The 144,179-nt window shown below is 38.4% G+C and overlaps 2 protein-coding genes, 1 long non-coding RNA gene and 1 other non-coding gene across 12 annotated transcripts; 3 read left to right on the top strand and 1 right to left on the bottom strand.

The window, feature by feature from the left end:
• Positions 1-1,467: 1,467 nt before the first annotated feature.
• LOC118887009 lies at positions 1,468-1,631 on the bottom strand. The gene has a single exon (XR_005017854.1). It is a non-coding gene; the product is annotated as a U1 spliceosomal RNA (small nuclear RNA).
• Positions 1,632-1,949: 318 nt separating this feature from the next.
• Positions 1,950-43,472, top strand: LOC118879944. 4 transcript variants are annotated; one of them, XR_005016189.1, is made up of 9 exons: positions 2,007-2,180; positions 2,318-2,400; positions 2,501-2,828; positions 3,147-3,233; positions 3,374-3,516; positions 16,521-16,576; positions 16,670-16,879; positions 20,837-20,947; positions 43,221-43,472. It is a non-coding gene; the product is annotated as an uncharacterized LOC118879944 (long non-coding RNA). The 4 variants fall into 4 exon arrangements; XR_005016192.1 differs by lacking the exons at positions 16,521-16,576; positions 16,670-16,879; positions 20,837-20,947; positions 43,221-43,472 and adding an exon at positions 4,555-6,144; XR_005016186.1 differs by lacking the exons at positions 2,007-2,180; positions 16,521-16,576; positions 16,670-16,879; positions 20,837-20,947; positions 43,221-43,472 and adding an exon at positions 1,950-1,995 and having other exon boundaries at positions 3,374-4,100.
• A 4,885-nt stretch (positions 43,473-48,357) lies between these two features.
• LOC118879913 (flavin-containing monooxygenase 5-like) lies at positions 48,358-78,559 on the top strand. Of its 6 annotated transcripts, none has more exons than XM_036823169.1 (9): positions 48,358-48,447; positions 48,683-48,855; positions 58,867-59,055; positions 61,009-61,171; positions 62,735-62,877; positions 65,790-65,989; positions 69,825-70,177; positions 76,172-76,244; positions 77,842-78,559. In XM_036823169.1, the coding sequence occupies exons 2-9, from the start codon at positions 48,721-48,723 to the stop codon at positions 78,185-78,187; spliced, it is 1,602 nt and encodes a 533-aa protein (XP_036679064.1). In that variant the 5' UTR covers positions 48,358-48,447; positions 48,683-48,720; the 3' UTR covers positions 78,188-78,559. The 6 variants fall into 6 exon arrangements, with proteins under 6 accessions (XP_036679064.1, XP_036679042.1, XP_036679022.1 ...); XM_036823147.1 differs by having other exon boundaries at positions 48,380-48,447; positions 48,678-48,855; XM_036823127.1 differs by having other exon boundaries at positions 48,385-48,523; positions 48,678-48,855.
• A 26,399-nt stretch (positions 78,560-104,958) lies between these two features.
• On the top strand, positions 104,959-139,204 carry LOC118901841 (flavin-containing monooxygenase 5-like). Its single transcript, XM_036865551.1, is given in 7 exon segments — positions 104,959-105,000; positions 127,984-128,172; positions 130,122-130,284; positions 131,329-131,395; positions 131,397-131,469; positions 135,409-135,605; positions 139,034-139,204. Coding segments are annotated over 7 exon segments (816 nt in total). The 3' UTR covers positions 139,119-139,204.
• Positions 139,205-144,179: the final 4,975 nt, after the last annotated feature.

Consider the following 144,179-nt stretch of genomic DNA (forward strand, 5'->3'; position numbering starts at 1 on the left):
ATTGGCAAATGACCGATGTGTCTCTGCATGATGGAGGGGGGGGGGTCATTGGATGCCCCAAAATCTCTGATGGAAGGCCAGGCATGGTGAATGGTGCCTTGCTGGAAAGGTGTGTGTTCCTGTAACTGCTCAACTTTGTTCATGGATGCATTTAAGTTACTTGCAAACAGTTCGGTCGTTTCCGCTCTTGCTTCTATGATTTGCGAAGTGGTTCCGAGCAGCGATGAGTCTGGGGCTAACTAGCTTCCGCTACTGAGGCAAGACATTCCTGAGTACTCCACCCTATGCCCTCCTGAATTACGATGTTTTCTGGTTGCGGTTGTTTTTTTGTTTGTTTGTTTTTGTTTTTTTCCTTCTAGCCTATCTGCTGGGGAGGAGCATTATCTGTGCGAGTCTCCGAGGCTGTCAAAAATTTCCCCCGACCTCGGGGAGTTTCCTCCCAGAGCTGCACGGGTCAGGCCGGTGCTGCATTCCTCGCTGCTTTACTTTTAGCATTTCTCTCTTCTCCCTGGGAGTCTGTCCTGTGGACGCGAAGTCGTTCGGCCTTCCTGGACTCTTAGCTCAACAAGGTCCACTCCGTTGACCCCCGTGTGCCTTGGTTGGAAAACTCTCCCGGCCTTAGATTGGAGCCATTGCTTCCCCGCCCTCGGGGACCACTCGCTGCCCTCGTTCACCGGAGGCCCCCTCTCTCTTCCTTTTTTTTTTTTTTTCTTTTAACAAATTGATTCTATTCATTTTTGGGTGCATTGCGGCGAGGTTGCTGCTCCCGGGTTATCCCCTGATTGCCGAAAGCGGGAGGGGTGGCCTTCCTCGTTGCGGGGCGCGGGCTCCCGGCGCGCAGGCTTGAGGCGTCGTCAGAGGAGGGCCTCACTTGCGCTGTAGCGTATGGGATCTTCGCGGATCAGGGCTTGAAGCCGTGAACCCGTGTTCCTTGCCTTGGCAGGCTAATTGCTATCCACTGCATTACGAGGGAGACCGAGACGGCCAGTCCCCGGGAAAACGTTTTTGCACGTTGCCCGCATGGTACTGTGATTGTTGTTTGAAGCAGGGGAACAAATGCAGTTGCCGTGCCTGCGTGTGGCGTGACCCCCGCCCCGGCTTCAAGGTTCAAAGCTGGGCCGCAACCTGTGGAGCCTCTCGAAAGAGTCCTGCAAGGAACCGACTAAGGAAGGCCGATTTCTTAAGTAGTAAGACAAACTCTCGGCGCTTGCGCAGAACGCTAATACTCAACTCACACGAAAAAAAAAAAAAAAAAAAAAAGGAACTAACACGCACCCTCACACGTACCGGGGTCCGGGGGGGTGCTGGGGTATTTCCTACGCCTGGGAACACACAAAAAAACGAACACACACAACAACAACCCAAGACAGCACGCAAGGAAACCGGATATTATCTTTAATTAAGCGATCTTTAGTAGGCACGGGGCCCAGCCGGGGATTTTAATTCTGTCGTTAGCACACTCATTGCCAGGGGAGAGCGCGCACGCAGTCCCCCACTACCACAAATTACGCAGTCGAGTTTCCCCCATTTGAGGAAATCGCAGGGGTCAGCACACTCGCAGTGCAATGAGTGAGCCTCACCCTGGGAAAACCACCTTCATGATCATGGTATCTCCCCTGCCAGGTAAGTATGAACCGCTCTGCCCCCGCCCCCCGTACAGCCTTAGTCTCCTACACTGTACACACACGCTCCCTACCCACCCTCCGCGCCCCCTCCTCTTCCACGCCTCTCAGCCCTTCCAAACGACTCTGCTAATAAAATCCAAGCAACTTCTCTGGAAAACTTCCACAGCCCGGGAAGTGGCTCGCGGGGAATTGTACCCCTGCGCTGCAAGATTTACATAAGCCAAGCCCCATTCCTGACCTCTAAGGCGGCGCCTCTTCTCTAGCCCCCGCCCTGTCCCCGCCCTGCCGAGATGACCAATGGGCGGGCCGGCTGCTGAGGGGGGAAGTGATGTCATCACGCCCGCCCACTTCGGGAGCCCACCAAGCCGAGGTAACACGCCTCTTACCCTTTATCTGAGATACCGGCGGATTTTGCCCGCCTCCTCGAATTCTTCTTACCTTTTGTCCTGCGTTACACGCCGGGGAAAGGAATTCTGGGATCGTGTGTTATGCTGATGCAAAGTGTTTTTAAGAAGTAAAGAAGTTGTAAAACAATGGATACAAGTGTATATTTATGTATGTGTCTTGTGTGTAGACATGTAGATTCAGGGTTACATCTCAGAGTGCTACTCGGTGTATTTTCTGTGCACGTCCTTCCTACCTCAATCTCGTGGTATCCCAGGGACCGTGTTTTTCCTTTCCTCACCATACAGAATACAAGAAATGACGATTCTGAAAAAGAAGCTGATGACCAGAATAAGGGATAGGAAGATGACCTGTTTGCTTGAAGAGCGAGGTTGGTTTGTTCGTTTGTCTTCTCTTCCTGGGTGAGACTGGGTTAGACCTGAGGGCGGGGCGAGGGGAGGCTGAAGAAGGCAGCCAACTTGTGTTTTCAGACCAGAGAGCAAGGAGCGGAGTAACTTGATCCTTGAGGGTGCCTTTGGCTTAAGGGGGAAGCTGACTCTTCCGGAGAATCCTGGAGCCGACAACAAAGGAACTCAGCACCCAGCTAACTTCCAGGAAGAAGCTTCCTTTCCTCCCCCTGCTTTTCCCCTTTCCCCTCCTTTCTCTCTCTGCAGCCATCAGAAATAAACTCTGGCTCATTTCATCTGAAATATGCTTTATTCCAGGGAGAGTAATAGCTCAGAGAATCTCTGAAAAAGATCTCTAGAAAAATCTCTAGAAAAGACAAGGAAACAGATTATCCCCTAGAGCCTCCAGAAGGTAAGGCAGCCCTATTGACCCCTTGATTTTAGTCCAGTGAGACCTTTGTTGGACTCCTAACCTACAGAACTGTAATATAATAAATGTGTGTTCTTTTAAGCCACTAAACTCATGGTCACTTATTACGGCAGACATAGAACACCAATTCACTAAGTGTCTAGCACATTCACCTTAGCAGTAATAAGATGGGGGACCTAATGAACCCTATATAAATCTGCAGGTTGTCTGTCTGTCCTAGGTTGACAGGTCAAGAGATATTGGTACATGTTTAAAGCATTACATTAGGTATCTTTTTTCCTTTCCGTTTTTTCCCTAAAGGACTCTCGCCCTATTTCCAGCACGGGTGTACCCAACATGGTTCTCACTGGAATTACAGCAAATTGGAAGACAGTGGTGGTGACACAGGTTGATTTCATTTGCTTTTAAGAATGGGTTCTAACACGTAGAGGGAAAGAATATAATTTATGGAAAGTTAAATAGCGTAGAATCCTCCATTCCAAAGATACATTTTTTGCAACTTTTTTTTTTTTTCTTCTTTTTTTTAGGGTGAAGAACTACTTTTCAGAGGGTGAAACACAAGACTGGCTTTTAGGAATTTTCCCCCAAAGTAATTTGTGACTGGATCCTGTTGCCGAAACTTGGCCTCTGTTCACCGGTGCCGAAGAGGAACGCGGAGACAGAGTTTTGGGTGAAGTAGAAAAGAGTAGCTTTTATTGCTTTGCCAGGCAGAGGGGGCCACGGCGGGCTAATGCCCTCAAGACTGTGTGACCCACCCTGGAGGGCGTAGTGAGGAGTCTTACAGCGTCCGAGGAGCAGGGCGTGATCAGCTCGCGGACAGTTCTCAGACTGGCTGGCATCAAGGGGAAGTTTCAAGCGTCATCAACTTTCTGGTTTCTGGTTTCAGCCAGTCCAGGGTCTATGTGCTTGTGGGCAGCACTTTCCATCTGGAGGGGGTCTGCTCCCTGTAAAACCACTTAGGAGTGTGTGTCAGGCCTTTATCTGTAGCTTCAGTGAACTGGGAGTTCGGTGATTCTGCCATGTGGCGGATTTAGAGTCTAAATTGTTGCCCGTTCCCCAGCCCAACAGCTGTTCTTTGTTTCTACACCTTCACATTCCCTAATCATTAACTCTTGAGGCAGCACTTTACTTCAAAAGACAAGGACACGGGGGCTCGTACACGGTTTCAACCCTGACCAGGTCTGAGACTTACACGATGCATATGCTGTTGTTTTCATAAACGTTAACGTCCGTAAAATGAAGTTCTTAAAAGCATTATTTGAGTTCTCCATTGATTACTGGTTATATCATCAATACCTTCCAGCCCTGGCAGCACAGGGAGGAAGGAAGAATTGCTGGGATGCTTGCATCACCACAGGGCAAGAGGTCCTCAAATTTTACTGCTTTATCTTTAAGTAATACTTCATAGTTCGGCTGACTTTTCATCCATTCTGCTGATTCTGCCAGTGAGTTCCTCTGTAGTGACAGCCAAAGGCACTTACGGAAAATACTTAAACAACCAAGTGTAAAAGCAGAAGTCGAGGTCACTTCATCTACTACGGAAGTGGGGCATGTGTCTACCTCAGGCCTGAGTCTTTTGATGGGTCTTTTGGTAACTGGTGGCGGCGGTGGTGACAATGTTTGAGTTGTTTTATTTTTTATTTTATTTTTTATCTTTATTTTATTTATTTATTTTTTTGGCCACGCCGGCGGGGCCTGCGGATCTTAGTTCCCCGACCACGGATCGAACCCGTGCGCCCTGCAGTGGAAGCTCACAGTCTAAACCCTGGACCGCCAGGGAAGTCCGTGAGTTTTTTTTGTTCATGTTGTTGTTTGTTTTAATTTTTCAACTGTTACTAGGAAATAATTGTGGAGCAAGTGCTTGGTTTTAATGCTGGAAAGCAAAAGAACGTAACTAAGGACTTTTCCCAAGGAATGCTTTGAGATCTTTATGTCAATTTGTGGTGTGACTTATCCACTTTTTCAATTAAGGATTCTTAATTAAAGGAAAACAAACTTATTTATAGGTTCGAATCAGTCTTACAGAGCAACAGGTTTTCAACTGGGATCCGCAGCCCACCCGCATCTGAAACATGTGGTTTGTGTGTACGTGAAAAATGCAGACTCTAGGGCCCCACACCAACGAAACCTCTGGGGGTTGGAGCCCAGGAAGGAGCTTCTGTAATCTCCACAGCTGATTCTGAGGCACTCTAATTGTAAGAACTGCCCTTTAATATTTTTAGATAAGGGGATTGTTACAAAATGACAAGAGGGTAAATAATCATTCTTTTAAAGTTAGACTTCAAGCGTTGGACAGCGAGGTGAGCTCTTCCTGACAGTTTGTCTTTCCTGTTCTTCCCCACTCAGCCTAGGGACGCGTGCAGAAATTAGAAACAAAGTAGGGGAAGAAAACCTTATTTCTTTACACACATTTTGCTTTAATAGCCACCGAAAAGATTGTTTCATTTCCTCTCACTGACCCTGTCCACCAGTTATGTTGGCCTTTAACGTATCGCTATAGCAGCATGTATAAATATATATCATACATTTATTCACACATACACACATTCGAAAGCACTGTGAAGACACAGACTAGGCTTTGGCACAACTGGGGGCCGCTCACATGTCACTTAAAAATGGTCACTGGTTCATTTACACAAGACTTTCAACAGGCTTGGTGTGGCCAGTGGCCCCCAAGTCCCAGAGAGAAGTTAGGATGACAAAATCGGACAGTGTATTTAGAGTGAGGTCAGTACACTTCTTGGAGATCATAAAAGCATAGAAATAGGAGGTCTAGGCTAAGCACGAGACGGCATCTGGGGATCACTGCTCTCACCACGTGGGTTCAAAGAACTCAGGTGCTGCAGTGTAGACCGACGCCCAGCCTGACTGTGACCCAGCCGCGCTGGCCCCGGGTCAGGTCGTCGGGCCCCTGCCGACACTGTCCTGCGGGGCACCGCTGCTCAGTCCTGAGCTTTTCGATCTGCCGTGGAGCTCCAGCGTGGGGACCACATGCTCCATTGCTAGGAAGCAGGTCCCGTTTCCCCCGAGTTGACCCTCGGAGGATGAGGCGAGAAATGTGCTGTTGCTGGTTCCCAAGCCCCTGGGGCGTTCAGAAGCAGTGCCACAAGGTCCTCTACCAACGGTGCCTGTTTTGCTTAGTGCTGGGCCCGGTGGACCTTGGCTGGTTGTTCCTCAACAACTGCAGGAGAGGCCCTCTGCCTTTCGCCCTGCCCCACCAGGCCACATCTCTGACTCCTTCCAGACCCTCCAGCAGGTGTGGAGGAGTGGGGCCCAGATCCTCCTCAGCAGACAGGGAGCTGTGAAGAAGGGGGGCAGGCCCATCCTCCCTGCAGTTTTAAGGACCTTTGGTGGTTTTGCTTCTTGCATGGCTCCTGGAAGGCAAGGGTCACAGGACTGGAGTGCATGGCAGAGCCCTTAGGGATTTCACCTGGAGGCCAAAATACCACAATCAAAGTAAGACTCCATTATCAGGCCCTGCTCGTGGCTAACAGGCTGGAGAGAGTGCTGAGTGGTAACAGAAGCCGGGAGCACACTGAGAGCCTGTCACGAGGATGAGCTGAGGGGTCGCGCTGAGGTCTGGAGGAGCAACTGGGGCCACCAGGTTAGAGGAAAAGCTTCCCACCACCTCCCGTGGTCATATCTCTGCTCAAAGCCACTGCACAGCAGGTGGCCAGATCCTACCACTCCCTCTTCAGGGGCCAGTTCACTCTCCAGTTCACTTTGGAGCAAAAGGATGGCTTTTGTGATTTCCCAGGAAAAGAAGTGCTTAGTATGAAACAGGCACACGCAGACATGGTCTTTTGTAGGAAGGAGAGAACGTTTTCTATAGTGAAAATAGCTATTGGAGTTTTGGGTTTATTTTGCTCAAAAGTTCATTGAGAGTCTTCATTCTGTGTGTTTATACTTTTCCAAAAAGTTAGAAAATGTTGAGCCTTTATTTCTTCAAATATTTTTCTACCCCAATCTCTCATCTCTTTTTGAGACAACAATTTCGGATATACTATATTACTTACCATCATCCCACAAGTCACTAAAACTTTTTTTTTCAGTTTTTTTTTCTCTTTGATTCATTTTGGATAAATTCTTTTTCTGTGTCTTCAAGTTTAATGAAAATTTCTTCTGCAGTCTCTAATCTGCTATTAACCATATCCAGTAATATTTCTATTTCTGATATTTTGTTATCTCTAGGAGTTCCATTTATACTTATATCTTCCATTTCTCTCCTTCTTATGCTCATATTTCTTCTCATTTTTGAACATATAAGCATAATTATAATATATGTTTTAATATTTTTGCCTAACTCCATCATCTCTTTCATTTCTGAGTTTGTTTCTGTTGTCTGATTTTTCTCCTGGTTATGGGTCATATTTTCCTGTCCTATGTATAATACTTTTTATTAGAAGCTGGACATTGTGAATTATACATTGTTGGTTACTGAATTTTGTTTTTAAAGACTGTTGAACTTTATTTTCCCCAGAAGTTAAGTTACTTGTGTTCAGTATGATTCTTTTGAGGCTTGTTTTAAAATTCATTCAGGGCAAGTCTATAGTAGTCTTTGCTCGAGGGCTGACTTGGACCCACTTCTAAGGCATGGCCTTTTTGATGTCTCTATTGGGTGCCCTGTATACTCAGTGAGATTTCTCCATTTTTCCACTCTGGCTGTAATGATCTCCAGCACAGTGTGATCTCTAGGAATTATTTGTCTTCTTCCTAGTCACTGTTCTTTGCCTGGAATCTGTTCTTTCCCAGCCTCATGGAGGTTTACCCTACCATACACAGATTTATATTCAACTATTGATTCATGGGGCGCATTATGTATATTTCAGTAACTTCTCTGTGTGTCTCCCTCCTCATTTACTCTGTGCAAAAATTCAAGATTTCTTGAATTGTGTTTATTTTCTTTAACTCAGCAAGTTTCCCGCACTTTTTTGTTGTTGTTGTCGTCGTTCCTTCCCTGTGCCATATTCCAGAAATTGTCTGCAAGAAGAAAGCTTAGGTGTGGTAGGATTCACCTTGTTTGTTTTCTTTTAGGGGTCACAGTTCAGAGCTTCCTATTGTCCAATGTCTGAAGACTTTTTTTCTATATTTTGTCCAGTTTTTTTAAAAAGAGTCACAGATTTATTTATTTATTTATGGCTGCATTGGGTCTTCGTTGTTGCACGTGGGCTTTCTCTAGTTGTGGCGAGCAGGGGCCACTCTTCATTGTGGTGCGCGGGTTTCTCATTGCAGTGGCTTCTCTTTGTTGTGGAGCATGGCCTCTAGGTGCACGGGCTTCAGTATTTCTGGCATGAGGGCTCAGTAGTTGTGGCTTGTGGGCTCTAGAGCGCAGGCTCAGTAGTTGTGGCGCATGGGCTTAGCTGCTCCGTGGCATGTGGGATCTTCCTGGACTAGGGCTCAAACCCGTGTCCCTTGCATTGGCAGGCGGATTCTTAACCACTGTGCCACCAGGGAAGCCCCTCTCTTGTCTCCTTAAACTAGCTTGTGTTCATCTGCCTTAGGTGATGGAGGATTCACAAGTAGAAAGCATGAGCCTCTGTTCCTGTGGCTCAGTGAGGCAGGGTGTTGTCTGGTTCCAGTGGAGTTACAATGAAGAAGCCTCTCTATCCTCCTTTCCTTAAGCTTTCCCAGTCTTGGGTATGGAAAGAACTCAGTTGCTCCAGTTCAGCAACCCCTCAGCTCATTCTGCTTCACTAGTTGAACCAGCTTTTAAAAATTTTACAGCTGCATATTACTCCATTGTGTGGTTGTGCCATAATTTTCCAGCCCGTATCCTAGGTATGAATATTTAGGTAGCTTCAGTATTTTGCAATTAAAAATAATGCTCAAATAGATCATGTGTATTTATCTTTTCTTAGTAGACATAGATCTTCAGGGTAAATTTATATAAGTGGGATTAATGGGTCAAAGAGTAAATGAATATGTAGTTTTGTTAGCTATTCCCCTATAGGGGAATTTGTATTCCCACTAGCAATATAATAATAGTGCCTATTTAGTTATACCTCTCTAAAAAAGCTTTTTGTCAAACATTTGAATTTTTGCCAATCTGATAAATGAGAAATGACTTATAAGCGGAGTTTTGAGTTTCACTAATCATAAGTGAAGTATAATAAAATTCTGGTTAATTGTCTGCTCATATCTTTTGTCCATTTTTTGTCATTTCTACCCTGATTTTTAAAAATTTATTTATTTAATTTATTTTTGACTGCATTGGGTCTTCGTTGCTGCATGCAGGCTTTCTCTAGTTGCAGTAAGTGAGGGCTATTCTTCGTTGCGGTGTGCGGGCTTCTCATTGCGGTGGCTTCTCTTGTTGCGGAGCATGGGCTCTAGGCGCACATGCTTCAGTAGTTGTGGTATGTGAGCTCAGTAGTTGTGGCTCGCAGGCTTTAGAGCGCAGGCTCAGTAGCTGTGGTGCACGGGCTTATTTGCTCCGCAGGATGTGGGATCTTACCGGACCAGGGATCGAACCCGTGTCCCCTGCATTGGCAGGTGGATTCTTAACCACTACACCACCAGGGAAGTCCCCAGGGGTATTTTAAAGTTTTCCTTGTATAGGTTTTACTCATTTCATGTTGATTTTATTCTTGAATATTTTATTTTTATTGTTGCAATTTTATTTTATTTTTTATTAAAGTATAGTTGATTACAATATTGTGTTAGTTTCAGGTTAGAGCAAAGTGATTCAGTTATATATATATATATATTATTTTTTTCAAATAATTTTCCATCATAGGTTATTACAGCATATTGGATATTGTTCCCTGTGCTATACAATAAATCCTTGTTGCTTATCTACTTTATGTATAGTAGTTTTTATATGTTAATCCCATACTCCTAATTTATCTCTCCCCTCTCTCCCTTTCCCCTTTAGTAACCATAAGTTTGTTTCCTGTCTGTAACTCCGCTTCTCTTTTGTATATAGATTCATTTGTATTAGTTTTTACATATAAATATTTTTCTACATATAAGTGATATCATATAATATTTGTCTTTCTGTGTCTGACTTACTTCATTTAGTAGGATAGTCTCTAGGTCCATCTCTGTTCCTGCAAATGGTAATATTTCATTCTTTTTTATGGCTGAGTAATATTACATTGTGTGATATATATATTACATATTCCTGAACGACTCATCTGTTGATGGGCACTTGGGTTTTTTTCCATGTATTGGCTATTGTAAATAGTGCCTCAGTGAACACTGGGATGTGTGTATCTTTTCAAATTAGAGTTTTCATCTTTTCTGTATCTATGCCCAGGAGTGGGATTGCTGGATCATATGGTAACTCTATTTTTAGTTTGTAAGGTATCTCCATGCTGTTTTCCATAGTGGCTGCACCAAGTTACATTCCCACCAGCACTGTAGGGGGGTTCTCTTTTCTCCACATCCTCTCCAGCATTTATTATTTGTAAACTTTTTGATGATGGCTATTCTGACTGGTGTGAGGAGATAACTCATTGTGGTTTTGATTTGCATTTCTCTAATTTAGTGATGTCGAGCATCTTTTCATGTACCTGTTGGCCATCTGTTGTCTTCTTTGGAGAAATGTCTATTTAGGTCTTCTGCTCATTTTTTGATTGAATTGTTTGTTTTTGATATTGAGTTGTATGAGCTGTTTGTATATTTTGGAAATTAAGCCCTTGTCAGTCACATCGTTTGCAAATATTTTCTCCCAGTCCATAGGTTATCCTTTTGTTTTGTTTATGGTTTCCTTTGCTGTGCAAAAGCTTTTAAGTTTGATTAGGTCCACTTGTTTATATTTGCTTTTATTTCTATTGCCTTGGTAGACTGACCTAAGAAAACTTTGGTACAATTTATGCCCTATAGTGTTTTGCATGTGTTCTTTTCTAAGAGTGTTATGGTGTCATGTCTTATGTATAAGTCTTTAAGCCATTTTGAGTTTATTTTTGTGTGTGGCATGAGGGTGTGTTCTAACTTCATTGATTTACATGAGGCTGTCCAGCTTTCCCAACATCACTTGCTGAAGAGATTGTCATTTTCCCATTGTATATTCTTGCCTCCTTTGTCAAAGATTAATTGACCGTAGGTGTGTGGGTTTATTTCTAGGCTCTCTGTTCTGTCCCATTGATTTATATGTCTGTTTTTGTGCCAAAACCATGCTGTTTTGATTACTGTAGCTTTGTGGTATGTCTGAAGTCTGGGTGGGTTATGCCTCTAGCTTTGTTCCTTTTCCTCAGGATTGCTTTGGCAATTCTGGGTCTTTTATGTTTCCATATAAATTTTAGGATTATTTGTTCTAGTTCTGCCAAAAATGTCATGGGTATTTTGATAGGGATTGCATTAAATCTGTAGATTGCTTTGGGTAGTATGGCCATTTTACAATATTAATTCTTCTAATCCAAGAGCATGGGATATGTTTCCATTTCTTTGAATCATATTCAATTTCCTTTATCAGTGTTTTGTAGTTTCTAGTATATAGGTTTATTTTCATTGGAATTTTAAATGTGTTCTTCTTCCTTGATGTTTTCTAATTATATATCATTTGTATATATGAAGACTGTTGAATTTGTATGTTAAAATTTTATATATTGCTACTTTACTGAGGGTTTTTATTTTTTTAATTGCCTGAGTTTATAATTGATTATTTAGTTAAACTCTCATATCACCTTTTAACATAGATAGTCTTACATCATCTTTCCAATTCTTATATCTCTGTTTTCTCTTTCTAGTTACATTGGCTAAAACCTCCAGGACAATGTTAAATAGTAGAGGAGATAATAGGTATCTTTCTTGGTTCTTGACCTTATTAGAAATGGCTTTAGTGTTTTCCCATTTAGTAAAATATTGGCTGTAGGAGTAAGGTGTATATATTTTATCATGTTTAGGCTGTATCCATCAATTCCTAATTTGAGTATTTTAAAAAATCAGAATGATTAGTGAAGTTTGTTAAAGACTTTTGTGGCATCTATGGTGATAATCTCATCCTTTTTTCCCCCTTCGATATGTTAGTACAGAGAAAATTACCTCAATTTATGCTATATATATAATTTGGTATAGTTAATCTTATTTCATGTGACTTAAGTTTCTCTTTTCTTTTTTTAAATTTTGGCTTTATTGAAGCATAATTGACACATAAATCTATGATATATATCTAGATAGATAGATATAGCAAGAGAAACCATTTAAAACTATAGTTGTAAGTACAAAACAGTTAATGACAGTTATATTTTTCTTATACCTTTTATCGGTGTGATGTAATTTTCTTTGATGCTTTCTCTTGAACTTTATTTTGTTTAAAATTAACATTTGCCAATTCTGATTCTTGCTCTTAGTATTTCCTTGGCAAATAATATTTCCTTGGCAAATTTCCATATATTATTATTTTATTATAAAAGGGAAGTAGTTTGCCATTTAATACAGTGTTGTTTGGCACCTGTGCAGTTCTTGCTGGGTGACAACCCAAATGTTAGTTGACTTATTTCCAAGTATGTGCAAACCATGTTATGATTCTGGGATCAAGTTTATGAGAGAGCTAGATATTTCATTTTCATCATACCTACTATCTCAATTGTTAAAATGAAATGGCTGTTTTCTCATTGTTTGTATTAGTTAATTTTTGATGTATAACAAACAACCAAACACTCTAAGTTTTCTACAGCAATAAGCATTTATTTCACTCGTGGATCTGCAAGTCCTCTGCTTTAGCTGAGGGAGCCCTGCCTCTCACTAAGTTCTGCAAGTCAGCCAGAGATAGCTTTGCTTCACATGTGTTCCACTAAGGTACAGGCTAACAGGATTACAGCTACTCATTGGAAGATCACATGGTGATAGCACAGGACAAGAGGGCAACTATAAACAATTGAGGCCTCAAGACTGAGGCTCAGAATGGCAGACTATCACTTCTACCCACATTCCATTGATCCAAGCAGGTGATATAGCCACCCAAAGTCCAGGTGTGAGGATGTGGATACTGTAAAGGGTAAGTGTTAATACCAGTAATTTAGCCTACTACGTTTACCATCTAACTTTGGTTCTATTTTTCGTCAGTGATTTTTTTTTCTTTGTTACATTTACTTATCTCTATATAGGACTACAAAAATAATTGTATATTCTATTTAACTCCCCATCACCCATCTATTGAGACAGCTAATATATTTAAGCTTATTCCAGGTGACTAACATTTATTCTCTTTTTTTTTCTTTTAAATTTTGGCTTTATTGAGGTATAATTAATATATAAAACTGTATGATATTTTAAGGGTATATTGTGATGATTTGATACATGCATACATTATGAAATGATTCCTTCCAAATTAACACAACCAATACCTCACATATTTATCTTTTTTTCTTCCTTTTGGTGAGAACATTTAAGTTCTACTCTCTTAGCAAATTTCGATTATATAATACAGTGTTATCAACTATAGTCACCATGTTTATATTAGATCTTCAGACCTTATTCATCTTGTAGCTGAAAGTTTGTACCCATTTACCAACCTCTCCCTATTTCTCCCAGCCTCCATCCCTGGCTTCCATTTTTCTACTCTCTGAGTTTGACTTTTTCTTTTAAGATTCCACATATAAGTGATACATGCAGTATTAGTTTTTCTCTGTCAGGCTTATTTCACTTACCATAATGCCCTCACAGTCCATCCATGTTGTTGCAAATGTCAAGATTCCCGTTTTTTCCTCTTTGATATTTTGTATTTGGAAATATAACCAGAAATGGATCACTGGGCCAAATGGTAATTTTGTTTTTAAGTTTTTGAGGAACCTCCGTATTGTTTTCCACAGTGGCTGCACCAATTTACATTCCCACCAGCAGTGTACAAGGGTTCCCTGTTCTCCACACTCTCCAACACTTGTTATCTCTGTAGCCATTCTAACAGATGTGAGGTATTATCTCATTGTGGTTTTGATTTGCATTTCCCTGATGATTAGTGATGTTGATCACTTTTGCATCAACCACTTAGCCATTTGTATGTCTTCTTTAGAAAACTGTCCATTCAGTTTCTCAGCCTACTTTTTAATTGTAGTGTTTGTGGTTCTTTGCTATTGAGTTGTATGAGTTTTTAAAATATTTTTTGGATATAAATCCCTCATCAGATATATGACTTGCAAAAACTTTCCCCTACTCTGTAGGTTCCTTTTCATTTTGTTGATGATTTCCTGTACAGAAGTTTTTAATTTCATATAGTCCCACTTATTTATTTTTGCTTTTGTTGCCTTTGTTTTTTGTGCCAAATCCCAAAAAAATCATTGCCAAGACTGATGTCAATGACCTTACCACCTATGTTTTCTAGGAGATTTATGATTTTAGGTCTTATTCAAGTCGTTAATCTATTTTGAATCAATTTTAGTAGATGGTGTAAGATAGGGGTCCAGTTTCATTCTTTTGCATGTGACTGCCCAGTTTTCTCAGCACCATTTACTGAAGAGATTCTCCCTTCCCTTTGTATGTTTTGGGCTCCTTTGTTGTAAATTAATTGGCCATATACGTATTTCTGAGCTCTCTATTCTGTTCCATTGCCCTGTGCATCTGTTTTTATGTCAATCCCATACTCTTTTGATTACTATAGATTTGTAATATAGTTTGAAATCAGGAAGTGTGATGCTTTCAGCTTTGTTCTTATGATTGCTTTAGTTATTCAGTTATTTAGTTATTCGTGGTTCCATGCAAATTTAAGGATTATTTTTCTATTTCTGTGAAAAATGTCATTGGAATTTTCACACAGATTGCATTGAATCTGTAAATTGCTTTGGGTAATATAGTCATGGTAATAATATTAAATTTTCCAACCCATGAGCACAGAATATCTTCCCATTTATTTGTGTCTTCCTCAATTTCTTTCATCAATGTCTTATAGTTTTCACTGTACAGGTCTTTCACCTCCTTGGTTAAATTTATTCCCAGGTATTTTATTCTTTCTGATGCAATTGTAAATGGGTGTGTTTTCTTTATTTCTCTTTTCTGAGAGTTGTTATCAGTGTATAGAAATGCAATAGATTTTTGTATATTAATTTTTGTATCCTGCAACTTTACTTAATTTATTAGTTTTAACTGTGTTTTGGTGGAGTCTTTAGGGTTTTCTGTATATAAGATTATGTCATCTGCAAATAGAGACAGTTTTACTTTTTCTTTTCCAGTTTGGATGCCTTTTATTTCTTTTTCTTGCTTACACACTCTGGCAAAACTTCCAATATTATGTTGAATAAAAGTGGCAAATTGGGCATCCTTGTCTAGCTCCTTACCTTAGTGGAAAAGCTTTCAGCTTTTAAACACTGAAATTGATGTTAGCTGTGGGCTTATCATATGTGGCTTTTTTATGTTGAGGTATGTTCCCCCATGCCCACTTTGTTGAGAGTTCTTATCATGAATAGATTTGAATTTTGTCACATGAATTTTCTGCGTCTATTGAGATGATCATATGGTTTTTACCCTTCATTTTGTTAATATGGTGTATCACATTGATTCAACATCTACAATTCAATTGTTCTTACATTCCCTGGGATAAATCCCACTTGATCATTGTATAAGATTCTTTTAATGTATTATTGAATTTGTTTTGCTAATATTTCATTGAGGATTTTTGCATCTATGTTAATCAGGGATATTGGCCTATAATTTTCTTTCCTTGTGGTGTCCTTGTCTGGTTTTGGTATCGGGATAGTGCTGGCCTCATAAAATGAGTTTGAAAGTGTTCCCTTGTCTTCTATTTTTGGAAGAGTTTGAGAAAGATTGATGTTAATTCTTCTTTAAATGTTTGGTAGAATTTGCCAGTGAAGCTATCAGGTACTGGACTTTTGTTTGTTAAGAGGTTTTTAATTACTGATTCAATCCCCTTACCAGCAGTTGGTCTTATTTCTTCATAATTCAGTCTTGGTAGGTTATATACATTTCTAGGAATTTATCCATTTCTTCTAAGTTGTCCAATTTATTGACACGTAATTTTTCATAGTATTCTCTTATGATCCTTTGTATTTATGTGATTATCATTTGTAATATATCCTTGTTCTTTGTAATTGCACTTGAGTTCTCTTTTTTTGGTGAGTCTAAGTTTTTCTCTTTTGTTTATTTTTTTTTAAAAAAGCTCTTAGTTTCATTCATCTTTTTTATTTTCTTTTTAGTCTCTATTTATTTCCACTCCAGTCTTTAGTTCCTTCTTTCTACTAATGTGTTTAATTAGAAGATTGCCCCTAAGGCCACAGCTGTGAAGATAAGCTAATTGGCCCCTTTCACAGGAAGATGGTGGGTTCATCTTAGTGGCAGCTGGTTAAGAACTCTTTCTCCATTTGTTACAGTCCTATGGGACCCCTGAATGTAAGACCCACTGCCACAAGAGCCAGGTGATTGAGAGGTGTCGCCTCTGCCTGATAAATCAGCCCCAATCAGGGCCTTCTGGTGGGGGTAGCACTGGGAAAGTTTCTCTTTCTGCTTCCCTTGTGACCACACTCAAACACAGTTGACTCAAACACGAGTTTCAACTATGTGGGTCCACTTACTTATATGTGGATTATTTTAATAGTAAATACAACAGTACTACATGATCTGAGGTCTGTTGAATCCATGGATGTGTAACTGTAGATACAGAGGAACCACGAGTGTATGGAGGGCTGACTATAAGTTCTATGCAGGTTTTCAACTGCACAGAGGGTGGGTGCCCCTAACCCCCATGTTGTTCAAAGGCCAATTGTATTTTTTTTCCTTTTTCTCCAGTGGTGTATTGTATTCTCCCTTCAGGAGGGCTGGACTCTGCAGGTTCTCTCTTGTGGGTGAGTACCTAGCCACTTCAGCACTCACCTAGTTCTTGCTCAACAGTAGCAAGAGGCGTCCAGGAAGTCTCACTGGCTCTGCTGGTTCCACAGTTTGTATGGAGGTATGTCTGTCTGCTACTGGCTGAACTGGTGGGTGAGATTCCCCTTGGATCCCCGGGGAAAGGTGCAAGATCTGGAAACCCTCACTGCGGCGCCCTTGTTCGTTATGGATGTCCAATTTGTTGATTGAAGAGGAGGATTAAAAAGGAGGAATATCTTATGCTGCCACATGCTGATGTCACTTTCCAACTTGTATTCTAAGTAAGCAGAGAATTCCTCTTTACTAACTGGTGTGGAAGTTTTTCATTGTTAACAAGTAGTGCTCTTGTACAGTGAGTATTAGCTGAGAATCAGCACCTTTGTTCCCACCTGTTATATGCCAGAAGTGTCAGATAAACTGATAAAATGTGTAGAAAAAGTTGACATTTTTGGAAGATTTACTAAAGATGAGTCACCAAAAAATTGATGTCAAATTACATTTGGACAAGATAATTGTAAAAAGTAGAGGAAAAAATCATTTTAAAATATGTAGGGGGCTTCCCTGGTGGCGCAGCGGTTGAGAATCTGCCTGCCAATGCAGGGGACACGGGTTCGAGCCCTGGTCTGGGAAGATCCCACATGCCGTGGAGCAACTGGGTCCGTGAGCCACAATTACTGAGCCTGCGCATCTGGAGCCTGTGCTCCGCAACAAGAGAGGCCGCGATAATGAGAGGCCCGTGCACCGCGATGAAGAGCGGCCCCCGCTTGCCGCAACTAGAGAAAGCCCTCGCACAGAAACGAAGACCCAACACAGCCATAAATTAATTAATTAATTAATTAATTAATTAATTAATTAATTAATTAATTTAATAAAAATAAAAATAAAATAAAATATGTAGGACAATGCACTCAGTAGGCAGATAAGTCTTAAGTTCTTTTACTTGCTAAGTTATGAGAATAGATTTTTAATACTAATCTGTTAAATACAAAGTCAGTTTAACCGAATTAGTCCATACACATTGCCAGATTTGATTTGTTTTTATGTTATTTAGAATTTTTATACTTATGTTCATGAGTAAGAATAGCCTACCATTTTCCTTGCTTGTATTGGCTTTGTTTTATTAAGGTTATACTGGCCCCATGAAATGAATCAGAGACACCACCTCTTTATCTATCCTCTGGAAGAATGTATATATGCAAAAAGGGAATGACCTTCTGGGTTATTTGGTAGAAATTTTTTGTAAAGTGTTGTGGGCCTGGTGTTTCGGTATTCATTTGCCTGAGAATGTCTGTTTTGTTCTAATTTTTAAGTGATATTTTAACCAAGTAAACAATTCTAGGTTATTTTCTTTCAGCAATTTGAAGATATTATTCTACTATTTTTACCCTTCCATTTGCTATTGAGAAATTTGTTCTCAGTATAAATTTTATTCCTTGAAGTTTATCTGGTTCATTGGTTTTGTTTATTTTTGTTTTTCTGTTTTTTTATTTATATTTGTTTTTCCTGTATGTCTATTTTAAGATCTTCTCTTAGTCTTTGGTGCCCTGAAGTTTTACTATGATATGTTTACATGGGGATTTCTTTTCATTTATTTATTCCCTGTTTGGGAATCATTGCTTCCTGAAACTTAAGTTTTAATATATTTCATAAATTTTAGAAAATTTCACCCATTGAATTTCCAGCGAATTGACTATTACATCTCACCCATTGTCCCTATTCTCTTCTTTCATACAGTAAGTCCCCTACATACAAACCTTCAAGTTGTGAACTTTCAAAGATGTGAATGTGCCCTTGTATGCCAGCTGTTATACTGTACTACTGTACTTTTCAAAGTAGTGTACTCTAAGATTAAAAATGTTTTCTCTATTTTTTGTGTTTGTTTTTTATGTATTATTTGTGTGAAAAGTATTATAAACCTATTACAGTACAGTACTATATAACAGATTGTGTTAGTTGGGTACCTAGGCTAACTTTGTTGGACTTATGAACAAATTGGACTTACGAATACACTCTCAGAATGGAACTCGTTCATATGTAGGGGACTTACTGTATTTTCCATCTTTGTCCTTCTTCACTGCATTCTTTAGATCTATGTTCCATTCCACTAATTCTCTTTTCATTGTATCTAATCTGATTAACCCATTGTAGTAGTTTACTATTGCAGCCATATCAAATTGCCACAAATTTAAACAATGTTTAAAACAATAGAAATTTATGACCTTACAGTTCTATAGTTCAGAATTTCTAAATGGGTCTCCAGGCTAAAGTCAAAGGTTGTATTCCTTTCTGGAGGCTCTAGAGAAGAATCTGCTTCTTTGCTCTTTCCAGCTTCTAGAAATTGTTCACATTTGTTGGCTGATGGTTTGCTTCCTCCAGTTTTAAAATCACATCCATCACTCTGACACTGACTGTTTTGCCTCCCTCTTCAATTTTTAAGTACCCAAGTGATTGTATTGGGCCCACCCAGATAATCCAGTATTAGTCTTTTTATATTAAGGACATCTGATTATCAAATTTAATTCCATCTGCAACCTTAATTCCTGTTTTCATGTAACATAACATATTCATAGGTTCCAGGGATTAGGACATGGACATCTTTGGGGGACCATTATTCTGCCTACCCTCCACTGAGTTAATTTCAATGATTTTATATCTCATTTCTAAAAGTTTATTTGGCTGTTTTTCTAGTCTGCCTGGTCATTTATTATAATCTCTCATTTCTTGTTCATATTTTTTTAAGACAAAGAAACCATAAATTGGACTTTGTTATAATAAAAAAGTTCTGTTCATCAAAAGACACTGTTAAGAAAACAGGTACATAACAGGCTGGAAGAAAATATTCATAATAAATACATTTGACAAAGGGCTTATAATACATATAGAATATGCATAGAATTCCTAGAGCTCACTAATAATAAGTCATATAATTGTCTGCAAAATATTTAAACAAACGCTTCACAAAAATGACATGAATTAGTAATAAGCATATTAAAAAGTGTTCAACATCACTGATTCTCAAGGAAATGCAAATTAAAACACAAATTGATAAAAGATTGACAATACCAAATGCTTTAGAGGATGTAGAGCATCTGGAAATCTCATACGTAGCTGTAAAAGTATAAAATGGTACAAACACTTTGGAAAATAGTTTGGCAGTTCCTTCAAAAGCTAAAAATACACATGTGCATCCCATGACTCAGCAGTTACACTCCTAGGTATTTATCTAAGAGAACTAGAGACATCTATCCACAAAAGCCTTGTTCTAGAATGTTTAGAACTACTTTATTTGTAGTAGCCCCAAACTGGAAAAAAACCCAGGTGTCCATCAACAGGAGAACAATGGTTAAATAATCTATGATATATTTATACTATTGAACAACAATAAAAAGAAGTGAACTACTGATACACATAATAACATGGATAAATCTCAAAAACATTAAGTAAAAGAAGCCCAAAACAAAACAGTATATAATTTATAATTCCATTTATAAGAAGTTTAGAATAAGCAAAAGTAACCTATGGTAATAGAAATCAGATGAGCGGTTGCTTCTGGGGAACAAAGAAGAGGGATTACTGGAAAGAGGTGATGATAGAGAAGACAAATAATTAAAGTAACTTGTATTTTGAATGGTGCCAAATGGGGACATGAATGAGATGAATGAAAAGATTCACTGGTTTTGAAATAGCTTGAAGTTCTGGAATGAACAGACTAGATGATGTTTGTTGTCTGTGGAATGGCTAAGCTAGAGCTATATTTCAGCAACTGGCTTGAACCTGGACTTCTGGTTAGGGAACAAAATGTGCCACACACTGGGCCATTCACTGGGATATGAATGTAAATAAAACAGTTCTGTACTTAAAGAATTCCCTTATTATTATAACAAAATAAATGTGGAATATTTATAGCCTGAATTAAGGTAACAAGCAGTGACGGACAAAATCTGGAAGGTATTTTCAAAATTTTTTCTTAAGTACTGTTTTATACTCAATGAAATGCACAGATCTTAAGTGGATAGGCTGTTCAGTTTGACAAATGAGTACACTTATGTAATCCACATCCTTATCGTCAAAATATTCCCATCACCTCAGAAAATTCCCTCCCACCTCTTGTTCATATTTTCAGTTCACTCTTATTTCTACAAATGTTATAAATATACTTTTAATATTTTATGTCTGATAATTCCAATATAAAGCTTGTTGGGTCTAATTCTGCTGTTTGTTATTCCTGATCTTTTAAGGTAAGAAGAATGATGAAGGAATATACAAGGTGCCTTAAAAAACATAAAAGAAGGATATTTGGAATATTCTTGAAGGTTAGGGGCCAATTCCCAGAAGCAATGATAACTAAAGTAAGTCCTTTTGGATGAATTAATAGCCTTAAGAAGGGGTTAGGTGTGTCGAGAAAACCGTATAAACAAAGATACAGAATCCTGAAACAAATGGTGAATGCAGTGAACTAGGAGTGTTCGGTGTTATTGAAACAGATGAAAAAAGGTAGCTGAAAGAAAATAAGGCTAGAGAGGTTGGTTGACTGACTCTTAAGTCAGAGTGAATTGAGTTGATGCTGTGAACCCTATTAGTGATGAGAGTTATTGAAAATTTTAAGCAGGGAATGATACAGTCAGATTTGGAGTCTTAAGTATGTAGCTCTACATATTTTTTGTTTTGTTTTGTTTGTTTTGTTTTGCTTTATGCAATCTGATAAACTTAGTCTTTTAACTGGCAATTTAGTCCATTTATACTTACTGATTAATTACATCCTGATTTGCTTCTACTGTTTTATTTTTTGGTATCAGTCTGTGTCAGTTTTCTTCCTCCTTACCTGATTTCTTTGTTTTGGGTTGTTAAATTGGTATTTATATGTTCCCTCTGAAAACAGGAGATGACTTCTTGGTTTTATCCCTGCCGTACCCTCTGCTTCTCAACTGCAACAGCATATGCAAGAAGACAATGTGGTTCTATTTTTAAATACTGAAGGAAAGACCTTTGAAACAGAGTTCGTATTTAGCTAAAAGTCATTCAAATGTATATGAATAATAAAAGATTCTCAGACATACTAAGTTCCTCAAGCAGGATGAGGGAGTAAGACAAGTTAGCAAGGTAGTATGTTGTCTAGGGAGCATCTGCTGGCTTTATTCCTCTTATTTGAATAATTCCTCCAAAAGTATATTTATTTATTTATTTATAAATTTTATTTATTTATTTATCCTTTGGCTGTGTTGGTATTTGTTGCTGCGCACGGGCTTTCTCTAGTCGTGATGAGCAGGGGCTACTCTTCGTTGCAGTGCGTGAGCTTCTCATTGTGGTGGCTTCTCTTGTGGCAAAGCAAGGGCTCTAGGTGCGCGGGCTTCAGTAGTTGTGGCATGCGGGCTTAGCTGCTCCATGGCATGTGGGATCTTCCCAGACCAGGGAACGAACCTATGTCCCCTGCATTGGCAGGCGGATTCTTAACCACTGCGCCACCAGGGAAGGCCCCAAAAGTATGTTTAAAATGGCTCTTTTTGTGGCAGAACTTCTGAGACTTTTAGAGATTATACCATAATGTGTCTAGGTGTACAGTTTCTTCTCTTTTAGGGTATGGGTTTTTCTTATTCCTTCTATTTAGTACTCTATGAACACTATTGATCTCAAGTTGTTAATATTTCTTTTTATTATTATTATTTTTTATTAAAATGTAATTTTAATTTTTTTAAACTATTTTTAATTTTTATTTTTTTCTTTTCCATTATTATTATTTTTTTACAGGATATTGAATACAGTTCCCTGTGCTATACAATAGGACCTTGTTGTTTATCCATTCTATATATAATATTTTGCATCTGCTAGTCCCAAACACCCAATCCATCCCTCCCTATCCCGCCTCCCCCTTGGCAACCACATGTCTGTTCTCTATGTCTGTGAGTCTGTTTCTGTTTCATAAATAAGTTCATTTGTGTCATGTTTTAGATTCCACATATAGGTGATATATGGTATTTGAGTTTCTCTTTCTGACTTACTTTGCTTAGTATAATAATCTCTAGGTCCATCCATGTACAAATGGCATTATTTCATTTTTTATGGATGAATAATATTCCACTGTATATATATATATACCACATCTTCTCTATCCATTCATCTGTCGATGGACATTTAGGTTGTTTCCATGTCTTGGCTATTGTAAATAGTGCTGCAGTGAACACTGGGGTGCATGTATCTTTTTGAATTATGGTTTTGTCCAGATCTATGCCAAGGAGTGAGATTGCTGGATCATATGGCAACTTTATTTTTAGTTTTTTGAGGATCCTCCATACTGTTCTCCATAGTGGCTGCACCAATTTTTATTACCACCAACAGTATAGGAGGGTTCCCTTTTCTCCACACCCTCTCCAGCATTTATTATTTGTAGAATTTTTAATGATGGCCATTCTGACTGGTGTGAGGTGGTACCTCGTGATAGTTTTTATTTGCATTTCTCTAATAATTAACAATGTTGAGCATCTTTTCATGTGCCTGTTGGCCATCTGTATGTCTTCTTTGGAGAAATGTCTACTTAGGTCTTCTGCCCATTTTTTGATTGAGTTGTTTGGTTTTTTGTTATTGAGTTTTCTGAGCTGTTTGTATATTTTGGAAATTAAACCCTTGTCAGTTGCATCATTTGCAAATATTTTCTCCCAGTCCATAGGTTGTCTTTTCATTTTGTTTATGGTTTCCTTTGCTGTGCAAAAGCTTATAAGTTTGATTAGATCCCATTTATTTATATTTGCTTTTATTTCTATTGCCTTGGTAGACTGACCTAAGAAATCATTGGTACAATTTATGTCCTAGGAGTTTTATGGTGCCATGTCTTATATTTAAGTTTTTAAGCTATTTTGAGTTTATTTTTGTGTATGGCATGAGGGTATGTTCTAACTTCATTGATTTACATGTAGCTGTCCAGCTTTCCCAACACCACTTGCTGAAGAGATTTTCATTTCCGCATTGTATATTCTTGCCTCCTTTGTCAAAGATTAATTGACCGTAGGTGTGTGGGTTTATTTCTGGGCTCTCTATTCTGTCCCATTGATCCATATGTCTGTTTTTGTGCCAATACTACACTGTTTTGATTACTGTAACTTTATAGTATTGTCTGAAGTCTGGGAGGGTTATACCTTCTGCTTTGTTCTTTTACCTCAGGATTGCTTTGGCAATTCTGGGTCTTTTATGGTTTCGTATAAATTTTAGAATTATTTGTTCTAGTTCTGTGAAAAATGTCATGGTATTTTGATAGGGATCGCATTAAATCTGTAGATTGCTTTGGGTAGTATGGCCATTTTAACAATATTAATTCTTCCAACCAAGAGCATAGGATATCTTTCCATTTCTTTGAATCATATTCAATTTCCTTCACCAGTGTTTTATAGTTCTCAGCATATAAGACTTTCACCTCCTTGGTCAGGCTTATTCCTAAATATTTTTTTATGTGATTTTATTTATTTATTTATTTTTGGCTTTGTTGGGTCTTTGTTGCTGTGCGTGGGCTTTCTCCAGTTGCAGCAAGTGGGGGCTACTCTTTGTTGTGGTGTGTGGGCTTCTCATTGTGGTGGCTTCTCTTGTTGCAGAGCGTGGGCTCTAGGCGCGTGAGCTTCAGTAGTTGTGGTGCGTGGGCTCAGTAGTTGTGGCGCATGGGCTTAGTTGTTCTGCGACATGTGGGATCTTCCTGGACCAGGTATTGAATCCGTGTTCCCTGCATTGGCAAGAGGATTCTTAACCACTGAGCCACCAGGGAAGTCCCTGATGTGATTTTAAAAGGGATTGTTTTTTTACTTTCTCTTTCTGATATTTCATTGGTAGTGTAAAGAAATGCAACAGATTTCTGTAGTCAATCTTGTATCCTGCTATCTTGCTGAATTCGTTCATCAGTTCTAGTAGTTTTTGTGTGGAGTCTTCAGGGTTTTCTATATATAGTATCATGTCATCTGCATATAATGACAAGTTTTACCTCTTCCCTTCCATTTTGGATAACTTTTATTTCTTTTTCTTGTATGATTGCTGTGGCTAGGACTTTCAGTCCTCTGTTGAATAGAAGTGGTAAAAGTGGGAATCCTTCTCTCATTCCAGATTTTAGCAGGAAGATTTTCAGTTTTTCACCAGTGAGTATTATGTTGGCTGTGAGTTTGTCATAAATATCTTTTATTATGTTGAGATATATCCCCGCTATACCTACCTTGGTAAGAGTTTTTATCTGGAATGGATGTTGAATTTTGTCAAATATTTTTTCTGCGTCTATTGAGATGATCGTGTGGTTTTTATCTTTTGTTTTGTTGATGTGGTGTATCACACTGATTGATTTGCATGTGTTGAAACATCCTTGTGACCCTCTGATTCATCCAGCTTGGTCGTGGTATATAATCTATTTTATGTGTTGTTGGATTTGGTTTGCTAACATTTTGTTGAGAATTTTTGCATCTATATTCATCAAAGATATTGGCCTGTAATTTTCTTCTTTAGTATTGTCTTTGTGTAGTTTTGGTATCAGGGTGATGGTAGCTTCATAGGATGACTTTGGGAGTGTTCCCTCCTCTTCAGTCTTTTGGAAGAGTTTAAGAAAGATTGCCTAAGTTCTTCCTTGTATGTTTGGTATAATTACCTAGTGAAGCCATCTTGTCCTGGACTTTTGTTTGCAGGGAGTTTTTTTTGTGTTTTTTTGTTTTGTTTTTATTACAGATTCTATTTCACTTCTATTGATCAGTCTGTTTAAATTGTCTATTTCTTCTTGATTCAGTTTTGGTGGGCTGCATATTTCTAGAATCTTGTCCATTTCTTCTAGGTTGTCAAATTTGTTGGCATATAATTGTTCAGAGTATTTTTTTTTTAAATTTCTGCGGTATCAGTTGTTATTTCTCCTCTTTCTAAAGGTTTTTTTTTTAATATTTATTTATTTACTTATTTGGCTGCGCCAGGTCTTAGTTGTGGCACAAAGGATCTTTGTTGCCACATGCAAGATCTTCATTGTAGCATGTGGGATCTTTAGTTGTGGCATGCGGGATCCTTTAGTTGCGTCATGCAAACTCTTAGTTGCTGCATTTGGGATCTAGTTCCCTGACCAGGGATCAAACCTGGGCCACCTGCATTGGGAGTGCAGAGTTTTAGCCACTGGACTACCAGGGAAGTCCCAGTATTTCTCATCTTTAATTTCTCATTTTGTTTATTTGGGTTCTCTCTCTTTTCTTCTTGGTGAGCCTGGCCAGAAGTTTGTCAATTTTGTTTACCCTTTCAAAGAACCAACTCTTGGTTTTATTGATTATTTTTCTACTATTTTTTAAATCTCTATTTTATTTATTTCCTCTCTGATCTTCATTATTTCCTTCCTTCTGCTGACTTTAGTTTTTGTTTTTTCTTCTGATTCTTTTAGGTGGTAGCAAAGTATAACCCCAAGTTCTGTTTCATTCACTGCTCAGGTTATATAAGCGTGGCATTCATATTAATTCTTTGATTACACCACAAAGATGGTACACCCTCTGCCAACGGCAACCTGATAAGATTAATGGTATCCAAATCATGTCAGTGATGGGCTTTGGCATATGCCAACCCTACCAAAACATGCATGATCGAGCACAGGATAGTGAACAAGTTGTGTTTGCTGTCCGTTATGTCCCTGCTCTGTTGGGTCACAGCAGGACACTAGCTGGCAGCATCTAGTGAGTCAGATATGGAGCTTAAGTAAAAGTTGTGACCATGGGTGAGAATTTGTACAGACTCCTTGAGTACATGGACTTAGACCTTTGGGCTCACGTTAGGATTATGTCAGTGTCCTAGGATAGAAAATCACTGCACTAGGATGAAAGAGGCTACAATCTTAAGAACCCCCTTCTGCTGTGGTTGACAAGAGCCCAAAGCCAACTCATGCCCTAACCCCACAAAGCTGGGTCTTAGGTTTGAAAAATGAGCACGCCTGTTGCAGACATGTATTCCTGAGACACTGTTATAACACTGATGCCAGGGAGTTCTCCCAACTCCATCCCTTCAAACTACTCAAAATTGGCATTCACAATTAATACTGATAATCAAAGAGTTTTAACAGTAAGAGAGTGCTTCTGGAAGGCCTATGATACACAGTAATTTATCATGAGGATAAAATAGCTACCCTATAATGGTGTTGTTAAAATTAAATGAAATAATTTTTTACAAGGAACTAAACACAAATTTGAATGTCCAGGATATTGTGAAGGAACAAAAAAGTTAAGTTGGGAATGAGCCTGGTGCTCACCTAAGTATCTACATCTTACCAGTGGAGACACAAGAAATCAGGATTTATCTCTCATTGTTGAGGTCCCATTGTAACCTCATTTGCTCAGGGAATCCACAGGCAAATGTTCCATAGTGTTTTTCTCATATGTGTGGCCCATAGATACGGATTCTGAAGGTAAATAGAAAACACACACTCACACACAGAGTATGGGATGTCTACTCAATGGTGGGGTCATGGGGTCATGGATAGCCAGCTTTGATAGATGGTATTACTGTTCTCAGCTATTCACTTTCTCCCCTATAAGATGATTGTACATCCAGCCCTTAGCTAATAGACTTCAGTGCCTCCCAATAGGCCGGGGCCATATGATTTGCTTTGGTCAGTGGAATGCAAGTGGATGTGATGTTCTCTATGTGAGCTAAAGCTTTAAATGTGCTTGCTTAGATTGTTCCTACCCTTTGCCATGAGAGCTATAGAAACCAAACAGGGGCTGTGCTGGTTAAAATCTTTGCTAATCTTTCCAGGTCAGTACAATAAATTCACCTCATTCAAAATAAATTTTAAAAAATATACATATATATATATGTCTATAGTATGGTATCCCATAATAGAGTCCTTCCCCATCTTGATGAACATTTATGAAGTTATTTCAAATTTTTCACTATTAATGCCACCTGATAACTTGAACTCGTTGTGCCAGGCCATGTGCTGAGAACTTTACATGTATATTATTTTCTCTGTTCCTCACAACAATGTACAGGGTAGGTAATATTCTATTCCTCATTTTACAGATGAGAAAGCTGAGCCACAAAAATATTAAGTTGCCTGAGGTCAGAAAAGTAGTTAGTGGTAGAGTCCACATAGTCCGGCTCCAGCACCTAAGCTATACCCCAAACAATGCTACAATAAACATCTTTGTTTATACACATGTGTAACTATTTCTGCAGGAAATCCTGGAAGGGAATTGGTGGTAAAAGGAACTCACAGTTTTGATAAACTTGTTCCACATGAAGGCTTAATCAATTTATCTTCCACCCACAGTAGATGAGCATGCCCACTTCCATCACTTTTCCATTTCTGAATATGACCAATCTTTTTGTTTTGTTTTCCAATCTGATGAGGAAAACAGATATAATATTACCTAAAATTTCTTTGGTTACATGTCTGATTGAAGATCATTTTATAAACTAATTGGCCGTTTTTAGTTCCTTCTCTTTGAATGGCCTGTTCATATCATTTGCTTATTTTTCTATTGTCTTACTTGTCTTTTTTTAATAGCTGTGTGAAGCTCTTCACACATGTTGAATTTTAATCTTTTGTTGAATTCCTTATTTGGTATTATTTATATACAGAAGTTTTGAATTTGCATGTGTAAGACTTTTCCTTCACTGTTCTTGGATTTTTGTCTCTTACTTATAAATGCCTTCCTTTTCTCCCAGATTATACAAATATTCTCTTATATTTTCTCCTAGTAGTTCTCTAGTTTTGTTTTTTATATCTATCTCTGGAATTTGATACAATGCAGAGTCAGGACCTAACTTTACCTTTTTCCCCAAATAGATAACAAACATTATTTATTGATAATTCATCCTTTCTTACAATGATTAAAAATAACATCTTTATTGCAAACTAAATTTCTTTAGGTATACGAGGCTATCTTTTTACACAACTATACCACACTGTTTCAATCACTATACTGCTCGTTTGTTTTTAAATATTTCTTTTCAATTTATCTTTCAATTTTTTCACACATTTTCTTTTCCAGTATTCAATATAAATTTGAGAATCAACTCATCAAGGTCCATAAAAATTCAACTGAAATTTTGATTGGATTGTCTTGACATTACCAATTAATGCTGGGAGACTGGCAAACTTAATAATTTGTACAATACTAAGATTTCCTACCTGGGAACAAGATATTTTTTTTTTTTTTTTTTTTTTTTTTTTTTTTTAAATTTATTTATTTATTCATTTATGGCTGTGTTGGGTCTTCGTTTCTGTGCGAGGGCTTTCTCTAGTTGCCGCAAGCAGGGGCCACTCTTCATCGCGGTGCGCGGGCCTCTCACTATCGCGGCCTCTCTTGTTGCGGAGCACAGGCTCCAGACGCGCAGGCTCAGTAGCTGTGGCTCACGGGCCTAGTTGCTCCGCGGCATGTGGGATCTTCCCAGACCAGGGCTCGAACCCATGTCCCCTGCATTGGCAGGCAGATTCTCAACCACTGTGCCACCAGGGAAGCCCGGGAACAAGATATTTATTCAAGTCATATTTTATGTCCTTTAGTCAGGTTTTATTGTTTTCTTCAAATTGGCCTTGCATATTACTTTTTTGTTTATTCTTAGGAAATGCTTAGTTTTCCCTGCTATTGGTTTTTTCCATTTTTTTTTTTTTTATATAATTTTTATTTGAGCTGCTATTTTTTCCATTGCACCTGCAAAGATAGGGACTCTTTTTTTTTTTGGCTGCACTGCACAGCTTGTGGGATTTTAGTTCCCTAACCAGGGATCGAACCCGGGCCCTCAGCAGTGAGAGTGTGGAGTCCTAACCACCGGACCGTCAGGGAATTCCAGGGACTTTTTTTCATTTATTTATTTTTTTTGGCTGCATTGGGTCTTCGTTGCTGTGTGCCAGCTTTCTCTAGTTGCGGTGAGTGGGGGCTACTCTTCATTGAGGTGCACAGGCTCCTCATTACAGTGGCTTCTCTTGTTGTGGAGCATGGGCTCTAGGCACACGGACTTCAGTACTTGCAGCTCGTGGGCTCAGTAGTTGTGACTCGAGGTCTCTAGAGCGCAGACTCAGTAGTTGTGGCGCACGGACTTAGTTGTTCCGCAGCATATGGGGTCTTTCCAGACCGGGGATTGAACCCTTGTCCCCTGCACTGGCAGGCGGATTCTTAACCACTGCACCACAAGGGAAGCCCCCTTTCCTGCTATTGTTAATGGGATCTTTTATTCTCTTACTTTTTTAACAGGTATATAGGAAAAAACATCAATTTGTGTATGTTGATCTTATATTCTGCCCCTTTATTGAACTGTCTTTTTTGTACAAATAGTTATTCAGTTGATTCTTCTAGATTTTTAAAATTTCCACTTATAAAAAATGTTACTGCATGTTACTGTGACCTTTAGTAAATGGCTTAAAAGGTAAAATAAATGTGTTTTCAGAGTAAGAATGAGTCAGTAATGCCTAACAGAATGACAGATAACCATTAAAATATACTGGCATATATGGGGCCAGAGAGAATAAATAGCAACTATCTTATTTTATTGCACTACCAGCCACAAAATTGTAGGCTATGTGGACTTTCAGTTTGACCCAAGATGATGAGTCTAAACTCTCATGTTACCGAACCCACGTCCGACTGCTTGCCACTTGAAAGTCAATTCTCTAGAGATAAGTGTTGGTAGGGAAGGAAAGCTTGCTTTATTTCAGAACCTGGTAACCGGGGGAGAGGGTGGGCTCCTGTCGGAGAACCAACTCCCGACTGCTGCTCAGGGGAAGGGGATTTAAAGGGGAGTTTCAGGACTGTATAGGAGGGAGCAGAACAGCACAGTCAGCTCTGACAGTCATCTTGAAACCGGTAATATGGTGGTCTGATCAGTGTCACCTTGTTTGTTTTAAGTACAGTTAATCTTCAGTTCCAGGGTTTGTTCCCATTTCTTTGAGGCCACTTCTCGGAACGGTGGCAGCTTATGTCACGGCTTCAATTTGGTCATCATGTAGTCATCCTCCTCCACCTGGTGGGGGCTTCAGTATCTGCAAAACAGCTCACAGGACATGGCTCAGAATATTATCTATAGCCCTGAAGGAGGAACTAAAGGTCCTTGACTGTGCTTAATGATTAAACTATTATTATTCGGTCTCCTTTGACTGTTTTCCTTGGTTTCTGCATTTCCTCACTTCTCTGATCAAACCTATTCTTTGGCTAAAGATTTTCCACAGACAAAAGGCAGGCTGAGGACAGGGGGTGGGGCAAGGACCATAGGGTCTTGCTCCGTTTCACTAATATATCTCAACTTATTTATCTATTAATCATTTTAAAGTTTACACACAGCAAATTCACTCTTTGCTTTTTTTTTTTTTTTGGTTTACTGCTTTATGAGTTTTAATAATGCAGAGATCCTTATAACCACCACCACAAGCAAGATAAAGAACAATTCTAACACTCTTTAATCAGTCTCTCAACCCACCCCTAATCCCCAGAAACCATCGATCTCCTTGCCATTACTACAGTTTTATCTTTTCCCAAATGTCATATAAATGTAAATGAACATTATGTTACATTTTGAGACTGGCTTCTTCCACATAGCATAATGCATTTCAGATTCATCCATGTTGTTTGTGTAATAATAGCTTATTCCTTTTTAGTGATGAGTAGCACTCTATTATATGAATACACCACAGTTATTTATCTATTCGTCTGTTGAAGGCCATTTTGGGTTGTTTTCAGTCTTTGACAGTTATGAATAGTACTGCTGTGAACCTTTATGTACAAGTTTTTGTGTGGACATGTGTTTTCATTTCTCTAGACTAAATACATAGAAGTAGGATTGCTGGGTCACATAGGTATTTGTTTAACTTTATTAGAAACTATCAACATGTTTTCCAGGATGATTATTCCATTTTGCATTCTTACAAGCAATGTAGGAGAGTTCCAGTTGCTATAGATCTTTACCAGCACTGGGTATTGTCATTATTTTTTATTTTAGCCATTCTAATAGGTGTGCAAGAGTTTCCCATTTGATTTTCATTTTCATTTCCGTCATGACTAATGGGTTCATCATGTGTTTTTTGCCATCCATATATCTCCTCTGGTGAAGTGTCTGTTCAAATCTTTTGCCCCCGTTTTTAAAATTGTATTTATTTTTCAAGTTTTAAGAGTTCTTTATATATTCTAGGTAAACGTTCTTTGTCAGATGTATGATTAGTAAACTTTTCTCCCAGCTCATGGCTTGTCTTTTCATTCTCTTAATATCTTTTGAGGAGAAGAAGTTTTAAGTTTCAACAAAGTCTAATTTATAAATTTGTTCTTCTATGGATTATGCTTTCGGTTTTGTATTAAGAAATTTTTGCCCCACCCAAAGTCATGAAAATTTTCTCCTATAATTTCTTCCAAGAGTTTTATAGTTTTACATCTTACACTTAGGTCTATTGTCCATTTTATTTTTTTATTTTTATTTTTTTTAAATTAATTAATTAATTTATTTTTTATTTTATGGCTGTGTTGGGTCTTCATTTCTGTGCGAGGGCTTTCTCTAGTTGTGGCAAGCGGGGGCCACTCTTCATCACGGTGCGCAGGCCTCTCACTATCGTGGCCTCTCTTGTTGCAGAGCACGGGCTCCAGATGCGCAGGCTCAGTAATTGTGGCTCACGGGCCCAGTTGCTCCACGGCATGTGGGATCTTCCCAGACCAGGGCTCGAACCCGTGTCCCCTGCATTGGCAGGCAGATTCTCAACCACTGCGCCACCAGGGAAGCTCTATTGTCCATTTTAAATTCATTTTCTATGTGGTGTGAGATATAGTTCAAGGTTCACTTTTTTTTGCATATGGATGTCTAATTTTTCCAGGATCATTTGTGCAAAAGACTGTCCTTTCTCCATTGAATTGCCTCTGTATCTTCATTAAAAATCAATAGACTGAATTTATGAAGGTCTATTTCTGGAGTCTATTCTGTTCTACTGATCTATGTGTCTATCCTTTCACCAATACCACCGTCTTCTTTACTGTAGCTTTATGATATATCTTAATGTGTAATGTGTCTTCCAGCTGTGTTCTTGTCTTTCAAAATTGTTTTAGATACTTCAGTTTCTTCACATTTCCATATGAACTTTAGAATTATCTTTTCTGTATTTGCAAAGAATTCTGCTGGGATTTTAATAGGGATTACATTAAATCTTTATATCATCTTAGGGAGAATTGACATCTTAACTATATTGAATTTTTCAATCAATGAAAAGGGTATGTCTCACCATTCATTTAGGTCTTCTCTGTTTTATTTCATCAACATTCTTTGATTTTCAAAATAAAGATCCTGCATGTCCTATTATAATTATACCTAGTGCTTCAATTGTGAAGAGCTATTGGTACCGTTTTTAACTTTTGGATTCCAGTTGCTTATTACAAATATATAGAAATGCAAGTTGATTTTTGTATGTTGACCTTTTTTATACTGTGACGTTGCTAATCACTTGTAAGTTCTAGTAGCTTTTTGTGTAGATTCCTTGGAATACTCTACATGGACAAATGTGTTCTCTGCAAGTAGGGACATTTCTTCCTTTCCAGTTTAAATACCTCTCATTTCTTTTCCTTTTTAAAAATTATTTATTTATTTATTTATCTGTCTGTCTATTTCTTTATTTGGCTGTTCCGGGTCTCAGCTGTGGCACAGGGGATCCTTGTTGCGGCATGCGGGATCTTCGTTGCCATGTGTGGGATCTTTAGTTGAGGCATGCGGGATCCAGTACCCTGACCAGGGATTGAACCCGGGCCCCCTGCATTGGGAGTGCAGAACCACAAGCACTGGACCGCCAGGGAAGTCCCAGTTCTTTTTCTTATTACACCATCTAGGATTTTTAGTACATTTATGTCTATAAATTGGAATTCGTATTTTGTAGAATATTAAGTAAGAATCAAGCTTTGTGGGTTTTTTTCCGCCCAACACCATTTATTGATAAGCTATTTTTTCAAGTGCTTTGCAGTGACAACTTCATCATAAATCAAATGTCTTTGTGTGCATGAACCAGTTTCTGGATTCTCTATGGTGCCCTATTCACCTACTTGACTATTCTTACACCAACACAACACAGTTGTAGCTTAGTACAGCAAGTCTTCCACCTTGTTTTTTTTAACAAAAAGAATTATTGAAAAAAATTTTTTTGATTCCATTTTTTTAGACTTTTTTTATTTTAGAGCAGTTTTAGCTTCAAAGTTAAATTGATAGGAGGTACAGAGACTTCCCATGTACTCCCAGCCCCACACAGGCATAACTTACCACATCATCAGCATCCCCCACCAGAGTGTTACATTTGTTACAATCAAAGAACCTACACTGACACATCATTATCACCCAAAGTCCATAGTTTACATTAGGGCTCACTCTTGGTGTTGTATATTCTATGGGCTTGAACAAATATAATATAATAACATAAATCCACCATTATATTATCATACAGAGTATTTTCACTGCACTAAAAATCCTCTGTGCTTCACCGATTCAGCCCTCCCTCCCCTCAAGCCCCTGGCAACCGGTGATCATTTTACTGTCTTCATAGTTTTGCCTTTCCCAGAATGTTTTATAATCAGAATCATATACTTTGTAGCTGTATTAGTCAGGGTTCTCCAGAGAAACAGAACTAATAGGATATATATATACACATAGATAGATAGATAGATAGATAGATATATAGATAGTAAGAGACTTATTATGAGGGATTTGTTCACTGATTATGGAATCTGAGAAATCTCCTGATCTGCCGCATGCAAGCTGGAGCACAGGAAAGCCAGTGGTGTAGTTCCAATCCCAATTTGAGAGCCTGAGAACCAGGGAAGGCAATCGTTTAATTCATAGTCCAGTCCAAAAGCCCAAGAACCAGGAGCAACCATGTGTGAGGGCAAGAGAAGATGGATGTCCTAGCTCAAGTAGAGAGCAAATTTGTCCTTCCCTCACCTTTTGGTTTTATTCAGGACGTTAATGGATTGGGTAATGCCCACCCACATGGGTAAAGAGTGATCTTCTTTACTCAGTCTGCCAATTCAAATGCTAATCTTGTCTAGAAACACCCTCACAGACACACTCAGAAATAATGTTTTACCAGCTATCTGGGCATACCTTAGCCCAGTCAAATTGACATTTAAAATTAACCATCACAGTAGCCTTTTCATTTTAGTTTCTTTCACTTAGTAACATGCATTTAAGTTTCCTCCATGTCTTTTTATGGTTTGGTAGTTCATTTCTTGTTAACACTGAATAATATTCTGCTGTCCAGATGTACCACAGTTTATTTATCCATTTGCCTACTGAAAGACATCCAAGTTGCTTCCAAGTTTTGGCAATTACAAATAAAACTGCTATAGAGACTTCCCTGGTGGTCCAGTGGTTAAGACTCCATGCTCCCAATGCAGGGGGCCTGGGTTGTTCAATCCCTGGTCAGGGAACTAAGATCCCACATACTGCAACTAAGCCCACGCACCACAACTACTGAGCCTGCGCACTCTAGAGCCTGCGCACCGCAACTAGAGAAGCCCACATGCCACAACAAAGAGCCCATGTGCTGCAATGAAGACTCAGTGCAGCCAAAATAAATAAATAATTTAAAAATGAAAAACAAGCAAATAAAGCTGGTATAAATCTGTACCAACAACAGACTCCAAATAGCCAAAACAACCTTGAGAAAAAAAGAACAAAGCTGGAGGCATTACACGTCCTGATTTCAAACTACATTAAAAACCTATAGTAATCAAAGCAGTATGATACAAGCATAAAAAACAGATGCATAGACCAATGGAAGAGAGTGGACAGCCCAGAAATAAATGCATACATATACAGTTAACTAATCTTTGACATGGGTGCCAAGAATATAAAATGGGAAAAGGATAGTATCTTCAATAAATGGTGTTGGGAAAACTAGATATCCACATTGCAAAAGAATGAAATTAGACCCCTATCTTATACCACTCACAAAACTGACTTGAAATGGATTCAAGTAAGACCAGAAATGATAAAACTCTTTGAAAAAAACATAGGTAAAACTCCTTGACATTGGTGTTGGCAATGATTTTTCTAGATCATCCAAAATCGCAAGCAACAAAAGCAAAAATAAACAACTGGGTCTACATCAAACCAAAAAGCTTCTGTACAGCAAAGGAAACAATAAAGGAAATGAGAAGACAACCTACAGAATGGGAGAAAATATTTGCAAATCATGTATCTGATAAGGGGTTGATATCTAAAATATATAAGAAACTCATGTAACTCAATAGGAAGAAAACAAATAATCTGATTAAAAAATGGGCAAAGGACGTGAATAAATATCTTTCCAAAGAAAATATACAAATGGCCAACAGATAGATAAAAAGGTGCTCAACGTCAATAATTATCAGGGAAATGCAAATCAAAACTATGATGAGCTATCACCTCATACCTGTTAGAATGGTTATTATCAAAAGAAATATATGTAAGAAATAACAAATGTTGGCAAGAATGTGGCAAAAAGGGAACTCTTGTACATTGTTGGTGGGAATGTAATTTCGTACTGCTATTATGGAAAACAGATTGGAGGTTCCTCAAGTAATTAAATATAGAACTACGATAAGATCCAGAAATCCCACTTTTGGGTATATATCTGAAGGAAGCAAAATCAGTATCTGGAAGAGATATGTGCATTTCCATATTCATTACAGCATTATTCACGATAGTCAAGATATGAAAACAGCCTAAGTGTCCACCAAAAGATGAATGGTTAATGAAACTATGTTATATACACATACAATAGAATATTATTCAGCCATAAAAAGGGAATCCTGTCATTTGTGACAACATAGATGAACCTAGAAGGCATTATGCTAGGTGAAGTAAACAAGAAGGGAAAGACAAGTACTGTATGCTATTACATATAGTAGGATGTGGAATTATTATATGTGGAATCTGAAAAAAGAAAAAAGCTGAACTCATGAAAACAGAGTAGATCAGTGGTTACCAAGGGCTAGAAGGTAGGGGAAATGAGGATATGTTTGTCAAAGGGTATAAAATTTCAGTTATAAGATGAATAAGTTCTGAGAATCTAATGTACAGCATGGTGACTATAGTTAATAATGCTGAATTGGATACTTGAAATTTGCTAAGGAAGTAAATGTTAAGCTTTCTCACCACACACACACAAAAGGTAAGTATGTTAGGTGATGGGTGTGTTAATTAACTTGATTGTGGTAATCATTTCACAATGTAAAAATGTAGCAAATCGTTGTGGTGTACACTTTAAATATATATAATTTTATTTATCAATTATACCTCAATTAAGCTGGGTGGTGGGGCGTGGAAATCTGAGTGCAGGTTTGTGTATGGACATAAGTGTTCAACTCCTTTGGGTAAATACCAAGACTCACGATTGCTGGATGGCTGGATGTATGGTAAGAGTATGTATAGTTTGTAAGAAACCTCCAAAGTGGCTGTACCATTTTGCATTCCCACCAGCAGTGAAAGAGTATCTGTTGCACCATAGCCTTGCCAGCATTTGGTGTCATCAGTGTTCTTGGTTTTTGGCCATTCTCATAGGTGTGTAGTGTTACCTCATTGTCACTTTAATTTGCATTTGCCTGATGACATATGATGTGGAACATCTTTTCATATGCTTATTTGCCATCTGTATATCTTCTTTGGTGAGCCTTGTTCTTCTTCAGGTGCCTTGGCTAAGATTTTAAAATCAGCTACACACATAGACATGTGCACACACGTCTACACATTGAGATTTTGATTGGCATTGCATTGAATCTGAAGACTAAATTGCAGTGACCTGACATCCTTGCAATACTGACTCATAACTCATAAACATGGTATCTCACTCCACTAATTTAGGTCTCTTTAATTTCTTCCAATATTTTTTCCCACTTTCTGCATAGAGGACTTGTATATCTTTTGTTAGGTTTATTCCCAGGAATTTGATATCTTGATATGCTATCAATGGTAAAATTTTAAAATTTTAAAATTTTAAAATTTTCACTTCATACTCTTTTTAAAAGACTATTTGCTGTTTAAAACAATAATACTGTCAATGTATTATGCGGTTCATAACATTTGAAGTAACATATATGACAATGATAACAGAAAATTCAGGAAAGATAAATAAAATTATAATTATACTGTTGTAAGACTCTTACATTGTATGTGAAGCAATTAAGTATTAATTCAAGATAGACAGTAATAAATTAAAGATGTATATTATAATCATTAGAGTAACTACTAAATATATAAGAAATATATGTAAAAAGACAATAAAAGAGGAAAAATGGAGAACTAAAACATACTTGACTAACCTGAAAGAAACCTGGAAAGGAGGAACAAAGAAAGAAGTAACAGATGGAACAAATTAAAAAACAAATATGGTATATTTAAAGCTAACTATATCAGTAATCACAAAAATTTTAATGGACTAATCACTCTTTAAAAGAAAAAGATTGTCAGACTATTTTTTAAAAAACAACCAACAATATCCTGCCTACAAGAGATACACTTAAACATAATTGATTTAAATATAAGTAACTTGAAATAAAACATGGGAAAATATAGTCCGTGAAAACAGTAACCATATGAAAACTGATATGGCTATATTATTAATGGTGAAAGGAGGTGTTAAGGAAGAAGTAACAGAGAATAAAAGGAACTTCATAATAATTAGAAGATCAGTTCCATAGGAGAAATACATAATCCTAAATGTATATGCACCTAATAATATAACTTCAAAATTTATGAAGCAAAAAATTGACAGAACTGTATGGGAAAGACAAATATAGAATTAGAGTTGGAGATTTTAACATATCTCTTCAGTAATCAATAGACAAGCAAGCAAAATATTAGTAAGGATATAGAACATTTGAGCAACAATACTAAGCAACTTAACTGACACTTGTAGAAAACTGTACTCAACAGCTGTAGGTTGCTCCATCTTTTCAAGTGCTTATGGAACACTGAACAAAATATATGCTGAGCCATAAAACTAGTAATCAATTTCAAAGGATTAAAATTATACAAAATATGTTCTTTAACCACAGAAAAAGTAAACCAGAAATCAATAACAATAAGATATCTGTTACCAAACCAAAACATGGGTCCACTCACCTGGTGGGTTGTGGTGAGGGAAAGTGCAGCATTTATTGTAAGGCACCATATAAGGAACCCGGGACACCTAGTGCTCAAAAAGCCTGACCTCCCCAATGGGTTTCAGCAAGGCATTTTTAAAGGTAAGGTAAGGGAGGGGCATCCCAGTGTATGTGATGAGCTCCTGCCGAATTCTCTGATTGGTTGATGGTGAGGTAACAGGGCGGTGTCACAGGGGTTAACATTATCAATCCTCAGGCTCTAGTAGGTCTGCAGGCTACGTGCTCACAGTCATCAAGTAGTTAATTTCCTCCATTTGGTGGGGGTTTTAGCATTTATAAAACAACTCAAGAACTGTGTGTCAGATACAATCATCTAAGTAAAATACTTCAGAGGAGCTAAAGCAGAGGATATAGGGAAGAGGTCTGTTAGGGGAAGGACCCATAGGATCCTGTTTGGTTACATATCTAGAAAATCCCAAATCATCTGGAAATTAAGTAACTTACTTCTAAGTAACTGATTTCATCAAGGATGAAATTACAATAGAAATTAGAAAATATTTTGAAAGTAACAGTAATGAAAATACAGCATATCAAAATTTGTGAGATGCAGCTATAGCAGCTCTTAGATGGAAATTTGATGAATTAAGTATCTATCTCAACAAGGTACAAAAAAGAGTAGAAAGAAAGAAAGAAAATCAGAGATTAATGAAATAGAAAAGAGATATAAAACAGAGAAACTCAGGGACTTCCCTGGTGGCGCAGTGGTTAAGAATCTGCCTGCCAGTGCTGGGGACACAGGTTGGATCCCTGGTCTGGGAAGATCCCACATGCTGCGGAGCAACTAAGCCAGTGCACCACAACTATTGAGCCTGCACTCTAGAGCCTGAGAGCCACAACTACTGAAGCCCTCATGCCTAGAGTCCGTGCTCTGCAACACGAGAAGCCACCACAATGAGAAGCAAGTGCACCACAATGAAGAGTAGCCCCCACTCTCCACAACTAGAGAAAGCCCGCGCACAGCAAGAAAGACCCAATGCAGCCAAAAATAAATAAATTTTTAAAAAAAAAACAAAGTCAATGAAGCCAAAAGATGGTTCTTTGAAAAGATTAATAAAATTGACAGAATTGATCAAGGAAAAGAGTAAGAGAGAAAACAGATATACCTAATATCAAGGATGACAGAGGCAACATCACTATAGATGCCACATACATTAAAAAATAACATGAGGATTCATGAACAACTTTATGTCAATAAAGTTGACAGCCTAGATGTAATGGGCAACTTCTTAGGAAAACACAACTTACAGAAATTTTGAATAATCCTGTATCTTTTAATGAAATTAAATCCATAATTTATAACATTCCAACAACAAAAACACCAGATTCAGATGGCTACCCTGGTAAATGCTACCAAACTTAAGGAAAAAGATTAACAATTTTACACAAAATCTTTCAGAGAGGCCAGCATAACCTTGATATCAAAACCTATCAAGGATATTACAAGAAAAAAAATTACAGAGTAATATCCCTTAAGAATACAGATGGAAAAAAAAATCCAAATGAAACACTAACAAATCAAATGCAGTATTATGTAAGAACCATACACATCATGGTCTTGTGAGTTTATTCCAGAAAGACATAGCTGGCTTAACACTTAAAAAGTCATTCAATATTATTTTAACAATGTGATCATTTTAAAAGATACAGAAAAAGCATTTTATAAAATTCAAAACCCATTCATAATAAAAACTATTAGTTGACTAAGAATAGAGAGAAACTTCCTCAATTTGATAAGATTATTTACCTAAAGCATACAAATAATATCACACTTAATGGTGACATAGTGTATGCTTCGCCCTAACAAGACAAGGAGATCTGTTATCACCACTTCTATTCAACATTGTATTGGAGTTCCTGCCAGTGCAATAAGGAGAGAAAAAAAAATTCTTTAATTGCAAAGGAAATAGTAAACTGTCTTTATTCATAAATGACATGATTGTGTACATAGAATATCCAAGGAATGTACAAACTACTAGAAGTAATAAGTGAATTAAGCAAGGCCATGTGATACAAAGTCAATATACAAGTATCAGCTGTATTTCTTTATACTTGCAGCAAACAATTGAAATATGAAAATGTAAAAATAATACCATTTACAATAGGATTTAAAACATAATAAGGTACACAGGACTAAATAAAATGCATAAGAGTCTACAGTGAAAATCATAAAACAAGGAGAAATCAAAGAAGACCTAATGAAAGAAGAAAGAGCCTATTTCACAGAGGAAGATTTAATTGTTATGATGTCACTTCTCCCCAATTGGTCTATACATTTAATGCAATCCTAATCAAAATCCCAGGAGGCCTTTTTGGTAGAAATTGATAGGCTAATTTTAAAATTTAAATGCAATTGCAAAAAAACTTAGAATCGTCAAAATCATCTTTAAAATAAGCATAAAGATGGAAGATTTATGCTACCAATTTTCAAATTGATTTTACTATCAAGGTAAGTAATTAATACACTATGGTACAGGCATAAGGATAAACAAATAGACCAATGGAACAGAATAGAGTCCAGATAGAGGCTCACACATATACTGTTACTTGACCAATGAAAAAGACACCACTGCAATTCTAGGGGAAAGAAAGACCTTAGAAATGGTGTTGGAAGAACACAGCATCCAGATAGAAAAAAAATAAACCTTGACTCTTACACTCATACCACTCACAAAAATTAATTTCAAATGGATTGCAGGGGACTTCCCTGGTGGTCCAGTGGTAAAGAATCTGCCTTCCAATGCAGGGGATGCAGGTTTGATCCCTGGTCAGGGAACTAAGTTCCCACATGCCGTGGAGCAACTACACTCAAATGCCACAACTACTGAGCTCGCGGGCCTCAATGAGAGAGCCCGCGTACCGCAGACTACAGAGCCCACACGCCCTGGAGCCCAAGCGCCACAACTAGAGAGAGAAAACCCACACGCCACAACAAACAGCCTGTGCCGCAAGGAAAAGATCCCACATGCCTCAATGAAGATACTGCATGCCACAACTAAGACCCGACGCAGCCAAAAAATAAAGAAAATAAATTTTTAAAAAATGGATTGCAGATCTAAATGTGAAATCTAAGTTATAAATCTTCTAGCTGGAAACACAGGAGACTGTATGAGCGTGGGGTAGGCAAAGATTTCTTATAAAAGAGCAAAAGGTACTAACCATAAAGAAAAAAAAGATAAAATAGATTTCATCCAAATTTAAAACTTGTGCTCATCAAAAAACACAATTAAGAAAGTGAGGGACTTCCCTGGTTGCGCAGTGGTTAAGAATCCGCCTGCCAATGCAGGGGACACAGGTTCCTGCCCTGGTCTGGGAAGATCCCACATGCTGCAGAGCAACTAAGCCCGTGCGCCACAACTACTGAGCCTGTGCTCTAGAGGCTGCAAGCCACAACCACTGAGCCCGTGTGCCACAACTACTGAGGCTACGTGCCTAGAGCCCGTGCTCCTCAACAAGAGAAGCCACCGCAATAAGAAGCCCACACACCGCAATCAAGAGTAGCCCCTGCTCGCTGCAACTAGAGAAAGCCCACGCACAGCAACGAAGACCCAATGCAGCCAAAAATAAATAAATAAATAAATATTTTGAAATACATACATCTGCAAAGGATTTGTAACCAGATAGTACAAAGAACTCTTAAAACTCAATAATAAGACCACTCAGCTTTTAAAAACGGGCAAAACGTTTTCACAAACACTTTGCAAAGAAGATATACAAATGGCCAAGAAATTAAATGGAAAGACGTTCAACATCATTAGTCACCAGGGAAATTCAAATCAAAAACACCATGAGATAATACCACACACCCACAAGAATGACTAACAGTACCAAGTGTTGAGAGGCTATGAAGCTACTGGAACTTTTATATATTGCAGGTGAGTGTATAAAATGGCACCTCTTTTGAAAACTTTTTGGCAGTTTCAACCAAAGTTAAACATAAACCTACCCTATGACCCAGCAATTGCACTCTTAGGCACACAAGAAAAATGAGAGCAGACGTCCACAAAAAAGACTTGTTCAAGAATAAAACACCTTCATTACACCAAAAAGTGGAACTAATTCAAATATTCAACAATAGGATGGATAAACAAATTATATATTCATACAAATAAAAAGAGCAACCTACTGATACACATAACTACCTGGATAAATCTTAAAATCACTACATTGTGTAACGATTCCAAGCACAGAGAGTGAGTACATACTATATAATTCTATTTATATGAAGTTTGAGAACTAATAAAAGCATCAGATGTTAACTATACTTATTTTGTTTATCATTTCACAATATACAAATATCATATGCAGATGTACAAGTATTGTACACCTGAAACTAATATGTTGCATGTCAGTTATACCTCAGTCATAAAAAACAAACAAAAACAAAAGGAAACAATGCTTACCTCTGGAGGTGGATATTGGCTGGGAAAGTGCACAAGAAAACTCTCTGTATGACACCTCTGCTCCACATCCGTCATTACAGTCATTCTACATCTGAACCATACCTAGAATCATCTCCTTCTCATGATCTCCACTGTCCCCACCCTAGGAGAAGTCTCAACTGTCTCTGATGTGCAGGCCACAAGAAGGACCCTGTGCCTGAGGAGCGAATGGGAGGTCAAGAGCCCCCAGAGACTCATCAGATATGAGTGTTGTTCTTCTCTATGTGAATGAGCCATTACCACAAGACTTCCATTCCTACTGATCCAGAATTTTAACTGATTTTCTTTTGAGCTTCAATTGGTTTTTACAATATTTCCACTGCCTTAACCATGGAAAATGACATTGTTTCTATGGGAAAATGTATTCTGATTTTCAACAATTGATTAAAATTGTTAAAATTGATTAACTTTTTAGAACACAGTCATTTCTTCATTGGAGATTTTCCTCTTGTTTTTTATGGTATTTTTAAGTATCTCTAAGTCTTTTTAATGGATTTATATTCTGTATTTCCAATCATCTTTGAAAATCACGCAGGGCAGGCTCTTCCATTACTTGTGTTTGTGTGTTAGAGCACGGCATGCAGCACTGGATACACAGGAAGCACAGCTGAAATGCAGCAGGACCCTACGGTCCTCCCCCCACCCACCATGTCCTCTGCCTGCCTTTTGTCTGTAGAAAAACTTTAGTCAAAGTTGAGCCTGTATATACTCACTTGCAAATTTGCAGTTAGCCTAAACAGAGAAAATTTGAGTCAAGGTTTAAAACATTTTACAAGTAATTTGAAAACAACATAAAACATATTTGCCAAGTTTAAAAGTAATTAATTACAAAACACAATTAAAGTAGTGGAGCAGGGCTTCCCTGGTGGCACAGTGGATGAGAATCCGCCTGCCAATGCAGGGGACATGGATTCGATCCCTGGTCTCGGAAGATCCCGCAGGCCGTGGAGCAACTAAGCCCTGTGTGCTACAACTACTGAGCCTGTGCTCTAGAGCCCGCAAGCCACATCTACTGAGCCTGTGTGCTGCAACTACTGAAGCCCGCGTGCCTAGAGCCAGTGCTCTGCTACAAGGGAAGCCACCGCAATGAGAACACTGTGCACCGCAACAAAGAGTAGCCCCAACTCACGGCAACTAGAGAAAGCCCACGCGCAGCAACAAAGACCAAACACAGCCAAAAATAAATAAATGAAATAAATAAGTTTATTTTAAAAAAAGTAGTAGAGCATTAAAATTACATTTTAAAATACTAAGTTTTAAAAGTAATTCTTGTATTGTTCTGAAATTCTAAAACCGATTCAGTAGGGAGACATTAATATTCAGTTTATAAAAGTATTCATCAGTTTTCCTATAACTAGACATCTCTAGTACATTCAGAATTATCCAATTTACAAGTAATTCATTTATAAGTTAAACTTCCAATATGTAAAATGGTTGCATTAAAACACTCTTTTCAGAATTTTATTTTTAAAAGTACTATTATAGTATAAATTCACATTTATAACTGAAAACTTTTATGAAAGTTATCAGTCTAAAAAGTTACAGGTCCAAAGAATATTGATACTAATATTATTAGGGTTGTCTAAACTGCTGTAAAAAGCAAAATTAAAAATTCGATAGCATAAACAAAATAGCAATTTACTTATCTCTCATGTAAGAGTCCAAGATTAATAGATCCAGATTAGAAGATCCAGTCATTTAGGACCCCAATCTGATGGTGGACCTACTTCAATACATAGTTCCCAAACACCTCTCTAGTTATCAATATTCTAGGCTACAGGAAAGAAGAGTGAGCAGAAGTCCAGGGCAAACCATTGTCTTTTAAATAGGTTAGGCAGAACTTAGAGAGAACTTAGTCATATGGCCACGTGCAGCTGCAAGGGAAACTGGGAAATACTGTTGCTATTTGGGCAGCCCCATCCCACCTACAGTCCTATAATGCTGTAATAGGAGGAAAAGAGATTTTAATGAAGAGTTAGCAGTGTCTGACACCCCTCTAGCCACTAGAATTCTGTGTTCATCCTTCTCCTGATATGCTCATCCCCACCCCAAGGGAGACAACTCCAAATTCCATCCAGGTGCTACATCCAGCTCAAATTCTGGGATCTCTGGGTGACTTGCAATCATCTCCCTCAGACTCAGATTGGCTTTTTGTGGTCCAGCAACTCATTAACTCAAAGGAAGTCACTTACTTCTCCAACACCCAATAAACCATGGTCTAATAGAAACAGGATGATTATATGAGAACTTCTTGTTCTTTAGTATACAGTGGCCCTTCTGCTGCCATAAATCTTGGGGAGGGATAAGACAAGAGATTAATATTTTTGAAATCTCAAGGGAGATGCGTTTAGGCAACTGGAAAAAAAAGAAACCTACTTTTTCTTTCTAAGAAAAAGTAGCATTAGACAGAAGAAAAGATATTTGGTGACAAAAGACATTCTATTTCATGGTATTTGATGGTGAAAACACTAGTTAAATAAGGGATTTCTGGAGCAAAGTGAGAAGAGAATCCAGAACAAAAGTAAATAGTAGCTTTTTTTTTAAAGAAAAATAAGAACTTTTTGATTAGCTTGTCTTAAGATGACTATTGAGAGATTAATGACATTTTGATAATAAGAACCATATCAAAAAGACAGAACCACATCAAAACACAAAAACACTTTAATTACTGAGAAATATATATAACTCCATCCTTAAGCTTCTTTCCCTTTATTCTCCCATTAGGGTATGTTGATGTCCTGTGTTCCCCACTGTGTGTGTGCATGTGTGTGTGTGTTCATATAATTCAGACCATATTTTGAGCAGGAGTCTTCCTGATGGAGCCAAATGATTTCCAAAACCAAAGATCTATTTTTAAACATATTTTAAAGTAGTTGAAATTAGGAAAGCTATGCTCAGCTAAAAGCAGTTCAGCTACAGTGTAAACTGTAAAGGCAGGAGTTAAGCAAAGGATAAGGATGCAATAGAGAGATGAGAAATGGACAAAGGACTTGTGGCTAAATAAGACGTAAAAATGTCCTCATACAGGAGCAGTATATATAGTGTTTGAAGCCAAGACCTGAAGCCAGACTGCCAGGTGTACCTCCCTGCCTTTTCACTTACTTGCAGAAGAAGTGCTTGATAGTACTTTCTCCATGGGGTTGCTGAGAGGAATTCCTGTGTCCCTTCCTATGCTGCCTTTTGCACCATTACAAGGTAAACCCTTGAGAAATAACCATTGGTCTGGGAAGGATATTTCTGGGGTGAAGTCAGTAAGTCAAACCCAGGGCTGGGGACTTCCCTGGTGGCACAGTGGTTAAGAATCTGCCTGCCAATGCAGGGGACACGGGTTCAAGCCCTGGTCTGGGAAGATCCCACATGCCGCAGAGCAACTAAGCCCATGCACCGCAACTACTGAGCCTGTGCTCTAGAACCCATGAGCCACAACTACTGAGCCCATGTGCCCCGACTACTGAAGCCTGTGTGCCTAGAGCCCATGCTCCGCCACAAAGAGAAGCCACCACAGTGAGAAGCCCGTACCACAACGAAGAGTAGCCCCTGCTCGCCACAACTAGAGAAAGCCCTCACGCAGCAACAAAGACCCAATGCAGCCAAAAATTAATTAATTAATTAATTTTAAATAACCCAGGGCTGGCATTATTGGCAACAAATCACCTTCAGCAAAGTTGACTCAGGCATTAGTAAAAGTGAAACTGATAGGTGGTGTTTTGGGGGGCTCCAAGGAGCTCCAGTCCTTTATGTCTCAATGCAGAAAGAATTCAGTGAGAGGCAAAGTGATCGATAAGAAGCGATTTATTAGAATAGGATGCTTGCAAAGCTTATAAGCAGGCAGGCCAGAGGGTGCCATGCCCTGAGAATTTAGTAGGCTACAGTTTTATAATCAAAGGAAAAGTGGGGAGGGGGAAAAGACCACCTTGTTCCTCATTCTTTAGTAGACGTCACGCTTGCATCTCAGCTCCTCCTCCAGGCTGGGCGGGGGAGTTTTCTTGTCCCTACATGGTCAAGCTACGACTGTGATGGCACTATGGAAAAATTATTTCAGGTCTCAGTACAATGAGGGTCTTTCACTTTGAAATGTCACCTTTCCATAAATTATTGTTTTTTAAGTGTGCAGAGAGCATGTCCTAAGGGTCGTTAACTTACTGAGCTCACTGGGCAGGATGTGGGTCTCATACCACCATTGTTTTATTGTTTTGGGACATGTTTTGTCTTATGCTTCTGCTGCATGGGTTTTGTTGCTAAACAGGCCTGCTTGGTTTTGTGGTTAAGCAAACCTGCTTTCTTGAATGATCATTAACTTACAGGGGTCGCCCATACTTTTTTCTTTACTTACAATCCCCTAGTGGGATTAACTATTTAAGTACCTAATTTGTCCCTTTACTCTGTCCCTAACATAAGGGGCGCAAAGATGCATAGCATCAGCCACAACGTACCTCTCCCAGAACCCCTTACACCTGTCAAAACAGACTCCTGGGTTGAATGAGCCCTGATTCTGACCCAATGTGTGAAATCTTACATCCATTACATTGGTATTTCGTGCATGATTTTGTATTTGAAGAATCTGTTACATTTTAAAAGTGGATATTTTGTGTTTGTAATCACACAGGTAACTGTGTGAGGAAAGCGCTTTTTTACAGTATTTTTATTTTTTTGAAATTATCTGTGTATCAGTCTTCTCTACTAAACTATAAGCTCCTCTAAGCAGGAAATTTAATCCCCTCACTCCTCACTCTACCCCAGCACCCAGCTCAGTGCATGGGTATTTTAAAGTAAATTTCTTCCCGTAGCACAGAACCAAAGATCCGATTTGTGGGGTTGGGGGTTGGGTTGGAGAGGTGGATGAGGGGCTGGGATGTGATCTAACACATCTCCTGAAAGATAGATGTTCTCCACTTAAGCTTTTGGAGCAAGACTTGCTTCGGGGTTGTTGGTGACAGTTTCCCCTCACCAGTAGGAGTTTGTCACTATAAGACAACACCAGGAAGTTAAAAGTGAATGGGAAGGGCGGGTGATGGAGATTCTGACCCCTAGGGTCTCCCCTGAGAGTAGCTGAGAGTGCGGGCAACTGCATGTGAAAAACAGAGAGGTCATAGGGTTAATTTTTTCTGCCCAGAGCAGGTTTGGCCCACGTTTTATACCCTCTGTGGGGGTAATGGGTGCTGCTGAGTGGGCGGTGTGTTGGCTGAAAGGAGGTGGAGCTGAACAGCCCCTCCACATTGGCTATTGCTGCTGTTTGTACTTTGTTGCTTTACATTTCTTTGCAAAGAGCTGAAAGTGCAGTGCCCTCCAGATCGCAGCTGAAGGATCTGCCAGTGTTGGGGCAAAGGCAGCGAGGTCGGGTACCGCAGCAGAGTTCTCAGCTCTGGGTCTCAGCTCTGGGTCTTCCAGGCACAGGGCTCACCCATCCAAGGTGTAGTAGTTCCCGGTGGTCCACGAGGACACTGGGATCTGGGTTCCCCAAAGGCACCTGCTGTTGCAGCATTTATCTAAATGCCACATTCAAGCTCTTCTTTGAAAGGTGTTAACTGATGTGTGCTTTCTGTCTTTTGTCATCCTTTCTTTAGGACAGGTTACACTGACCCAGCCTGGTGAAGATCTCTGGAGACCATGACCAAGAAAAGAATTGCTGTGATTGGGGGAGGAGTGAGTGGGCTCACGTCTATCAAGTGCTGCCTGGAAGAAGGCTTGGAGCCCGTCTGCTTTGAAGGGACTGATGACATCGGAGGGCTGTGGAGGTTTCAGGTAAATCTCCTGGTTCCTTAATACTTGGAACTCTCGCCGTAACTAGGTGCATAAGATATTTTACCTCGTGTCAGGAAGTATGACGGGCTTCACAGTGATTAAACCTGCCAGACTTCAACATGCTGGCCTCTTCTCAGCAGCCATCACCTCAGGTTCTATGCATGTTCCTCTTTCCCTACGCTGGCAGCAAAATGGGACGCAGGTATCACTCGTTTTTTCCTTTACTGATGTCTGTGAAAATGGCACAGAGATCATTTTCATTTACAGATCTTCCTTGATTTACAATGAGGTTACATCTTGATAAGTCCATCGTAAATTGAAAATATCCTGTTACAAATGTATTTAATACACCTAACCTACCTAACACCATAGCTGAGCCTAGCCTACCTTAAACGTGCTCAAAACACTTACGTTAACCTACAGTCAGGCAAAATCATCTCACACAAAGCCTATTTTATAATAAAGTGTCGAATAGCTCATGTAATTTATTGAATGCTGTATTGAACATGAAAAACAGAATGGTTGTTTGGGTACAGAATGGTTGTAAGTCTATCAGTTGTTTACCGCCCTGATCCTTCCAGCTGACTGGAAGCTGCCACTGCCCAGCATCACCAAAGTATGATACAAAATATCGCTAACCGGGGACAAGATCAAAATTCAAAATTCGAAGTGTGGTTTCTATTGAATGTGTATCGCTTTTGAACCATTGTAAAGTCAAAAAAATCACAAGTTGGGCACTGTCTGTAGTGAGTTTTGCCGCTATCCAGAAAAGCGTAACAATTTTGGTGGTGGGGGGGGGGTGTAGCAGAATGGCAGACATGTAAAGTGGTTGCTCTTGGTCTGCGTTCATCGGGAAGTGATCTAGAATACTGCTTACAACTCCTTCCAGGAATCCCCCTTTTCAATCTCTTCTAACCTTACTGTTTTTTTTTTCTTTTCTTTCTTACCTTCCTTCCTTTGTTGCTTCCTTCCTTCTTTACTTTAAACAGTTCTCTAATGATTCTAGTGCTTGAATAGGATATAAAATCTGGCTGCCTTCCTTGCTTTGCACTTTTGCTTCACTTGAGAAATCAAAGCAGTAGTCCTGTCTTCAGGGAAGGGCAGAGGGCACCTGCAGCTGGGTTTTCTTGTCCTTGCACAGACTCAGTTTTAAAGTTGACTTGCTTTAATATGCACACCCAGCCCTGCAACTTGTTACTAACAGTTAAGGTATCTTCTTACTTAAATGATAGTTAAGCTTATTATATGTCAAAGAATATCACCCTCCTTAACTGATCTCCAAAGCAACATCCATTGGGTTTGCTTTTCAACTCACTTTTTAAGCCAGTGAATGGTATTAAGGTGTCCAGATTTGTTTCATATTTCACAAAACGAACACGGTGTTGGCCAGCTACTTAAAAGTGGTTTCATTCGTTCATAGCATTCCTTAGTAGAACAGCAGTACAGTTGTTTTGCATCTTGGCTCTGCCTTGGGGACTAACTCTATTTGACAATCGTCCTTATTCGGATCTAGGGCGGATACGCCTTAGCACACCACCCATGCCTCGGTCACAATCAGTCTTGGGCATGGGCTGAAAAGACTGTTAATAAATATTTTGTAATCAATAGAAAATTTTACTTTTGAAATCCAGCCACAACATAGTGTAGAGGTTAAGAGCACGTCTGGGTTCAAATCCTACTGTGACGTTGGGTAAAACCATTAAACCTCTCTGTACCTCTGTGTTGTCATCTTTAAGAAGGAGATAATACTGGCACCCACTTCATAGAGTTATTGTGGGGATTAAGTGAATGAATAATTATGTCATGACTAATAACAGTGGCACAATAATTGCTAAACATCAGTTATTACTCAGTAGGCCTAGAGTGTGGCCCACACATTTGGTGTCTGGTAAGCATCCTAGCCAGGTCTGGCAACTACTGACCAGGCATGAAATTAGTGAAGGGTCCACGATCCTACCTGATTATCAGGTTTTATTTCCAAAGTGGTTTAAACTTCCTCTCTGTTAAAGATCCAATTTGGAGTTTTTTCTGATTATACTCTTGGCAAAATTTCAGCACCTTATAAACTGTTTTCTTGAAAATAAATAAGCTATATTTCATCATAATGCTCTGACTGCTGTTAAGACAGACCACATCTGTGTCTATTATATATAACATACATATATTTTACATATATTATAAATGCACACACAAACACCACTATATTTCTAGAGCCACGGGGGATGCCTGGCATATATTAGGCACCAAATATATTTACATTTTATAAATGAATCCTAGAGAAGCAAAATATCTTGGGTGGCTGCTTAGAATGCTTGTGGAAATAGAGACCTTCATTCTCACATGTTCCACAGTTACACAGTTGTGGAGCCATCCATTAATTGCAGATTAAACATGTTTTACATGCTGATGCTGGTTTCCTCAATAATTGCCTCTGAAATCTGCTTTTCTATGACCCCCTTGCTTGTTACTTGGAGTCTTCCTCTCCCCCATCCTACCCACCCTAAATTTTCTGTAATTCATTGGGGGTTTCATATATAGGATCATCTCAAGTGCTTTGGAATTCCACCATTGCTACCGGGTGTCCAGTAAGCCACTGGGAACTCAGGGCTTCCATTTTCTCTTTCTTGTAACAGGTCTCAGGGACTCAGTTTAAATTTCTTTCTTCTTGATCTCCTCATTAATATTAGACCAGACTGATGGTGAAAAGTTGGTAGTAATGGGAGACATATCACTTTAATTTTCATACTACAATATTACTTTATGAACGAAATAGCTTAAAATGATAAATCCTTATGAAATGCTGCGGTTTTAATAAGTATGTAATGCTGGAAAATAATTTTTAATATTCTTTAGTCAATCTGAATTTTAAAAATCCTTAAAGTATACCAAAGCAGTGCTTCTCCAAGTTTAATGTGCACATGAATCACTGGAGCTTTTGCTGAGGTGTACATTGCGATTCATTAATCTGGGGTGGTGCCAAGATTCTATATTTCAGGTAAAGCCCCAGGTGATGTTGATGCTGCTGATCTGATAACTACAGTTCACGTAGTGAGATTCTAAAGTGTATATGTGATACAAAGGTACCACATGGATACAATGTAATGTAAAATGAGGCATATTTAATACATTTTAATTTAAAGTATGAAATTAAGTAATAAACACCCTTAGAGGAATAGGTGTTTTTAATTCTTAAATATCAACCACCCCCCCCAAAAAAAGACAACTGAATGGATACAAAAATACTTAAAAGACGGTAACTATAGAGCAGTGGCTGTCAGCTTTGGCTGCAACACTGAACAATCACCTGGGGAACTTTAACAAACTTTAACAAATACTGATATCAGTCCATCCAGATTCTGGTTTTATTGGCCTGGGGTGTCAATAAACCTCTCCACTAGTTATTTCTAATGCGCAGCCAACATGGAAACCTTTGCCCTTCAGCTTTTACCCCAGCTTTCCCAGGTGATAAATGAGGATGACATTGCGTGTTTAAAACAAAATCGATAACAGTTCATTGAACAAACATTTCTGAAGCTCAGACTTTGTTAGATGGTGTGGAGATACAGAGTTATATAACCTCCTGCCACTGCCCTCAGGCATTCTGCAGTTTAGCTAAGGATGTGTGGAGAAAAGACTTCTGAGGTGGATGGGATAAACTCTGGTGCCCTGAGCTTTCCGGGGCCAGCACACCACCTCTTACCAGCAGATCTCAACCTTGTCTACACATTAGACAAGGAGCAATTAAAAGAGGGTCTCTGGGAGTAGGGACCAGGCATTAGTATTTTAGAGTTCCCCAGATGAGTCCAGTGTGAAGACAATGCTGTGAACAACAGTCCTAAGACAGCTTCTGTCCCACGGGATTCTGAGAGTCTGTCAAAGCAACAGAAGCTCCACACTGTTCTCACTCCTCCCACTGAAGGGGAGTCATTTTTCTCCTTTCTTGTGCCCTTACTATTGTCTCCATTCCCTTCAGTTCCAATTACACTACGCTACGTGCCCGGTTCTCTCTTTTCTCGTATGAACTTCCTACTCAATGCGAGTCATGTGCTTAGGCAGGAAATAGAATCAAGATACATCTCTAGAGGGCAGATTATTCGCCAATGGTAGGAAATACTAAAATGCAGGAGCAGAAGCTTCTTTTTCCACTCACTGACCCAGTACTGCTCTGCCCTCACTCTCTTTTGTAAAGCAGTGAGTTGACAGTAATGAACCCTATGTAGGATCCAATCAGGTGTTTGGAAGGGCTTGAAGGTTTTTGTTGACACACAATAACACTTTGTTGTCTTAGTTACTTGAAAAAGAATACAAATATATTATTATTGTCACAGGGGTAAGATCTGTGATTCATTTAGCTTAGTGACCCCAACAGACCTGCTGTGGAAAGCATGGCTCTACTCCTTGTACTAAACTTTGAACCCTTGGAAAACAGGAACAGACTTGTATTTTTTAGCATTAATATAGTGTTTTTATTACAGAGAGACTTTAGAAATATCTACTGAATGAATGAATGAAGTCAAATTTGATAGTTAGGAATGTGTCTACCCCTGCTGCCTCAAACACCTTGGTTCCAAAAGGACCCTACCACTCATTAATTTAATTTTTTTTAAAAAAAAGTACTATGTAAAAACAACATGTTTAAATAAACTTTGAATTTTAGAACTGTGTTAGATTTACAGAATTATTAGGAAGATAGTACAGAGCTCCCATATACCCCATGCCCAGATATTATTAACCTCTTACATTGGTATGATACCTTTGTCCTAATTAATGAACCAGTATTGATACATTATTATTAATTGAAGTCCATGCTTTTTTCAGATTTACTTAGGTTTTTTCCTAACGGCCTTTTCCTGTTCCAGGTGTTCCCATCCAGGACAACACATTACACATAGTTGTCATGTCTCCTTAGGCTCCTCTTGGCTGTGACAATTTCTCAGACTTTCCTTGTTTTTGATGACCCTGACAGTTTTGAGGATTACTGGTTAGGTATTTTATAGAATGTCCCTCAACTGGGATTTGTCTGATGTTTTCATCATGGTTAGACCGGGGTTATGAATTTTGGAGAGGAAGGCCTTAGAGGTAGGGTGCTGTTCTCATCACATCATATCAATGGTACACATTATCAAACTTATCACACTGATTGATGTTAACCTTGACGACCTGGCTTGAGATGGTGTTTATCAGGGTTTGCCACTGTAAGTTGCTCTTTTTTTTCTCCCTTGTCATACTATACTCTTTGCAAGAAAGTCACTAGGCACAGTCCACATTTAAGGACAAAGTTGGCTATTCTAGGCCTTTTTTCTTTCCACATATATTTTAGAATCAGTTTGTCAATATCTACAAAATAGCTAGCTGGGATGTTGATTGGGATTGTGTTGAATCTACAGATCAAGTTGGGAAAACTGACACCTTAACAATACTGAGTCTTCCATTCTATGAGCACAGCATATATTTCCATTTATTTATATCTTTGATTTTCTTCTTCTGTGTTTTATGGTATCTGCATATAAGTCTCATACATATTTTGTTAGATTTTTACCTAAGCACTTAATTTGGGGGAAGTGTTATTATAAATGGTAGTTTTTTTAAATTTCAAAGTCCAATTTTTCATTTCTGGTATATAGGAAAGTAATTGACTTTTGTATATTAACCTTGTATCTTGCAACCCTGCTATAATTGCTTATTAGTTCCAGGAATTTGTTTTTTAAACCTTTGAGATTTTCTACATAGTCATATCATCTGTGAATAAAAATAATTTTATTTATTCCTTTCCAGGCTGTATACTTTTATTTCCATTTCTTATCTTATTACATTAGTTAGGATTTCTAGTACAGTGTTGAGTAGAAGTTGTAAGAGAGGATATCCTTGCCTTGTTCTCAATTTTATGGGGGGGAAATTGTTCATTTTCTCACTATTAAGTATGCTGTTAGCTGCAGGTATTTTGTAGATGTTCTTTATTAAATTGAAGATGTTTCCCTCTATTCTTAGTTTGTTGAAGTTTTTTATCATCAAGGTGTAGTATAAACAACATTTCTACAAAAATAAAAGAAAAAATCCTACCTCCTTAATAAATCAATTTTTTTCCTACTTTGAAGTTTTATTGATTTAAAATAAATAAAATATACTCATATAACAGGCGAGAGATTATACAATGTATAATTATATGAACATGGGTAGACATAGGTATACAATTGCCCTAGGCATACATAATATTATATATTTGGTGATTAGAATGTGACCTTAATTTTGTAATATTACTTTTCCACTTAAAGTTATATCATAGGCCATTTTCAGTGTTCCTATACAGATTTCAAAATCATAGTTTTAAGTATCTCCAAATTCAATCTCTATAATTCACTCATTAATTCATTTCAAAGCATTTATTAAGCATCCACTATATATGAGATACTGTTTTAATGATAGAGATGCAAAAAATAAGACACAAATCCTACTTTCGGGTACCTCACAGTCATAGAAAGAAATGCAGAATATTGTGTGTTCTAATTTGCCTTGATGGCAATCTGAGCAGAGAGTTTTGGCAGCTTGGAGGTTGATTGTGGCATTTAACTCAGTGGAGAGAACAAGAAATACTTCACCAAAGAAATGACATTTGAGGTGACTCTTGAATTATAGATAGGAATTTTCCAAATGAAGGAGCAGTACTATACTGTTACAAAAGTTTAAAGTTGTGAAAGAGTCTGGAATGTTTCAACAACAATTTAATGACTCAGAAGCTTGAAATTAACTGAGGAGAGCACTAAATGAAGATAAAAAGATAGATTGGGATAAATTGTGAAACATGCTGAGTTTCAAAATAAGAAATTTGGTTTTCCAAATGGAATCAGTTGAAGCTATTAAGCAGTGGGGTGACAGGATCTGCTTTGAGTTTAGCAGGATACTTAAGGAGTGGTGTGATATGTAAATTCTGCATCATATTGAGATACCATAATTTATTAAACCCTTTTCCTATGGGGGGAGGGAGGAATTTTAAGTGGTTTCTAATTAATAGCTATTTTAAATACTATAAAATGAATATATCTATGCATTTGATTTTATATTATTTTGCAATTTTCCTTACAGCAAACTTTTGTGAATAAGATAAAAATATCTTATTCAACTGTTTTTGAAATGAATTTTGATGTATTTCATTATTTTGTTATGCATTTTGTGAAATTTATTTCCTTTTTTTATATGTACCTTTCTCAGTATAATTCAACGTACATCTATTAAATATCTACTAAGTGCTATTTATAATTTTATATGCTGTGGGAAAGATCATGAATACAAGTCAAGGGGCTTACAGTCTAGTTGGGGAGATAAAGAATAGACTCTAAGACATTATGGAGGTCTTTGAGTCCTAAGCTGAAAAATATAAACTAGAGAAAATGGGGCAGCATCTAAAATTTTAATTAGGGCAGAGATACAACCATACCCTAGAAAGAATACTTTGGTTGAAATAGGTAGGATAGATTAGAAGAGACTTGTGGAAACATTTTTAGCAGCCAAAGGGAACGAGATCTTGAAGTATAGGGCAGAGAAATGCGAATGGTCTATTCAGGTTTCTGAAATTGAAAAATTCTTCTCTAAAAATGGGAGGAAAATAATCTCTAATGTGGGCAAAACCAGTGAACACTCTCCTTTGTGGCCATTTAATGTTCAGTAACATCCAAATATCTTTTTCTGGAATAAAAAGAGAAGAGGGGGTCCAAATTGGTTAAGGAAATTTTCCATAATCAAAACAATTTTTAAAAATTCTAGTAGAGTTGAAAAGTCATCGTTTGTGATATCTCAGTGACAGACTAATATAACAATCTGGGTAGATATGGCGCTATTTTATGTGATCACTACAACACCCCCGTGAGGTAGTTATTAGAAGTTTTTGAGGAAGCAAAGAAGATAACCTTGATGGGGAAAGAACAGTGAACTGGGGTTAAATGTCAGCTAGAGCAATGCCTCTCTGCTTTCAGATGCATCTGAAACTCTTGAGGACTTTGTTAAAAGGCAGGTTCCGATTCAGTAGGTCTGGGGTGGGGCCTGAGATTCTGCGTTTCTAACAATCTCCCAAGTGCTGCCCCTGCTGCTAGTCCACAGATCCTACTTTAGGTAGCAAAGATCTGGAGCAGTGGGTCTCAAAATTGCAGTGAATTTTGTTGGGCATTAAATGGTTCTGAGACCAATTCCAGTGTGTGTGCGTGGGTGGCGGGTGGTCCCCAGACACCAGCAAACAATTCTCAAACAGTAGCAGGATGTCCAAGAATTAAACTCAGTTCTGATCCCTATCTACCCAGAGACAGCATCAGATTCCACAAATTGAGGGCTCAGTCCTACAAGACTTCCCCCTCGACCCCACTTCAGACACCAGTCATAAGCCCTGGTTATTACCTGGGCTTCTGACCAACCAGCTACAGATTGGAGGTTCCAACAACCCCCTCCTTGGATTTGGACTTCAGTTGCCAGTCTCAAGTCCAGGTTGTTACGTATACTTCTGACCAACTGACTATAAATCAGAAATTCCCATGAACCCCTCCCCCATTGGGTTTGATTAATTTGCTAGAGCAGCTCCAGAATACAGGAAACCCATTTACTCACTAGGTAACTGGTTTGTTATAAAAGAATATAATTTAGGAACAGGCAAATGAAAGAGATACATAGGGAAAAGGACACTGAGCTTCCATGCCCTCTCCAGGCACACTGCTCTTCTCTAATCTCTTCTGTTCACCATCCTGGGAGCTCCCTGAACCCCACTCTTTTGGGTTTTTATAGAGAATTTATGAAATAGGCATGATTGATTAAATCATTGGGCATTGGCTATTGATTCAACTTCCAGCCCCTGTCGCCTCCCCAGAGGTCAGGGGATAGGCAACTGAAAGTTACAACCCTCTAATCACAGGGTTTGCTCCATTGGTAACCAGCCCCCACCTTTAGTTGCTTTCTAAAGGTCACCATACTAACATAACAAAAGACACTTTGTATCACTCTCAACACTTAGGAAATTAGGAGAGTTTTGGGAGCTCTAAGCCAGGAACTGTGGAGAAAGACCAAATATATATGAGAAATATATTTTGACCATCTGGATAACCAAATATATATTTCTTATAAATCACAATATTGTAGGCATTTAACTTATTTCATTTTTATGTTATAAATAATGCTATCGTTAACATCCTTTAACATAAATCTTTGTCTACAATGCTGAATCTTTCTTTAAAAGGCTATGTTGCAAGGGTTTCATATTCTTGCCACATTGCTGTCCAGAAAACATTGTACTAAGATCTCATTTCACCTCATTTTTGCTAACAGTGAGTAATTGTCTTTTAATTTAGTAAAAATGAGGTAAAATGGGAACACATAGTGGACAGAATATAAGTTAGTACAGTGTTTCCTGGAGAACAATGTGGCAAGTGTATGAAACTCTTGAAACTTCCCTAGGCTTTGAAATATATATACTATTTAAAAGATTATTACTCAGATGGGCAGTTCTCACTTGGAGTCTTATGTCATGGCAATCAGGTAACAGCTGTGACTGGACGTGTGCTGTGACCTCTCTGCTCACATATTTAGAACGTCAGCTGGGATAACTAGAACTTCTGGGGGCTGGCTGCACATCTCTCTATCCCAAACATGCTCTTCATGTGGCTAGCTCGGGCTTCCTCACAGGATGGTGGTCTCAGGGTAGCTGGACTTCTTACGTGGCTGCTGACTTCCACCAGAGCAAGCTTTCTAAGAGACCCAGACAGAAGCTGCAAGACTACCTATCACTTAGTCTTGGAAGCCATTCAGTATCATTCCAACTGCATGCTGTTGGTCAAAAGCAAATCATAAAGACAACGTAGATTCAAGGGGAAGAGACTGCATGAGGGCACAAATACTGGGAGATGTGAAGGGTTGTGGGGGGGGGGGACTTTTTTTAATTGGCATTTCTTTCAGAAAACATTTTCAAATGTTTGTTGGCTGTTTATAAACCATGACCTTAATTCTCTAGTTGCTCTGAATGCTTTTTATTTACTGCAGGAAGAACCTGAAGAAGGAAGGGCCAGTATTTACAAGTCAGTGATCATCAATACTTCTAAGGAAATGATGTGCTTCAGTGACTATCCCATCCCAGATCACTATCCTAACTTCATGCACAACTCCCAGGTCCTGGAGTATTTCAGGATGTATGCCAATGAATTTGACCTTCTAAAGTATATTCGATTTAAGGTAGGGAATTTCATGGGTATCTCTGTGTTCTGAGTTGTTTGTCAAGTAAATGAATAACCGGTCTCATTTACCGGTGCTTAGACTGGTTTGATATGCTCATGTATCCATCCTATCCAGACTCCACTCTGTGTCTTCTCTGTGTCTGAAAATATTCATGGAAAGGTCCCTCTTCTATGTATTTTGACTGCAGATCCGGGAAGCCACCTTCATTTCATTGCCTTCATTGTATATCATTTGATTACAATAAAACAATGAGGGGAACTGACAGGTATGGGAACTTTAAAACCTTCTGGTTCCACAACTTGTTCCACAACTTGCTGCTTAGCCCTTTCATACTTTCTGAAGTACTTTCCAGTGCATTATTTATGTGATCACAACAACCCAGTGAAGTAGGTATTGAAAAGTTATGAGGAAGCAAATAAGTTAACTCTGGTGTAGAGGGAAGAACACTGAATTGGGAAGCAAAAACTTGAGTTCTAGTCTTTGCTCTACCACTAATCAACTTGTGACTTCAGACAAGTAAGTTCCTCAACGTTGATGTGTCTTAAGTTTATTTGTAAAACAAGATGATTGTACTAGATCACTTCATTGGTTCCTTCCTGCTGTAAAGTCTTCCGTGATATTCCTATCATTCTAAACCATGACCACAAAAGAATCGATATTTCTGACAGCTGGCAAAAAGCCCAAATCTTCTACCTTCTGATCATTCTACTAAATCATGACTCTTTCTCTTTAACAACAAAATTAAAATGGCAATATCCAGTGACGACTTCCAAAGTCAGTCATTTACAGCCTAGTGGTCCTTCTCTTCACTTCTTTAAACACTTATTGAACAGGTTTGTTACCATACTAAGCACTGAAGACACAAAAACAAAAAAAATGAGTGATTTCACAGTCTAGTTAAGGAGATAGAAAAATGAAATTTAATTGTAAACATAATTATTAAAAATAAAGAGTTACAGAGTGATAAATGCCACTGAAATCTATTCATTGCAGCTCAGAGGAGGGACACTTAACCCATCAGGGCATGAGGCATCAGGCACCAGGGAAATTTTCTTAAAGGAGATAATAGCAAGCTAAATGTTGAAGGGTGAGTATCTCCAAATGAAGAAAGAATAAAAGAATGATCCAGGCAGAAACACCAGCCTCTGTAAAAGTAAGAACATGATAGAGAAGAACAAAAAATAGTATAGGATGGCTCGGGTATACAAGAGGGGTATCTCTATTAGTCAACCAAGACATTATGGTCATAAACCCTAGAAGCACATAGGAACACATTCTTAATGTTTCCTTAACCTGGGTAGAGTAACCCATATTTATGATTATTTTTTAAAGCTAAAAATTGTGCCACTGACTATCCCACCTCACACCTCCTTTCTTTATAGTTACTTGTAAAATGGGCATTTATGGGAGTCAAAGAGAGGTTCATTTACGTAAAATATGAGCCACTGAGGTGTTTTTCTACTCTATTAGGAAAGGGAGCCCTCTAGCTCAGTCACAAGTTTAAGGCCAGACAGTGAGAACAGGACTTGAGGTAAGGAGGCATCAGAGAGTCTCAGGATGTCTGGGGATATGGGGAGGAATAGGCATTTAGTGCATGGAGTGTCTCAGAAACACAAGAGAAGCCCAAACTTTATTCAAGTATCACATTGCCTTAGGGTATGGTCCAAGAGAACTAGTAATTTGCACTTTTCTAGAAGCAGAGGAGAGTGCAACATTAGTCTGCCAACTCTGTTTTATTTAGCTTGCCTCATGGAAGTTTTCTCACTCTGACCACAGCCCCAAACAAAAAAGTTCTGATTTGTGGAGTATGAAAACCAAATATCCCTGCATGAGGCCTGTTATGTGGTATCCGCCCTTTGTTTACCCTCTGCAAGGAGAGTCCTGTCAGGGAAGGTGTCCACTATATAGGCTGTGGTTATAGTCTCCTGTGGCTACCCCTTTTCTTTTCAGACCACCGTGTGCTGTGTGAAGAAGCAGCCTGATTTCTCCACTTCAGGCCAATGGGAGGTGCTCACGGAATCTGAAGGGAAAAAGGAGGTGAATGTCTTCGATGGAGTTATGGTTTGCACTGGCCATCACACCAATGCTCACTTACCCTTGGAAAGCTTCCCTGGTAAGTAGCCTACAAGGAAGGAAGACACTTGAACCATGCCTGTGACCTGATCCCTAAAGAATGGGAGGATTGTTGTCTGAGTGATTCCTACCTTGGGATGAAATAAGGCTTATCCTAATTCTGCATATTCTCCTGAAAGATGATGTGGTAACTTGTATTAATGCTATTTAGGAGGTAGAGATAACAGTAATTTCGGGGACTAGAGGAAAATTAGAAGGCTCTATATTTAGTTTCACAATAATTTTAGTTTTTTTAAGGATAAAAGTTGATCTGCGTTAGATTGAATGAGGGATTTTTTCTTTTTTAATTTTTATTGGAGTATAGTTGATTTATAATGTTGTGTTAGTTTCTGCTGTACAGCAAAGTGAGTCAGTTATTCATATAAATATATCCACTCTTTTTTAGATTCTTTTCTCATATAGGTCATTACAGAGTACTGAGAAGAGTTCCCTGTGCTATACAGTAGGTACTTATCAGTTATCTATTTTATATATAGTAGTGTGTGTATATGTCAATCCCAGTCTACCAGTTTAGGTGTCCCCCCCACCTTTCCCCCCTGGTAACCATAAGTTTGTTTTCTACCTCTGTGAGTCTATTTCTCTTTTTTAAATAAGTTCATTTGTACCATTTTTTTTTCAGATTCCACATATAAGCAATATCATATGATATTTGTCTTTCTCTGACTTACTTCACTCAGTATGACAATCTCTAGGTCCATCCATGTTGCTGCAAATGACATTATTTCATTCTTTTTTATGGCTGAGTAGTATTCCATTGTATATATTTACCACATCTTCTTTAACCTGAATGAGGGCTTTTTTAGCAATCGAGGAAATAAACAGAAATATTGAGTTTCTAAGGAAGAAAATAAAGCTTAAAGAAAGAGTTTAATTACAGTCTTTGGCCTGGATTTTCATTCTGAGAGGAAAAAAGCACTCTATGTATAGTTTAGAGTATATAAGAACATATATACTCCAATTGGAATGGAAGTAGATATTTACAGATGATGAAAAGAGGGGGTGGGGGCTGGGCAAAATAGGTGAAGGGGATTAAGAGATACAAGCTACCAGTTATAAAATAAATCAGTCACAGGGTTGTAATATACAGCACAAGGAATACAGTCAAAAGACTGTAATATTGTAATAACTTTGTATGTTGCAAAATCTATAAAAATATCAAGTTACTATGCTGTACATCTGAAACTGATATAATATTATAAGTCAACTACACTTCAATTTAAAAAAAAAATAAAGAGGATGAAAAGACAAAAGAGAATGGAGGTTTTTGGAAGCAGTTTGGATTTGTGAGTCCACAGGTCTAAAATACTAACAGATCCTGAGTTAAGCAGACTACTTATAATAAGGAAATCACAAGGTTCCACTCTGAGGCTATGGGAAAAGAAAACAGGCAAAAATATTCAGAAAGGCAAGAATGCACCTGAGTAAAAGGAGAACATACAGAGAATATATGCATAAACTCTACACACTGCAAAAAAAAATGAATGATTTAACAAATGATATCAGATAAACCATCACCCAGTAATTATTTTCCCTTCTCTTGCAGGAATTGAGAAGTTCAAAGGACAATACTTTCATAGTCGAGATTATAAGAATCCAGAGAGTTTCACTGGAAAGAGAGTCATTATAATTGGCCTTGGGAATTCTGGAAGCGATCTGGCTGTGGAAATTAGCCACACAGCCAAGCAGGTTTGAATTAGTAAATTATTTACTTTGCTTCACCAAGGAAGCTGCAGGTGGACCCAGCAGAGTGTATGGATACCTGCACACAGCCCATCAGTGCCAATGGCAAATGCAGGGCTTGGTTTCACTGCCTCAGTTGGCAACATTATGATTGATGATGTGATGGAGCCAAGGTTACAAGTTAGATTCCCATCATTCATTTGGCCTCACACTAAGGAATTTGGTCATGACCACAGACTGTGCTCATAATCTCACTCAGCTGTCTCTTCAGATTGTGCCTCTGGCTTTTAAGAAGACCAGGTGATTGCTGGGAGAGCTTGTTAGAATGCAGCGTTCGGAGTGTGGATCACCTGTTGGCCAGCAGAAGTGCCATGCTCTTATCTGAAGGAAAGTGTACTCAGTCATTGAAAGCTTTTCACTCATAGGATGTTGGGGGAATTTTCCTCTTCACTCTTCTTCACTCCCCAAATGGAAAACAGAAGCAGTCTAATCCTTCTACAGACAACATGGGTATCAGTATGAAAAGCATCCACACTGTAGCACGTGCAAGCAGCTCTCCCCAGCCTTTGCATACCATTAGGTAACACAGAATTACATTTACTCTAAAGCAATCTCTATGTCCTTGACGTTTTTTGGTTTGCTTGTTTTGTTTTTTGTATCATAGCTTTTTTTAAAAATAAATTTATTTATTTTAGTATTTATTTATTTATTTTGGCTGCGTTGGGTCTTTGTTGCTGCGCACGGGCTTTCTCTCTAGTTGCATTGAGCGGAGGCTACTCTTCGTTGCAGTGTGCAAGCTTCTCATTTCGGTGTCTTCTCTTGTTGCGGAGCACGGGCTCTAGGCGCGTGGGCTTCAGTAGTTGTGGCACGTGGGCTCAGTAGTTGTGGCCCACGGGCTTAGTTGCTCTATGGCATGTGGGATCTTCCCGGACCAGGGCTCGAACCCGTGTCCCCTGCATTGGCAGGCGGATTCTTAAACACTGGGCCACCAGGGAAACCCTGTATCATAGCTTTTGAACTGAGAAAAAAGTATCTTAATTATAAATTCCTAGAAAAAGACATCATTAATATATTTTGTTATTCATGTCTTTATTGAATCATAATTTTGTTGGCAATACGTAAATGCCTGGTTGTTCTTCAGTAACTTTAATTAAGTTGTGCTTCTCCACAAATGGTTTTTAAATTATTTTTTAAAAAGGAAATTTAATGCCACAACTTTGTTAAATGAACTTTACCCACAAACTCCATTCAATAACACTTCTCAGGCCTATCCGCATCTATCCCCACAAAACTGATTTCATATATTACTCCATGAATTAATTCAACAAGCATTTATTAGGAGATAGGTATATAAACAATAAAGGGTATGGGTGCTATGATAAAAGAATGTACAAGGTATGTGGTGGGGACCGAAGGCATGAGCTTTCTTTAATACCATTGGCTTGTTAAATGGTCAGTTATAGAGGAGCTGGGCCTTACAAGCACTGAGGAATTGTAAATTGCCAAAGAACAAGGCAGCAAGAGCGGGTGGAGGTAAGGTGGTTGTGTCTGAGAGAGCTTTGTGACGTATGTATTTTTGTCACTATTTTATACATAGAGAACTTTTTAACTGAAGCTCTGAGCATTTACATTACTCATAACCTATATTGAAAAAGTTATATAGACTGCACACAAAACTATTTGATTTCTAAGACCACGCAGGCTCTTTCAATTGTGACACGTAAAAGTGCTTATTTATGATAGCGGTTATGGTCACCATCGGTGAGAATATATGTATGAAGTACATGATTATCCCTCTATAGACAGGTCACCTTTTAACATGAAGGGTTAGACAAAACACCATAAAACAATGCACTTATATAGCTTACAACCATGGAAACTATCTCCAGAGAGTTTTATAATATAGAGAAAGTGATGCTTTTGCCAGGTAGTTGAATACCAAACTTTTATCAGCTCTGAATATGGACTTTAGCCAGCAGATAACAGAAAGACAGACCAGCTTCCTGTGGTTCTACTTGCAATCTTCAGTTTTTCCCTTAAATAATCGATGAAACATTACTTAAGCACAGGCTTTGGAGTCAGTCAGACTTAGGTCGGAAATTCAGCTCTACCACTTAGTAGCTACATGACCTCAGGCAAGTTATTCATCCTCTCCATGCTTCTCATCCATAAAAAGGACATAACAGTACCTACCTCAAGAGGTTGTTGTATTGATTAAATAAAAATATAAAGGACCTAGTACAGTGACTTACAGGTTACAATTCTCAACAAAAGGAAGTGATGTTGATGATAGGCTGGGGACTAAAGGGTGTATATGCTCTACCTCCCACCTTGGAGAAAACACATTTGGAAAGATAAAAGATAAGAATATATAATGTTAAATATCAATATAAATAAGTTTTTTTGTAATAATGTAAACAATGTCAAAGGCAAAACAAAGACTGAAGGTTTTGGATTAAATGATGTCCAGTTGCTTTCAGCTTTACTGTTCCACGATTTTAAATGAGTTGGACAGGTGACAAGCGCTAGAGAAGTTCAGAAGATGGAGAGAAAATTATCAGCCAGAACAGTCAGTGGTATCTTCATGGAGGAGGGAGACTTAATCTGGATCTTAAAAATGAATAGGCTTTGGAGAATGAAGGGGATAGGGGGCTTTTCAGGGAGGCATAATGACATTAAACAGAAATGCGCTGGTAGTTCAGAGCAAGACATAGTCTTGGTCAGTGACTACACCAATTTAATTGTAAGCTTAGTGCTTGAGAAGAAAACGGCAGGAAATTTAAAAATATATATATTGCCAGGGAATAAAAAGCCAGACTAATGAGTTTGAACTTCATCCTGAAGAAACTGGATTCCCATTCCTTCAGAGAAATGAGTCAGAGAATGGCAAAAATAAACATTTTTTTCGCATGCCTCAGGTTTTCCTCAGCACCAGAAGAGGGGCTTGGATCTTCAATCGTGTCGGAAACTATGGATATCCTTTTGATGTGTTGCTGACTTCTCGATTTCAATATTTTATGAGGAAGATTTGTGGTCAATCATTAGCAAATACATTTTTGGAAAAAAAGATGAACCAAAGGTTTGATCATGAAATGTTTGGCCTGAAGCCTAAACACAGGTATGTTCCCAGGCTGGGAGGTGGGCAGTAACAGCCAAGGCAAAGAAAAAGGACTGTTCACATAGGCTAATAGTATAGCTACCTCTACCTGTACTTTAAGCAAATCCACAGAATCTGAGATTAGATTTCTACCTTTCCCCCACAGAAGTCCAAGATCTACTGGTCTGTAATTTTCAGGCTATAATTCTCCTTGGCATTAACCATTTTATCATTCCCTGAGGTACCAGTTCTTTTTACATGATGCCTAATAGCAACAACAAAGTGGTAGTAGAGGGCAGGGCATCATTCATTCATTCATCCAACAAACTGAGCATCTGTTATGAGCCAAGCATTACACTGGCATGAGAATACTGAGACTAAAGACCTAATAGTAATACTAATAGTAATAATAACACCCTACCTTTTTGAGGACTTAATGTAAGACAAGCATGGTACTAAATGAGTTACGTGCATTATCTCATTTAATCTTCACAGCAGCCCTATAGGTTGGTACTACTTTGATCTCCATTTTGCAAATATAAAAATTGACACTTAGAGAACCTAATTTGCCCAAGATCACACAGGTAATAAATGACAGGCTGGAGAAATGGATATTTCCTTTAATACTCTAACAAGAAGACAGACAATAGAATATGATAAGGAAATGCATGGATTCCTATGAGAGTATGAAGGATAGGAGTCCTCACACAGCCTACAAGGTAGACTGTGATAGCATTTCCAAAGGCTGATTTTAAATGCTGTTTTCCCTTCTGACTTTTATTTTATTTTTAATAAATTTATTTATTTATTTATTTATTTATTTATTTTTGGCTGCATTAGGTCTTTGTTGCTGCACGTCGGCTTTCTCTACCTGTGGCGAACAGGTGCTACTCTTTGTTATGGTACTTGGGCTTATCGCGGTGGCTTCTCTTGTTGCGGAGCATGGGCTCTAGGTGCACAGGCTTCAGTAGTTGTGGCATGCAGGCTCAGCAATTGTGGCTCACGGGCTCCAGAGCTCAGGCTCAGTAGTTGTGGCGCACGTGCTTAGTTGCTCCGCAGCATATGGGATCTTCCTGGACCTGGACTCGAACCCGTGTCCCCTGTATTGGCAGGCGGATTCTTAACCACTGTGCCAACAGGGAGTCCAATGTTTAGGTTTACTTGCTATAAAATAGTAAGTACAATATGCACCCATATACCCTTCACTTAGATTCACCTATTATTCACAGTTTACTATATTTGCTTTTTCCCTCTCCCTCACTGGAGATAGATACATACATATATAGCATCCATATATACATACATGTATACATAAATTTTTTTTCTGAACCATTCGAGAGTAAGCTGCAGTCAGTAAGACATTTTACCCTACATTCTTTAGCATATATTGCCTAAGAAAAAGGGCATTCTTCTACATAAACATAATTATCACACTAAGTAAATTTAACATTGATAAAAATACCATTACCTAATATATTGCAAATTCAAATTTCCCAAATTGTTTCAATAATATTTGTAGCTTTTAAAAATTTTTAGCCATGCCGTGTGGCTTAAAGTGCAGAGTCCTAACCATTGGACTGCCAGGGAATTACCTGTAGCTTTTTTATTTTTAAATCCAGGATCCTATCAGGTATTACACCATTGCATTTAGTTGTCATATCTCTTTAATCTCTCAGTCTGAAATAATTCTCTCTTTTTTTGACATGGATTTTTTTAAAGAATTGAAGCCATTTGTTTTGCAGAAAGTCTCTAAATTTGGACTTTCATAGTTGTTCTTCCTCTATTAGATTTAGGTTAAACAATTTTGGTGTGAATACTCATATGTTATGTTGTGCCTTCTTGGTGGATCACTTCAGGAGCCATATGATAGCAGTTTATTGCATATTAATGATGTAAAATCTGATCACTTTGATTAGGTGTTATCTACTAGGTTTCTTTATTGCAAAGATATTTTTTCCTTTGAAATTAATCAGTGGGGTGATATTTTGAGACTGTGTCTGCCAAGAACCTTTCAGGCATTTATTTCACCCAATTATGGAAACTGTAGCATCCATAACTTTGGTGATCACAAAATATATTGAGGTTATATGGAATAATAGAAGAGAGTCAAACAAATAGGGGAAAGAAGTAGCATTCTAATTATAAATACAAGGTCTTGGAATAGCAAAAAATACATTATGCTCTGAGGCTGCACATAGTTTGGTTTGGCTGGACTATAGGCGAAGATGGAAGAGTGACTGAGTACATCTCCTGGTTCACTGGGCAGATACATGAAAATGTTTGTATGCTCTGCTAAATAAAAAGTTTAGAATGAAGACAGCCCAGAGCCATTGAAAGATTTTTTTTTTTAATAATTCTTTATTATTTTTATTTATTTATTTATTTTCGCTGTGTTGGGTCTTCGTTCCTGTGTGAGGACTTTCTCCAGTTGTGGCAAGCGGGCGCCACTCTTCATCGCGGTGCGCCGGCCTCTCACTATCGCGGCCTCTCTTGTTGCGGAGCACAGGCTCCAGACGCGCAGGCTCAGTAATTGTGGCTCACGGGCCCAGCTGCTCCACGGCATGTGGGATCTTCCCAGACCAGGGCTCGAACCCGTGTTCCCTGCATTGGCAGGCAGATTCTCAACCACTGCGCCACCAGGGAAGCCCCCATTGAAAGATTTTAAGCAAGTGAGTGACATAATAATAAATACATTTTGGAACAATCACTCCAAAAATGATGTAGAAGATAGATTGAAAGGGGATAGAGCAGGAGGCCCTAAAGACAGCTGTAATGGCCCAGGTGAAACAGAATAAGTAAAACTATTCTGGGGATGTTAAGAGGAGAAAGGGTGGCCTTGGTGATCAGATGTAAGACTCACAGTTTTGTGGCTTGGGCAACAATGTGGATGATGGTACTGTTAGTGAAAAGGAGTAAGTTTGGAGAGAAAGATGAAATGATGAGGTTGGAATGAGAACAAAATCTGTACCTAAAGGTTTGCATCAAAGAATTACTAAATGCAGCAAACCAGTAATACTGTTTCAACATATCTTGTTCCTAAGAAGAGGCCAGCTCTGTCTGAACGTGATGGGCTGAGGATTCTCAGAGCCTGTTAACACAGGATCCAAGGATTCACACTGCTTTTAGAAAGGTCCAAGATTCTGCACCTTATTCTATGCTATTTCTAGGAAATACTACTTACCATGCCCAGAGGAGCTCAAGGGAGTTCATAAAAAAACATTTTGATATAAATCCTAAAATCCTAGGCTGTGTGACCTTGGGCAAGCCACTTAACTTCTTTAGGCCTCAGTTTCCTCATCTATAAGACCTGGATAATGACAACTGTCCTGCTTCCTTCGTTGGGTTGGCGTGAGACTCAAATATGTTAATGTATGTAAAAACAGTTTATAACTCTAAGTCACTATACACATGTAATTTATTATACCATTTGGAAAATGATGGTCCAAGCCTAGCTCTTGGGCCTTTGAAGCGGAAAAGAGACTCAACAGAATGCTGATAGTCCAGTTCTGCAGATTTCTTGACATATGGATAGAAGCTACTAGACTGTGGCCTTATCATATCACTGAGAGCATTATTAGTCCTTGAGAAACCATGCATGTACTCTTCAAATAAAACAGTCCTTCCCTCACTTCTCCAACAGCTTCTCTTTCAATGCCATCCAGGGTCCAACTTTTACTCTGAGATCCTTATCTTTATCAAGCTGGTATACATTAGACCTTTCCCAAATATCATGAATAAAGGGAGACTATTGGCATATTGATTAACCACCTCAATCAAAATAGAATTTTATTTACATGGCAATGATCTCTCTCTCTCATGATCTCTCTCGTTTTTCCTTCTTTATCATCTTTCACAGAGCTCTGAGTCAGCAACCAACCATAAATGATGATCTGCCAAACTGTATAATTTCTGGCTTGGTGAAGGTGAAAACAAACGTGAAGGAATTCACAGAGACAGCGGCCATATTTGAGGATGGCTCCAGGGAGGATGACATTGATGCTGTTATCTTTGCTACAGGCTATAGCTTTGCCTTTCCTTTTGTTGAAGATTGTGTCAAAGTAGTCAAAAACAAGATATCTCTGTATAAAAAGGTCTTCCCTCCTAACCTAGAAAAGCCAACTCTTGCAATCATAGGCTTGATCCAGCCCTTGGGTGCCATTATGCCCATTTCAGAGCTCCAAGGACGCTGGGTCACTCAAGTATTTAAAGGTAAGTGACCATGCAAGATGACTACCTAATTACTTAGTGGTTTGTTTAATTATGTTTATGTTCTTGCTTATAAATAGCTGAGACAGTATGTATGATTGTAACAGTGCCTGGCACAAAATTAGTGCTCAAAAATTAATTTTTGAGGGAATATAAAGTAGTAACTTATAATCATGGACATATAGCAGAATCTCCTAGGAAGTTTCCCTAAAACAGACATGCTTTTCCTGATGGTGTTTATTTAATAAGTCTGGTGTGGGACTGACATAAGATTGCTGAGAAAATGTTCCCCAGGTGATTCCAATGTGCACTCCAGATTAAAATCCACTCATCTAGATTTTAGACAACTGATACATATTTGTGAAGCAAAAGAATTTAATCTTCTTTCATTATAGTTAGAGAAAGTCAAATATAGAAGTGCTGTGATTTCATTTCAGACAAAAATTAAGAGCTGGTTAAAGACTAGTCCAGAATGAAGAAGATTCAGCCACTCAAAGTCTTACTTTCCCCCCTTTATATTCCCTCTTTCAGAAAGTTTTGGCTAGGAAAACATGAGAAAAAACTTTGAGGTTTGGGATAGCAGGCTCAATATGAATCAGCAGAATGATGTGGCTTCCAAAAGACTTAACTATATCTGGCATCATTAAAAAACTATAATGTCCTGGAATTTACAACTCTTCTTCCCTGAACTGGTGAGACCACACCCACAGACATTTAAAAAATGAATCTGGAGTATGTTAAAAGGAGAGAGACAAGAGTGGTTAAGGGGTTTGAAAATGTGCCATTTGAAGTACAACTAAAGGAGCTGGAGAGGTTTGGCCTGGAGAGGATAAGATTTAGGGGAGATATGGAAGTTCCCTTCAGATACCTGAAGAGATGCCCCATGGCAGAAGGTTTTATATATTTGCTCAGTATCACTTCAAAGGGTTGAACCAGAACCAAGGAGTGAAATTTTGAGGGTTTGCACAATATCAGCTTAACATTAAAAATAAACTTTGGCCAGGCCAGTATGGAGTAGATTCAAGCCTCAGAATAGGGAGAAATCAAATGACTTTTAAGGTTCCTTCTAACAAAGAAGTTCTTTGATTCTATGGTTATTATAATAAAATTTGCTACCTTTACTAATGTTTAATTGAAACTATTCAAAGTTCTTGTTGAGGGACTTCCCTGGTGGTCCAGTGGCTAAGACTCCACATCCCCAATGCAGGGGGCCTGGGTCTGATCCCTGGTCAGGGAACTAGATCCCACATGCTGCAACTAAAGATCCCGCATGCCGCAAAGAGGATCCTGCGTGCCACAACTAAGACCCGGCACAGCCAAATAAATAAATAAACATGTTTTTTAAAAGTTCTTATTGAAATTACAGATTCTTCTTACCTATTGAAGATCCTCATGGTAGCAGAGAAAAAAGAAGCAATGATGTTAGAGTTGATAGATAAAAAACTTTTCCAAATTCCCCAAAGTTCTTTCATTTCTTTTTTTTTTTTTAATTTTTTGGCTGTGCCGTGGGGCATGTGGGAATCATAGTTCCCCAACCAGGGATCGAACCCACGCCCCCTGCAGTGGAAGCATGGAGTCTTAACCACTGGACTGCCAGGGAAGTCCCAAAGTTCTTTTATTTCTTAATTCCTTTTAATTCTATCCAGTAGATCATGTACTCCTTGAGCAATGGACCAGCAATCCAATGCAAGTAACCCGTTAAGTTGGCTTAATTCCAGTCATATAAAGTGGATCTTTTTTTTTTTTTTTTTTTTTTTTTTTTTTATTCACACACACACACACTGTATTTTATTTTTACAAGACATAAATAGACTGACACCAAGCATTGTACATGGATGACCACAACAAAAGCAACAATGATTGCAATTACCAAACATGAAACACACTCATACCATGTCATAATATTGACATTCAGTCCAGTAATCCTCCACTGTAACAGCTCCTTTACTTTGCAGTGAAAATTGATTTGTATATTCTTTGCCTCTGAGTCCTTGTGGGATTTTTTTTTTTTTAAATTCAGACAGAAAGTCACAAAAATTATACTCTCCTCATCAGTTCTAAAGTGGGATCTGTTAAATGGGTCAATTAAGTAGAGCGAAAAGTTGCATAAAATAGGCCACAAGCATCTTGTACACTTATTGAAACAACTGAGACTCTTTTCCAGGACCAAGGAACAATTGAGAGGATTAGGGAAAATGAGTATTTGGAAGATTCTGCATTATGGCTAGTGGGATTAGGGGATCTTAGGGGAAATGTACAAAAAGCCCAGTTTCCTCTGCTAGCAAATCTTAGTGCTAATCCCTCTAGCTTTCTTCTAACACTTGGAAGGAAGGAATCATCAGAGAATCCCTATAACTTTATCAAGTTTCCAAAAGGAACCCTGAGTTTTTTGTTCTACTGTCTGCCTACCAAATCCTTGCTTTCTCATCTCTGAATTCTGCTTTCACTGTGCCAATTTTAAGACCTTAGAATCAGCTAGTTTCTCCCATTCTTTCACACCTGCCCAACTCAGCCTGTCGTCTTCCCTGGCCTGTCCTTTCCCTACCAAGCCCCATTTCTCTTCTTCCTTTGTCCTCTACAATTACTCTTCTCTTGTCAAGAAAATATTCCACTCTTTTATAGAACACTGAACCCACTTGCTTGCCTTGACAGAAATCTAGTTTTCTTTTGTCTCATTTGTAGCCCTCTCAAGAGCCCTTGCAAGTGTTCCACTTTCATTTAGTAGCTTTCTTCCCTTGAAAACCTTGCAAACTGTATGAAATGATACCAATTCTCTGGATCACAAGGAGGCATTATGTCATAGGATGGCATTCAAGTTCCTCCACAAATTGGATACAGGCTGCTTTCTCAGGCCCATCTTTCACTCATCTTTACCATCCATCCTACAATCTTCTAGATGCACTGAATGACTTATCCACTATGCAGCAAACACAGCAGGTACTCTTGTACCCTGTGCCTTTGCTTCTGCTGTTCTCTCTGCCTGGTATGCCTGCCCTTTACTCGTTATTTGTGTGGAAAAAGCCTGTTTATTTCCTCCCTCTCATTGTAGTATATTGAAAGCTCTTTAAGTAAAAGAATCATGTTTATTTGCCTTTGTCTTCCAACACTAGACCAGTGCCTAGCACATGGGAGGTAGCTAATACATCTCTATTCAGTGAATGCAAATTTAGTTTTGGAGGTTTTCTAAACTCTATAGTAGAAAGTTCTTATCTGAGGATCTCAGCTTATGAACTACCTTCTCAATTTCCAGTCATGGTAAAGGCTGGACTGGACTGAAAGGGCAGAATGACAGCCACACCTCCTTTGTCTTGTAACATTATCTTTACATTTAATGTGCAGGGACTAGTCAGGACTACATAAATACAATCTGCCTTAGGCCTGAGAGCCCACTGAAAGACTTAGTTCCACAGAGTTATAATTCAGGCTCACCCCATTTGAACCTTGTCTTGCAACCCTTAGGAAATCTCTGAACTTCCGTTCCACACTGTTCTTCAACAACATTCTTCAGCTAACATTTACTGGCCTCTTAGTATATGCCAGACCCTCTGCTAGGTGCTGGAGATGCAAATATGACCAAACAGAAAATTCCTATCTTTATGGAACTCAGAGTCAAGCAAGGTAGACAAGTAAACAGACATTTAATGTGTTCATTCATTCAACAGGTATTTACTATATCCTAAACACGGGTCCAATAACAATGTAGAGGAGCTGGCTATGGGAGCAGGAAGGAACAAGTACCCAATTCTCCCTACAACTGCAAATACACTGTAAAGGAAAGTTAGAGTTTACTAAAAGGACAAGGACATTTTGACCATAACAGAAAAGAGAACAATTCATGATATTTATGCAAAGTTAGAGAAAAATGACAGAATAAACCAAGTCCTAAAAACTACAAGGAGTTCAGAATTCTGGAAAACGAAGTATTACAGGAATTAAAGAAAATGAAGCTGGAGATATTTATAGAGGCAAAAACAAGAAAAATCCTTAGGTGCCATGCAAGAAGTTCACATTCAATGTAGGCAATAGAAAACAATTGAAGGATTAACTGGGAGAGGGAGAGTCAAATCAGATTTGTAATTCAGAAGATGTATTAGAGGGAAATGAAATGGAAAATAGGTCAGCTGCGAGCCTGTGACAAAAGTCCAAGAAAGACGTAATGAGGGCTTTAAACTAAGGTAAAGGAATACAAGGAGACAAATTTGAATGAAATTTCATTGGTGAATTTGAAAAGATTTGAATGGAATGTATGTTGGAGATGAAAGCGAGAAAAAGATTCTGCTCAGGTTCTATGGTCATTGATGTAAACTGGTAATATAAGAGGAGGAGCAAGATAGGAAGGAGGGAGATACATATGGTAAAAATGACATGTGCCTGAATGAGGAAACACTGCAACAACAGTATCGATGAATTAAGAACTGCACCACCGGATACAGTACACATCTTTATATATTCCTATCTATCTACCTATCTAATTTATAGTGATTTTTTGTTTGGTTGGGTTTTTGTTTTGTTTTGTTTTTTGGATGAATTGGCTGCGTCACAGGCAAGAAATGACCTCCTCGTCCATAATGCTTCTAGTTAAGAGAAGTAAAAACTACGGTTGTTCTATGAGAAATAATTTGGAAATCAACTCTCAAACTGTGTTTCATGAGCATCTTAAGACCTGTGATTAACTTCAAATGAAGCATTTCAGTGATTCCTCATTGACTTATGAACATACGTAATAATTCCCAAGGCTAAAATGAAAAGAACACATGGCAAAACACAGAAGGCTATTTCTTGAGTGTTGAATTTGAGTCTCATGTTTTAAGAGGGACACACCAGGATAGTTACTAGAGTGTGCCCAGAGAAGGGTAACCAATGTGGCAGAGAATGTGAAACCTGTTATATGGGGAACTGTTAAGGCTTTAAGGCTGATAATGAAAAGACTTAAAGAACTTATGACTGTTGTTCTCAAATCGTTCAAAGGCTGTCATTTGTTAATACTAGACTCCTTGGTCCCAGAAGGCAGAGCTAAGTCCACTAGTGCCAGTTGCATAGAGCCAGGTTCTGGGGTCAATGAAAAGAATAATGTTCCAGCAAGTAGAGCAGCCAAACAATTAAATCATCTCCTCAGGTGATGAGATCCCCATCACCAGAGATATTTAAGGAGGAATGAGATAACCCCTTGAATGTATTTGTAGAGAGAAGGATTGTATTAGGTAAGATATATTCCCATTCTAAAATTACACGTTCCAGAATATTGTGGAGTAACACTTTAGAGTTGGGTGTGGCTAAAGTTTTCTACATGGCATAGTGATTGTAAATCCGGGCATAAAGCTAATCATTTAAATTGAGAATTGTCTATGTCGACTTAAATACTATTCTACCTTTGTCTAGCCATGTCCTTGGAGTTACATTCCTGCTACTGGAACTGTTCATTGGTGCTGAAATTTATCTGTTAAGATTTCGTATTATGAGTTGCCCTTGACCTTACCCCTCACTCTCAGTAAATAAAAAAATGTAGAAGGTAAGGCTTATCTTCCATGGAACTTTAGGCATAAAACAGGACTGAGAGTTTACTTTTACTTCCTTCTCCCTGTGGTATAAAGCCTCTTTGTTATTAAGAGTACAAGTACAGGTGTGTTTCCCATATTCCCCCCGCCCTTTTACTTTGTACCTCATTTTCCGTATAATTTTAAGGCCATTTATCATTTCCTCATGTCCATATTTCATTTCCCAATTAAAAGACTATGTTAGGGAGGAGGCAGGTATTGGTTGGAAAGCAGATTAGGAGAAATATCTTCCAAAGGCAAAGTAGAAAAGAGTAAGCTACTGAGGTTAATATGATTATATTCTGGTGGTGGTAGGCTAAGGTGATCAAGTGAAGGTGTAACCTGCTTGGCACAGACAACTAGCCTGTATTCCTTTGAATTTTCCATAGCATGGTAATTGTTAATAGGATTAGTGTTCATACTGAGGTAATTTTACACTTAAAATTTTGATTTTCCTCTTTAGGGTTAAAGATATTGCCTTCACAAAATGAAATGATAAAAGAAATAGCTAAGGTTCAAGAGGATATGGCCAAAAGGTAAGAGTTCTCCCAAGAAGACAGGTGGTTAATTTTTCCCAGTTAGTTCTTTTTTTTGGCAGGGGCTGCATTGGGTCTTTGTTGCTATGCGTGGGCTTTCTCTAGTTGCGGAGAGCAGGAGGCTACTCTTCTTTGTGGTGCATGGGCTTCTCATTGTGGTGGCTTCTCTTGTTGCAGAGCATGGGCTCTAGGCACGCAGGCTTCAGTAGTTGCAGCATGTGGGCCTTAGAGCGCACAGGCTTGTAGTTGTGGTGCATGGGCTCAGTAGTTGTGGTGTGTGGGCTCTAGGGCACGCGGGTGTTAGTAGTTGTGGCACACGGGCTCAGTAGTTGTGGCGCACAGGCTTAGTTGCTCCGCAGCATGTGGGATCTTCCTGGACCAGGGATCAAACCTGTGACCCCTGCATTGGCAGGCGGATTCTTAACCACTGCACCACCAGGGAAGTCCCCCCACTTAGTTCTTCATAAGAGCAATGTTGTACTGTATTTATTGTCCTCGTGTTCGTTTAAGGATTTAGATTATATTTTGAAGGAAAAGGAAATAATAGTTTGTGACAATAGAATAGAGAATTACCACCAAGTGGTTTGAATATGGATGGGAAAGGAGAGAAAAGCTTAAGAAAATTCTATGTTTAGGGCCTAAAAGAAAAGTCAAGTAGGAAAAAGCACATGGAGAGAAAACCAGGTATATTATTTCGGCAAGGATTACTTGAAGGGCTATTAGAGCTACCAGAGGAAGGAAGGGCAGCGATGAATTAATGAGAGGTAGATATGGTTAAATTACAAATCTGTAGGTAGATTTACAAATCTGCAGAGGCCACTTTACTGGCTGTCATGTGACAGCGTACTTAGGTCACAGTGGCTCTTAGTATGAGTAATCTATAGGATCTGGGAAGGTGGTACCATCAGCCAGTATTTTAGTGCTTGGGTGGACACATTTAGCAATCTGAATTTCAGAACTTGAGCTTATTCACTGGTGATCTTTATTTGAACAAAGTTGATGTTGATGAAGTTCCTAGATTTTTGTGGAGAAGTCAGAGGCACAATCATCCCATGCCCAAAGATGAGGTTTTCTTCAACTGATTATACCAGCATAACTCTCCCTTCTGCAAGGAGGAGAAAGACAGTTTTTACTTAACCCTGATACCTTTCTAGGTGCTCTCCTATTTTCCTCCTTCCTTTCACTGCCAAACTTCTACAATATATACTCTACATTATATATATTGACTTGTAATACTTTCCTCTTTGTTCTCAGCTTATCTATTTCTTCCACATCCTTCAAGGACTTATCATAGCTCTATTTTAACTACCCACTTCTACATTTCTATTTAGCAGTCTAAAACCACGTGATTTACCATAAGTCTTATATTCTTTTCTGTTTCGTGTGAAGTCTTACATTCTTCTCTGTTTCACGTGTATCTATCTTATCTAGTTCAGTAGATTATAAGGCCCTTAAGAATAGAGACATGTCTTTTCTTTCTTCTCCATTTTCTACAGCTCCTAGCCCAATATTGAGCCAAGAGCAGATAGAAAGCATTGATTAATTGATGGAGTGACTGAATTGTTAATAGGCATGCCTTCTGTTTTCTCTGCTTCAGGTATGTGGACAGCCAACGCCATACCATTCAGGGAGACTATATAGATACCATGGATGAGCTTGCTGATCTGGTGGGCGTCAGGCCCAATCTGCTGTCCTTGGCCTTCACTGACCCCAAATTGGCATTACAGTTATTTTGGGGACCCTGTACTCCAATCCAGTATCGGCTACAGGGCCCTGGAAAGTGGGATGGAGCTCGAAAAGCTATCCTCACCACAGAAGATCGTATCAGGAAGCCGCTAATGACAAGAGTAATTGAAAGCAGCAATTCCACAACTTCAACAATAACAATGGCCAGGTTTATGCTGGCTGTGGCTTTCTTTGCTATAATTATGACCTATTTTTAGCTGTTCCATTGTCATTGTCCCAGTTTACTTTGAAAGCTGGATCTGGAGATGCCTTCAGAACCTGACAAGATTGAACAACTCTCAGCTTCACATTGCCCAGAAATCTGCTTTTATTTCTCTTTCCAAAGCATTAATCCTTTTTCCTCTTTTCCCTACAGTGAAATCCCACCTTTTCATTTGTACTGACTTACGCCCTTACTCTTAGGACCCATCACTTTTTCCTTTCAGTCATTCCTGGACTGTGAGCTCAGATACTCTTTTAGTCATCTTTGTTTGTCCTTAGCAGAGTACCTGACATGTGGTAGGTGCTTTCTTTTCTTTTTTTTACATCTTTATTGGAGTATAAATGCTTTACAATATTGTGTTCGTTTCTGCTATACAACAAAGTGAGTCAGCTATATGTATACATATATCCCCATATCCCCTCCCTCTTGAGCCTCGCTCCCACCTTCCCTATCCCATCCCTCTACCTCTTCACAAAGCTCCAAGCTGATCTCCCTATGCTATGCAGCAGCTTCCCACTATCCATGCATTTTACATTTGGTAGTGTATATACGTCAATGCTGCTCTCTCACTTCATCCCAGCTTCCCCTTCCCCTCGTGTCCTCAAGTCCGTTCTCTAAGTCTGCGTCTTTATTCCTGCCCTGTCCCAGGCTCATCTGTACCGCTTTTTTAAATCGCATATATATGCGTTAGCATACAGTATTTGTTTTTCTCTTTCTGACTTACTTCACTCTGTATGACAGATTCTAGGTCCATGCACCTCAGCACAAATAACTCAATTTCGTTCCTTTTTATGGCTGAGTAATATTCCATTGTATATATGTGCCACATCTTCTTTATCCATTCATCTGTTAATGGACACTTAGGTTGGTTCCATGTCCTGGCTATTGTAAATAGTGCTGCAATGAACATTGTGGTACATGACTCTTTTTGAATTATGGTTTTCTCAGGGTATATGCCCAGTACTGGGATTGCTGGGTCATATGGTAGTTCTATTTTTAGTTTTTTAAGGAACCTCCATACTGTTCTCCATAGTGGCTGTATCAATTTACATTCCCACCAACAGTGCAAGAGGGTTCCCTTTTCTCCACACCCTCTCCAGCATTTATTGTTAATAGATTTTTTGCTGATGGCCATTTTGACCAGTGTGAGGTGATACCTCATTTTGGTTTTGATTTGCATTTCTCTAATGATTAGTAACGTTGAGCATATTTTCATGTATTTGTTAGCCATCTGTATGTCTTCTTTGGAGAAATGTCTATTTAGGTCTTCTGCCCATTTTTGGATTGGGTTGTTTGTTTTTATGATATTGAGCTGCATGAGCTGATTGTATGTTTTGGAGATTAATCCTTTGTCAGTTGCTTCATTTGCAAATATTTTCTCCCATTCTGAGGGTTGTCTTTTCATCTTGTTTACAGTTTCCTTTGCTGTGCAGAAACTTTTAAGTTTCATTAGGTCCCATTTGTTTATTTTTGTTTTTATTTCCCTTATTCTAGGAGGTGGGTCAAAAAGGATCTTGCTGTGATTTATGTCATAGAGTGTTCTCCCTATGTTTTCCTCTAAGCATTTTTTTTTTTTTTCCTCTAAGCATTTTATAGTGTCTGGCCTTACATTTAGGTCTTTAATTCATTTTGAGTTTATTTTTGTATCTGGAGTTAGGGTGTGTTCTAATTTCATTGTTTTACATGTAGGAGTCCAGTTTTCCCAGCACCACTTATTGAAGAGGCTGTGTTTTCTCCACTGTGTATTCTTCTATCCTTTATCAAAGACAAGGTGACCATATGTGCATGGGTTTATCTCTGGGCTTTCTATCCTGTTCTATTGATCTATATTTCTGTTTTTGTGCCAGTACCATACTATCTTGATTACTGTAGCTTTGTAGTATAGTCTGAAGTCGGGGAGCCTGATTCCTCCAGTTCCATTTTTCTTTCTCAAGATTGCTTTGGCTATTCGGGGTCTTTTGTGTTTCCATACAAAATTGTGTAATTTTTTGCTCTAGTTCTGTGAAAAATGCCACTGGTAATTTGATAAGGATTGCATTGAATCTGTATATTGCTTTGGGTAGTATTGTCATTTTCACAATATTGATTCTTCCAATCCAGGAGCATGGTATACCTCTCCATCTGTTTATGTTATCTTTGATTTCTTTCATCAGTGTTTTATAGTTTTCTGAGTTCAGGTCTTTTGCCTCCTGAGGTAGGTTTATTCCTAGGTATTTTATTTTTTTTGTTGTGATGGTAAATGGGATTGTTTCCTTAATTTCTCTTTCTGATCTTTTGTTGTTAGTGTATAGGAATGTAAGAGATTTCTGTGCATTAATTTTGTATCCTGCAACCTTACCAAATTCATTGATTAGCTCTAGTAGTTTTCTGGTGACATCTTTAGGATTTTCTATGTATAGTATCATGTCATCGGCAAACAGTCACAGTTTTACTTCTTTTCCAATTTGTATGCCTTTTATTTCTTTTTCTTCTCTGATTGCTGTGGCTAGGACTTCCAGTACTATGTTGAATAATAGTGCCAAGAGTGGACATCCTTGTCTTGTTCCTGATCTTAGAGGAAATGCTTTCAGTTTTTCACCATTGAGAATGATGTTTGCTGTGGGTTTGTCATATATGGCCTTTATTATGTTGAGGTAGGTTCCCTCTATGCCCACTTTCTGAAGTTTTTATCATAAACGGGTGTTGAATTTTGCCAAAAGCTTTTTCTGCATTTATTGAGATAATCATATGGTTTTTATTCCTTAATTTGTTAATATGGTGTATCACATTGATTGTTTTGTGTATATTGAAGAATCCTTGCATCGCTGGGATAAATCCCACTTGATCATGGTGTATGATTCTTTTAATGTGCTGTTGGATTCTGTTTGCTAGTATTTTGTTGAGGATTTTTGCGTCTATGTTCATCAGTGATATTGGTCTCTAATTTTCTTTTTTTGTGATATGTTTGTTTGGTTTTGGTATCAGGGTGATGGTGGCCCTCGTAGAATAATTTGGGAGTGTTCCTCCCTCCACAATTTTTTGGAAGAGTTTGAGAAGGATAGGTGTTACCTCTTCTCTAAGTGTTTGATAGAATTCCCCTGTGAAGCCATCTGGTCCTAGACTTTTGTTTGTTGGAAGATTTTTAATTACAGTTTCAATTTCATAACCTGTGATTGGTCTGTTTATGTTTTCTAATTCTTCCTGGTTCAATCATGGAAAGTTGTACTTTTCCAGGAATTTGTCCATTTCTTCCAGGTTGTCCACTTTATTGGCATAGAGTTGTTTGTAGTAGTCTCTTATAATCTTTTGTATTTCTGTGGTGTCAGTTGTAATCTCTCATTTTTTGTGTCTAATTTTATTGATTTGAGTCCTCTCCCTTTTTTTCTTGATGAGTCTGGCTAAAGGTTTATCAATTTTGTTTATCTTCTCAAAGAACCAGTTTTTAGTTTTATTGATCTTTGCTATTGTTTTCTTTGTTTCTATTTCATTTATTTTTGCTCTGATCTTATGATTTCTTTCCTTTTACTAATTTTGGGTTTTCTTTGTTCTTTTTCTAGTTGTAGGTGTAAGGTTAGATTGTTTACTTGAGATTTTTCTTGTTTCTTGAGGTGAGCTTGAATTGCTATGAACTTCCCTCTTACAGCTGCTTTAGCTGTGTCCCATAGGTTTTGGAACATTGTGTTTTTGTTGTCATTTGTTTCTAGGTATTTTTTAATTTCTTCATTGATCTCTTGGTTATTTAGCAGCACACTGTTTAGCCTCCATGTATTTGTGTTTTACTGTTCTTTTTCCTGTAATTGATTTCTAATCTCATAGCATTGTGGTCAGAAAACATGCTTGATACGATTTCAATTTTCTTAAATTTTCCAAGGCTTGATTTGTGATCTGTTCTGGAGAGCATTCCATGTGCACCTCAGAAGAAAGTGTATTTTTCCATTTTCAGGTGGAATGTCCTAAAAATATCAATTAGGTCTCTTTGGTCTATTGTGTCTTTTAAAACTTGTGTTTCTTTATTTATTTTCTCTCTGGATGATCTGCCTATTGGTGTAAGTGGGGTGTTAAAGTCCCCCACTACTATTGTGTTACTGTCGATATCCCCTTTTATGGCTGTTAATATTTGCCTTATGTATTGAGGTACTCCTATGTTGGGTGCATAAATATTTATAGTTGTTAGGTTTTCTTCTTGGATTGATCCCTTGATCATGATGTAGTGTCCTTCCTTATCTCTTGTAACAGTCTTTATTTTAAAACTATTTTATCTGATATGAGTATTGCTACTCCAGCTTTCTTTTGATTTCCATTGGCATGGAATATCTTTTTCCCTCCCCTCACTTTCAGTCTATATGTGTCCCTAGATCTGAAGTTGGTTTCTTGTAGACAGCATATATAAGGGTCTTGTTTTTGTATCCATTTAGCCAGTCTGTGTCTTTTGGTTGGAGCATATAATCCATTTACATTCAAGGTTATTATCAATATGTATGTTCCTATTACCATTTTCTTAACTGATTTGGGTTTGTTTTTGTGGGTCTTTTTCTTCTCTAGTGTTTCCCGCTTAGAGAAGTTCCTTTAGCAGTTTGTTGTAAAGCTGGTTTGGTGGTGCTGAATCCTCTTAGCTTTTGCTTGTCTGTAAAGCTTTTGATTTCTCCGTCAAATCTGAATGAGATCCTTGCCAGGTAGACTAATCTTGGTTGTCGGTTTTTCTCTCTCATCACTTTAAATATGTCCTGCCACTCCCTTCTGGCTTGCAGAGTTTCTGCTGAAAGATCAGCTGTTAATCTTATGGGGATTCCTTTGTATGTTATTTGTTGATTTTCCCATGTTGCTTTCAATATTTTTTCTTGTATTTAATTTTTAATAGTTTGATTAATATGCGTGTCAGCGTGTTTCTCTTTGAGTTCATCCTGTATGGAACTCTCTGTGCTTCCTGGACTTGACTGATTATTTCCTTTCCCATGTTATGGAAGTTTTTGACTATAATCTATTCAAATATTTTCTCAGACACTTTCTTTTTCTCTTCTTCTTCTGGGACCCCTCTAATTCAAATGTTGGTGTGTTTAATGTTGTCCCAGAGGTCTCTGAGACTGTCTTCAATTCTTTTCATTCTTTTTTCTGCTCCCTGCAGTTATTTCCACCATTTTATCTTCCAGCTCACTTATCCGTTCTTCTGCCTCAGTTATTCTGCTATTGATTCCTTCTAGAGTATTTTTAATTTCAGTTATTGTATTGTTCATCACTGTTTGTTTGCTCTTTAGTTCTTCTAGATCCTTGTTAAATGTTTCTTGTATTTTCTCCATTCTGTTTCTGAGATTTTAAATCATCTTTAGTATCATTGCTCTGAATTCTTTTTCAGGTAGGTTGCCTATTTTGTCTTCATTCATTTGGTCTTGTAGGTTTTTACCTTGCTACTTTGTCTGCAGCATATCTTTTGTCATATTTATTTTTTATGGGTGGGGCTGTATTCCACTCTCACTGGTTGTTTGGCCTGAGGCATCCAGCACTGGAATTTGCAGGCAGTTGGATAGAGCCGGGTCTTGGTGCCAAGATGAGGACCTTTGGGAGGCCTCACTCTGATTAATATACCCTGGGGTCTGAGGATCCTTGTTAGTCCAGTGGTTTGGATTCAGAGCTCCCACCACAGGAGCTCAGGCCCAACCTCCGGCCTGGGAACCAAGATCCCGCAAGCCACGTGGCATGGTTAAAAAGAGAAAAGAAGGAACAGTACAATAACAATGAATAAAAAACAAAATAAAATTAGAAAGATAAAAAATGTATTAGGAAAAATAAAAATATAATTGAAACAACTGCAACAAGGTAAAACAAAACCACAACAGAAAAAAGAAAGAAAAAAAGGGGGGGGGGGGAGAAGACAAAAGGAGCAGAACAATAACAAAGTATAAAGAATAAAATAAAATAAGAAAAATAAAAGATTTATTAGAAAAAATAAAAATATAAATGAATCAACAACAAGGTAAAACAGAACCCCAATCTAAAAGAGGAAAAAGAAGAAGAAAAAGCCTTGGCTATGGGGGGCAGAGTTTAGGCAGGGGTGGAACTTCGGCAGTGGTGGGGGTGACTTTTGAGCGTGGGGCAGGGCCTAGTCAGGGTGACGTTCAAGTGTGGGGCGGAGCCCTGCTTAGGACCTGCCTGTGAAAGGGGAGAGGTAGCACCTCCAACGGAGGGCCCTCGGAATGTGGAGTTCCGGAGTTTGGAGGTAAGGCCCTGGGTGAGGGCGTGTGGATGGGGTTTAGGCCCAGCGTGGTTGGAGGGGCTTTCAGAGGGGGTCTCCGAGTGTAGAGGTAGGGCCCTGGGTGGGGGTGTAGGGGCGGGGCTTGGGCTCTGTGCAGCAGGAGGGAGGCTCCGAGGGAAGAGGATTAGGCCAGGGAGCTCCCCGGTGCCCAAGTGCACAGGGAAAACACTGGCCGGGTTCCCTTCCAGTCCTCCACGCCCCCCTCCCCTGGTCTCCCCCAGGCTCTCCCCCATCCCCGCTGGACCCCTAACCGTGGGTGGGCCCCACTGGGTGTAGGACTCCTCCCCTCCCCCAGCCAACCCTCAGGGGTGCTGGTCCTGTAGGTCCAGCCTTTACTTTTGCTCCCCTTTCCCTCCCTCCCACTCCCTCAGGACCTGTACAGCTGGAGGGGGCCTTGGTGCACAGAGGATCAGGCCCGGGATCTCAGCAGGCTCCCGGGGGCCCAAGTGGGCAGGGGAAACCTGGGCATGCTCCCTTTTGATCCTCTGCCCTCCCAATGACCAATTTTCCCCTTCAGGAGTGGGATCCCTTCCCTTCCCCCAGCTGCCCCTCAGGAGTGCCAGTCCCGTCCTGCCTTCACTTCTCCTCCCGCCTCACACGCCGCATGCCCCACATCCTACCCGGTGGCTGGGGGTTCCTCCCATCCCCTTAGGTGTCCGTGGCCCCCCACCAGTACCTGGGAGGTGCCTTAGTTGTGCAGAGACGCGAATTCCGCATTCTCCTAGTTCATCACCTTGACTCTGCCCTTGTGGTAGGTGCTTATTAAATGTTTGCTATCATTTATCAAATATTATGGTGGGGAGCATAAGCCAATATCTACATAAGAAATGGGTGACTCCATGTAACTGTGCCTCTGACAGTATTTGGTTTTCTACTGGAAGTTTAATCTTTTATTTGTTTTTAATATTGTAACTACATGTATTTTTCCTGAGAGATAAGGGAAATAATGGTTTTATAACAGTTGTATATATATATCTAAGATAAGATATACAGATACTTAAACACTTTGTTTCACTAGCTGTTCACTAGGGTGTCTGATACCTTGTCATTTTCACTCTTTTCCTCTAAGCAGAACATCTCTATTTTCTCAATGAAGAAACTACCTTCAACTTTCTAGGCTCATGGATCATTCTAACAATCTAGCAGCTGCCAACAGGTCCAACTTAGCTGGAAAAATTGGGATTTTAAATGAGCTGTCCAGTCTTTTTTTGATCTCTTAGTTCCCGTATTAGGATACAAGACTTTATCTTAGGAACTATGATAAGTAGTCATCAACTGCTGTGGTGTAGCCTACAAATGTGATTGGATTTTCTCCCCCCAACTCCTACTTTCTCCCCTCCTCACCCTCCCACACAGAGAGTCTAAGTAATAAGTATTCAAAGAGGTCAATTATGTAATAAATTAGGATTGATAACAACTAAATATAGGGGTATTCTGCTTATAATAGTTCTTCTTATGTCACACACTGTAGTTATGAAAAACAAAGCAAATGAAATGAAACCAGGGACTCCAGTTTATGTCCAAGTGCTGCTGTTGATTCTGTTTTCTCATCCCTAGAAGTTTTGCTCTGTTCTTGTCTGTCAGAGTAGTTAACTAAGTGTTAGATGTCTGGCACACCTAATTTCATGAAGAAAGGAACTGGATGTACCAGCCAAGTGTGTTCATAAGCTGTGGTGTAATACATTTGGGATTGCTACCTATTGCTTAACCAAAGAATAAATTTGAACAACTGGAAGAACAACATTAGAAATCATTATCTTTCCCAATGTACAATAAATAAGAGAACCAGAAATGTGAGAACAACAACTTCCTCCTAATCATGTAACTATTTGTACAATTCCCTGCTATTTCACCTAATTTCACCTGTGGAAATGCTTTTTGAGAATTAGAAGGTCTTTTTTCTTCCATAATCCTTGTGATACTGGGGATTTATCCTCTATTGAAATGGACCTAGTATCTTTTAATCTTCAGACTCTTCTAGTTCAAAAGTAAATTGAAAGCTGCTTCTTTTAACAAATAAATTTGCCTCTTTCAGCATGTAAGTCTGTTGAATTAAAGTCCTTTGATAATGTAATTCCTAGTTATCAGCAATAAGTACCCCCAGTTTCCTCTTTAAATAAAAAGCATGTAATTCTAAGTTCATTGATTCTCTCATTTTACTTATAATATGAAAGGTTACCAAAAAAAAAAAAATCATTGGTTAAATTCTAATCCAAGCTAAAAGTAGGATGTGAATAAGAAAGTGAACTCAAAACAACTCAAGATACAAAGCCCTAGCTACTGGTGAATGTGTATTAATATTCATCAATTTACCACATCTTGCTTTTGTAATTATATTAAAAGGTTGTATCATTTTCCCAATTATATTGTACAGAAAAATGCTTTCTTGTAGTGCCAGAAAGTAAGGAAGTGCTCAAAAAGCAAACTGATGGGGGGTATGTCACAGGGACACAGGAACCAACTGAAAGTGGTCCCAATGGCCAAAGCTGGAACAATTTGAACAGCAATATAAATTGCCTAGCATTGGATTATAATATAAAGTATAAAAAATACCCATCAGTCCATAATGGTATAAATAAGTGATTGAATAATAAGTGGGGTAGAATAGACAAAACTCCCATACAGAAGAATTTGAAACAATTTACATAAATACTCTGCCCTCCAGGAGTTGGAGCATAACTCCCCATTCCTTAAGTGTAGGCTGCATAGAGTGACTTCCTTCCAAAGAGCGGTAAAGGGAGAAAAATAACTTTACAGTGGAGAAATCTGACAAACACTACCTTAGCTGGGTGATCAAGATTAACATCAATAGTAAAGTCATGTGGATAGTATGTACTCTTGATATGATGTGATGAGAAGGGTACTTTGCCTCTGTGGTCTTCCTGCCTAAAACCATAACCCAGTCTAACCATGAGGAAAACATCAGACAAACCCAGGTTCAAGAATATCTTACAAAATACCTGACCATCTCAAAACCGTGAAGCTCATCAAAAAAAAGGAAGGTCTGAGAAATTGTCATAGTATAGAGGAGCCTAAGGAGACCTGATGTCTAAATGTAATGTATCTTGGATGGGATCTTGGAACATAAAAAGACATTAAGTAAAAATTGAAGAAATATTAATAAAGTATGGATTCTGGTTAATAACAATGTACTGATTGGTTTATTGGTAGTGACAAATGTAGCACTGTAATGTAAGATGTGAACAATAAAATAAATTGTGTGTGGGATATACAGGAACTCTGTACTATCTTCCCAATTTTTCTTAAATCTAAAACTATTCTAAAATTTTTAAATTATTAAAAAAAAAAATGTATTCTTTTGGTTCAGGATTTGACCCAGAGGCATAGTCTAGTGGAATTTTCTCAGAGGAGGAAGAATATTGGATAGTACCATTCATTTAAATTACTATCTTTTCCCATGATTACTCTACAAATTAAGTTCTTCTAATAAAGCATACTATTACTTACTATAACAATTTTGTTCCTTTGTTGAATAAGTATAGACTACAGTTGTAGAGAGGAGAAAATGGTAATATGAGCTCAAAAGACACATTTTCTTAAAATACTTAGATAAGTTCTTATAGCTGAGCACATTAAGCCAATAGTCTCCACTAGCAAAATGTACGGTATATTAATAACAAGTACATTCATGAATGAGATAATTTTACTCAATACTGGATCTGTGCATGGTTACTTTTTTCAGTAGTAATATAATGTATAATACTATACAAACATCCTCCAATCTGCCTACTTGGAATTTCCCAAAGTGCTGTGTTTTTCCATGTTTCTACATACATTCTTATGTTTCCACTTGCCCAACCTATTTCACCTTCAAGATTCACGTAATCTGTTATATGTTCTAGAAATCTCCAGGATGAAATAGGTGACCTATCTTTATGCTTCACACTGCACCTGGTATATTGCTCAATTATATGTGGTGACTATCATTTGTCACACTATATAATGTCAACTGTTTCTGTCACCTAGTTCCTCCTTGAACTAGTAAATTTCTTTGAGGAAGATACTTTGTAATTAATCTGTATGTCCCTAGTGCCTAATATAGTACCTGAAACACAGTAAGACCTCAGTAAATCAATGATTAATTAAATGATTAATTAATTAAGTTCAACATGGGAGATAAAAATATGGATGAGTTTTTAAAGGAATAAATAAAATAGTGAATAATACTTCACTATTTTATTAAAAAGTTATTGAGGAGATTATGGGGTGCTTAACATTTTGAAATGTCTGTGGGGCCAGCATGTTCCTCCAGAAAATATTCTGTAATAGATCATTGATCTGAGTCAGTATGTCATCTCTAATATTCTGTTTGGTTTGAAGCACAAGTGACATGTCCTATCCATAACTTATTTCCTCAATCAAACACAGGATTTAAAAAGGCAATATCTTAGTGCAGGAATGAAGGTGGGGTGCATGTCTTCCTTGATCCTCCTTGCTGCCTTGGTCCTCACTGCTGTTTCTCCCTGCTTTCTCAAATTCCCCAGCTTCTTTAAAGCACCCACTACCTCTCCTGTTTGAAATTATTTACGGACCTCCCGTTTACTCCTCTTCATTCAGTGAAGATTTTAGCACCAAGCTTTCCACCTCTCTCTATATATAACTACTCCTGTAGTTAATTTTTTCAGCAGTTTTTTTAACCTCAATTTTTTTATTGATATATAATTGACATATAACATTATATTAATTTCAGGTGTACCATACAATAATTTCTATATATATTATGAAGTGATCACCAAAGTAAATCTAGTTTATGTCTATGGCCACAAATAGTTAACAAATTTTTTTCTCGTGATGAGAACTTTAAAGATCTACTCTCTTAGCAACTTTCAAATATACAGTACTGTATTGTTAACTGTAGTCACCATGCTGTACATTATATCCCCAGGACTTGTTTATCTTTTAACTGGAATTATTTACCTTTTGACCCCCTTCACCCATTTTGCCCACCCCCCGCCTCTGCCAACCACCAATCTGTTCTGTGCATCTATGAGTTCAGGTGCTTTGTTCTGTTTTTTAGATTCCGCATAGAAGTGAGATCATATAATATTTCTCTTTCTCTGTCTTACTTATTTCACTTAGCATAATGCCTTCAAGGTCCATCCATGTTGTCGCAAAAGCAGGATTTCCTTCATTTCTTTGCTGAATAATATACTATTGTGTATATACACCACATTTTCTTTATCTATTTCTCCACTGATGGACACTTAGGTTGTTTCCATGTTTTGGCTGTTGTGAATAATGCTGCCATGAACATGTATGTGCAGCATTATTCTGTAGTTCACATCTGTGTAGGTAATACTTTCACCAATACAGTGTATTAGTTAGGATTAGATTCAACTGCATATAATAGAAAAACCCAAAGTAACAATGGATTAAACAAGGTTAAAGTTTATTTCCCTCTCATATGAAGAAGTCTGGAGGAAGATAGTCCTGAAATGGTGTAACAGCTCCACAGCATCTCTTTCTGCTCCACTATCAGCATGTGGCTTCTACCTTATGGTCCAAGATGGCTGCTGGAGCTCCAGCCATTATATGGACATTCTACACAGAAGGAAAGAGAAATATAGAAGGTCACGCCCCTTTTCTTTTAAGGAAAATTACTAGAAGTTCCATATTAACATTTCCACTTAGATCTGATTGGAAGTATTTAGTCACATATATCTAGCTATCAGGGAGGCTAGGAAATGCGTCTTTATACAGAGAGGCAATGTGTCCAGGTAAAATCAAGGTTCTGTTATTAAGGAGGAGGGGAGAATGAGTATGAGTGTTGAGGTAGACCTTTACCACCTGGCCTCTCACTTCAATAACCTTCTCATTCCAATGATTTCATAATCTATCTATGTCATTACCACCAAAATCTCGATTTCAAGCAATCCACTCTCCAAAACCTTCTCTTATCTTTTCAGCACATTCACTCCAGTACTCTAACTCCACAGTGTTTTGACTCTACTTCATGCCCTCCATCAACCTGCTCTATCTTCACTTCCTAGCCCACCTGGTCTATAAGCCATGGTCCAACATTATAATCATACCCTACCATGCACTCTCAATTCCTTTGCCCTTTCTTCCATACTTGCTTGGCTAAACATTACCTTTGGTTATGTGCCTGCACTAAAACACTTAAATATGGCAAGAGAAAAATATCACTATGCTCACTTGACGTCTTAAATTCATGAACACTAAACCTTGCTTCTTTTTTCTCTAAGAAAGTAGAAGCAGTCAGAAGACTTTCACAGCTTTCCACTCTGTGCCCAAGGTCTGTAATGAGGGCTAGTCACACAGGCACCCTCTGTCAGCACATATCAAAATTCCAGACTCCCAGAAGGAGAGCAGGTGTTCAGTATAAACCACACGGTTACACAGTGTATGCACAGCAAGCCACTCTTATCAGTTAGGTGGTAAGTACCCACCCAAAATCCAAATTCCCAGACACGAGCCATCGGCCAAAGATGCAAGGTGGCCTTCCGAAGGACAAGCAACCTCAGGCCTGGGGTTATGCTCCACCTCCTTGAGAAGGCAATATATACATACATGTGGGATTTTTCTGTATAGAAGATTTGTTCCCCATATTCTGGTTGGTTTTAATTCTTTATTTTTGGAGATATGGGAAGCACTATTATGGTTCCAAGAGTCGGCTAACTCTTTCCTTACCCTGCCTTTTATTAGGGATCTCCCATACTGGTCTCCAGACTGTTGCCTGCCCCAGTGTTTCTCAAAATTTGGTTCTTGATCCAGAAACATCAGCATCATCTGGAACTTGATAGAAATTCTCAGACCCCATCCCAGACTTACTGAATCAGAAGTTCCGGTCACTAGTCATCTGTGTTTTAGTAAGCCCTCCAAGTAATTCTGATGCATGGTAAAGTTTGAGAAACATTGATTTAGCCAAAAGGTGAGGAAGACCCGTACCTGCTCTTTCTGTCAGCCCTCAAACTGATCCTGACATCTCCACTATCTGCCGGAACCAACAGATGTTGACTTATGAAAACTGAGTTGGGATGAGACTGGTGTGGAGCTGGGGTGTATTCAAACTAGCATCTTCCCTTCCTTGAGAATTTTATTTTTATTTTTAAAAAATCTTTATTTGGTTGCACTGGGTCTTAGTTGCGGCAGGCAGTCTCCTTATTTGCAGCCGGCAAACTCTTAGTTGTGGCATGCATGTGGGATCCAGCTGCCTGACCAGGGATTGAACCTGGGCCCCCTGCATTGGGAGCGTGGAGTCTTAACCACTGCACCACCAGGGAAGTCCCGAGAATTTTAAATAAATTTATTTTAAACTCTCTTTAGAGCATTCTTTTTCTCTATTTCTTTGGGTGCAAATTCTCTCATTTGAAGAGTCTTCTGACTAAAGATCATGGCATTGGACTTCCTCATGTGTTTTACTATTTGCTACTAGCCTTTACTGGCAAAGGTAAGGGCATAATTTCAGAGACTATAAACTTGACCCATGCACCAAAATTTGCCCATAGATCTTTTGTTGACAGGACTGTGTTTGTTTTCCTTCTTAATTAAATGCTTTTTGACTGTCATGCCTTACCATCAGATTAGTCACATGTAATGTCACTCTTTCTGTTCTCCACCCAGCAGTATACTGTTTATGCAATCCACCTAGCTAATCCCCAAAGCCTTTTGAGTTTTCCAACTCTGGAATTTAACCTTTGTGACATATTTCCACAGAAGTAACAGGACATCTCAATAATAAAATCATGAAGTCAAATGTTTCTCATGACTCAGCCTACATTGAGATAAATTTAGACAATGTGAACTTGTTAGCAGAGGCTACAATCCCATGAACCCCCTTCTGCTGTGGCTGACAAGAGCCCAAAGCCATCTCATACCCTAACCCCACAAAGCTGGGTCTTAGGTTTGAAAAATGAGCACACCTGTTACAGATATGTATTCCTGAGACACTGTTATAACATTGATACAAGGGAGTTCTCCCAACTCCATCCTCCCAAACTACTCAAAATTGGCATGCACAATTAATACTCATAATCAAAGAGTTTTAACAATAAGAGAGTGCTTCTGGAAGGCCTATGATACACAATAATTTATAATGAGGATAAAATAGCTACCCTATAATCGTGTTGTTAAAATTAAATGAAATAATTTTTTACAAGGAACTAAACACAAATTTGAATGTCCAGGATATTGTGAAGGAACAAAAAAGTTAAGTTGGGAATGAGCCTGGTGATCACCTAAGTATCTACATCTTACCAGTGAAGATACAAGAAATCAGGAATTATTTCTCATTGTTGAGGTCCCATTGTAACCTCATTTGCTCGGGGAATCCACAGGCAAATGTTCCATAGTGTTTTTCTCATATGTGTGGCCCATAGATACGGATTCTGAAGGTAAATAGAAAACACACACTCACACATAGAGTGTGGGATGTCTACTCAGTGGTGGGGTCATGGGGTCGTGGATAGCCAGTTTTGGTAGATGGTATTACTGTTCCCAACTAGTCACTTTCTCCCCTGTAAAATGATTGTACATCCATGCCCTTAACTAATGACTTCAGTGCCTCCCAATAGGCCGGGGCCATATGATTTGCTTTGGTCAGTGGAATGCAGGTGGATGTGATGTTGTCTATGTGAGCTAAAGCTTTAAATGTGCTTGCTTAGATTGTTCCTACCCTTTGCCATGAGAGCTATAGAAACCAAACAGGGGCTGTGCTGGTTAAAATCTTTGCTAATCTTTCCATGTCAGTACAATAAATTCACCTCATTCAAAATAAATTTTAAAAAATATACATACATACATACATATATATATATATATATATATATATATATATATATATATATATATATATATATATATATATATATATATATATAGTATGGTATCCCATAATAGAGTCCTTCCCCATCTTGATGAACATTTATGAAGTTATTTCAAATTTTTCACTATTAATGCCACCTGATAACTTGAACTCGTTGTGCCAGGCCATGTGCTGAGAACTTTACATGTATATTATTTTCTCTGTTCCTCACAACAATGTACAGGGTAGGTAATATTCTATTCCTCATTTTACAGATGAGAAAGCTGAGCCACAAAAATATTAAGTTGCCTGAGGTCAGAAAAGTAGTTAGTGGTAGAGTCCACATAGTCCGGCTCCAGCACCTAAGCTATACCCCAAACAATGCTACAATAAACATCTTTGTTTATACACATGTGTAACTATTTCTGCAGGAAATCCTGGAAGGGAATTGGTGGTAAAAGGAACTCACAGTTTTGATAAACTTGTTCCACATGAAGGCTTAATCATTTATCTTCCACCCACAGTAGATGAGCATGCCCACTTCCTTCACTTCTCCAATTCTGAATATGACCAATCTTTTTGTTTTGTTTTGTTTCCAATCTGATGAGGGAAACAGATAGCACATTACCTAAAATTTCTTTGGTTACATGTCTGATTGAAGATCATTTTATAAACGAATTGGCCATTTTTAGGTCCTTCTTTTTTGAATGGCCTGTTCATATCTTTGCTTATTTTTCTATTGTCTTGTATTTTTAAAATAGTTGTGTGAAGCTCTTCACACATTTTAAATGTTAATCTTTTGTTGAATTCCTTATTTAGTATTATTTATATTCAGAAGTTTTGAATTTGCATGTGTAAAACTTTTCCTTCACTGTTCTTGTATTTGTCTCTTACTTATAAATGCCTTCCTTTTCTCACAGATTATACAAATAGTTTCTTATATTTTCTCCTAGTAGTTCTCTAGTTTTGTTTTTTATATCTATCTCTGGAATTTGATGCAGTACAAAGGCAGGACATAACTTTAACTTTTTCCCCAAATAGATAATAAACATCATTTATTGATAATTCATCCTTTCTTACAGTCATTTGAAATAGCATCTTTATTGCAAACTGAATTCTTTTATATAAATGAGGCTATCTTTTTACACAACAATACCACACTGTTTCAATCAATATAATGTTTGTTTTTAAATTTTTCTCTTCAATTTTTGTCTTCCTTTTAGTTTTTTGATGCATTTTCTTTTCCAGTATTCAATATAATTTAAGAATCAACTTATCAAGGTCCATAAAAATTTCAACTGAAATTTTGATTGGATTGCCAATTAATATTGGGAGACTGGCAAACAATAATTTGTACAATACTAAGATTCCCTATCTGGGAACAAGATATTTATCCAAGTCATATTTTATGTCTTTTAGTCAGGTTTTATTGTTTTCTTCAAATAGGTCTTGCATATTACTTTTTTGTTTATTCTTAGGAACTGTTTAGCTTTTCCTGCTATTGTTAATGGGATCTTTTATTCTATTACTTTTTTAAATTGGTATATGGGAAAAACATCAATTTGCATATGTTGATCTTATATTCTGCCCCTTCATTGAACTCTGTTTTTAGTACAAATAGTTATTCTGTTGATTCTTCTAGATTTTTAAAATTTCCAACTGTAAAAATGTTACTGCATGTTACTGTGACCTTTAGTATATGGTTTAAAAGGTAAAATAAATGTGTTTTCAGAGTGAGAATGAGTCGGTTATGCGTAACAGAACCATAGAAAACCATTAAAAGATACTGGCATATATGGGGTCAGAGAGGATGAATACCAACCATCTTATTTTTGGCACTATCAGCCATAAAATTGTAGACTACGCGGATTTTCAGTTTGCCCCAAGACGATGAGTCCAACTTCTAATATATCTCAACTTATTTATCTATTAATTATTTTAAAGTTTACATACAGTAAATTCACTCTTTTTTTGGTTTACTGTTTTATGAGTTTTAAGAATGCATAGATTCGTGTAACTACCACCACAAGCAGGGTAAAGAACAATTTTAATACTCCTTAATCAGTCTCTCAACCCACCCTTAACTCCTAGAAACCATTGACCTCTTCGCCATCACTTTAGTTTTATATTTTCCAGAATGTCACATAAATGGAAATATATGGTATGTAGCTTTTTGAGACTGGCTCCTTTCACTTAGCATAATGCATTTCAGATTCATCCATGTTGTTTGTGTATTAATAGTTTATTCCTTTTTACTGAGGAGTAGCACTCCATTGTATGAATACACCACAGTTGTTTATCCAACTGTTGAAGGACCATTTTGGGTTGTCTTCAGTTTTTGACAGTTATGAATAGTACTGCTATGAACATTTGTGTACAAGTTTTTGTGTGGACATGTGTTTTCATTTCTCTAGGCTAAATACATAGAAAGTAGAATTGCTGGGTCACATTGTAGGTATGTGTTTAACTTTATTAGAAACTATCAAAATATTTTCCTGAATGATCATTCCATTTGCATTCTCACAAGCTAAGTAGGAGAGTTCCAGTTGCTTTAGATCCTTACCAGCACTGGGTATTGTCATTATTTTTTATTTTAACCATTATAATATGTGTCCAAGAGTTTCCCATTTGGTTTTCATTTTCATTTCCATAATGACTAATGGGTTCGTCATGTGTTTTTGCCATCCATATATCTCCTTTGGTGAAGTCTCTGTTCAAATCTTTTGCCCCCTTTTTTTAAATTGTATTTTTTTTCAAGTTTTAAGAGTTCTTTACATATTCTAGGTAAACATGATATATGTCATGTATGATTAGTAAACTTTGTCAGATGTATGATTAGTAAACTTTTCTCCCAGTCCATGGCTTGTCTTTTCATTCTCTTAATGTCTTTTGAGGAGAAAAGTTTGAAGTTTTAACAAAGTCTAATTTATCAATTTGTTCTTCTATGGATTATGCTTTTGGCTTTGTATCCAAGAAATCTTTGCCCTACCCAAGGTCATGAAGATTTTCTCCTATATTTTCTTCTAAGAGTTTTATAGTTTTACATCTCACACTTAGGTTTATTATCCATTTTGAATTCATTTTCTATACAGTGTGAGATGTAGGTCAAGGTTCACTTTTTTTTTTGCATATGGATGTCTAATTTTTCCAGGATTATTTGTGCAAAAGACTGTCCTTTCTCCATTGAATTGCCTTTGCACCTTCATTAAAAATCAATAGACTGAATTTATGAAGATCTATTTCTGGAGTCTATTCTGTTCCACTGATCTATGTGTCTATCATTTCACCAATACCACTGTCTTCTTTACTGTAGCTTTATGATATATCTTAATGTGTAATGTGAGTCTTCGAACTGGTTCTTGCCCTTCAAAATTGTTTTGTCTACTTTAGCTTCTTCACATTTCCATATGAATTTTAGAATCATCTTTTCTATATTTGCAAAGAATTCTGCTGGGATTTTAATTGTGATTGCATTAAATCTTTATATCAACTTAGGGAGAATTGACATCTTAACTATATTGAATTTTTCCATCAGTGAAAAGGGTATGTCTCACCATTCATTTAGGTCTTCTCTGATTTCTTTCATCAACACTTTTTGATTTTCAAAATAAAGATCCTGCATATCCTATTATAATTATACCTAGTGTTTCATTTATGACAAGCTATTGGTACTGCTTTTAACTTTTGGATTCCAGTTGTTTATTACAAGTATACAGAAATGGAAGTTGATTTTTGTATGTTGACCTGTTTTATACTGTGACCTTGCTAATCACTTGTAAGTTCTAGTAGCTTTTGTGTAGATTCCAGTTTCTGGATTCTCTATGGTGTCCTATTAATCCATTTGACTATTCTTTTTTTTTATTATTACTTAAAAATATTTTATTTATTTACTTGGCTACACAGGGCCTTAGTTGCAGCACACAAAATCTTTGTTGAGGCATGTGGGATCTACTTCCCTGACAAGGGATCGAACCCAGGCCCCCTGCATTGGGAGCATGGAGTCTTAACTGCTGGACCACCAGGAAAGTCCGCATTTGATTATTATGATACCAGCACAACACAACTGTAGCTTAGTACAGCTAGTCTTCCATCTTGTTTTTTTTAATGAAGAGAATTATTGAAAAAAATGTTTTTTAAGATTCCATTTTTTTAGACTTTATTTTTTTAGAGCAGTTTTAGCTTCACAGCTAAATTGAGAGGTTCAGAGATTTCCCATGTACTCCCAGCCCCTACACATGCATAGCCTACCAAATCATCAACATCCCCCACCAGAGTGTTACATTTGTTACAATCAAAGAACCTACATTGAAACATCATTATCACCCAAAGTCCATAGTTTACATTAGGGCTCACTCTTGGTGTTGTATATTCTATGGGCTTGAACAAATATATAATGACATGAATCCACCATTACAGTATCATACAGAGTATTTTCACTGCCCTAAAAATCCTCTGTGTTTCACCTATTCATCCCTCCCTCCCCTCAAACCCCTGGCAACCACTGATCATTTTACTATCTTCATAGTTTTGCATTTCCCAGAATGTTATATAGTTGGAATCATATAGTATGTAGCTGTATTAGTCAGGGTTCTCCAGAGAAATAGAACTAATAGGATATATAGATATATTAAGAGACTTATTATGAGGGATTGGTTCACTGATTACGGAATCTGAGAAATGCCATGATCTGCCATCTGCAAGCTGGAGTACAGGAAGGCCATAGTTCCAATGCAAAATTTGAAAGCCTGAGAACCAGGGAAACCAATGGTTTAAGTCATAGTCCAGTCCAAAAGCCCAAGAACCAGGAGTGACCTGGTTCTTGTGAGGGCAAGAGAAGATGGATGTCCCAGCTCAAGTAGAGACCAAATTTGCCCTTCCTTCACCTTTTTGTTCTATTCAGGACCTCAATGGATTGGATAATGCCCACTCACATTGGTGAAGGTGATCTTCTTTATTCAGTCTGCCAATTCAAATGCTAAATCTCATCTAGCAACACCCTCTCAGACACACTCAGCTATCTGGGCATACCCTACTCCAGTCAAGTTGACACATAAAATTAACCCTCACAGTAGCCTTTTCATTTTAGTTTCTATCACTTAGTAAGATGCATTTCAGTTTCCTCCATATCTTTTCATGGCTTGGTAGCTGATTTCTTCTTAACACTGAATAATACTTTGCTGTCCAGATGTACCATTCGCCTACTGAAAGACATCCAAGTTGCTTCCAAGTTTTGGCAATTACAATAAAACTGCTATAAATGTCTGTGTCCACAAAAGACTCCAAAGACCCAAAACAACTTTGAGAAAAAAGAACAGAGCTGGAGGCATTACACATCCTGATTTCAAACTACATTAAAAACCTATAGTAATCAAAGCAGTATGATATTAGCATAAAAACAGACACATAGACCAAAGGAAGAGAGTCGAGAGCCAGAAATAAACCCATACATATACAGTTAACTAATCTTTGACATGGGTGCCAAGAACATAAAATGGGAAAAGGATAGTATCTTCAATAAATGGTGTTGGGAAAACTAGATATCCCCATTGCAAAAGAATGAAATTGGACCCCTATCTTACACCGCTCACAAAACTAACTTGAAATGGATTCAAGACTGAAATGTAAGACCTGAAACCATAAAACTCTTAGAAGAGAAAACATAGGGAAAACTCCTTGACATTGGTATTGGCAATGATGTTTTTTAGATGATCCAAAAGCACAAGCAACAAAAGCAAAAATAAACAAGAGGGACTGCATCAAACCAAAAAGCTTCCATATAGAAAAGGAAACAATCAAGAAAATGAGAAGACAACCTACAGAATGGGAGAAAATAATTACAAACCATATATCGGATAAGGGGTTAATATCTAAAATGTATGAGAAACTCAGGCAGCTCAATAGCAAGAAAACAAATAATCTGATTTTAAAAATGGGCAAAAGGGGGGCTTCCCTGGTGGCGCAGCAGTTGAGAATCTGCCTGCCAATGCAGGGGACACAGGTTCGGGCCCGGGTCTGGGAAGATCCCACATGCCGCGGAGCGACTAGGCCCGTGAGCCACAATTACTGAGCCTGCACGTCTGGAGCCTGTTCTCCGCAACAAGAGAGGCCACGATAGTGAGAGGCCTGTGCACCGCGATGAAGAGTGGCCCCCGCTTGCCACAACTAGAGAAAGCCCTCGCACAGAAATGAAAACCCAACACAGCCATAAATAAATAAATAAATAAATAAAAATAAAATGACTAAAAAAAATAAAAATAAAAAATAAAAAAATAAAAATGGGCAAAGGACCCACATAGACATCTTTCCAAAGAAAATATACAAATGGCCAACAGGTACATAAAAAGGTGCTCAACATCAATAATCATCAGGGAAATGTAAATCAAAACCACAATGAGATATCACCTCACACCTGTTAGAATGGCTATTATCAAAAGAAATATATGTAAGAAATAACAAGTGTTGGCAACGACGTTGAAAAGGGGAACACTTGTACATTGTTGGTGGGAATGTAAATTTGTACTGCTATTGTGGAAAACAGTACGAAGGTTCCTCAAGAAATTAAAAGTAGAACTGTGATAAGATCCAGAAATCTCACTTCTGAGTATGTATCTGAAGGAAGCAAAATCAGTATCTGGAAGAGATATGTGCACTTCCATATTCATTACAGCATTATTCATGATAGTCAAGATATGAAAATAGCCTAAATGTCTGCCAACAGATGCATGGATAAAGAAACTGTGTTATACATACATACAATAGAATATTACTCAACCATAAAAAGGAAATCCTGTCGTTTGTGACAACATAGATGAACCTAGAAGCCATTATGCAAGGTGAAATAAATCAGAAGGGAAAGACAAATGCTGTATGTTATCACATATAGTATGATGTGGAATTATTTTATGTGGAATCTGGAAAAAAAAAGTTGAGTTCATGTAAACAGAGTAGAATGGTGGTTACCAGGGGCTAGAAGGTAGGGAAAATGAAAAGATGTTGGTCAAAGGGTATAAACTTTCAGTTACAAGATGAATAAGTTCTGAGGATCTAATGTACAGCATGGTGACTATAGTTAATAATGCTGTATTGGATACTTGAAATTTGCTAAGGAAGTAAATGTTAAGCATTCTCACCACACATACACAAAAGGTAACCGTGCTAGGTGATGGATCTGTTAATTAACTTGATTGTGATAATCATTTCACAATGTATATAAATGTAGCAAATCATCATGGTGTACACTTTAAATATGTATAATTTTATTTGTCAATTATACCTCAATTAAGCTGTGGTGGGGGTATGGAAATCTGAGTGCAGGTTTATGTATGCACATAAGTTTTCAACTCCTTTGGGTAAATACCAAGACTCATGATTGCTGGAGGGTTGGATGCATGGTAAGAGTATGTATAGTTTGTAAGAAACCTCCAAAGTGGCTGTACCATTTTGCATTCCCACCAGCAATGAAAGAGCATCTGTTGTACCATAGCCCTGCCAGCATTTGGTGTCATCAGTGTTCTTGGTTTTTGGCCATTCTCATAGGTGTGTAGTGTTACCTCATTGTCACTTTAATTTGCATTTGCCTGATGACATATGATGTGGAACATCTTTTCATATGCTTATTTGCCATCTGTATATCTTCTTTGGTGAGCCTTGTTCTTTTTCAGGTGTCTTGGCTAAGATTTTAAAATCAGCTACACACATACAGACACACACAAACACAGACACACACACACAGTTCTACACATTGAGATTTTGATTGGCATTGCATTGAATCTGAAGACTAAATTGCAGTGACCTGACATCCTTGTAATATTGATTTATAACTCATAAACATGGTATCTCACTCCATTAATTTAGGTCTCTTTAATATTTTCCAATATTTTTTCCCACTTTCTGCATAGAGGACTTGTATATTTTTGTTAGGTTTATTCCCAGGAGTTTAATATTTTGATATGGTGTAAATGGTATTTTTAAAATTTTCACTTCATATTCTTTTTAAAACACTGTTTGCTGTCTAAAACAATAATACTGTCAATGTATTATGGGGTTCATAACATGTTAAAACATATCATAGTAACATATGTAACATATATGACAATGATAACACAAAATTCAGAAAAGAAAAATAAAATTATAATTATACTGTTGTAAGGCTCTTACATTGTTTGTGGAGCTATTGAGTGCTAATTCAAGACAGATAGTAATAAATTAAAGATGTATATTGTAATCATTAGAGTAACTAGTAAATATATAAGAAATATATGTAAAAAGACAATAAAAGAGGAAAAATGGAGAACTAAAACATGCTTGAATAAGCTAAAGAAAGCTGGAAAGGAGGAACAAAGAAACAAGTAACAGATGGAACAAATTAAAAAACAAATATGGTATACTTAAAGCTAACCATATCAGTAATCACAATAAATTTAAATACACTAATCACTCTTTAAAAGAAAAAGATTGTCAGACTATTTTTTTAAAAAGACCCAACAATATCTTGCCTACAAGAGACACACTTTAAATATAAATGATTTAAATATAAGTAATTGGAAATAAAACATGGGAAAAGATAGTCTGTGAAAACAGTAACCATATGAAAACTAATGTGGCTATATTATTAATGGTCAAAGTAGATGTTAAGGAAGAAGTAACAGAGAAAAAAAGGAAATTAATAATAATTAGAAGATTAATTCCATAGAAGAAATACATAATCCTAAATGTGTATGCACCTAATACATAATCCTAAATGTGTATGCACCTAATAATAACGTCAAAATTTATGAAGTAAACAATTGACAGAACTGTATGGGAAAGACCAATCTAGAATCAGAGTTAGAGATTTTAACATACCTCCTCAGTAATCAATAGAACAGGCAGACAAAATATTAGTAAGGATATAGAACATTTGAGCAACGATACCAAGCAACTTAATTCACACTTGTAGAAAACTACACTCAAGAACTGTAGGTTACACCATCTTTTCAAATGCATATGGAACATTCAACAAAATATATGTTGAGCCATAAAACTAGTAATCAATTTCAAAGGATTAAAATTATACAAAATATGTTCTTTAACAACAGAAAAATTAAACTGGAAATCAATAGCAATAAGATATCTTTTATGGAACCAAAACTTGGGTCCACTCATCTGTGAGCAGTAAAGCCAATCTACTGACACCAGGTTGTGGTGAAGGAAAGTGCAGCATTTATTTTAAGGCACCATATAAGGAACCCGGGACAACTAGTGCTCAAAAAGCCTGAACTTCCCAATGGGTTTCAGCAAGGCATTTTTAAAGGCAAGGTGAGGGAGGGGCATCCCAGGGTATGTGATGAGCTCCTGCAGAATTCTCTGGTTGATGGTGAGGTAACAGGGTGATGTCACAGAGGTTAACATTATCAGTCCTTAGGCTCCAGTAGGTCTGCAGGCTAGTGCTCATGGTCATTAAGTACTGAATTTCTTCCATTTGGTGGGGGATTTAGCATCTGTAAAACAACTCAGGAACTGTGCTCAGATACAATCATCTAAGTACTTCAGAGGAGCTAAAGCAGAAGTTATGGGGGAGGGGTCTGTCAGGGGAAGGACCCATAGGGGCCTGCTTGGTTACATATCTAGAAAATCCCAAATTATCTGGAAATTACGTAACTTATTTCTAAATAATCCTTCATCAAAGACAAAATTACAATAGAAATTAAAAATGTTTTGAAAGTAACAGTAATGAAAATACAGCATATCAAAATTTGTGAAATGCAGCTATAGTAGCTCTTAGATGGAAATTTGATGAATTAAGTATCTATTTCAACAAGCTACAAAAAAGAGAAGGTAGAAAGAAAGAAATAAAATCAGAAATTAATGAAATAGAAAACAGATATAAAACAGAGAAAGTCAGGACTTCCCTGGTGGTCCAGCAGTTAAGACTCGGTGCTCCCAATGCAGGGGGCCTGGGTTTGATCCCTGGTCAGGGAACTAGATCCCATGTGCTGCAACTAAGACCTGGTGCAGGCAAATAAATAAATGAATATTAAAAAAAAAAAAAAAGAGACACTCAATGAAGCCAAAAGACGTTTCTTTAAAAAGATTAATAAAATTGACAGAATTGTTCAAGGAAAGGAGTGAGAGAGAAAACAGGTGTACCTAATATCAAGAATGACAGAGGCAACATCACCATAGATGCTACACACGTTAAAAAAATAAAATGAGGATTCATAAATAACTTTATGTCAATAAAAACACTTATAGAACTTTTGAACTTACAGAAAATTTGAATAATCCTGTATCTTTTAATGAAATTAAATCCATAATTTATAACATTCCAACAACAAAAACACCAGATCCAGATGGCTACCCTGGTAAATGCTACCAAACTTTTAGGGGAAAATATTAACAATTCTACACAAAATCTTTCAGAGAGGCCAGCATAACCTTGATACCAAAACCCATCAAGGGCATTGCAAGAAAAAAAATTACAGAGTAATATCCCTTAAAAATACAGATGGTGGGCTTCCCTGGTGGCACAGTGGTTGAGAATCTGCCCACCAATGCAGGGGACACGGGTTCGAGCCCTGGTCTGGGAAGATCCCACATGCCACGGAGCAACTAGGCCCGTGAGCCACAACTACTGAGCCTGCGTGTCTGGAGCCTGTGCTCCGCAACAAGAGAGGCCACGATAGTGAGAGGCCCACGCATCACGATGAAGAGTGGCCCCTGCTCGCCACAACTAGAGAAAGCCCTCACACAGAAAAGAACACCCAACACAGCCAAAAATAAATAATTAAGTAAATAAATAAATAAATATATATCTATATATATATAAAAAAACGAAAAAAAACAAAAAAAAAATACAGATGGAAAAAAAAATTCCTAATGAAACACTAACAAATCAAATATAGTATTATGTAAGAACCATACACATCATGGTCTTGTGAGTTTATTCCAAAAAGACATAGCTGGCTTAACACTTAAAAAGTCATGCAATATAATTTTAACAATGTGATCATCTTAAAAGGTACAGAAACAACATTTTATAAAATTCATAATGCATTCATAATAAAAACTATTGGTTGGCTAAGAACAGAGAGAAATTTCCTCAATTTGATAAGATTATTTACCTAAAACATACAAATAATATCACACTTGATGGTGAAATAGTGAATGCTTCACCCTAACAAGACAAAGGTATCTGTTATCACCACTTCTATTCAACATTGTATTGGAGTTCCTGTCAGTACAATAAGAAGAGAAAAAAAATTTTTTTAATTGCAAAGGAAATAGAACAATCTTTATTCATAAATGACATGACTGTATACATAGAATATCCAAGGAATGTACAAACTACTAGAAGTAATAGGTGAATTTAGCAAGGCCATGCGACACAAAGTCAATATACAAATATCAACTGTATTTCTTTATACTTGCAGCAAACAATTGAAATATGAAAATGTAAAAATAATACCATTTACAATAGGATTTAAAAAATAATAAACTACACAGGACTAAATAAAATGCATAAGGCTCTACAGTGAAAATTGTAAGACAGGCGAAATCAAAGAAGACCTAATAAAAGAAGAAAGAGCCTATTTCACAGAGGAAGATTTAATTGTTACAATGTCACTTCTTTCCAGTTGGTCTATACATTCAATGCAATCCTAATCAAAACCCCAACAGGCTTTTTTGGTAGAAATTGATAGGCTACTTTTAAAATTTAAATGCAATTGCAAAAAAACCTAGAATAGTCAAAATCATCTTTAAAATAAGCATAAAGATGGAGGATTTATACTACCAATTTTCAAATTTTACTCTCAAGGTAAGTAATTAATACACTGTGGTATAGGCATAAGGATAAACAAATAGATCAGTGGAACAGAATAGAGTCCAGATATAGGCTCACACATATATTGTTACTTGACCAATGAAAAAGACACCAATGCAATTCTAGGAGAAAGAAAGGTCTTAGAATAAATGGTGTTGGAAGAACACAGCATCCAGATAGAAAAAAAAAATAAACCTTTACTCTTACACTCATACCATTCACAAAAAATTAATTTTAAATGGATTGCAGATCTACATGTGAAATCTAAAATATAAATCTTCTAGCTGGAAACACAGGAGACTATATGAGCTCGGGGTAGGCAAAGATTTCTTAACTAAGAGCAAAAGGTATTAACCATAAAGGAAAAATGATAAAGTAGATTTCATCCAAATTTAAAACTTCTGCTCCTCAGAAAACACCATTAAGAAAGTTAACAGTTAAGTCACAGACTGGGAGAAAATATTTAAAATACATATATTTGCAAAGGATTTGTAACCAGACTGTACAAGAACTCTTACAACTCAATAATAAAACCACTCAGCTTTTAAAAAACAGGCAAAACATTTTCACAAACACTTTGCAAAAAAAGATACACAAATGGCCAAGAAATTAAATAGAAAGAGGTTCAACATCATTAGTCATCAGGGAAATTCAAATTAAAAACACCATGAGATAAGACCACACACTTACAAGAATGGCTAACAGTACCAAGTGTTGAGAGGCTATGGAGCTACAGGAATTTATATATATAACTGGTGATTTTATAAAATGGCACAACCTCTGGCAGTTTCAACTAAAGTTAAGCATATACCTACCCTATGACCCAGCAATTCTATTCTTAGGCACAAAAGAAAAATGAGAGCAGATGTCCAAAAAAAGACTTGTTCAAGAATAAAACACCTTCTTCATAACACCAAAAAGTGGAAATAACCCAAATGTTCATCAATAGGAGGATGGATAAACAAATTATATATTCATACAATTAAAAAGAGCACCCTACTGATCATGTAACTACTTGGATAAATCTTAAAAATACTACATTGTATAGTGATTCCAAGCACAGAGAGTACATACTATGTAATTCTATTTATATGAAGTTTGAGAACAAATAAAATCATCAAATGTTAACTAGACTTATTGTGGTGGTCATCTCACAATATATGAACAGCGTATTCATATATACAAGCGTTATACACCTGAAACTAATATGTTACATGTCAATTATATCTCAGTAATAAAAAACAAAAACAAAGGAATCTATGGTGATAGAAATAAAAACAATGCTTACCTCTGGAGGTGGATATTGGCTGGTAAAGTGCACAAGAAAACTCTCTATAGGACACCTCTGCTCCACATCCTTCATTACAGTCATTCTACCTCTGAACCATACCTAGAATCATCTCCTTCTCATGATCTCCACTGTCCCCACCCTAGGCCAAGTCTCAACTGTCTCTGATGTGCAGGCCACAAGAAGGACCCTGTGCCTGAAGAGTGAATGGTAGGACAAGAGCCCCCAGAAACTCATCAGATATGAGTGCTGTTCTTCTCAATGTGAATGAGCCATTACCACAAGACTTCCATTCTTACTGATCCAGAATTTTAACTGATTTTCTTTTGTGCTTCAATTGGTTTTTACATTTCCAGTGCATTAACCATGGAAAATGACATTGTTCCTATGGGAATATGTATTCTGATTTTCAGTAATTGATTAAAATTGATTAACTTTTTAGAACCCAGTCATTTCTTCATTGGAGATTTTCCTCTTGTTTTTAATGGTATTTTTAAGTATCTTTAAATCTTTTTTTTTTTTTTTAGTGCTTTTTTTTTTTTTAAGTATTTGTTTATTTATTTATTTATGGCTGTGTTGGGTCTTCGTTTCTGTGCGAGGGCTTTCTCTAGTTGTGGCAAGCGGGGACCACTCTTCATCGCGGTGCACGGGCCTCTCACTATCGCGGCCTCTCTTGTTGCGGAGCACAGGCTCCAGACGCACAGGCTCAGTAATTGTGGCTCACAGGCCCAGCTGCTCCGCGGCACGTGGGATCTTCCCAGACCAGGGCTTGAATCCGTGTCCCCTGCATTGGCAGGCAGACTCTCAACCACTGCGCTACCAGGGAAGCCCTAAATCTTTTTAATGGGTTTATTTTCTGTATTTCCAATCATCTTTGAAAATCACGAAGGGCAGGGTCTTCCACTGCTTGTTTTTGTGCCTTAGAGCAGGGGTCTCCAACCCCCAGGCCAGGGACCGATACTGGTCCGTGGCCTGTTAGGAACCGGGCTGCACAGCAGGAGGTGAGCGGTGGGTGAGCGAGTGAAGCTTCATCTGTATTTACAGCTGCTCCCTGTCACTCTCATTACCACCTGAGTTCCGCCTCCTGTCAGATCAGTGGCAGCATTAGGTTCTCGGAGGAGTGCGAACCCTACTGTGAACTACACGTGTGAGGGATCTAGGTTGCGCGTTCCTTATGAGAATCTAATGCCTGATGATCTGAGGTGGAGCTGAGGCAGTGATGCTAGCGCTGGGGAGTGGCTGCAAATACAGATTATCATTAGCAGAGAGGTTTGACTGCACAGAGACCATAGTAAATCAATTGCTTGCACACTCATATCAAAACCCTATCAGTGAGGGGCAAGTGACAATTAACCTGCATCTGGTGGCAGGCTTTATAGTGGCAAGTGAGTTGATGTACTTCAAGTGTACAGTTGCATCTGGTGGCAGGCTTCAAGTCAGAACCCGACACTTATTTTAGTCCACATGTGGCCCACCCATTATTTTATTTACCACTTCCATTTGCGCCTCTTTCCTGCACTGCGCACTTGTCTCAGTCACAGTTTTGGTAAGCCCACAAGCTAACCCTAGCCAAAATGAATAAAAAACAAACGTTGCTGGAGAGCGTCTTTGAAAAGGGGGAAAGACCCATTGATAAGACAGCAGAAAACTCTAAGACTGCCAACAAAAAGAAAGCTGCATTTAAAAGAAAATACCAAGTCCTACTTAAATTATGGTTTCATTGCAACAGGTGATTCACATTCTCCAAGCCCGTTTTGTATAATTATGTGGCGACTGGCTATCCAACGAAAGCATGAAACCTTCAAAACTGCTTCACCACATGGAGACCAAGCACCCTGCATTAAAAGACAAGCCTTTAGAGTTTTTCAAAAGAAAAAAAACATGAACACGAAGAATAGAAGCAATTATTGAAGGCCACCACTTCATCAAATGTGTCTGCACTGAGAGCATCATTCTTAGTGGCTAACCGCATTGCTAAAGCTAAGAAGCCCTTTACTGTTGGTGAGGAGTTGATCCTGCCTGCTGCTAAGGACATTTGTCGTGAACCTTTAGGATAGGCTGCAGTTCAAAGGGTAGCACATGTTCCTCTTTCGGCTAGCACCATAACTAGATGAATTGATGAAATAGCAGAGGATATTGGGGCACGATTTTTAGAGAGGACAAATGAGTCACCATGGTACACAATCCAGGTTGACGAGTCTACTGATGTTGACAACAAGGCAACAATGTTTGTTTTTGTGTGATATATTTTTCAGGAGGATGGGCATGAGGATAAGTTATGTGCACTTTTGTTGCCAAACAACACCACAGCTGCAGAACTAGTCAAGTCTTTGAATGATTACATATCAGGAAAACTGAATTGGTCATTTTGTGTCAGAATATGCATGGACAGAGCGGCTGCCGTGACTGGACCACTTTCTGGTTTCACTACTTGGGTCAAAGAGGTTGCTTCTGAATGTGAGTCTACGCACTGTGTCATCCATAGAGAAATGCCGACTAGCCAAAAAATGTCACCTGAATTTAACGTTTTGCAGGATGTGATTAAAATTATCAACCACGTTAAGTACATGCCCTTAACTCACGTCTGTTCACGCAGCTCTGTGAGGAGATGGACATAGAGCACACACGTCTTCTCTGATACACAGAAGTGAGATGGCTTTCTAAAGGTAGATCACTGGCCAGGGTTTCTGAGTTACAAGAGTCGCTCCAGAGATTTCTTTTAGAAAAACAATCACCACTGGCAGCACATTTCAGTGACACAAAATGGGTTGCAAAACTTGCTTCCTTGTGTGGCATATTCAACCTGCTCAACGAACTCAATCTGTCACTTCAGGGGAGAATGACAACTATGTTCAAGTTGGCAGATAAAGTGGCTGCATTCAAAGCCAAACTGGAATTATGGGGGTGACGAGTGAACATTGGGATTTTTGACATGTTTCAAACATTAGCAAAGATTTTGAAAGACACTGAGCCAGGGCCTTCTTTCTCCCAGCTGGTGCGTGCTCACCTATCTCAGCTTTCAGAAGACTTTGAGCATTACTTCCCAATCACAAAAGAACCCCGAACTGGGAAGGAATGGACACGACCCATTTGTGAATAAGCCAGGTGAATCGACGTTGTCCGTGCTAGAAGAGGATCAACTGCTTGAGATCGCAAATGATGGTGGCCTTAAAAATATGTTAGAGACAACTTCAAATCTCCGTATGTTCTGGATTAAAGTCAAGGCGGAATGTCCTGAGATTGCCACAAAAGCACTGAAAAGCCTGCTTCCATTTCCAACATCCTATCTTTGTGAAGCAGGGTTTTCTGCAGTGACAGCAACCAAAACGAGATTACAGAGTAGACTGGACATAAGCAACCCACTTCGGGTGTCACTGTCTCCCATCACCCCCAGATGGGACCATCTAGTTGCAGGAAAACAAGCTCAGGGCTCCCACTGATTCTGCATTAGGGTGAGTTGTATAATTATTTCATTATATATTACAAGGTAATAATAATAGAAATAAAGTGCACAATAAATATAATGCGCTCAAATCATCCCGAAATCATCCCCCCCGCCAACCACCCCCACCCCACTCCGTGGAAAAACTGTCTTCCAGGAAACCAGTCCCTGGTGCCATAAAGGTTGGGGACCGCTGCCTTAGAGCAAGGCATGCAGCACTGAATGCACAGGAGGCACAGATGAAATGGAGCAGGACCCTATGGTCCTCCCCCCAGCACCGTGTCCTCTGACTACCTTTTGTTTGTAGAAAAAATTAGTCAAAGTTGAGCCTGTATATACTCACTTGCAAATTTGCAGTTAGAGAAAATTTGAGTCAACGTTTAAAACTTTTTACAAGTAATTTAACAACAACACAAAACATTTTGCCAAGTTTAAAAGTAATTAATTACAAAACATAAAGTAGTAGAGCATTAAAATAAAATTACATTTTAAAAAATTAAGTTTTCAAAGTAATTCTTGTATTGTTCTGAAATTGTAAAACTGATTCAGTAGAGAGAGATTAATATTCAGTTTATAAAAGTACTCATCAGTTTTCCTATAACTAGGTATCTCTAGTACATTCAAAATTATCCAATTTACAAATTAATTTATAAGTTAAACTTCCAATAGGTAAAATGGTTGCATTAAAACACTCTTTTCAGAATTTTATTTTTAAAAGTACTATTATAGTATAAGTTCACATTTATAACTGAAAACTTTTATGAAGATATCAGTCTTTAAAAAGTTACAGGCCCGGGGCTTCCCGGGTGGCGCAGTGGCTGAGAGTCTGCCTGCTAATGCAGGGGACACGGGTTCGAGCCCTGGTCTGGGAGGATCCCACATGCCGCGGAGCAACTAAGCCCGTGTGCCACAACTACTGAGCCTGCGCATCTGGAGCCTGTGCTCCGCAGCGAGAGGCCACGATAGTGAGAGGCCCGCGCACCGCGATGAAGAGTGGCCCCCGCTTGCTGCAACTAGAGGAAGCCCTCGCACAGAAACGAAGACCCAACACAGCCAAAAATAAATAAATAAATAAATAATAATTAAAAAAAAAAAAAAGACGAAAAAGTTACAGGCCCATATTGATACTAATATTAATTAGGGTTGTCTACACAGCAAAATTAAAAATTCAATAGCACAAACAAAATAGCAATTTACTTATCTCTCATGTAAGAGTCCAAGATTAATAGATCCAGATTAGAAGATCCAGTCATTTAAGGCCCCAATCTGATAGTGGACCTACTTTAATACATAGTTCCCAAACATCTCTCTGGTTATCACTATTCTAGGCTACAGGAAAGAAGAGTGAACAGAAGTCCAGGGAAAACCATTGCCTTTTAAATGGGTTAGGCAGAACTTAGTGAGAACTTAGTCATATGGCCACGTGCAGCTGCAAGGGAAACTGGGAAATACTGTTGCTATTTGGGCAGCCCCATCCCAGCTACAGTCCTATAATGCTGTAATAGGAGGAAAACAGATTTTAATGAAGAGTTAGCAGTGTCTGACACCCTTCTAGCCACTAGAATTCTGTGTTCATCCTTCTCCTATTATACTCATCCCCACCCCAAGGGAGACAACTCCAAATTCCATCCAGGTGCTACATCCAGCTCAAATTCTGGGATCTCTGGGTGACTTGCAATCATCTTCCTCAGACTCAGATTGGCTTTTTGTGGTCCAGCAACTGATTAACTCAAAGGAAGTCACTTACTTCTCCAACACCCAATAAACCATGGTCTAATAGAAACAGGATGATTATATGAGAACTTCTTGTTCTTTAGTATTCAGTGGCCCTTCTGCTGCCATAAATCTTGGGGAGGGATAAGACAAGAGGTTAATCTTTTTTAAATCTCAAGGGAGATGCGTTTAGGCAACTGGAAAAAAAAGAAACCTGCTTTTTCTTTCTAAGAGAAAGTAGCATTAGACAGAAGAGAAGATATTTGGTGACAAAAGACATTCTATTTCATGGTATTTGATGGTGACAACACTAGTTAAATAAGGGATTTCTGGAGCAAAGTGAGAAGAGAATCCAGAACAAAAGTAAATAGTAGCTTTTTTTTTTAAAGAAAAATAAGAACTTTTTGATTAGCTTGCCTTAAGATGACTATTGAGAGATTAATGACATTTTGATAATAAGAACCATATCAAAAAGACAGAACCACATCAAAAAACAAAAACACTTTAGTTACTGAGAAATATATATAACTCCATCCTTAAGCTTCTTTCCCTTTATTCTCCCATTAGGGTGTGTTGATGTCCTGTGTTCCCCACTGTGTGTGTGCATGTGTGTGTGTGTTCATATAATTCAGACCATATTTTGAGCAGGAGTCTTCCTGATGGAGCCAAATAATTTCCAAAACCAAAGATCTATTTTTAAACATATTTTAAAGTAGTTGAAATAAGGAAAGCTATGCTCAGCTAAAAGCAGTTCAGCTACAGTGTAAACTGTAAAGGCAGGAGTTAAGCAAAGGATAAGGATGCAATAGAGAGATGAGAAATGGACAAAGGACTTGTAGCTAAATAAGACGTAAAAATATCCTCATACAGGAGCAGTATATATAGTGTTTGAAGCCAAGGCCTGAAGCCAGACTGCCAGGTGTACCGCCCTGCCTTTTCACTTACTTGCAGAAGAAGGGCTTGATAGTACTTTCTCCGTGGGGTTGCTGAGAGGAATTCCTGTGTCCCTTCCTATTCTGCCTTTTGCACCATTACAAGGTAAACCCTTGAGAAATAACCATTGGTCTGGGAAGGATACTTCTGCGGTGAAGTCAGTAAGTCAAACCCAGGGCTGGGGACTTCCCTGGTGGCACGGTGGTTAAGAATCTGCCTGCCAATGCAGGGGACACGGGTTCAAGTCCTGGTCCGGGAAGATCCCACATGCCGCAGAGCAACTAAGCCCATGCACCACAACTACTGAGCCTGTGCTCTAGAACCCATGAGCCACAACTACTGTGCCCACGTGCCCCGACTACTGAAGCCTGCGTGCCTAGAGCCCATGCTCCGCCACAAAGAGAAGCCACCACAATGAGAAGCCCGCACCACAACGAAGAGTAGCCCTTGCTTGCCACAACTAGAGAAAGCCCTCACGCAGCAACAAAGACCCAATGCAGCCAAAAATAAATAAATAAATTAATTAATTAATTAATGTATTAATTTTAAAAAAACACCCAGGGCTGGCATTATTGGCAACAAATCACCTTCAGCAAAGTTGACTCAGGCATTAGTAAAAGTGAAACCGATAGGTGGTGTTTTGCGGGGCTCCAAGGAGCTCCAGTCCTTTATGTCTCAATGCAGAAAGAATTCAGTGAGAGGCAAAGTGATCGATAAGAAGTGATTTATTAGAATAGGATGCTTGTAAAGCTTATAAGCAGGCAGGCCAGAGGGTGCCATGCCCTGAGAATTTAGTAGGCTACAGTTTTATAATCAAAGGAAAAGTGGGGAGGGGGAAAAGACCACCTTGTTCCTCATTCTTTAGTAGACGTCACGCTTGCATCTCAGCTCCTCCTCCAGGCTGGGAGGGGGAGTTTTCTTGTCCCTACATGGTCAAGCTACGACTGTCATGGCACTATGGAAAACTTATTTCAGGTCTCAGTACAATGAGGGTCTTTCACTTTGAAATGTCACCTTTCCATAAATTATTGTTTTTTAAGTGTGCAGAGAGCATGTCCTAGGGGTCGTTAACTTAGTGAGCTCACTGGGCAGGATGTGGGTCTCATACCACCATTGTTTTATTGTTTTGGGACATGTTTTGTCTTATGCTTCTGCTGCATGGGTTTTGTTGCTAAACAGGCCTGCTTGGTTTTGTGGTTAAGCAAACCTGCTTTCTTGAATGATCATTAACTTACAGGGGTCACCCATACTTTTTTCTTTACTTACAATCCCCTAGTGGGTTTAACTATTTAAGTACCTAATTTGTCCCTTTACTCTGTCCCTAACATAAGGGGCGCAAAGATGCATAGCATCAGCCACAACGTACCTCTCCCAGAACCCCTTACACCTGTCAAAACAGACTCCTGGGTTGAATGAGCCCTGATTCTGACCCAATGTGTGAAATCTTACATCCATTACATTGGTATTTCGTGCATAATTTTGTATTTGAAGAATCTGTTACATTTTAAAAGTGGATATTTTGTGTGTGTGTTTAATTAATTAATTTATTTTTTTTAAATTTTTTGACTGTGTTGGGTCTTCGTTTCTGTGCGAGGGCTTTCTCTAATTGCGGCAAGCGGGGGCCACTCTTCATCGCGGTGCGCAGGCCTCTCACTGTCGTGGCCTCTCTTGTTGTGGAGCACAGGCTCCAGATGCGCAGGCTCAGTAGTTATGGCTCACGGGCCTAGTTGCTCCGCGGCTTGTGGGATCTTCCCAGACCAGGGCTCGAACCCGTGTCCCCTGCATTGGCGGGCAGATTCTCAACCACTGCGCCACCAGGGAAGCTCGGATATTTTGTGTTTGTAATCACACAGGTAACTGTGTGAGGAAAGCGCTTTTTTACAGTATTTTTATTTTTTTGAAATTATCTGTTTGTGTATCAGTCTTCTCTACTAAACTATAAGCTCCTCTAAGTAGGAAACTTAATCCCCTCACTCCTCACTGTACCCCAGCACACAGCTCAGTGCATGGGTATTTTAAAGTAAATTTCTTCCCGTAGCACAGAACCAAAGATCCGATTTGTGGGGTTGGGGGTTGGGTTGGAGAGGTGGATGAGGGGCCGGGATGTGTTTTAACAGATCTCCTGAAAGATAGATGTTCTCCACTTAAGCTTTTGGAGCAAGACTTGCTTCGGGGTTGTTGGTGACAGTTTCCCTTCACCAGTAGGAGTTTGTCACTATAAGACAACACCAGGAAGTTAAAAGTAAATGAGAAGGGCGGGTGATGGAGATTCTGACCCCTAGGGTCTCCCCTGAGAGTAGCTGAGAGTGCGGGCCACTGCAGGTGAAAAATAGAGAGGTCATAAGGTTAATTTTTTCTGCCCAGAGCAGGTTTGGCCCACGTTTTATCCCCTCTGTGAGAGTAATGGGTGCTGCTGAGTGGGCGGTGTGTTGGCTGAAAGGAGGTGGAGCTGAACAGCCCCTCCACATTGGCGATTGCTGCTGTGTGTACTTTGTTGCTTTATATTTCTTTGAAAAGAATGGAGGGACTTCACTGGTGGTACAGTGGTTAAGAATCCGCCTGCCAGTGCAGGGCACACAGGTTCGATCCCGGGAAGATCCCACATGCCGAAGAGCAACTGAGCCCGTGCGCCACAATGATTGAGCCTGCGCTCTAGAGCCCGAGAGCCACAACTACTGAAGCCCACGCGGCTAGAGGCTGCAGTTTACTTTCACGTAGTAAAGTTCTAAAGTGTATATGTGATATAATGTAAAATGAGGCATATTTAATACATTTTTATATAAAATATAAAATTAAGTAATAATATTTAATACATTTTTATATAAAATATAAAATTAATAATAAACACCCTTAGATGAATAGGTGTTTTTAATTTTAAATATATCAACCCCCCCACCACCATCAAAAACACAACTGAATGGATACAAAAATATTTAAAAGAGGGTAACTGTAGAGCAGTGGTTGTCAGCTTTGGCTGCAACACTGAACAATCACCTGGGGAACTTTAACAAACTTTAACAAATACTGATATCAGTCCATCCAGATTCTGGTTTTATTGGCCTGGGGTGTCAATAAAGCTCTCCACTAGTTATTTCTAATGCGCAGCCAACATGGAAACCTTTGTCCTTCAGCTTTTACCCCAGCTTTCCCAGGTGATAAATGAGGATGACATTGCGTGTTTAAAACAAAATCGGTAACAGTTCATTGAACAACCATTTCTGAAGCTCAGACTTTGTTAGATGGTGTGGAGATACAGAGTTATATAACCTCCTGCCACTGCCCTCAGGCACTCTGCAGTTTAGCTAAGGATGTATGGAGAAAAGACTTCTGAGGTGGATGGGATAAACTCTGGTGCCCTGAGCTTTCCGGGGCCAGCACACGACCTCTTACCAGCAGATCTCAACCTTGTCTACACATTAGACAAGGAGCAATTAAAACAGGGTCTCTGGGAGTAAGGACCACCAGGCATTAGTATTTTAGAGTTCCCCAGATGAGTCCAGTGTGAAGACAATGCTGTGAACAACAGTCCTAAGACAGCTTCTGTCCCTCAGGATTCTGAGAGTCTGTCAAAGGAACAGAAGCTCCACACTGTTCTCAATCCTCCCACTGAAGGGGAGTCATTTTGCTCCTTTCTTCTGCCCTTACTATTGTCTCCATTCCCTTCAGTTCCAATTACACTACCCTACGTGCCCGGTTCTCTCTTTTCCCATATGAACTTCCTACTCAATGAGAGTCATGTGCTTAGGCAGGAAATACAATCAAGGTACATCTCTAGAGGGCAGATTATTCACTTATGGTAGGAAATACTAAAGTGCAGGAGCAGAAGCTTCTTTTTCCACTCATGGACCCAGTACTTCTCTGCCCTCACTCTCTTTTATAAAGCAGTGAGTTGACAGTGATGAACCCTATGTAGGGTCCAATCAGGTGTTTAGAAGGGCTTGAAGGTTTTTATTGACACACAATAACATTTTGTTGTCTTAGTTACTTGAAAAAGAATACAAATATATGATTATTGTCACAGACGTAAGATCTGTGATTCAGTTAGCTCAGTGACCCCAACAGACCTACTGTGGAAAGCATGGTTCTACTCCTTGTACTAAACTTTGAACCCTTGGAAAACAGGGACAGAGTTGTATTTTTTAGCACTAATATAGTGTTTTTATCACAGAGAGACTTTAGAAATATCTACTGAATGAATGAATGAAGTCAAATTTAATAGTTAGGAATGTGTCTACCCCTGCCCCCTCAAACATCTTGGTTTCAAAAGGACCCTACCACTCATTAATGTACCTTTTTTTTTTAAAAAACTGCTATGTACAAACAACATGTTTAAATAAACTTTGAATTTTAGAACTGTGTTAGATTTACAGAATTATTAGGAAGTTAGTACAGAGTTCCCATATACCCCATGCCCAGATTATTTTTTTGAATTTTATTTTATTTATTTTTTTATACAGCAGTTTCTTATTAGTTATCCATTTTATACATATTAGTGTATATATGTCAGTCCCAGTCTCTCAGTTCATCACCCCACCCTCCCCAACCCCCCACCACTTTCCTCCCTTGGTGTCCATACATTTGTTCTCTACACCTGTGTCTCTATTTCTGCTCTGCAAACCGGTTCATCTGTACCATTTTTCTAGATTCCACATATATGTGTTAACATACGATATTTGTTTTTCTCTTTCTGACTTACTTCACTCTGTATGACAGTCTCTAGATCCATCCATGTCTCTACAGAAGACCCAATTCTTTCCTTTTTATGGCTAATAGTCCATTGTATATATGTACCACATCTTCTTTATCCATTCGTCTGTCGATGGGCATTTAGGTTGCTTCCATGACCTGGCTATTGTAAATAGTTCTGCAATAAACATTGGGGTGCATGTGTCTTTTTGAATTATGGTTTTCTCTGGGTATACGCCCAGTAGTGGGATTGCTGGGTCATATGGTAACTCTATTTTTAGTTTTTTAGGAACCTCCGTACTGTTCTCCGTTGTGGCTGTATCAATTTACATTCCCACCAGCAGTGCAAGAGGGTTCCCTTTTCTCCACACCCTCTCCAGCATTTGTTGTTTGTAGATTTTCTGATGACGCCCATTCTAATGGGAGTGAGGTGATAGCTTATTGTAGTTTTGATTTGCATTTCTCTAATAATTCATGATGTTGAGCATCTTTTCATGGGCCTCTTGGCCATCTGTATGTCTTCTTTGGAGAAATGTCTATTTAGGTCTTCTGCCCATTTTTTGATTGGGTTGTTTGTTTTTTTAATATTGAGCTGCATGACTTGTTTATATATTTTGGAGATTAATCCCTTGTTCGCTGATTTGTTTGCAAATATTTTCTCCCATTCTGAGGGTTGGTTTTTCATCTTGTCTGTAGTTTCCTTTGCTTTGCAAAAGCTTTTAAGTTTCATTAGGTCCCATTTTTCATTTTTGTTTTTATTTCCATTACTCTAGGAGGTGGATCAAAAAAGATCTTGCTGTGATTTATGTCAAAGAGTGTTCTTCCTATGTTTTCCTCTAAGAGTTTTAGAGTGTCCAGTCTTACATTTAGGTCTCCAGTACATTTTGAGGTTATTTTTCTGTATGGTGTTAGGGAGTGTTCTAATTTCAATCTTTTACATGTAGCAGTCGAGTTTTCCCAGCACTGCTTACTGAAGAGACTGTCTTTTCTCCATTGTATATCCTTGCCTCCTTTGTCATAGATTAGTTGACCATAGGTTCATGGGCTTATCTCTGGGCTTTCTATCTTGTTCCATTGATCTATATTTCTGTTTTTGTGCCAGTACCATATTGATTAGATTACTGTAGCTTTATAGTAGAGTCTGAAGTCAGGGAGTCTGATTCCTCCGGCTCCGTTTTTTTCCCTGAAGACTGCTTTGGCTATTTGGGGTCTTCTGTGTCTCCATACAAATTTTAAGATTTTTTTGTTCTAGTTCTGTAAAAAATGCCATTGGTAATTTGATACGGATTGCACTGAATCTGTAGATTGCTTTGGGTGGTATAGTCATTTTCACAATATTGATTCTTCCAATCCAAGAATACGATATATCTCTCCACCTGTTTGTACCATCTTTAATTTCTTTCATCAGTGTCTAACAGTTTTCTGCATACAGGTCTTTTGTCTCCCTAGGTAGGTTTATTCCTAGGTATTTTATTCTTTTTGTTGCAGTGGTAAATGGGAGTGTTTCCTTAATTTCTCTTTCAGATTTTTCATCATTAGTGTATAGGAATGCAAGAGATTTCTGTGCATTAATTTTGTATCCTGTAACTTTACCAAATTCATTGATGAGCTCTAGTAGGTTTCTGGTGGCATCTTTAGGATTCTCTATGTATAGTATTATGTCATCTGCAAACAGTCACAGTTTTACTTCTTCTTTTCCAATTTGTATTCTTTTTATTTCTTTTTCTTCTCTGATTATCATGGCTAGGACTTCCAAAACTATGATGAATAATAGTGGCAAGAGTGGACATCCTTGTCTTGTTCCTGATCTTAGAGGAAATGCTTTCAGTTTTTCACCATTGAGAATGATGTTTCCTGTGGGTTTGTTGCATATGGCCTTTATTATGTTGAGGTAGGTTCCCTCTATGCCCACTTTCTGGAGTTTTTATCATAAATGGGTGTTGAATTCTGCCAAAAGCTTTTTCTGCATCTATTGAGATGATCATATGGTTTTTATTCTTCAATTTGTTAATATGGTGTATCACATTGATTGATTTGCGTATATTGAAGAATCTTTTCATCCCTGGGATAAATCCCACTTGATCATGGTGTATGATCCTTTTACTGTGTTGTTGGATTCTGTTTGCTAGTATTTTGTTGAGGATTTTTGCACCTATATTCATCAGTGATATTGGTCTGTAATTTTCTTTTCTTGCAGTATCTTTGTCTGGTTTTGGTATCGGGGTGATGGTGGCCTCATAGAATGAGTTTGGAAGTGTTCCTTCGTCTGCAATTTTTTGGAAGAGTTTGAGAAGGATGGGTATTAGCTCTTCTCTAAATATTTGATAGAATTCACCTGTGAAGCCATCTGGTCCTGGACTTTTGTTTGTTGGAAGGTTTTTAATCACAGTTTTAATTTCATTACTTGTGATTGGTCTGTTCATATTTTCTATTTCTTCCTGGTTCAGTCTTGGAAGGTTATACCTTTCTAAGAATTCGTCCATTTCTTCCACGTTGTCCATTTTATTATCATAGAGTTGCCTGTAGTAGTCTCTTAGGATGCTTTGTATTTCTGTGGTGTCTGTTTTAACTTCTCTTTTTTCGTTTCTAATTTTATTGATTTCAGTCCTCTCCCTCTTTTTCTTGATGAGTCTGGTTAAAGGTTTATCAGTTTTGTTTATCTTCTCAGAGAACCAGCTTTTAGTTTTATTGATCTTTGCTATTGTTTTCTTTGTTTCTGTTTCATTTATTTCTGCTCTGATGTTTATGATTTCATTCCTTGTACTAACTTTGGGTTTTGTTTGTTCTTCTTTCTCTAATTCCTTTAGGTGTAAGGTTAGATTGTATATTTGAGATTTTTCTTGTTTCTTGAGGTAGGCTTGTATTGCTATAACTTCCCTCTTAGAACTGCTTTTGTTGCATCCCACAGGTTTTGGATTGTCGTGTTTTCGTTGTAATTTGTCTCTAGGTATTTTTTGATTTCCTCTTTGATTTCTTCAGTGATCTCTTGGTTATTTAGTAATGTTTTGTTTACCCTCCATGTGTTTGTGTTTTTTACGTTTTTTTCCCTGTAATTGATTTCTAATCTTATAATGTTGTGGTCAGAAAAGATGATTGATATGATTTCAATTTTCTTAAATTTACTGAGGCTTGATTTGTGACCCAAGATGTGATCTACCATGGAGAATGTTCCATGTGCACTTGAGAAGAAAGTGTAATCTGCTGCTTTTGGATGGAATGTCCTATAAATATCAATTAAATCTATCTGGTCTATTGTGTCATTTAAACCTTGTATTTCCTCATTAATTTTCTGTTTGCATGATCTGTCCATCAGTGTAGGTGAGGTGTTAAAGTCCCCCACTGTTACTGTGTTACTGTCGATTTCCTCTTTTATAACTGTTAGCAGTTGCCTTATGTGTTGAGGTGCTCCTATGTTGAGTGAATATATATTTTAAATTGTTATAATTTCTTCTTGGATTGATTCCTTGATCATTATGTAGTGTCCTTCCTTGTCTCTTGTAACATTCTTTATTTCAAAGTCTATTTTATCTGATATGAGTATTGCTACTCCAGCTGTCTTTTGATTTCCATTTACATGGAACATCTCTTTCCATCCCTTCACTTTCAGTATGTATGTGTCCCTAGGTCTGAAGTGGGTCTTTTGTAGACAGCATATATATGGGTCTTGTTTTTGTATCCATTCAGTGAGCCTGTGTCTTTTGGTTGGAGCATTTAATCCATTCACGTTTAAGGTAATTATCGATATGTATGTTCCTATTACCATGTTCTTAATTGTTATGGGTTTGTTTTTGTAGGTCCTTTTCTTCTCTTGTGGTTCCCACTTAGAGAAGTTCCTTTAGCATTTGTTGTAGAGCTGGTTTGGTGGTGCTGAATTCTCTTAGCTTTTGCTTGTCTGTAAAGCTTTTGCTGTCTCCGTCGAATCTGAATGAGATCCTCACCAGGTAGAGTAATCTTGGTTGTAGGTTCTTCCCTTTCATCACTTTAAATATATCATGCCACTCCCTTCTGGCTTGTAGAGTTTCTGCTGAGAAATCAGCTAACCTTATGGGAGTTCCCTTGTATGTTATTTGTTGTTCTTCCCTTGTTGCTTTTAATAATTTTTCTTTGTCTCTAATTTTTGGCAATTTGATTACTATGTGTCTTGGCATGTTTCTCCTTGGGTTTATCCTGCCTGGGACTCTCTGACCTTCCTGAACTTGGTTGGCTATTTCCTTTCCCATGTTAGGGAAGTTTTCAACTATAATCTCTTCAAACATTTTCTCGGGTCCTTTCTCTCTCTCTTCTCCTTCTGGAACCCCTACAATGCGAATGTTGTTGTGTTTAATGATTTCCTAGAGGTCTCTTAGGCTGTCTTCTTTTCTTTTCATTGTTTTTTCTTTATTCTGTTCCATGTCCGTGAATTCCACCATTCTGTCTTCCAGGTCACTTATCCGTTCCTCTGCCTCAGTTTTTCTGCTATTGATTCCTTCTAGTGTATTTTTCATTTCAGTTATTGTATTGTTCATCTCTGTTTGTTTGTTCTTTAATTCTTCTAGGTGTTTGTTAAACATTTCTTGCATCTTCTAGATCTTTGCCTCCATTCTTTTTCCGAGGTCCTGGATCATCTTCACTATCATTATTCCCAATTCCTTTTCTGGAAGCTTGCCTATCTCCACTTCATTTAGTTGTTTTTCTGGGGTTTTATCTTGTTCCTTCAGCTGGTACATAGCCCTCCGCCTTTTCATTTTGTCTATCTTTCTGTGAATGTGGTTTTTTTTCCACAGGCTGCAGGACTGTAGTTCTTCTTGTTTCTGCTGTCTGCCCTCTGGTGGATGAGGCTATCTAAGAGGCTTGTGCAAGTTTCCTGATGGGAGGGACTGGCGGTGGATAGAGCTGGGTGTTGCTCTGGTGGGCAGAGCTCAGTAAAACTTTAATCTGCTTGTCTGCTGATGGGTGGGGCTGGGTTCCCTCCCTGTTGGTTGTTTGGCCTGAGACAACCCAATACTGGAGCCTACCCGGCTCTTTGGTGGGGACTCTGGGAGGGCTCACGCCAAGGAGTACTTCCCAGAACTTCTGCTGCCAGTGTCCTTGTCCACATGGTGAGCCACAGCCACTCCCCCGCCTCTGTAGGAGACCCTCCACACTAGCAGGTAGGTCTGGTTCAGTCTCCTACGGGGTCACTGCTTCTTCCCCTGGATCCCATTGCACACACTACTTGTGTGTGCCCTCCAAGAATGGAGTCTCTGTTTCCCCCAGTACTGTCGAAGTCCTGCAATCAAATTCTGCTAGCCTTCAAAGTTTGATTCTCTAGGAATTCCTCCTCCCATTGCTGTATCCCCAGGTTGGGAAGCCTGACGTGGGGCTCAGAACCTTCACTGCAGTGGGTGGACTTCTGTGGTATAAGTGTTCTCCAGTTTGTGAGTCACCTACCCAGCAGTTGTGGGATTTGATTTTATTGTGATTGCACCCCTCCTACCGTCTCATTGTGGCTTCTCCTTTGTCTTTGGATGTGGGGTATCTTTTTTGGTGAGTTCCAGTGTCTTCCTGTCGATGATTGTTCAGCAGTTAGTTGTGATTCCGGTGCTCTCGCAAGAGGGAGTGAGCGCATGTCCTTCTACTCCACCATCTTGAACCAGGAGTGAGCGCATATCCTTCTACTCCACCATCTTGAACCAATCTCCCAGATATTATTAACATCTTACATTAGCATGATACCTTTGTCCTAATTAATGAATCAATATTGATGTATTATTGTTAATTGAAGTCCATGCTTTATTCAGATTTACTTAGGTTTTTTCCTAATGGCCTTTTCCTGTTCCAGGTGTTCCCGTCCAGGACAACACATTACATGTAGTTGTCATGTCTCCTTAGGCTCCTCTTGGCTGTGACAATTTCTCAGACTTTCCTTGTTTTTGATGACCCTGACAGTTTTGAGGATTACTGGTTAGGTATTTTATAGAATGTCCCTCAACTGGGATTTGTCTGACGTTTTCATCATGGTTAGACTGGGGTTATGAATTTTGGAGAGGAAGACCCTAGAGGCAAAGTGCTATTCTCATCACATCATATCTATGGTACATGCTATCAAACTGATCACATTGATTGATGTTAACCTTGACGACCTAGCAAACAGGGTTTACCACTGTAAAGTTGCTCTTTTTTTTCTCCCTTATCATACTATACTCTTTGGAAGAAAGTTACTATGCACAGTCCACACTTCAGGACAAAGCTGGCTATTCTAGACCTTTTTTCTTTCCACATAAATTTTAGAATCAGTTTGTCAATATCTACAAAATAGCTAGCTAGGATGTTGGTTGGGATTGTGTTGAATCTACAGATCAAGCTGGGAAAACTGACATCTTAACAATACTGAGTCTTCCAATCTATGAGCACAGCATATCTTTCCATTTATTTATATCTTTGTTTTTCTTCTTCTCTGTTTTATGGTATCTGCATATAAGTCTCATACATATTTTGTTAGATTTTTCCTAAGCACTTAATTGGGGGGTGTTATTATAAATGGTACTGTATTTCAAAGTCCAATTTTTCATTTCTGGTATATAGGAAAGTAAGTGACTTTTGTATATTAACCTTGTATCCTGCAACACTGCTATAATTGCTTATTAGTTTCAGGAATTTTTTTTTTAATTCTTTGGGATTTTCTCTACCTAGACAGTCATATCATCTGTGAATAAAAATCATTTTATTTATTCCTTCCCAGGCTGTATTCTTTTATTTCCATTTCTTATCTTATTACATTAGTTAGGATTTCTAGTACAGTGTTGAATAGAAGTGGTACGAGAGGCTGTCCTTAACTTGTTCTCAATTTTATGGGGAAATTGTCCACTTTCTCGCTATTAAGTACACTGTTAGCTGCAGGTATTTTGTAGATGTTCTTTATCAAATTGAAGATATTTCCCTCTATTCCTAGTTTGCTGAAGTTTTTTATCATGAAGGTGTTATATAAACAACATTTCTCCAAAAATAAAGAAAAAATCCTACCTCCTTAATAAATCAATTTGTTTTTCCTATTTTCAAGTTTTATTGATTTCAAATAAATAAAATATACTCGTATAACAGGGGAGAGATTATACAGTGTGTAATTATATAAACATGGTTAGACATAGGTATACAATTGCCCCAGGCACACATAATATTATATATTTGGTGATTAGAATGTGACCTTAATTTTGTAATATTACTTTTTCCACTTAAAGTTATATCATAGGCCATTTTCACTATTCCTACACAGATTTCAAAATCATAGTTTTAAGTGTCTCCAAATTCAATCTCTTTAATTCACTCATTAATTCATTTCAAAGCATTTATTAACCATTCACTATACATCAGGTACTATGTTGATGATAGGGATACAAAAAAATAAAACCCATTACTACTTTCGGGTACCTCACAATCATAGAAACAAATTCAGAACATTGTGTGTTCTAAGTTGCCTTGATAGCAATATGAGCAGAAAGTTTTTGCAGCTTGGAGGTTCAATGGGGCATTTAATTCTGTGGAGAGAACAAGAAATACTTCACCAAAGAAGTGACATTTGATGTGACTCTTGAATGATAGATAGGAATTTTCCAAATGAAGATGCAGTACTGTAGTGTTACAAAAGTTTAAAGTTGTGAAAGAGTCTGGAAAGTTTCAACAACAATTTAATGACTCAGAAGCTTGAAATTAATTGAGGAGAGCACTAAGTGAAGATACAAAGGTGGATTGGGATAGATTGTGAAATATGCTGAATTTCAAAATAAGAAATTTGGTTTTCCAAATGGAATGAGTCGAAGCCATTAAGTAGTGGGGTGAAAAGATCAGCTTTGAATTTAGCAGGATACTTAAGGAGTGGCATGGAAGACAAATTCCGCATCATATTGAGATACCATAACTTGCCTATTGGGGGAAGGCATTTTACAATAAGTGGTTTCTAATTCATTGCTATTTTAAATAATACAAAATGAATATCTTTATGCATTTGTTTTTATATTATTTTTCAGTTTTCCTTACAACAAATTCTTGTGAATAAGATAAAAACATCTCATTTAACTGTTTTTGAAATGAATTTTTATGTATTTCATTAGTCTGTTATGCATTTTGTGAAATTTACTTCCTTTTTCTATATGTACCTTTCTCAATATAATTCAACATACATCTATTAAATATCTACTAAGTGCTATTTACAATTTTATATGCTGTGGGGAAGATCATGAATACAAGTCAAGGGGCTTACAATCTAGTTGGGAAGATAAAGAATAGACTCTAAGACATTATGGAGGTCTTTGAATCCTAAGCTGAAAAATAGAAGCTAGAGAAAATTGGGCAGTATCCAAAATTTTAATTAGGGCAGAGATACAACCATACCCTAGAAAGAACACTTTGGTTGAAATAGATAGGTAGATTAGAAAAGACTCGTATAAACATTATTAGTAGCAAAAGGGAACGAGATCTTGAAGTATGGGGCAGAGAAATTGGAATGATCTATTCAGGATTCTGAAATTGAAAAATTCTTCTCTAAAAATGGAAGGAAAATCATCTCTAATGTGGGCAAAACCAATAAACACTCTCCTTTGTGGCCATTTAATGTTCAGTAACATCCAAATATCTTTTTCTGGAATAAAAAGAGAAGAGGGGGTCCAAATTGGTTAAGGTAATTTTCCATAATCAAAACAATTTTTAAAACTTCTAATAGAGTTGAAAAGTCATCGTTTGTGATATCTCAGTGACAGACTAATATAACAATCTGGGTAGATATGGTGTTATTTTATGTGATCACTACAACACCCCCATGAGGTAGTTATTAGAAGTTTTTGAGGAAGCAAAGAAGATAATCTTGATGGGGAAAGAACAGTGAACTGGGGTTTAATGTCAGCTAGAGCAATGCTTCTCAGCTTTCAGATGCATCTGAATCACTTGAGGATTTTGCTAAAAGGCAGGTTCCGATTCAGTAGGTCTGGGATGGGGCCTGAGATTCTGCATTTCTACCAATCTCCCAAGTGATGCCGCTGCTGCTAGTCCACAGATCCTACTTCAGGTAGCACAGATCTGGAGCAGTGGTTCTCAAATTACAGTGTATTTTGTTGGGCATTAAATGGTTCTGAGACCAATGCCAATGTGTGTGTGTGTGCGTGGGCAGGGGGTGGTCTCCAGATACCAGCAAACAATTCTCAAACACTAGTAGGATGTTCAAGAAGCCAACTCAGTTCTCATGCTTACCTACCCAGATATAACATCAGATTCCACAAATTGAGGGCTCAGTCCTACAGGACTGCCCCCTCGAACCCACTTCAGACACCAGTCATAAGCCCAGGTTATTACCTGGGCTTCTGACCAACCAGCTACAGATTGGAGGTTCCAACGACCCCCTCCTTGGATTTGGACTTCAGATGCCATTCTCAAGCCACGTTGTTACCTATGCTTCTAACCAACTGACTACAAATCAGAAATTCCCACAACCCCTTCCTTGGGTTTGATTAGTTTGTTAAAGCAGCTCACAGAACACAGGAAACCCATTTACTCACTAGATTACCGGTTTGTGAATATAACGTAGGAACAACCAAATGGAAGAGATGCACAGGGGAAAGCACGCTGAGCTTCCATGCCCTCTCCAGGCACACCGCTCTTCCCTGATCTCTTCAGTTCACCATGCCGGGAGCTCCCTGAACCCCACTCTTTTGGGTTTTTATGGAGGATTTATGAAATAGGCATGACTGATTAAATCATTGGGCATTGGCTATTGATTCAACTTCCAGCCCCTGTCGCCTCCCCAGAGGTCAAGGGATAGGCAACTGAAAGTTACAACCCTCTAATCACAGTGCTTGCTCCACTGGTAACCAGCCCCTATCCTTAGTTGCTTTCTAAAAGTCAGCATATTAACATAACAAAGGGCACATTTTATCACTCTCAACAGTTAGGAAATTAGGAAAGTATTAGGAGCTCTGAGCCAGGAACTGTGGAGAAAGACCAAATATATATGAGAAATATATTTTGACCATCTGGATAACCAAATATATATTTCTTATAAATCACAATATTGCAGGCATTTAACTTATTTCATTTTTATGTTATAAATAATGCTATCATTAACATCCTTTAACATAAATCTTTGTCTACAATGCTGAATCTTTCTTTAAAAGGCTAAGTTGCAAGGGTTTCATATTCTTGCCACATTGCTGTCCAGAAAACATTGTACTAAGATCTCATTTCACCTCATTTTTGCTAACACTGAGTAATTGTCTTTTAATTTAGTAAAAACGAGGTAAAATAAGAACACACAGTGGACAGAATGTAAGTTAGTATAGTGTTTCCTGGAGAACAATGTGGCAAGTGTATGAAACTCTTGAAACTTCCCAAGGCTTTGAAATATATATACTATTTAAAAGACTATTACTCAGATGGGCAGTTCTCACTTGGAGTCTTATGTCATGGCAATCAGGTGACAGCTGAGACGACGTGTGCTATGACCTCTCTGCTCACATATCTAGAACATCAGCTGGGATAACTAGAACTTCTGGGGACTGGCTGCACATCTCTCTGTCCCAAACATGCTCTTCATGTGGCTAGCTCGGGCTTCCTCACAGGATGGTGGTCTCAGGGTAGCTGGACTTCTTACGCGGCTGCTGACTTCCACCAGAGCAAGCTTTCTAAGAGACCCAGACAGAAGTTGCAAGACTACCTATCACTTAGTCTTGGAAGCCATTCAGTGTCATTCCAACTGCATGCTGTTGGTCAAAAGCAAGCCATGAAGACAGCTTAGATTCAAGGGGAAGAGACTGCACGAGGGCACAAATACTGGGAGATGTGAAGGGTTGTGGGGAGGGGACTTTTCTTTAATTGGCATTTCTTTCAGAAAACATTTTCAAATGTTTGTTGGCTGTTTATAAACCATGACCTTAATTCTCATGTTGCTATGAATGCTTTTTATTTACTGCAGGAAGAACCTGAAGAAGAAAGGGCCAATATTTACAAGTCACTGATCATCAACACTTCTAAGGAGATGATGTGCTTCAGTGACTATCCCATCCCAGATCACTATCCTAACTTCATGCACAACTCCCAGGTCCTGGAGTATTTCAGGATGTATGCCAATGAATTTGACCTTCTACAATACATTCGATTTAAGGTAGGGAATTTCATGGGTATCTCTGTGTTCTGAGTTGTTCGTCAAGTAAATGAATAACCGGTCTCATTTACCGGTGTTTAGATTGGTTTGATATGCTCATGTATCTATCCTATCCAGACTCCACTCTGTCTTCTCTGTGTCTGAAAATATTCATGGAAAGGTCCCTCTTCTATGTATTTTGACTGCAGATCCGGGAAGCCACCTTCATTTCATTGCCTTCATTCTATATCATTTGATTACAATAAAACAATGAGGGGAACTGACAGGTATGGGAACTTTAAAACCTTCTGGTTCCACAACTTGTTCCACAACTTGCTGCTTAGCCCTTTCATACTTTCTGAAATACTTTCCAGTGCATTATTTATGTGATCACAACAACCCAGTGAAGTAGGTATTGAAAAGTTATGAGGAAGCAAATAAGTTAACTCTGGCATACAGGGAGGAACATGGAATTGGGAAGCAAAAACTTGAGTTCTAGTCTATGCTCTACCACTAATCAACTTGTGACTTCAGACAAGTAAGTTCCTCAATGCCGATGTGTCTTAAGTTTATCTGTAAAACAAGATGATTGTACTAGATCACTTCATTGGTTCCTTCCTGCTGTAAAGTCTTCCGTGATATTCCTATCATTCTAAACCATGCCCATAAAAGAATCAATACTTCTGACAGTTGGCAAAAAGCCCAGATCTTCTACCTTCTTATCATTCTACTAAATCATGCCTTTTTCTGTTTAATGACAAAATTAAAATGGCAATATCCAGTGACGACTTCCAAAGTCAGTCATTTACAGCCTAGTGGTCCTTCTCTTCACTTGTTTAAACACTTATTGAACAGGTTTGTTACCATACTAAGCACTGAAGACACAAAAACAAAAAAATTAGTGATTTCACAGTCTAGTTAAGGAGATAGAAAAATGAAATTTAATTGCAAACATAATTATTAAAAATAAAGAGTTACAGAGTGATAAATGCCACTGAAATCTATTCATTGCAGCTCAGAGGAGGGACACTTAACCCATCAGGGCATGAGGCATCAGGCACCAGGGAAATTTTCTTAGAGGAGATAATACCAAGCTAATATTGAAGGGTGAGTATCTCCAAATGGAGAAAGAATAAAAGGATGATCCAGGCAGAAGCACCAGCTTGTGTAAAAATAAGAACATGATAGAGAGGAACTATAAATAGTATAGGAAGGCTCGGGTATACAAGAGGGGTATCTCTATTAGTCAACCAAGACATTATGTTCATAAACCCGAGAAGCACATAGGAACACATTCTTAATGTTTCCTTAACCTGGGTAGAGTAACCCATATTTATGATTATTTTTTAAAGCTAAAAATTGTGCCACTGACTATCCCATCTCACACCTTCTTTCTTTATAGTTACTTGTAAAATGGGCATTTATGGGAGTCAAAGAGAGGTTCATTTACATAAAATATGAGCCACTAAGATGTTTTTCTACTCTATTAGGAAAGGGAGCCCTCTAGCTCAGTCACAAGTTTAAGGCCAGACAGTGAGAACAGGACTTGAGGTAAGAAGGCATCAGAGAGTCTCAGGATGTCTGGGGATATGGGGAGGAATAGGCATTTAGTGCATGGAGTATCTCAGAAGCACAAGAGAAGCCCAAACTTTATTCAAGTATCACATTGCCTTAAGGTATGGTCCAAGAGAACTAGTAATCTGCACTTTTCTAGAAGCAGAGGAGAGTGCAACATTAGTCTGCCAACTCTGTTTTATTTAGCTTGCCTCATGGAAGTTTTCTCACTCTGACCACAGCCCGAAACAAAAAAGTTCTGATTTGTGGAGTATGAAAATCAAATATCCCTGCATGAGGCCTATTATGTGGTATCAGCCCTTTGTTTACCCTCTGCAAGGAGAGTCCTGTCAGGGAAGGTGTCCACTATATAGGCTGTGGTTATAGTCTCCTGTGGCTACCCCTTTTCTTTTCAGACCACCGTGTGCTGTGTGAAGAAGCAGCCTGATTTCTCCACTTCAGGCCAATGGGAGGTGCTCACGGAATCTGAAGGGAAAAAGGAGGTGAATGTCTTCGATGGAGTTATGGTTTGCACTGGCCATCACACCAATGCTCACTTACCCTTGGAAAGCTTCCCTGGTAAGTAGCCTACAAGGAAGGAAGACACTTGAACTATGCCTGTGACCTGATCCCTAAAGAATGGGAGGATTGTGGTCTGAGTGATTCCTACCTTGGGATGAAATAAGGCTTATCCTAATTCTGCATATTCTCCTGAAAGATGATGTGGTAACTTGTATTAATGCTATTTAGGAGGTAGAGATAACAGTAATTTGGGGGACTAGAGGAAAATTAGAAGGCTCTATATTTAGTTTCACAATGATTTTAGTTTTCCTAAGGATAATAAGAGTTGATCTGCATTAGGTTGAATGAAGGCTTTTTTAGCAATTGAAGTAACAAACAGAAATATTGAGTTTCTAAGGAAGAAAATAAAGAAAGCTTAAAGAAAGAGTTTAATTACAGTCTTTGGCCTGGATTTTCATTTTGAGGGGAAAAAACCACTCTATGCATACTCTAGAGTATATAAAAACATATATACTCTCATTGGAATGGAAGTAGGTATTTAGAGAAGATGAAAAGAGGGGGTGGGGGATGGGCAAAATAGGTGAAGAGGATTAAGAGATACAAGCTACCAGTTATAAAATAAATCAGTCACAGGGTTGTAATATACAGCACAAGGAATATAGTCAAAACACTGTAATATTGTAATAACTTTGTATATTGCATAATCTATAAAAATATCAAGTTCCTATGTTGTACATCTGAAACTGCTATAATATTATAAGTCAACTACACTTCAATTAAAAAAAATAGAGAGGATGAAAAGACAAAAGAGAATGGAGATTTTCTGAAGCAGTTTGGACTTGTGAGTCCACAGGTCCAAAATACTAACAGATCCTGAATTAAGCAGACTACTTATGATAAGGGAATCACAAGGTTCCACTCTGAGGCTATGGGAAAAGAAAACAGGCAAAAATATTCAGAAAGGCAAGAGTGCACCTGAGTAAAAGGAGAACATACAGAGAATATATGCATAAACTCTACACACTGCAAAAAAAAATGAATGATTTAACAAATGATATCAGATAAACCATCACCCAGTAATTATTTTCCCTTCTCCTGCAGGAATTGAGAAGTTCAAAGGACAACACTTTCACAGTCGAGATTATAAGAATCCAGAGAGTTTCACTGGAAAGAGTCATTATAATTGGCACTGGGAATTCTGGAAGCGATCTGGCTGTGGAAATTAGCCACACAGCCAAGCAGGTTTGAATTAGTAAATTATTTACTTTGCTTCACCAAGGAAGCTGCAGGTGGACCCAGCAGAGTGTATGGATACCTGCACACAGCCCATCAGTGCCAATGGCAAATGCAGGGCTTGGTTTCACTGCCTCAGTTGGCAACATTATGATTGATGATGTGATGGAGCCAAGGTTACAAGTTAGATTCCCATCATTCATTTGGCCTCACACTAAGGAATTTGGTCATGACCACAGACTGTGCTCATAATCTCACTCAGCTGTCTCTTCAGATTGTGCCTCTGGCTTTTAAGAAGACCAGGTGATTGCTGGGAGAGCTTGTTAGAATGCAGTGTTCGGAGTGTGGATCACCTGTTGGCCAGCAGAAGTCCCATGCTCTTATCTGAAGGAAAGTGTACTCAGTCATTGAAAGCTTTTCACTCATCGGATGGTGGGGGAATACTCTTCTTCACTCTTCTTTACTCCCCAAATGGAAAAAAGGAGCAATCTAACCCTTCTAAAGACAACAATCTCACTACAGGGCATATACCCTGAGAAAAACATAGTTCAAAAAGAGTCATGTACCACAATGTTCATTGCAGCACTATTTACAATAGCCAGGACATGGAAGCAACCTAGGTGTCTATCGACAGATGAATGGATAAAGAAGATGTGGCACATATATACAATGGAATATTTCTCACCATAAAGAGAAATGAAATTGAGTCATTTGTAGTGAGGCGGATGGACTTAGATTCTGTCATACAGAGTGAAGTAAGTCAGAAAGAGAAAAACAAATACCATATGCTAACTCATATATATGGAATCTAAAAAAAAAAAATGGTACTGATGAACCTAGTTGCAGGGCAGGAATAAAGATTTAGACATAGAGGATGTTGAGGACACAGGGTGGGAGGGGGAAGCTGGGGCGAAGTGAGAGTAGCATCGACATATATACACTACCGAATGTAAAATAGTTAGCTAGTGGGAAGCAGCAGCATAGCACAGGGAGATCAACTCAGTGCTTTGTGATGACCTAGAGGGGTGGGATAGGGAGGATGGGAGGGAGGCTCAAGAGGGAGGAGATATGGGGACATACGTATGCATATGGCTGATTCACTTTGGTGTACAACAGAAACTAACACAGTATCGTGAAGCAATTATACTCCAATAAAGATCTATTAAAAAAAAAAAAGAAAAAAGAGAAGACATACCTGCTGCTGCTGTGTGTTTTCACCACCAGTAATGTCTCCCACCACGGAATGGACACGTCCTCCTGCAGAAATGTACAATCCAGTGAGCTACAGAGGTACACCTGGTTGAATGTAACCTTGAAAGAACTGACTAGTTTAGTAAAAGAAATCTACCCAGGAGCTAGAAAGGGTACATAGATCAATTCTGTGATTGTTTTATGGTACTTAAAACATTCAGCTATCAACTAAGAAGACTGGCAGTACCATGTCTAGGAGAAAGAGGACTGATGATTCTGTAACCCTGCAGTCTCACGAGTTCCCTGTAGGAGATCACTTTGACATAACAATCACCCCTCTAAATGGGGCACTGCCTCCTTCTGGCTACATGAGACCCTATCAAATTTTATTTACAGTTTCTTGGGAAAATAAGAAGCAATGCTTAATCTTCTTTAGTTTATATTTTTATGGATATATGTTATTAATATGTTTCCAAAATTGTATGAAGTTCCTAGAAATTTGTCAATGTCTTTGGTGTCCATGATATGTCTTGTTATAATGTAATTAGTCATAATTCCAGTTATTATCTTAAAATGTTATGTCACTGAAACAATCAAATTTCCTAGTCAGTTACATTAAAGTGAACTCTCATCAGGTCTTTAGAACTAAAAAAAAAAAAAAAAAAAAAGACAACATGGATAACAGTATGAAAAGCAACCACTGTATTGTAGCACATACAAGCAGCTCTCCCCAGCCTTTGCATACAATTAGGTAACACAGAATAACATTCACTCTAAAGCAGTTTCTATGTCCTTGCGGTTTTTGAGTTGTTTGTTTTGTTTTTTGTATGATAGATTTTGAACTGGGAAGAAAGTATCTTCATTATAAATTCCTAGAAAAAGACATTATTGGTACATTTTGCTATTCATGTCTTTATTGAATCATAATTTTGCTGGCAATAGGTAAATGCCTGGTTGTTCTTCAGTAACTTTAATTAAGCTGTGCTTCTCCACAAATTGTTTTTAAATTATTTTTAAAAATAGAAGTTTAATGCCACAACTTTGTTAAATGAACTTTACCCACAAACTCCATTCAGTAACACTTCCTCTCGGTCTATCCCCATTGATCACCACAAAACTGATTTAATATATTACTCCACAAATTAATTCAACAAGCATTTATTAGGAAATAGGTATATAAACAATAAAGGGTATGGGTGCTATGATAAAAGAATGTACAAGGTATGTGGTGGGGACCGAAGGCATGAGCTTTCTTTAATACCATTGCTTGTTAAATGGTCAGTTATAGAGGAGCTGGGCCTTACAAGCACTGAGCAATTGTAAACTGCCAAAGAACAAGGCAGCAAGAGTGGGTGGAAGTAAGGTGGTTGTGTCTGAGAGAGCTTTCTGACGTATGTATTATTGTCACTGTTTTATACATAGAGAACTTTTTAATTAAAGCTCTGAGCATTTACATTACTCATAACCTATATTTTAAAAGTTATATAGAGTACACAAAAACCCACTGATTCCTAAGACCACGCAGGCTCTTTCAACGGTGACACGTAAAAGTGTCAATTAAAAGCTTAATTATGGTAGAGTTTAAGGTCACCATCAGTAAGAATATATGTATGAAGTACATGATTATCCCTCTATAGACAGGTCACCTTTTAACATGAAGTGTTAGACAAAACACCATAAAACAATGCACTTATATAGCTTACAACCGTGGAAACTATCTCCAGAGAGTTTTATAATATAGAGAAAGTGATGCTTCTGCCAGGTAGTTGAATACCAAACTTTTATCAGCTCTGAATGTGGACTTTAGCCAGCAGATAACAGAAAGACAGGCCAGCTTCCTGTGGTTCTACTTGCAATCTTCAGTTTTTCACTTAAATAACCGATGAAATATTACTTAAGCACAGGCTTTGGAGTCAGTCAGACTTAGGTCGGAAATTCAGCTCTACCACTTAGTAGCTACATGACCTCAGGCAAGTTATTCATCCTCTCCATGCTTCTCATCCATAAAAAGGACATAACAGTACCTACCTCAAGAGGTTGTTGTATTGATTAAATAAAAATATAAATAAAGGACCTAGTACAGTGACTTACAGTTTACAATTCTCAATAAAAGGAAGTGATGCTGATGATAGGCTGGGGACTAAAGAGTGCATATGTTCTACCTCCCACCTTGGAGAAAACACATTTGGAAAGATAAAAGATAAGAATATATAATGTTAAATATCAATATAAATAAGTTTTTTTGTAATAATGTAAACAATGTCAAAGGCAAAATAAAGACTGAAGGTTTTGGATTAAATGATGTCCAGTTGCTTTCAGCTTCACTGTTCCACGATTTTAAATGAGTTGGACAGGTGACAAGTGCTAGAGAAGTTCAGAAAATGGAGAGAAAATTATCAGCCAGAACAGTCAGTGGTATCTTCATGGAGGAGGGAGACTTGATCTGGATCTTAAAAATGAATAGGCTTTGGAGAATGAAGGGGATAGGGGGCTTTTCAGGGAGGCATAATGACATTAAACAGAAATGCGCTGGTAGTTCAGAGCAAGACATAGTCTTGGTCAGTGACTACACCAGTTTAATTGTAAGCTTAGTGTTTGAGAAGAAAACGGCAGGAAATTTAAAAATATATATATTGCCAGGGAATAAAAAGCCAGACTAATGAGTCTGAACTTCATCTTGAAGAAACTGGGTTCCCATTCCTTCAGAGAAATGAGTCAGAGAATGGCAAAAACAAACATTTTTTTCCCATGCCTCAGGTTTTCCTCAGCACCAGAAGAGGGGCTTGGATCTTCAATCGTGTCGGAAACTATGGATATCCTTTTGATGTGTTGTTGACTTCTCGATTTCAATATTTTATGAAGATTTGTGGTCAATCATTAGCAAATATATTTTTGGAAAAAAAGATGAATCAAAGGTTTGATCATGAAATGTTTGGCCTGAAGCCTAAACACAGGTATGTTCCCAGGCTGGGAGGTGGGCAGTAACAGCCAAGGCAAAGAATAAGGACTGTTCACATAGGCTAATAGTAGGGTTACCTCTATGTTTACATTAAGCAAGTCCACAGAATCTGAGATTAGATTTCTACCTTTCCCCAAGGTACCAGTTCTTTTTACATGATGCCCAATAGCAACAACAAAATGGTAGTAGCAGGCAATGCATCATTCATTCATTCATCCAACAAACAACTGAGCATCTGTTATGAGCCAAGCATTACACTGGCATGAGAATACTGAGACTAAAGACCTAATAGTAATAGTAATACTAATAATAACACCGTACTTTCTTGAGGACTTAATATAAGACAAGCACGGTGCTAAATGTTACACGCATTATCTCATTTAATCCTCACAACAGCCCTATAGGTTGGTACTATTTTGATCTCCATTTTGCAGATATAAAAATTGACACTTAGAGAACCTAATTTGTCCAAGATCACACAAGTAATAAATGACAGACTGGAGAAATGGATATTTCCTTTAATACTCTAACAAGAAGACAGACAATAGAATATGATAAAGAAATGCATGGAGTCCTATGAGAGTATGAAGGATAGGAGTCCTCACACAGCCTACAAGGTAGATTGTGATAGCATTTCCAGAGGCTGATTTTAAATGCTGTTTTCCCTTTCAACTTCTTTTTATTTTATTTTTATTAAATTATGTATTTATTTATTTATTTATTTATGGCTGTGTTGGGTCTTCATTGCTGCGCGTGGGCTTTCTCTAGCTGCGGTGAGCGGGGGCTACTTTTCGTTTCGGTGCGCGGGCTTCTCATTGCAGTGGCTTCTTGTTGCAGAGCACAGGTGTAGGCGCGCAGGCTTTGGTAGTTGCAGCACGTGGGCTCAGTAGTTGTGGCTAGAGGGCTCCAGAGTGCAGGCTCAGTAGCTGTGGCACACGGGCTTTGTTGCTCTGCGGCATGTGGGATCTTCCCGGGCTCGAACCCATGTCCCCGTGTCCCTGTGCCACCAGGGATGTCCAATGTTTAGATTTACTTCCTATAAAATAGTGAGTGCAATAAGCACCCATATACCCTTCACTTAGATTCACCTATTATTAACAGTTTACTATATTTGCTTTCTCTCTCTCCCTCTCTCTGGAGACAGATAGATCCATACATATATAGCATCCATATATATATATATGTATTCATACATTTTGTTTTCTGAACGATTCGAGAGTAAGTTGCAGTCAATAAGACACTTTACCCTACATTCTTTAGCATATATTGCCTAAGAAAAAGGGCATTCTTTACATAAACATAATATAATTATCACACTTAGTAAATTTAACATTGATAAAAATACCATTATCTAATATACTGCATATTCAAATTTCCCAAATTGTTTCAATAATACTTGTAGCTTTTCTTTATTTTTGGCCATGCCGTGTGGCTCAAAGTGTGGAGTCCTAACCACTGGACTGCCACGGAATTCCCTGTAGCTTTTTTATTTTTACATCCAGGATTCTGTCAGGTATTACACCATTGCATTTAGTTGTCATACCTCTTTAATCTCTCAATCTGAAATAATTCTCTATTTTTTTGACATGGATTTTTGTTTATTTAAGAATTGAAGCCATTTATTTTGCAGAAAGTCTCTAAATTTGGACTTTCATAGTTGTTCTTCCTCTATTAGATTTAGGTTAAACAGTTTTGGTGCGAATACTCATATGTTATGTTGGGCCTTCTTGGTGGATCACACCAGGAGCCATATGATAGCAGTTTACTGCATATTAATGATGTAGAATTTGATCACTTGGATTAGGTGTTATCTACTAGGTTTCTTTATTGTAAAGATATTTTTTCCTTTGAAATTAATCAGTGGGGTGATATTTTGAGACTGTGTCTGCCAACAACCTTTCAGGCATTTATTTCACCCAATTATGGAAACTGTAGCGTCCATAACTTTGGTGATCACAAAATAAATTGAGGCTTTATGGAATAATAAGAGATAGTCAAACAAACAGGGTAAGGAAGTAGCATTCTAATTATAAATACAAGGTCTTGGAATAGCAAAAAATACATTATGCTCTGAGACCTGCACATAGTTTGGTTTGGCTGGACTATAGGCGAAGATGGAAGAGTGACTGAGTACATCTCCTGGTTCACTGGGCAGATACATGAAAATGATTGTATGCTCTGCTAAATAAAAAGTTTAGAATGAAGACAGCCCAGAGCCATTGAAAGATTTTAAGCAAGTGAGTGACATAATAATAAATATATTTTGGAACAATCACTCCAAAAATGATGTAGAAGATAGATTGAAAGGGGATGGAGCAGGAGGCCCTAAAAGACAGCTGTAATGGCCCAGGTGAAACAGAATAAGTAAAACTGTTCTGGGGATGTTAAGAGGAGAAAGGGTGGCCTTGGTGACCAGATGTAAGACTCACAGTTTTGTGGCTTGGGCAATAATGTGGATGGTGGTACTGTTATTGAAAAGGAGTAAGTTTGGAGAGAAAGATGAAATGATGAGGTTGGAATGAGAACAGAATCTGTACCTAAAGGTTTGCATCAAAGAATTACTAAATGCAGCAAACAAGTAATACTCTTTCAACATATCTTGTTCCTAACAAGAGGCCAGCTCTGTCTGAACATGATGGGCTGAGGATTCTCAGTCTGTTAACACAGGATCCAAGGATTCACACTGCTTTTAGAAAGGTCCAAGATTCTGCACCTTATCCTATGCTATTTCTAGGAAATACTACTTACCATGCCCAGAGGAGCTCAAGAGAGTTCATAAGAAACCATTTTGATATAAATCCTAAAATCCTAGGCTGTGTGACCTTGGGTAAGCCACTTAACTTCTTTAGGCCTCAGTTTCCTCATCTATAAAATCTGGATAATGACAGTTGTCCTGCTTCCTTCGTTGGGTTTGTGTGAAACTCAAATAAGTTAATGTATGTACAATCAATTTATAACTGTAAGTCACTATACACATGTAATTTGTTATACCGTTTGGAAAATGATGGTTCAAGCCTAGTTCTTGGGCCTTTGAAGCGGAAAAGAGACTCAACAGAATGCTGGTAGTCCAGTTCTGCAGATTTCTTGACATATGGATAGAAGCTACTAGACTGTGGCCTTATCATATCACTGAGAGCATTATTAGTCCTTGAGAAACCATGCATGTACTCTTCAAACAAAACAATCCTTCCCTCACTTCTCCAGCACCTTCTCTTTCAATGCCATCCAGGGTCCAACTTTTACTCTGAGATCCTTATCTTTATCAAGCTGGTATACATTAGACCTTTCCCAAATTTCATGAATAAAGGGAGACTATTGGCATATTGATTAACCACCTCAATCAAAGTAGAATTTTACTTACATGGTAACGATCTCTCTCTCTCATGATCTCTCTCGTTTTTCCTTGTTTATCATCTTTCACAGAGCTCTGAGTCAGCAACCAACCATAAATGATGATCTGCCAAACTGCATAATTTCTGGCTTGGTGAAGGTGAAAACAAATGTGTAGGAATTCACAGAGACAGCGGCCATATTTGAGGATGGCTCCAGGGAAGATGACATTGATGCTGTTATCTTTGCTACAGGCGATAGCTTTGCCTTTCCGTTTTTTTTTTTGTTTGTTTGTTTTTTGTTTTGGTTGCGTTGGGTTTCTGTTGCTGCGCAAGGGCTTTCTCTAGTTGCGAAGAGTGGGAGCTACTCTTCGTTGTGGTGCATGGGCTTCTCATTGCGGTGGCTCCTCTTGTTGTGGAGCACGGGCTCTAGGCGTCTGGGCTTCAGTAGTTGTGGCTCTTGGGCTCTAGAGCGCAGGCTCAGTAGCTGTGGTGCACGGGGTTAGTGTCTCTGCGGCATGTGGGATCTTCCCGGACCAGGGATTGAACTCGTGTCCCCTGCACTGGCAGGCAGATTCTTAACTGCTGCGCCACCAGGGAAGTCCTGCCTTTCCTTTTCCTGAAGATTCTGTCAAAGTAATCAAAAACAAGATATCCCTGTATAAAAAGGTCTTCCCTCCTAACCTAGAAAAGCCAACTCTTGCAATCATAGGCTTGATCCAGCCCTTGGGTGCCATTATGCCCGTTTCAGAGCTCCACAGACACTGGGTCACTCAAGTATTTAAAGGTAAGTGACCATGTAAGATGACTATCTAATTTCTTAGTGGTGTGTTTAATTATGTTTATGTTCTTGCTCATAAATAGCTGAGACAGTATGTATGATTGTAACAGTGCCTAGCACAAAATTAGTGCTCAATAATTAATTTTTGAGGGAATATAAAGTAGTAATTTATAACCACGGATATATAGCAGAATCTACTAGGAAGTTTTCCCAGAATGGGCATGCTTTGCCTGATGCTGTTTATTTAATAAGTCTCGGGTGGGGCAGACATAAGAGCCCCACATTTGAGAAAATGTTCCCCAGGTGATTCCAATGTGCACTCCAGTTTAAAATCCACTCATCTAGTTTTGAGACAACTAATATATATTTGTGAAGCAAAATAATTTAATCTTCTTTAATTATAGTTAGAGAAAGTCAAATATAGAAGTGCTGTGATTTGATTTAAGCCAAAAATTAAGACCTGGTTAAAGACTAGTCCAGAATGTAGAAAATTCAGCCATTCGAATTCTCACTTTCCTCTCTTTATATTCCCTCTTTCAGAAAGTTTTGGCTAGGAGAATGTGAGAAAAAAGTTTGAGGTTTGAGATAGTAGGCTCAATATGAATCAAAAGAATGATGTGGCTTCCAAAAGACTTCACTATATCTGGCATTATTAAAAAAACATAATGTCCTGGAATTTACAACTGTTCTTCCTTGAACTGGTCAGACCACACCCAAAGATATTTTAAAAGTGAAACTGGAGTACGTTAAAAGGAGCGAGACAAGAACGGTTAAGGGATTTGAAAATGTGCCATTTGAAGTACAACTAAAGGAGCTGGAGAGGTGTGGCTAGAGAGGATAAGATTTAGGGGAGATATGAAAGTTCCATTCAGATATCTAAAGAGATGCCCCAAGGCAGAAGGTTTTATTTCCTTAGTATCTCTTCAAAGGGTTGAACTAGAAACAAGGAGCGAAACTTTGAGGGTTTGCACGATATCAGCTTAACATTAAAAATAAACTTTTGCCAGGCCAATATGGAGTAGATTCAAGCCTCAGAATAGGGAGAAATCAGATGATTTTTAAGGTCCCTTCTAACAAAGAAGTTCCTTGACTCTATGATTGTTATAATACAATTTGCTACCATTACTAATGTTTAATTAAAACCATTCAAAGTGCTGGTTGAAATTACAGCATCTTCTCCCCTAGTAAAGATCCTCATGGTAGCAGAGAAAAAATAAGCAATGGTGTTAGAGCTGATAGATAAAAAACTTTTCCAAATTTCCTCAAAGTTCTTTCATTTCTTAATTCCTTTCAATTCTATCCAGTAGATCATGTACTCCTTGAGCACTGAACCAGCAATCCAATGCAAGTAAACCATTAAGTTGGCTTAATTCCAGTCATATAAATTGGATCTTTTAATTGGGTCAAGTAAATAAGAGGAAAAAGTTGCATTAAAATAGGCCACAGCATCTTAGTACACTTAGAACAACTGAGACTCTTTTCTAGGACCAAGTGAACCATTGAGAGGATTAAGAAAAATGAGTATTTGGAAGATTCTGCATCATGGCCACAGCATTAGGGGATCTTAGGGGAAATACACAAAAAGCCCAGTTTCCTCTGCTAGCAAAGCTTAGTGCTAATTCCTCCAGCTTTCTTTTAACACTTGGAAGGAAGGAATCATCAGAGAATCCCTATAACTTTATCAAACTTCCAACAGGAACCCTGAGTTTTTTGTTGTACCCGTAGCCCTACTGTCTGCCTACCAAATCCTTGCCTTTCTCATCTCTGAATTCTACCTTCACTGTGCCAATTTTAAGACCTTACTTAGAATCAGCTAGTTTCTCCCATTCTTTCACACCTGCCCAACTCAGCCTGTCGTCTTCCTTGGCCTGTCCTTTCCCTACCAAGCCCCATTTCCCTTCTTCCTTTGTTCTCTAGAATTACTATTCTCTTGTCAAGAAAATATTCCACCCTTTTCTAGAACACTGAACCCACTTGCTTGCCTTGGCAGAAATCTAGTTTTCTTTTGTCTCATTTGTAGCCCTCTCAAGAGCCCTTGCAAGTGTTCCACTTTCATTTAGTAACTTTCTTCCCTTGAAAACCTTGCAAACTGTATGAAATGATACCAATTCTCTGGATCACAAGGAGGCATTATGTCATACCATGGCATTCAAGTTCCTCCACAAATTGGATACAGGCTGCTTTCTCAGGCCCATCTTTCACTAGTCTTTACCATCCATCCAACAATCTTCTAGATGCACTGAATGACTTACCCACTATGCAGCAAACACAGCAGGTACTCTTGTACCCTGTGCCTTTGCTTCTGCTGTTCTCTCTGCCTGGTATGCCTTCTCTTTACTCGTTATTTGTGTGGAAAAAGCCTGTTTATTTCCTCCCTCTCTTTGTAGTATATTGAAAGTTCTTTAAGTAAAAGTATCATGTTTATTTGCCTTTGTCTTCCAAGACTAGACCAGTGCTTAGCACATGGGAGGTAGCTAATACATCTCTATTCAATGTCTGCAAGTTTAGTTTTGGAGGTTTTCTAAACTCTACAGTAGAAAGTTCTTATCTGAGGATCTCAGCTTATAGACTACCTTCTCAATTTCCAGTCATGGTAAAGGCTGGACTGGACTGAAAGAACAGAATGGCAACCACACCTCCTTTCTCTTGTAACATTATCTTTAGATTAAACATGCAGGGACTAGTCAGGATTACATAAATACAATCTGCCTTAGGCCTGAGAGCCCACTGAAAGACTTAGCTCCACAGAGTTATAATTCAGGCTCGCCCCTTTTGAACCTTGTCTTGCAACCCTTAGGAAATCTCAGAACTTCAGTTCCACACTGTTCTTCAACAACATTCTTCAGCTAACATTTACTGGCCTCTTAGTATATGCCAGACCCTCTGCTAGGTGCTGGAGATGCAAATATGACCAAACAGAAAATTCCTATCTTTACGGAACTCAGAGTCAAGCAAGGAAGACAGACAAATAAACAGACATTTAATGTGTTCATTCATTCAGCAGATACTTACTATATTCTAATCAAGTGTCCATTAACAATGTAGAGGAGCTGGCTATGGGAGCAGGAAGGAACAAGTACCCAATTCTCCCTACAACTGCAAATACACTGTAAAGGAAAGTTAGAGTTTACTAAAAGGACAAGGACATTTTGACCATAACAGAAAAGAGAACAATTCATGATATTTATGCAAAGTTAGAGAAAAATGACAGAATAAACCAAGTCCTAAAAACTACAAGGAGTTCAGAATTCTGGAAAACAAAGTATTACAGGAATTAAAGAAAATGAAGCTGGAGATATTTATAGAGGCAAAGCCAAGAAAAATCCTTAGGTGCCATGAAAGAAGTTTACATTCAGTGTAGGCAACAGAGAACATTTGAAGGATTTTAACTGGGAGAGGGGGAGTCAAATCAGATCTGTAATTCAGAAGATGTGTTACAGGGGAGTGAAATGGGAAATAGGTCAGTTTCAAGCCTGTGATAAAAGTCCAAGTAAGACATTATTAGGGCTTTAAACTAAGGTAAAGGAATATGGGGAAACAAATTTGAATGAAATTTCACTGGTGAATTTGAAAGGATTTGGATGGAATGTATGTTGGAGATGAAAGCGAGAAAAGAATCTGCTCAGGTGCTATGGCCATTGATTTAAACTGGTAATATAAGAGGAGGAGCAAGATAGGAAGGAGGATACTCCTAGTTGCAGGGCAGGAATAAAGATGTAGACATAGAGGGCTTCCCTGGTGGCACAGTGGTTAAGAATCCACCTGCCAATGCAGGGGACAGGGGTTCGAGCCCTGGTCCGGGAAGATCCCACGTGCCACGGAGCAACTAAGCCTGTGCGCTACAACTACTGAGCCTGTGCTCTAGAGCCCGTGAGCCACAACTACTGAAGCCCACTCGCCTAGAGCCTCTGCTCCGCAGCAAGAGAAGCCACCGCAATGAGAAGCCTGCACATAGTAACAAAGACCCAATGCAGCCAAAAATTTAAAAAATAAATTAAAAAAAAAAAAGTTGTTGACATAGAGAATGGACTTGAGTACACAGGGTGGGAGGGGGAAGCTGGGGCGAAGTGAGAGTAGCATTGACATACATACACTACCGAATGTAAAATAGTTAGCTAGTGGGAAGCAGCAGCATATCACAGGGAGATCAGCTCTGTGCTTTGTGACCACCTAGAGGGGTGGGATAGGGAGGGTGGGAGGGAGGCTCAAGAGGGAGGGGATATGGGGACATATGTATGCATATGGCTGATTCACTTTTGTATACAACAGAAACTAACACAGTATTGTGAAGCAATTATACTCCAATAAAGATCTATTTAAAATAAATAAATAAATAAATAAATGAAAGTATCTTCTAAAAAAAAAAAAAAGACATGTTGCCTGAATGAGGAAACACTGCAACAACAGTACCAATGAATTAAGAAAGAATTGCACCACTGGATAACGTACACATTTTTAT

Source organism: Balaenoptera musculus, chromosome 1, assembly GCF_009873245.2.
Source record: "Balaenoptera musculus isolate JJ_BM4_2016_0621 chromosome 1, mBalMus1.pri.v3, whole genome shotgun sequence".
NCBI lineage: Eukaryota > Metazoa > Chordata > Mammalia > Artiodactyla > Balaenopteridae > Balaenoptera > Balaenoptera musculus.

Excerpts from the sequence above, each read along its gene's own strand:
- LOC118879913 (XM_036823169.1), top strand. The coding sequence starts at position 48,721 with ATGACCAAGAAAAGAATTGCTGTGATTGGGGGAGGAGTGAGTGGGCTC. Across the intron at positions 48,856-58,866 it reads GAGGGCTGTGGAGGTTTCAG|GAAGAACCTGAAGAAGGAAG; the intron begins GTAAATCTCCTG and ends TATTTACTGCAG. Across the intron at positions 70,178-76,171 it reads GGTCACTCAAGTATTTAAAG|GGTTAAAGATATTGCCTTCA; the intron begins GTAAGTGACCAT and ends TTTCCTCTTTAG.